Consider the following 144179-nt stretch of genomic DNA (forward strand, 5'->3'; position numbering starts at 1 on the left):
GCAGTGAGGCATGAGGACAACATTGTGGGTCACTAACAAGACTTGGCAGGCATGCAAGCTCCTTGACCTGAACTAGGCCAAGGAGTACAGGGATGGCCCTCACCAGGCTGGATGGTGCTCAGGCTGCTGAAGCCATTCTAAATCTGGAATGTGAGGATGTTCTTGGAAGTACAGAGGACTGGGTCATTCACCAGGCCGGGCTAGAGTACAGGCATTGCTGCTCAAGCTACTAGGGTGTATTAGTGCCATAACAAGAGGACCAGATCTTGAGTTCTATGATGTACAATGTGATTGACTCCAACTAAGTCAGGATGAGGAGGGCTGTGGCAGGTGAGATTTGTACGAATTCACCAGGCTTTGTGATAATTACAGGGCCTTGTAGATGGAGGATGTGATGGTAGAGCTGGATCTTGGCCAAATAGCAGTCTGGGCTGAGAATATGGGGCTTTCATGGAGACAGTGGTCTGGGACACTCACCAGAATGCGCTAGTCTGTGATCTACTTCACCAGAGCTCAGAGATGGCTGGTTAATGGTGAATCTTGGACTACCACTGGGTTGATCTCTTCTTCAGACTGCGTAGTCCAGGCAAGGCCTGTGAATGTTAGGAGGGTACACAAGAGGAAGCATCTGATTACTAGGGTACTCATTGTTTCTTCTAGTCTCATTTCTTGATCCCCAAGTCATGGAATCGTTAGCTCTCTTCTCTCTCTCTCTCTCTCTCTCTCTCTCTCTCTCTCTCTCTCTCTGTGTGTGTGTGTGTGTGTGTGTGTGTGACATAGAGAGAGAGAGAGGGGAGAGAGAGAGAGAGAGAGACTTGTCAGGGGCGAGGAACATCCAGAATTTGATCACTTACCAACGTAGGCTTAAGAACAGGCAGCCTGACCGCAAGTCAACCACTGTGGGGATGACACAGAAGAATAAAAATATGGTTCCCTCGCAGGCTGAGCTTGTTTGAAGGATTTTTGACTCAAGCTAGACCTGGAAGGGTTGTGATGGAAGGAGAAAATAGCATCAAGATAATTTACCTGGTTGAGCTGGTCCACAGTCTGCCTGTGACTGTGAGATCACTCTTTAAATCTGAGCAGGTAGAGAAGGGCATGGGTCTGGGTCACAAAGGGATATTGCTTGCCTGGGAGCTGCTGGAGTGGGACCAAGCATGGGAATGTGAGAGTGATACCAGAGTATGGGGTCTCAATCCCTACCCACAGTGATGTGGGTTTGTGGAGATGTCCAGAGAGCACAATGGTCCAGATCTTTCATCAGGCTTGGCTAGAGTGTAGGCTGTGCACGATAAACTAGGCCTGCAATGGCTAGTACCACTCGAGCAACATAGGCTCTTTATCTCTCATCAGGCTGGGATGGAATATAATCTTATCTGCCCCAGCTACCTCAGTAGTATGAATATGATGTGGGGAAGGTCATGATCATGAACCAGTCTTAACTGCTAGCCATGCTTTGAATCCCCCAGCTGGGTCTGAGAGTTCAGTAATGGTGTGGACTGGCAAGGTTCTGAGGTACTGGACGACTGGGAAGCTGAGTAACAAGGTGATCCATACTAGGTTCTAGAGTGTGAGGGCTGTATGGGAGAGCAATGACTGATCACTCACTGGTCTGGCCTAGTGCCCAGGCTCCTTGATGCCAACTGGGCCAGAGACTCTGAAGATGGCAGAGAAATCCACAGTGGTGGGTCACATACCAACTATTTTCAACTGCTTGACCTGAACTAGGCCTGGGAGTCAGAGGAAAGTACTAGAGAGGGAGTCATGATTACTCAACAGGCTGGGGTGTTTGTTGCTCAGGCTCTAAGTGTATGCAACAGGAAGGTGGGGACACAAGGTACTCACTAGAATGGCTTAGTACATTGTCTTCCTGGGACTGTGTGTTGAATCATTTGTCTGAACAGTTGCAGAAGGGCAGGGGTCTGGGGAACTAACCAGACTTGGCTGGTCAGTGAACTGCTTGACCCAAACTCAAATCTGAGTGTCAGGATGATTCAGTAAGGTGGGCTCTTGATCCTACACTAGGTTATTTGGCTACCGTAAAGGCTGTTCAACCCAAGCTAGACCAGGGAGTATTAGGAGGATACCCCAGGATATCTTACTAAACTGAGATGGTGTCCATTCTGATTGACCCCAGTAGGCCAGGGAGTATGAAAATGGCTCTGGCTGACCTGGGAATTCACCATTGTGGGCTGCTGTACAGACTGTGTAACCCCAGCTGCACCTGGCAATATGAGAATAGATTCTTAGTTACTCACCAGTCTGGGCTGGTGCCAGCCTGCTTGACATGAGTGTGGTAATGGGTGAGGATGGGTGGGGTTCTGCATACCTCTAAAGACTGAGCTGGTAGTCAGACCACCTCCTATTGTGAGATCATTGCTATTCTGACATAGTGGGGGAGGGGAGGGGGTCTGTGTAATCAGTCATGCTGGGGAAGGTGATGATGCCTCAGGCAAGCTAGCAATGTGACTAGAGAATAAGCTTAGAATTGCCACCTGTCAATCTTTCCATCAATTTTCCATTGAAGAATTCATGGCAAGAAATGAGGAATAGATCTTTCAGGATAGTTTTACAAGGACAGTTTTACTTTACTGACCCAGAATAGCACACAGATATTATCAAGCGATATGCTGCAGTTCTGTTATATTGTTGTTTATTTTGTTTGGGGGATTTTTGAGATAAGGTTTCTCTGTGTAGTCCTGGCTGTCCTGTAACTCACTCTGTAGAGCAGGCTGGCCTTGAACTCAAAGATCTGCTGAGTGCACATTATTAACTTTGTTTCAAGGACAAGAGAGAATGTCTTTTTTCAGGAAAAGGTATTGTCATAGTTTTCAAGAAGCATGTCTATGCAGGTGATCACTGGTGAAGTGCAAGTCAAGGCACGATAGGGCAGCATCTAGTCAGCATCGCAAGTCAAGGCACCATAGGGCAGCATCACTAGTCAAGGAATGATAGGACAGTCAACCTCATACTTTAAAGATGACAGTAAGGAAGAGGCAGATGAACTTAATGGCTGTCCTCTCAAAAACAAAAGGTAGAATTTAGTCCTGCAAACTAAAGAGATCATCAGGAGCCTATCATAACTGTCCCCTGGAAGGCTGCACCCAGCAGCCAATGAAAACAGATGCAGGGACCCACAGCCAAGTATTAGATGGAGTTCGTGAGTCTTGTGGAAGAGTTAGGGGAAGGGTTTGGGGGCCACCAGGAGGATGGGGGCTCTACAGTAAGAGCAACAGAGTGGACAAACCTAGACCATTGCAGGCTCCCAGAGACTGAACCACCAACCAAAGAGCTAGCATGTGGGATGGGGCTGAGTTCCTATCACCACCACATGTATAGCAGATATGCAGCTTGGTCTTCATGTGGGTCCCCAAACAACTGGATCAGAGGGCGTGAGGTGGGAAAATCCTTGAATGTGTTGCCTGCCTGAGGACCCCCTTCCCCTGGCTGGGTGTCCTTTTCTGGCCTTGCTGGTAGAGGGTGTGACCAATCCTGCAGAGACTTGATAGGCCAGGGTGGGTTGGCACAGGGATATTGCTCTTTGAGCATTTGAAGGTGTGCATAAAGCATAGAAACATCTCATTGTAAATAAAGCCCCTCCTCTATCCTCCTGACTCTCCCAGACCAGGCATGTTTTGCATCCCCAAGGACAGGAAAGGACTGGCACACAGGCAGTGAATGTTGATGAGCAAGCCTTCCTGATTTCCCCAAACCCCATGTCAGCAGTTCCAAGAGCATATAACCAACCTCTTAGCATTTCTCTGCCAATATGTATTTATTCTTATAATTTCATAGTGATACTTTTAATATAATAAAACCTGGACTCCTGTTTAAACCTGTTTTTTTTTTTTGAGTTATGTAAAGTGTAAGCCACATAAGAGCCAGGAGAAAGGGTCACAACATAATGAGAGAAAGTTTGCTAAATGGGGCTAGAATTAGAAGTACCATGTGGTCTTCATGTGATTTAACTCAAAAGAGGGTCGGTCTCTCTTCTGAAACCAGGGTGTTGTCCTCTCTTGCCAGCTTGTGGTTTGTGGTATGGCTGTATCAGTCCTGTTGGGATCCTGAGAAAGCCCACAGGAGAAAGCATACTGGTAGAGCCTCTGGTCCCACATCAGTGTTGACAATGATGCTGTGTTTCTATAGGTGTCAGTGGGGAATAAAGTATACGTTGATTTTGCAAGGTACTCCTGAACAAGCTGATACCTTATCTCCTAGGCATGCTTATATATTTGGTTTTGAGTCATAAATGAGCTTGTTCAATTATGGTTTATCCTTGGGAATGCCCTAAGGAACTTGAATTTCCTGGAGTTGGCAAAAGATGATAAAAAACAAAAACAACCCAATCACAAAAGAACACACATGGTATGCACTTACTGATAAGTGGATATTAGCCCAGAAACTTAGAATTCCCAAGATACAATTCACAGACCATATGAAGCTCAAGGAGGAAGACCAAAGTGTAGATGCTTCAGTCCATCTTAGAAGGGGAACAAAATACTGACGGGAACAAATGCAGAGACAAAGTGTGGAGCAGAGACTGAAGGAACGGCCATTGAGAAACTTCCCCACCTGGGGATCCATCCCATATAAAGTCACCAAACCCAGACACTATTGTCGATGCCACAAAGCGCTTGCTGATAGGAACCTGATATATCTGGCTCCTGAGAGGCTTTTCCAGAGCCTGACAAATACAGGGGCAGATGCTCATAGCCAACCATTGGACTGAGCATGGGTGTCCCCGATGGAGGAGTTGAAAAAGGGACTGAAGGAACTGAAGGGGATTTGCAACCCCATAGGAAGAACAACATTATTAATAAACCAGCCCTCCCAGGGTCTAAACCACCAACCAAGGAGTACACATCATGGGACTCACGGCTCCAGCTGCATATGTAGCAGAGGATGGCCTAGTCGGTCATCAATGGGAGAAGAAGCCCTTGGTTCTGTGAAGGCTCTATGCCCTAGTGTAGAGGAATGCAAAGGCAGGGAGGTGGGAGAGGGAACACCCTCAGAGAAGCAGGGGGAGGGGAGATAGGATGGGGGTTTTTGGAGGGGAAACCGGGAAAGGGGAGAACATATGAAATATAAATAAAGAAATATCCAATAATAAAATTAAAACAGGCTGCATATTTATTAATTTAATTAATCAATTTAAATATCCTGCATGTTTATCTAAAACTTAGTTTGGGGATCCTCTTTACATATATGTGAACAGCATAATTAAACCTGGAGATGTATCAACACAAACATGAACATATTAACATTTTTGACCCAGTAGCTGTAATAATTTAATTGCTTAGATCTTTGAGATCTATGCTAATAACTTATATGAACTCTTGATATATGTAGAGGTCACTCTTCAACATTGAAGTCATATAAATCCTAGCTAAGTATCATGTATATATCTTCAATAACTTAGACCCACACAAACCTTTTCTCATTTTCCTTTCCATTCCTAGCATCTTTATCTTCATATGTAAATCTTTTCATCTTTACATCCCCTTTCTCCTTGTCTTCTACTTAAAGTAGGCATCCAGAAAGCAAATTTTTGTCATTAGTGTATTAAGCCAACAATACATTTATTTTGTGAGGTTGTTTTTCTCAGGAAGCCTGATAGCTCTTTGGAGCAGGGTAGGTGTTGTTGTTTTTGTTGTTGTTGTTGTTGTTGTTGTTGTTGTTGTTGTTGTTGCTGTTGTTTTTAAAAACATTTGAGAGAGACTATTGTTATGAATGCTTGTTCTGCCATGCTCTGATAAGAAATTGTAACCAGAGAATAAAGGTTTTTTTATATTCAACATAGAAATAAGTTGATAGTAACTTCTTTACCATCTGTAGAAATATTTTGTTCTAATTTGTTCTGTATGTTTTTGCCCTATAGATATGTTTAGCCCTTACATTGGAGAATTAATATTCCTATAAAGCATATGTGCCAGAGAAAATAAAATCACAGAAGACCACTTATGAAAAATGTGGGTAGAAAGAGAAGGAGGTGGAATAGAGACAGAAAGAAGAACAGGGTGGGGTGGTGGCTCTGAGAATGAATAAGGTTGTTTCTGCCAGGGGGAGGTAGGAAGTGGACACCACACTATGTGATAAATTTCCCAGTTACCTAGGTCCTTCCTGAGACTGGCCACACTATGGGCCACTAGCAGTTAGGATCTAATTGTTTGTATAAGACGTTACAAGTCCTTGGGTCAGGCTGGAATACAGGATAACACTGTGCCAATTTTTGCTTTTAATATTTGAACTTTTTATAAAGAAATATATTTTCACTAGGTGTAGTATTTAGATACAATCCAGGCCTAGGAGTTTGAGGACGGTATGTGAGGATATTGCTCTTTTTCCAGTCTGAACTAGTGTGTTTGTGGAGTGACCAATATCAGACTATTGGGATGGCAATGGAGGACAGGAGTCTGAGTTACCCAGCAGGTTGCATTTGTCAGAGGTTTGATTAGAGCTGAAGGAAGCTGCTTGATCTCTCTTAGGGCTAGACTAATGTTCAAGCTGTATGACCCAGACTAGGCCTCTTAGTGTGAGGAGGGCACCCATGAGACACCAGGACACTCACTTGTTTCCCTCTGGTGGCTACAAGCTTGACTGGAATAAGTCCTGCAGTTGTTAGGATGCTGGGGAAGGTCCAGGTCTTGGTCACTCTTTCAGGTAGGTTGGTAAGCAGGCAACTTGACCCCATGACAATGGGAGTCTCTAGGAATGTAACATTTTGAAAAAGGTCTAGATCACTCACAGGCTGGGCTTGTGTGCAGGCCTGGGAACCGGAGTCAGGCCTGGGAACCTAATAATGGTGTGGAATTGAGGCAGTTCTGGGTCACTAGCAATTTTGCATGGATGTCCAGTAAGGGTAGGATTGTGAGATCACTAGCTATTTTGAGCATATCTGGGAAGGCAAGATCCTGCCAACTAGGTATGGCAATGGTACAAGTTGCCTGACAGGAGCAAGACCTGAAGTGTGAAAATAGTATAGTAGGGCAGTGTCTTGATCACACACTAGGATGGACTGGTTTCCAGGCTGCTTCAGCCAAGCTGGGGCTGTGAGTGTGGGAATGTAGTGGGTCATTCATCAGGCCAGGGTGGAGTAAGGCTGAGTCACCCAAGCTATGGTTGGACAAATTAGTATTTCTCTGAAAGAATAAAGACAGCATCATGAATTCTCATCAGCCTGGGATAATGTCTGATAGATTCAACTAGGCCTGGGGATGTAAGGATGGCTATAGCAGGCGGGGTTCATGGGAATGCATAAGGCTTCATGATAACAGCTAGGCTAGGATGTTTGAAGATGGTTCCTGAGGGCAGGGTCTTAATCAATCAATAGTAGAGGCAGGTGCCTGGGCTGTTGGACTTTGGAACTTAGACTTTCAAATGCAGTCAAGGTTTGGGTTACTCACCAAGCTAGGCTGGTAAGCAAGCTGGTGGACCCCAGCTAGCCCTAGAATTATGCTGGTGACATGAGGATAAAAAGGTCTATGCATTTCACCAGGTTTTGTGATTTGAGTTAGGTCTAGTATTGTGGGAATAATGAGAAAGGCAGCCCATTGTACCATGGTCAAGTGGGGAGCAATGAGAGTTGGCCTGCCACTCACTACCCCTCTTGATAGACTTAGTGCCAGGTGGTATGTGAAGGAGAGACCATCTAGTGGTGGCAATGACTGTGAACCCTGAGCTGGTGGACTATTCCTGCAGAAGAAGCTATCATAGAATTCAGAGCCTCAAATGGCTGCTGTGTTCAAGGTTCCAGCATGGCAGATGAATAAAGAAGTCAGATTTGAACTGTAGTAATGGAGTCATGGGGGTGGGGGAAGAAAAGTTTAATGGACATGCCACCACCTTGTTAGGGATGAAACTATGGGAGAGTACAGTACCAATAAATATGGAGTCTAATTCCTAGAGAACAAAGATGGTTTGCCTACCTGAAGAGGAAGAGAAGGAGAGGGGAGGATGGAGAATGAGAGAAGATAGGAGAAGAGATGAGGAAGGAGAGAGATGGAGGGCAGAGAGGAGTGAGAAAGGAGAAGGGATGAGGAGGGGGGGATGGGAAGGAGGTGTGAAAAGGGAGAGGGGATGAGCAAGGGATAAAAAGGAGGGGGTGGGGAAGAAGGGGTGAGAAGGGAGAGGGGATGTGGAGGAAGAGGGATGGGGAGGAGTGAGAAGGGAGGAGAGGAAGTAGGGATGAGGAGGGAGAGGGAATGAGGAAGAGAAGGGGGGTCTTGCTGAAGAAGCAGAATGACATTAACTACAAAATAAGCTCCAGGTTGACTCCATTGTACAAACATATGCAAAATAAAATTTAAAATGTTAGAGGGTAAATTACAAAAGGAATACCAAGCCTTGGGCTGGAGAGATGGCTCAGGAGTTAAGAGCACTGACTGTTCTTTCAGAGGTCCTGAGTTCAATTCCCAGCAACCACATGGTGGCTCACAACCATCTGTAATGGAATCTGCTGCCCTCTTCTGGTGTATCTGAAGATAGTGTCTGTGCTCATATATATAAAATAAATAAATCTTAAAAAAAAAAAAAAAGGACTACCAGGCCTGAATAACATGGTCCTTATCTGGATGAGGCTGATGTGATACTTAGACAATGAGGGAGGGGCAGGAGCTTGTACTGAACAAAAGAACTTTGTTTGGAAATTGGAAAGCCTTCTCATGAAGCACATTCTCCAAATTCACAGCCTAAAACTTCCACAAGTTGGAAATCACATTGATATTACAAGTAAGGGCTTATTTATTTAGTATTACTGCAAGAACAATAAATGTGTGGTAGGCATAGGGTCTAAAGGGATAGGAGCTAGGTCTTAGAGTTGGATTTAAAAGCACTCTTCCAGGGGAACGCCAGGGCCAAAAAGGGGGAGTGGGTGGGTAGGGGATTGGGGGGGGTGGATATGGGGGACCTTTGGGATAGCATTGAAAATGTAAACAAGGAAAATACCTAATAAAAAAATTAAAAAAAAAAACAAAATGATTTTGAAGATGTGGTACTTCAAAGAAGAGAGGTAAATAGACATTTAATAGATAGAGATTTTATAAATCCTAAAACTAGTGGGTTGAAAATGTATGGACTTCCTTAAATTTCTCTGTACAGTTGTATGTATGATGGCCTAATGTATTTTTATATATAATTTTGAAAGTTTAACTTTATATTAGGGTATTCAGAGTTCAGGATTCTTAGCAAATACCTGTGCTATCATAAATAAACCCAAATTACATCTGAAAAAAAAAATAAAAAATAAAAGCACTCTTCCTTTGCTAGGACTAGGAGATACACAGGGGGCTCCTACCCACTTAGGGTTCTGGGTCAGACAACAATATTAATCCTTCCTAGGATACTAACTGCATCCCTTTTGTCTTGTAGTAGGGGCTTCCTGAAGTGGAGAAACCCGGATTTTGAACATAGGTAGCAGAAAGTCAGAATTTCAGACAGGTCAGGATTATGTGTAAATATATTCCCATGCAACTCTTCTCTTTCAGAGGGATGAACACCAATATTCAGAGAAATAAAGGACTTGTCTACCACCCAATTGATGACTCACTCAGAATCTTTAATATGCAAAGCCTTTATGTTGAGTTAGTGCAGCAAAAGAGGACTTCAAATAATTTTGAAAACTAATGGGAAAATATAAACACAGGAGTCTGTCTCACTGTGAATACTTTGGGCCAGAGAAGAGAGACTTGTATGCCTAAAAAAAAATGGACAATGCTTAGGAAACAGAAACAGTGCTGAAACACAGGACTATGCGGAGAGGGTACATGCAGAGCTCATAAGGGCACGCCTGCTCAAATCCTCTAATCAACACTAATTCAGTTTCTTGGTCAGAGGCCTCATGAACACCACAGATAGTGATAAATCGTAACATCCTCCCCCAACCCTGACTCCAACCCCAGATCCCAAGAACTTCTATCAGACTCTTAAGGAATCTTGTCAGGAGAAAGGGTAGAGAGAGACTCTTCTCCCAAACGTGGAGAACCCCAAATGGTCAACCTCAAGCACACATACATGAGAGCTAACTGGACTAACTGGACTAACTGGACTCAGTAGGTCGTATTTATGTAAGAATAATTAAGAAACAATGGTTTCAAGAGGGACTGGAAGGACAAACACAGAAGGAGTAGAAAGGGATAAGAAGTGATAGAAATGGTGCCAATGCAGTATTCATGTATAAAGGCTGAAATGAAATGCTTAACAACATTGGAATGCCAAACACAATAATAATTCAGGCTCTGAAATGCCAGCCAACACCTACTTGGAGATGGGAGGCAGCAGCAGGGAAATCTTTGGAAATTCATGCATCAGCTAGTTTTGCTTATATAACAGTGAACCAGACAGATCCTGTCTCAAACAAGATGAGAGGTTGTCTGCAGACCTCAACATGGGTGCTGGGGTTGGTGTGTCTATGTGCACAGCAAAAGCAACGGACAAGCATCAGGGCAGGCAAAGAGCTTGGAAACACAGGACTGCCTTGGGGAAATGAGGCCAAAGCATGGAAGAGGTGCAGGAGGGCAAGCCTGCCTCAAAGCTCCAACTTGGAAATCACTTGTTCAGTTTCTTGGTCAGAGGACCCATGGATACCACAGGGACTCCTAACATCCTCCTCAATACATGACCCCAAGACGTTCGTTCCACCAGACTCTTTGCAAAGGACCTGTCTGGAGGAAGGCGGGGACTCCTTTCCTGAGGGTGTCATCTCAGATGTCCCTTCTTTTCCTTAAGTTGTATAAGTCATGTTTTTAAAATTCCATATGAAATTCTGAAAATTGGATCCTTGGTTGCTTGCAGCTTTATGAATCGTAGACCAAGTGGGAGATCCCAGAGCCCACAGGTAGCTAAAGCAGGAGGATCCATTCCTCATGGTGATGCTGAGCAGGGAATGGTCCTTGACCTTTGCAGCACATGAGCTTCCTCAGAGAAGGACCCATCAACTTTCCCCTTTCACTATCAGGACATCCTTGGATTCTGATAACAGCAAAGGAAGAGAGGAGGCCCCTGATGTGTACCAACTCACCCTGCTACATTAAGTAGGACTTAGGGACTAAGTACATCTTCTCCCACTGAGGCCAGACAAGGCAGCCTAGCTATGGGATGGGGATGAAATGCAGGCAACAGAGTCAGAGATAACCCCTGCTTAAATTGTTATGGTACCTACATGAAGAACAAGCTGTACCTCTACTATATCTGTGTAGGGAAACCAAGTCCAGTCCATGCATGCTCTTTTTCCCCCTCTGGGAGCCCCCAGGGACTCAGGTTAGTTGACTCTGTAGATCTCCTTGTGGTATCCTTGATCCCTCTGGCTCCCTCAATTCTACCCCCCACTTCACCCTTTCACAAGACTCCTGAACTCTGTTTGGCTGTGGGTCTCTGCATCTGTTTCCATCAGTTCCTGGATGAAGGTTCTCAGAAGACAGTTATGCTAGGCTCCTGTCAGCAAGTATAACAGTTAATAGTGTTAAAGATTAGCTCTCTTCCATGGGATGGATCTCAAGTTGGGGCAGTCATTGTTTGGCTATTCCCTCCATCTCTGCTCCATCTTTGTCTCTGCACTTCTGTAGGCAGGACAAATTTTGCGTTGAAGGTTTTGCAGGTGGGTTGATGTCCCCTTCCCTCTACTGGAAGTTCCTCTTCAGGCTCCATATCCTGTGCTGGTACAGGTCTCTGGTGTGATCACCTCCAGAGACTCATGAAAGCCTCCCCTGTCCCAGAGATGCACATCACCCATTGATTTCTGTTCTCTCCCCAGCCACTCTCCACTCCTAATGCCCATCTCTGTTCCACTCCTAATGCCCATCTCTGTTCCGCTCCCTTGCACTCTCCCATACAGTCACCTCCCTTTATCTACTTCTGATATCTATTTTATTTCCCCTTCTGGGTGAGATTCAAGCATCCTCCCTTGAGCCCTCCTTATTACTTAAGATCTTTCAGTCTGTGGATTATAGCCTGGTTATCCTGTACTTATGGTTAATACCCACTTATAAATAAGCACATACTATGTGTGTCTCTCTGGGTCTGGGTTGTCTCACTCGGGATAATATTTTCTAGCTCCACCCATTTGCCTTCAAATTACATGATGTCCTTGTTTTTAATAGCCGAATAGTGTTCCATTGTGTAAATGTACCACATTTTCTATATTCATCAGTTGAGGGACATCTAGATTGTTTCTGCTTTCTGGCTATTATGAAGAAAGATGCTATGAATATAGTTAAACAAGTGTCCTTGTGGTATGGTGAAGTATATTTTGGGTATATGCCTAGGAGTGGTATAGCTAGATTTTGAGATAGAACTATTCCCAATTTTCTGAGAAAGTGCCAGATTGATTTTCATAGTGGTTGTACAAGTTTGCATTTCAAACAGCAAAGGAGGAGTGTTCCTCTTTCTCCACATTCTTGCCAGCATGTGCTGACACTTGAGTTTTTTATCTTAGCCATTCTGACAGATATAAGGTGGAATCTCAGAGTTGTTTTGATTTGCATTTCCCTGATGACTATGGATGTTGAATGTTTCTTAAAGTACTTCTCAGCTATTAGAGATTCTCCTGTTGGGAACTCTGTTTAGCTCTGTAACCAATTTTAATTGGATTATTTGGTTCATTGGTATCTAATTTCTTGAGCTCATTATCTATTTTGGATATTAGTCCTCTTTTGGATCTAGAGTTGGTGAAAGTCTTTTCCCATTCTGTAGGCTGCCATTTTGTCCTATTGATGGTGTCCTTAGCCTTGCAAAAGCTGTTCAGTTTCATGAGGTCCCATTTACCAATTGTTGACATTAGGGCTTGAGCTATTGATGTTCTGTTCAGGCATTTGTCTCCTGTACCAACGCATTCAAGGCAGTTCCCCACTTTCTCCTCTATCAGATTTAGTGTATCTCGTTTTATGTTGAGGTCTTTGATCCACTTGGATTTGAGTTTTGTGTAGGGTGCTCCTCTTAAACCATGAGCCTTGGTTTTTAACTTTTTCCTTTACTGACTCATTAGTGCAGCTGCCTCTGTTCTTTCAGGTGCATGAAACCCACACATGCTGCCTCTGCTCCAGGGGTAGGAACTGTGTCACGAAATCCCTTCCACAGCAGCCATGCAGGACTTGGCAGGTTACCTCACTCAGGATGATTATTTTCTAGTTCCATCCATTTGCCTCATACAATTCATATTGCATCATTACTTTTGCATAGTTAAGAAATTATGCATTCTTGAACTCATGTTTCCAGAGTTCAGTCCTAAGGGTTGTCCTGAAGATCACAGCATTTACCATTTTGCTGAGGAACACATTCTTGCCCCCAGAACTCATGCTTTTTCTAATTATCATGGAGTCATTCACCTTACTTTAACAGAGAGGGCATTACCCAAAGGAGGAACACAGAAATGATTATACAAACAAGCATTATGACTTGACATAGTAGCAACTGTCAATACTCGTGGAGGCCCACACATGCTGCCTCTGCTCCAGGGGTAGGAACTGTGTCACGCAATCCCTTCCACAGCAGCCGTGCAGGACTTGGCAGGTTACCTCACTCAGGATGATTATTTTCTAGTTCCATCCATTTGCCTGAAAAAATCATAATGTCTTTTGTTTTTAATGGCTGAGTAGTATTGCATTGTGTAAATGAACACATTTTCTTTATCCATTCCTTTGTTGAGGGGCATCTGGCTTCTTTTCAGCTTCTGGCTATTACAAAGAAGGCTGCTATAAACATAGTTTAGCAAGCACCCATGAGAGGTGGTGGAGCATCTCTTGGGTATATGCCCAGGAGTGGTATAGCTTGAGGTAGAACTATTCCCAGTTTTTGCTGTTTTTTTTTCTTTTTGAAGAAACTGTTGAATTGATTTCTAGAGCAGTGCTTTAAGAATGGGCAGACTTGTCCTTGCTTTAGTGGAATTGCTTTACGTTTCTCTCCATTTAATTTGATGTTGGCAATAAGCTTGCTGTATATTGCCTGTATTGTATTTAGGTATCTATCTTTGTATTTCTGATCTCTCTAAGACATTTAACATGAAGTCATGTTGGATTTTATCAAAGAGAATTTTTTGGGCATTTAATGAGATCATGTGTTTTTTTTTTCTTTCAGTATGTTTTTATGGTGGATTACATTGATATGTTTTCATATACTGAGCCACCCCGGCATCCCTGGGATGAAGCCTACTTGATCATTGGTGGATGATGTTTTTGATGTGTTTCTGGATTCAATTTGTGAGTATTTCATTGAGTATTTCTGCATCAATATTCCTATGATAAATTGGCCTGAAGTTCTCTTTCTTTGTTGATTCTTTGTGTAGTTTAGGTATCAGGGTGGCTGTGGCCTCATAGAATGAATTTGGCAGTTCTCCTTCTGTTTCTATTTTATGGAGTAGATATTAGTATTAGCTCTTCTTTGACAGTCTGGAATTATGCACTAGAACCAACTGGCCCTGGACTTTTCTTAGTTGGAAAACTTTTAATGACTGCTTCTATTTCTTTAGAAGTTATTGGGCTGTTTAAATAATTTACCTGATCTTGATTTAATCTTGGTAAGTGGTATTTATGTACAAAAATGTCCATTTTGTTCAGATTTTCAAACTTTGTGGAGTAAAAGCAGTTTTGTTTTGTTTTTTAGTGAGTGAGACCTGGAGTACGGTGAGGGAAGTGTCCATACTGCTCTAACAGTATTCAAGTACCTATGTCTTCTGACATACTGTGTGACACAAGTTAGAGGATCCTAGAAAGCTAGTGATACTCACATTGGGCCCAGAACTGGGCAGTGCTACTTCCCCTGTCTTTATGAAAGTCCCCCCGAATGCTTGCAGCCTGGCATCTTCCCATAATGACAATAGGTTGGCTGGCTACCCCAAAGCTAGTGTCGATTCCCCATTGATCCAAAGGCTGTATAAAAATGCTTGCTGCTATGCAATATAGTAGTAGCTCTGTATGCGATGCTGGTTTCTGGAGTACTGTTTTGAGGATTTGTGACTCTGTGTCTCTCACCTTCCCCTATCCTGGTTCCCACATCTGGTTCCATGAAAAGGGACCCTAGAGAAGACCCTTATAACCTGCTGGGTGAGTGGATCTCTTTGAAAATGGTCAACACTCCCTCTCACAGATAGAGCAGTCAGCTCAATATTTGAGAGTAGTCCTGGAGAGCAGGCAGAGAAAAGTTTCTACTAAGCAGCTTAATACCTTTTATAATAAAGTTCATAGACCTCTGCCCCTGCATCCTGGTGGGACATGTCTGAGATGGACACACTTGAGATTGGAGAATCTGCCAGGGCCAATTTTTCGCCCTATTTTTCACCCGGTTGTTGCCTCTGTACATGGCTGCCTCCGAGGCTCTGCCCTAAGGTCACCTAAGGTCTTCCTGAACAAGCTTGAGAGCCAGAAATTGGGCAAGAATTCAATAACAAGTTCTGAGCCACGCCTGAACCGGACCTTCCTATAGATAAAGGAGATGTCAGAACCTTCCCAAGAGGCAAAATGTTCCTCTCACAAAGTGAATCCAACAAGGATTTACCCTACACTGGAGAGCCTCTAGCCCTAAGGCTCTGAGAAGGAGGCAAAGGATTCCACCTTATCACTACCATCACCACCTCCCCCATCCCTTACCCCATACCCCTTATCCCTTCCTATCACTGCCACCCCTATCCCCCAATTCCACACCCACCCTGGACTGGGAGAAGACCCCAGAGGCCCTGACAGCCAAAGGCACCAGTGCCCACTGGCCTGTACTCCCTCTGGTAGTGGCAGCTTGGCCACTGTCCCTGGGGGCTTATCTATGATTCCCTTGTATGAGAAAATGCTGACTCCTGGAGCTGCCAATGATGATGGGGATCTCTCTTACACACACACATCCCACCCTGCCTCCGCCCTGTCCCACCTTGCCCCTTGTAACTTGGATTTATATATACATACATATTACTTGGCTCCAACTCACATTTAAAGAACTATATATCTACTAAAAACACAGATGTTTTAAACAACAACCATATGACTTTCCCTCATCTTGGCTGGTAACCTCACCACTATGTAAACGGCCACATGGCTTGCAACCTTCCATGTGACTTCACCATCTTAAAATGACCACATGATATAAAGCAACAATTGCAAAACCTTCTTAGTCCTACTGGACTCTGTTTATTAGTGTATCTCCTTTTAGACTAAGAAAACAAGTCTCAAATAGTTTAGATTGATATGAATTTTATATGGTGATAAAAATTCAAAATTATATTTGGTACAACATACTGATTTAAATTATAATGTATATGATAAATAAAGGTTTTAAATTGTACAAATACATTTAAATTAACAAAGGATAATTTAAGATATATGTCTAACTACTTATGTCTTTGCTAATTTCGCAAAACCAAGTTGCTAGAACATACAGATAAATAACAGCATATGTTTGATAAATAAGGAATATTTTATAATCAAAATGTATAAGCTCCTAAGGTTTATTCGTGTTCCCAGTAATATCTGTCTAGCTTCTTCTCCTTTTAAGCTTTAGCTATTTGGATGTTTTCCCTTTCACCCAGGGGATGGCTATTTTGATTATTTTCATGATCAGTAAAATTACCAGTCTGTCTAAGGACCTTATGTATGATTAAAAGCTTTATTTTGATACTAAAAGAACTTCAGTTTAAAGATTGTTATTTTAAAGGCTCAAGCTAAACAAAAATAAAGCTACACAATCCTAACCTTATATAAAATTCTAACTGTTAAGGATAATTAACTGAAAGAAGACACTTGAGCACATGTGTGTGCACACACAGTCACACCTATATTGCTCACAATATGTAAGAGAAGCACAACAGCATCCATTGAAGGATGAATGATTAGGTAATGGATTAGGTAATAATTATAAAAGGATTGAATCCCTCTTTCTGATCAAGGAGTACTGAACCACTAGTTTCAATGCCCAGAAACACCCTACAAAAAGAATGACACTGATTCATGCTATAACATGTTTCTGTCTTGAAACTCTGTTGCAAAAAAAAGACCTAATCTAGACATGGGAGCAACAACGGAATATATTTACATGTTTATGGTGTCTGTACGGTTGTCAAATTTACAGAGATAGAAAGTGTGATGTTGCTGTGCAGGAACAAACAATCAAACAAATAAACATGAAAAGAAAAAAGCACCACAGCTAGGTTATGGCTGAAGGCTTCCACACCGCACTGCCCCCTGACTAGAATAGGTGTAACTTATGTGGCACTCCAATTTTTTACATATCGAGGTATGAAAAAGTCCAGCCCCTATATACCACTGACATATGAAAAGGCCACAAATATCACAAGACAATCTGATCCATCCTTTTAGGATCCTTAATGAGGCTTGCATGACATTGTCCTTAGCCAATCCCCAAACTGCAAATTCTGAAGAATTACAAAGCTTTTCTTTCTGCTGGATGCTTCTTTTAAATATTCTTGCATGCCTATTTGGAGTCTGTCTATTTCTTTTGTACATAGCCTGAAAAGCCCCAGCAATAGTGCACATATTGAGGAGACTTGGGGCTGCAATACTAAAAGTATATACAAATAACTAATGCCACAAGGCAGGTAAATGAGTCAGACTAATATTAGACCTCTGATCCCAATACTAGCTTCATAATAATGTTCTTATCAGTGTCTACACAATAGAGTAGGTAGAGGTCTGTGGAAAGCTTGCAGGAGATAGTAATGTCTGAAAGGTTTGTCAGTAGATGAGCATAGTATTTTCCTGTATGTGTGGCCCATAAGTCTGTCTGCCCCCAGAACTTTACTAAGACCACAGTAGGTAAACTGAGGGAGAGATATACCAAATCAGGAACCTTCAGGTTTCTAGTTTCTCTATCTGGTATTACTTGGCTGGAAAGTAGGTACAATTAAAGCTCAACAGAACATGCCGATGAGCCTACATCCCAAGGCTGAAAGCCAGATTCACAGTCGAGTCTGAATGAGAATGGAGAACCAGGCCTTCCTTCACTGTCTCAGATTCAAGGTGGTCACAGTGGGTTTAATAAAGGTGAAGATATGGTGTTGCTTGTAAGGGGTTTCTCCAGGGATTTCTTTTTTGCCCATGGGTGATGGAAACCAGTGTGTCAAGCACTCTAGATCACCATCACTCCAGAGGGGCACGATCAGCTTTCTGCTATATAAGAAAATAGGTTACTGAAAGTTTTCATCTTACAAATATGGGTGTTTTGCCTGTATACGTGTTTGTATAGCACATATGTGCCTGGTACCTGGGGAGGCCACAATAGGGCTTTGGATCACCTGGAACTAATTAGAAATGGTTGTGAGCAGCCATATGGGTCCTGGGATCTGAACCATGGCCCTCTGAAGGGCCATCTCTCCAAGCCCAGAAAATGGGTTCTTAAATCTTACTAGTTAAGTTCAGTAGCAGGACACTTCTGAAGCCATTGCAACACTCTTTATTCAAACCCCACTGCCAATAAAAGCCACCTCTATAAAAGTTTCCTCAAATCTTGTTAAATAATCTGTTCCGTCATTAGAATACTATTTAATATACCAACTAAACTCTTTTTGTCTGTTTGTAAGATTGGTTTAAGACTAGGTGTGTCAAACATAGGGAAAAATAAGAAGCTACTGTGCTCAGAGGTGCACAACCTGCTACCCAGAATCAGGAACAGTTCTACACTGCCATCTTTGACCTGAAGCCACTTCAGGCCAGGTTTTGCTGGATTCACTAACAGCTGGATGATAGGAGAAACTCCATTACACAGACCAAAAGACCCTTATCATCAACACCAAGGGAAACATCTCCAGTTCAATACACCTGGGAATAAGGCCCACACGATACAGAATCAGAAACAAGAGTGTTTGAGCTTCGAGACTTTCCAAAGACATGTGAAGAGTAGAATTAATCATCAGGAGTCAAATCTGTCCTTACAGACTTTCAGAGAAGCTGCCAGGACCCACAATTTAGGATTATTCATCAATGGATATGAGGCCAACAGGTCAGAACTGAAAGTAGTCATGAAAATGTACAGGTATGCAGTTGACTCTGTCTCAGTTACAGCAACAAGAGTATAAAAGGAAAACTTACTGCCTGTTTCTGAAATGTGGACAAGAAGGCTGGATTCCAGGGGAGCTCTCAAAATAGATACAAGGAGAGGTGCTGAGCACAAGGTCAAAGTTCAGTCAAGATTCAAAACAAAAGCTGCCTAGCCTCTCCATTGTCTGAAATCCGTTGGGGCTACCAGATGTGTGAATTAAGGTGGGGATGAGAGATGAATGTAGAGACAGCTGCAGTAGGGCCTTGCAGTGAATTCTGGGATTGAGAGTCACTGTAGTGTAAACTGGAAAAGTAGGAATTCATAGCCAAGGAGTAAGGGACAAACTACTCACAGGATCCTCACCGAAGTAAGGGAGAATCCTGGCTGAATAAAGATAAGAAGACTTTGAGTAAGTCAGGCCAGGGTCTCAGACTTCTGTTGGGTGTGTGCATGAATAAGAACAGCCCAAAGCAGACACTGAGAGTGCTCGGCTACACAGGACAGCTCAACTGACTGAGCGAGAGCTTTGCTAAACCTGGACCAGGCAGACACAAAGTCACAAGTTCAAAGTTTGGACCAGGCAGACACACAGTTCAGAGCTCACAGAAGAGACTAGATGTCGGGCTCCTCCCCTCCGTGAGCTCAGGATAGCCTGGGGGAAGGGGGTAAAAGCACACCATGCAGTGGAGATGGGGGGGGGGGAGAAATGCCAGTAAGTCCAAGGTGCTAGCCTTGCCTATTTCAGGCAGGGGTGTAAGGGAGAGCAGGAGGAGCAGGGCACTTCATGAAGGGAGAGGGGAAGCTGAGACTATAAAGAGCAGGGTGAAGAAGGGCTGCGGCCAGGATGGAGTGAAGGAAAGCGAGGGAAAGGGCACTAATAGGCAGGGAGGGCAATGAGCAGTGTCAATAGTTCCAGGTCATGGATTCTATAAGGTTGCGAGCTCTTTAACACTGTTGCCAGTGGTCTTGTACTTGTGAGAGAGGTTACCTGCTTTCCAATCACATAGGAACGTAAGAAGCAACCCTAATAGTTGAGGAAAGGGGTGCTTAGGGCCACAATTCAGATCATAGGCCCAAGGAGCAGTTGCTGTTTGGCTTCAGAGAGATTTGGCTGAAGTGACCCAAGGACTGAAGAAGAACATCCCAGTCCCAAGACAAAAATAGGCTCACCATGGGCCTGCAAGCGTGTAGGCCTTGGAGCTCTTGGGCATGGACCCTGGGCCTCTTCTGACACCCATCCAATGCAGAAGGGAATGAGAAAACCTCTGGAAAGCTGCTTGGTAAATGAAACCTGAACCAAGACACACATGGGTGTTTTCCACGGTGGGAATTAGAACATTATTGGTGCTTTCTCCTTTTCTTTTCTTTTCTTTTCTTTTCTTTTCTTTTCTTTTCTTTTCTAAAAGATGTGTGTGAGTATTTTCTCTACATGTATGTGCAACATACACGTATCCAGTGCCTATGTATGAAATGTCCACAGAGGCCAGAAGAGTTCATCAGATTCCCATAGAACTGGAATTATGAATAGTTTTGTGCTGACATGTGGGTTCTGGGAACCAAACCCAGGTTCTCTGTAAAAAGGACAATGTTGACCCATTTCTCCAGGTTCAGTCTTTACTCCTTTAAATAGTTAATCAATATTTTAATTTTATTTATTTATTTATTTATTTATTTTGTTTTTTTCGAGACAGGGTTTCTCTGTGTAGCCCTGGCTGTCCTGGAACTCACTCTGTAGACCAGGCTGGCCTTGAACTCAGAAATTTGCCTGCCTCTGCCTCTCAAGTGCTGGGATTAAAGGTGTGAGCCACCACACCCTCCACCACAATTGCCAATGCTGAGCATACATGTGGCTTTAAATTAATTTGTATTCTAAAAAGACAGCAGTATATTTATAAACTTTCAAAAATATTTTTTCTAAGATTTATTATGTATACAGAGATCTGCCTGCATGTATGCTTTCAGGCCAGAAGAGGGCGCCAGATCTCATTATCAGGACCTCTGGAAGAGCATTCAGGCTCTTAACCTCTGAGCCATCTCTCCAGAACCCTCAAAAATATTTTTAGACTGTTGTTTAAATATGCTTTAATATGAGGCACAAATAACATTTTAAAGTCCATAAATAATTCATACAATTTAAATGTCTACACAATTATTTAAGCATACCAAATTATTTAAGCATACCAAACAATTAAGCATACCAATATTTCATAGTTCTTCAAACACCATAGCTCTCAATTATTTTTTTTGCTTCAATTAAGACTTCTTTTTAAAAGCATTTCTTACATTTTCATACACAAATATGTTGTATGTTGGGAAGTTCTAAGTCTTTTTTAGTTTTAATTAGCATATAGTAATTATATAATAGATTTCATTATTACAGTTTCACACAGAAAAGTTTATTTTGATCACATTCATCGCCCAATTACCTCCTCTTGTTCTTTTCTCACTAATCTATTCCTCTTCCCAACTAGTCCCCCTCCACGTTAATATATCTTATGGTGTGACTCGGTGAATTTAATTAGGGGTACTTGTATTTGTAAGGTTGAAGGGTTATTTATGGGAACATAGACAATTTGCCAGTGGCTATACAGAAAAATGTTTCTTGCTCCTCCACAACTTGAAACTAAGGAAAGGATGAGGCATGCGAGCCTCTCAACCCTCCATTCAGAAATATGTTCCACTTCTATCCTAATTCCAGATCAAAATGTATGTAATAATTGTTTAAAATGAGAATCAGTTCAACACTGATGGCAGTACTGGCTGACAGGCATGTGCATCAGGTCAGGTCGTGTTCTTGAAATCATGAATTCTGTTTATAACCCTGGTTCTTCTGGGGTTCCCTATGAAAATGCCAAAGGAATAGGTTATCCAGCCTACACTCCTAGCACACCTTACAATGTGTGTGTTCCCCTATCAGAGGGGCTATGACACTAAACTTCTTTGCCCACAGCCCCTACCAGATAGCCTTGTACCCAGTGAGAAGTATCTACCCTCAGCAGACCCCTTATGCCCAACAAAGTACATAGTATACCCAGCCGCTGCATGTAGTATCCACTCGTGTCATTCAGCATACCACAGTAGTACAACCCAATGGCATGCCAGCAACACGAGTGGGTACTACATACAGAAAACTGTCACACACACACACACACACACACCAGAAATATTGAGTCAGCTGAAAACATAGACACTGCCATATTCATCCCCATGAAGAAGGGCAGAGAATTCAGCAGGGTACTGTGGGGAACATTGTGCTTAGTATGCACAATGATAAAAAGGAATGTCTGTGTTTTAAATTAGCTTCTTATGTTTCTCGTAGAGAGACAGAGCTTTGGTTATGTCTGAAAATATAGATGCACTGTAGCTTGTTTTGAGGGCATCCACCTGGTGACCTGTCCTCTGTGACTAGCTGGAGTAAAGCTAAAAAGGCCTGACTATGTAGTCTGTGAGCCTCTTCTGCCATCTTCTCCTATACCCGAAGACACTCAGCACCAAGTGAATGTGGTGAATCGAAAGTACCAGGCAGTACTGGAGTGTACTCACTTGTCAGGATCTACTGAGGGAAATATTTAGAATGTATAATCTGAGTACGTATAAAACAAATCAGGAAGTTCTTTTTGCTTAGATAGGCCCAATTTTAATCTCTGACAGTATTTCTGTTCAGTGTGGGCCAGACAGCAAGGCATGAGGACCCTCTAGGTTCTGTCAAATGTGGGCGTGCCTCTTTTGGTTGACCCCATTACAATTCTGAGAACTTTGGTTGGAAGGGGATTCCTGACTTGTCTCTGGTATTTGGATCAGGACTTCCAAATTGGTGTGATAGTCACAGCACCTAACATCGAGCCTTTAGAAACCCTATTTTTGTAGTAATGCTTTCTATAATTCTTTTTTAGCAGTTTATTATTTTTTAAAACTGAAATTGCTCATGTAGTTCCCTACACGAGCTGGGCATTGGTGGCATATGCCTTTAGTTCCAGCACTTGGGAGGCAGAAGCAGGTGGATTTCTGAGTCTACAGAGTGAGTTCGAGGACAACCAGGGCTACACAGAGAAAACCTGTCTTGAAAAAAAAAAGCTATATAGCAAATACAGTGTGGGACAATATTAATCACCACTAGTCATAAATGGAATCACTATGTAGAATCAGGTATGGTTTCCTAGGAATGACAGCTGGTGTCTCCTCCTGCATGTTTTACCCAAACCACAAACATGCACACAGCCCACTAAATGGCACAGCTAAGGATGAAAATACCTGTGAGAAAACACACCTGATAGACTCAGTTCAGTTTCTCAACTACAGTTCTTTATTAGATATTTTACATTAATTACATGTGTGAGCATGACACAACAACTGAGCATGTGGAGGTCAGAGGAGAACTTGGGAGACTCTATCTGTGGGGCCCAGGGACTAAAACCAGGTCCTCAGGAATGTTATCATGTCTCTTTACCCACTGAGCAATCTCATGATTTGGTGTCACTTTGCAATAAATCAGGATGGTTATTATGACCTTATTACGAAGCAAGGGAAATCTCCTTTTGAGATATTGACCAGATTGGGTCAAAGAAACTCTCTAGGCAATTATAGGATACCGCTGTTGCCCTTGGTGTCTCCCAGAAATTGCTGCAGACGCTATACAGCTCAAGCACAGAGCAGGAATCAGGCTGGAACTAACCTGACCTGAAAGCCTCTTCCCTGAGGAATAGCTTTCATGACGTCAAATGATGCTGTAGCTGCCAAAGGAGAACAGGACTCAGTAGTCAGATTCAGTTATAAATCCTACAAACCACACCAATGTCTACCACAGAAAGATAAGCCAACAGTGCAATAGTGGCATTCCTATCTTGGGAGTAACCACAAGTTTCTAATTGAACATGAGATCCATTCAATAGGAGGAAATTTGTGCCTGTATTACATTAGCCATATCTGAAGAGGTCACAGGCCCTAGAGGAGAACCTACTATTCCAATATTCCTAAACTTGTTTATTAATTAATTTATTTATTTATTTATTAATGTGTGTGTGTGTTGCATCTCTCCAGAAGAAAAACCTATTACACGATAGCATGCATGTACACGTATACCATGGTGTGTGTGTGTGACAGTCAGAGGACAACTTGCTGAGAGTTGCTTGTCTCCTTCCAGCATTGGGCCCAGGAGATTGGACTCAAGTCTCTCTTTACTCACTGAGCAGTATTTCAGACCCAATCCTTCTAGCTTTGGCATAGTTTCTGAGATCTGTCAGGTCATCAGGCACTGGTAACACGTACTTTACCCGTAGAGCTACCTACCTAGCTCTAAAACGAGATACTTTTTTTTTTCAGAAATAGTCTTTGTTATTATCCTGCTCAGACTCCAGTTCTGCAAGTCTGTAATCTTTGGCTACAGTACATCTCACCAGGTTGCAAGAACCTCCTATGATGAAACAAAAATTATCGCATTTGATATTTTAGAATCTCTTAATAATGAAACCCTTCCTAGTGTGAAAACCAGGGTTTGTTTTTCCTATCAAAGTTAGTTAGCCTGATATGGACCCCTATTTCCTGAACCCTCCACCCCTTTTACCTTTGTAGTGATTAACCAATCTGCTCAAATTCTAATCAGAGATGAAAGACAGGGTCCATCTTGGCCAAGCGTTCTCATTGGCCTGTTTTGGATTCCAGCACACACACTTAAAAAACAGAAACTCTCCTGTCAATATACTTTTACTTTGCCCCTCACTCAACCCTAAGCAAAAAGTTCTCCACCACTGAAGACCCAAGTGATAACTCTGAAATTCTCTGATTAGAAAACTACCTAGTGTACATATTTCTTTCTTTCTTTCTTTCTTTCTTTCTTTCTTTCTTTCTTTCTTTCTTTCTTTCTTTTGTTTTTAAAGATTTTATCTATTTTATGTAAGTACACTGTTGCTGTCTTCAGACATGCCAGAAGAGGGCATCAGATTCCATTACATATGGTTGGGAGCCACCATGTGGTTGCTGGGAATTGAACTCAGGACCTCTGAAAGAGCAGCCAGTGCTCTTAACTGCTGAGCCATCTCTCCAGCCCCTGTGTATGTACTTCTTTAACGTTTGTGTAAAGTGTTCTGTTCTAGAGAGTTATTCTAATGCTCTCTCGATTTGAAGTTTAAACCTTCCCTGAAACACAAAGAGGGCAGGACCCCCACGCTACCTTGGCACTTTTGTCTGTGACATTCTAGACAGGGGAGACATTCTCACAGTGATCATTGGGGCTTCTTTGTCAGTGGATCTTACTAAGGAAGATCCTTTCAATTCTGCTCCTGTGCCTCGATGGACCAAGCTCACTGTGCTTTTAGTGTCTTTAAAAGACATAGGGAGCAGAAGCCCCTAACCCATAATGTCAACTTAATTCCAGCATGGAGAACACTGGGCAGTGAAACTGGAAGATGGGGCCATGAGATGTTCCCCAAGTTTAACACAATGTTCTTTTTGAATTATTATCCCTGCCCTATTCTCCGCCTCCAAATAACCTTAAATATCCATTGTTAGTCTTCCTCAGTGGCCTCTCTTGGGATGCGGGGAGACGCCTGAATTCAGGTCCAGCTCAGGCCTCCTTTCTGGAAAATATCCTAAAGTCAGCATCTCGTTTGAAGCACTCCTTTTGTCAGGCTTCCTAATGGCAACTACGTGCCTCCGTGGGATGGATTCGCCTCTTCACGCCCACACAGACCCAACCCCCCCCCCACTTCCGTGCCTAAGTTTAGCCACACCCAGGAGCTAGTTAGGTGAATAGTGTGGGACATGCGCAGGATTTTAGCCCGTGAACTAGGAGGTGCTCCAGAGTAGGCTCCATCTGCAAAGCTCTAGCAATGGAGAGCAAATACTTCTACTTCGACCTCGATTATTATGGGGTAAGCTTCTATGAGGAAGTAATAATGACTGAATCTCAGCAGAGGGCTGCGGCCAGGGCAGCCCAATGTCGCTTTGGAAGAGGTGTAAGAGACCTGCACGAGCTGGGCCAGGACGACCACCCGACCTTTAAATACACGCAAACCTACAGCTCTGAAACAAGAAAGGAAACTCAAGCCCGTCCCAAAGAGCCCGAGAAAGCAGCGGGAGCAGTTTCTCGTCGCTCCAACAGCAAGAAGTACACCAATGCCCAAATGTGTGAACTAGAGAAGGCTTTCCAAGAGACCCAGTATCCTGATGCACACCAAAGGTGAGTACATGCTGTTTTTCAGAATCTATTGTTTTCCGCGACTCTGGGCTCCTTTACTCTGTCCTGGTGCCTACTTCTTCATTTAAACAAACAAACAAACAAAACCAGACAAACAGAAACGCATCCTGAGTATTGAACTCAAAAGCCCTAGAAATAGTAGGCTAAGTCTCTTTCCCTAAGAGACTTAAATCCCGCGTCCACTATACATTATAACTTAATACAGACCGTGCATTAACAAAGGTGGGTTTGCTTACCGTCTAGCCCCAACCAGTGCTCGAACTTAGGAATTTGAAGTCCTGTCGCAGCCTCCTTAGCAGGTCAGATTCGTTCGGTGCTTCACTTAGCCTGCTTCCCTTCTTGGCTCCGAAACTACGAGATCTTCAGCTGAATTTATGATGTGGGTGAGGAACTAGGGCCGCTGAGGCCAAAAGTTGAACTCTTCATGCACTTTGGACAAAGAAACAATCTTTCACAATGCCCGAGGTGATGGGTTTCTGTCACTTTATCCCCCAGCGATGCTTTTCTTTCACTTTATGTGGTCTTAGAAGAAAAACAAACAAACAAACACAAAATCCCCTGTCTAAGCCAAGTCTAAAGTGCAGAGCATGCAGTGGTTTCCAAAAGTTTGGAGAAAGTTTTTTCAGAGTATCTTATGCTGCTAAAACAAAACCTTGTGCTTAATAAACCTTTGTCCAGCGCCCCCCCCCCCCAGCCCTACTGCCTATTTTGTTTTTTTTGTCCTGAGGCGCTGCCAGAGGCAGGAAAGTCTGCCGAGCTTCCCCCTTGCAGACTACCCTGTTGATCTTACTAGTGTCTTCCGTGCTTGTGTGTGTGTTCCTACATGGGGTAGACTAGGTGCTTTCTCGAAGCTGAATGTCTCAAAGGCATTGTACATCTATCTATCTAAGCCACTTACTTTTCTCACCACACATAAAGGGATAGCTGAGTGAGTTTGGTCTGTGTCCCATCTGCTTTCAACTCTTTAACTACAAGTTTTAAGTCTTGTGTGGTATATACCAAGACTCTGAATTGCTGGCTCTATCAATTCTATGTTTCTTACTTTGAGCAACCAGTAACTCTGTTCCCTCCTGGTTAAAGAAAAACAAAGTACCACCCGTAAGAAGTGAGGGAGGCTAGACGCCTGGGCACCATCACAGTGAACATGGAAACATTGTCAGATATATTGTATCAAAAAGGAAGTGGGAGCTTGAAGAGATGGCTCATGGGGTAAAAGTACATTAAACACTAGCCTGAAGATCTGTTTGTTATCAGGACCCAATTAGAAAAGCAGAAGCAATGCTGAGTATCTAAATTCCATCAGTCCTGCAGGCAGGTGGTAGGCACTGGGCTTTTTGGGCAGCAGATCACCCTGCGTGAGTCCATCTGGATATCCAATGTCCTCTGCCCTTGGCTGTGACATTTGCAGTTCTTGAGGTTTCCTGGGATATAATAGTAGGGAATCCAGAAAATAGCTTAGGCAAATTGTATGTTAGTGAAGCTGAAATCAATATAAATGCTCTAAAGAAAATGATGGAAAGTTGGAAGGCATTTCTAAGGAACAATGAACTTGAAAAACTGAAAACACTGTTGGACGTGAAATGCCATTTTTCAGTGTATAGGCATGCTCTTGTGCATGGACGGAAATGGTTGGTGTGAGTTCCTTCATGTGCGTGCCTAAAGGGCGCAGAGATTGAGGACAACTTGAGGTATCCCTCTTTAGATGCGAACCACATTCTTTTCTATTTGTATTGAAAATAGATTCTTCTCTCAAACATTCATCCTGACCACAGTTTGCCCTCCCTCCAACCCTCTTAGCTCCCCCTACCTGCCCCAGACCCATTCAGCCTCCATCTCCTCTTCAGAAAGGAGCAGGGCTCCAAGAGACACCAGTCAAACAGGAGAATGCGTGATACAGTAAAACCAGGCAAAAGCCCTCGTATTAGGGCAGGGCATGGCAACGCAATAGGAGGAAAGGAATCCCATGAGCAGACAAAGGAGTCAGGGATATACCTACTTCCACTCTCAGGAGTCCCAGAAAAGTAACCAAGCTAATAGCCATAACATATACACAGAGGATTTACTGTAGACCCTTGCAGGCCCTGTACTTGTGTTTTCAGTCTCTGTGAGCCCGTATGGGCCTAGCTTAGTTGATTCACTGGGCCATGTCCTCCTGGTATCCTCCAACCCCTCTGACAGCCCGCATTATTTTTTCTCTTGAGCCAGGGTTTCTTACAGGTCTGCTGTATTTCCTCTTCAAATTGCTGTGTGACTTTCTGGAAGTCACTTGACCACTCTGTTTTATTTCCCCCCGGTATAAGATGAGGGCATGAAGGCTTCATTCTCATCATGCCAGGCAGGGATAGCAAAATAAAAATATGGAGAAATTTTACAGGTGCAATGTTCTTCCCTCCGCAATGGTGATTGCTAACCTGTGTTCTTTTTCTCTCCACAGAAAAGCACTTGCAAAACTTATTGATGTGGACGAATGCAAGGTGAAGGTTGGTACAAGTTCTTGAGGCTACTCCATCTTAGGCTTACATTAGGACCAGCATGGTCTTGCCTTACAGTAGGAGCTCATATGTCTATAAAGGGTCACACTAATTTGTCCTTGGAAGTAGACATGCTTTTTAAATGGTAAACACCAGCTAGTGTGTCATCCCCATTTCTAGCACTAATGGAACGTGTTTGCCTAAAGGAAAACAATATGTAGGATCTAGGTATTCTCTGGGGGAAGGAAACAAAGTTAATAAATATCCAGGTCTAGCATACATAGGTATACCTATTGATGTTTGCATGTCATATACCTGCATGAGATTGACATATGTGTGACAAAAGGATCCTCTGCAGAGTATTTATTTTCTTTAATTAGTTATTCACTTAACAGCCATTACCTTGTCATGAAGACCCTCCCCATTTTCTCCCTCCCATCTGCCTCGAGGAAGGGAGAGCCACACCTGAGTATGACCCTCCCCTCCCCCCAGCACATCAAGTTGCTGCAAGACAAGGTGCATCCTCTCCCATTGAAGCCAGACTAGGCAGCTCAGTTAGCTGAACAGATTCCACAGACAGGCAACAGCTTTAGAGATAGGCACCCCACTCCAGATGTTGGGGAAACAACATGAAGTCCAAGCTGCACATCTGCAGCATGTGTTCCAGAGGGCAGTGTCTGGCCATGCTTACTTTTTGTTTACTGGTTCAGTTTCATTGGCCCTCAAGGGTCCAGGGTACTTGATTCTGTTGGCCTTCCTTTGGAGTGACTGTCTTCTTCAGGTCCTTAAGTCCTTCCCCCAACACTTTCATAAGACTCTCTTAGCTCCAGCAAATGTTGGAATGTGGGTCTCTGCATCTCCCCCATTGACTACTGGTTGGAGCCTCTCAGGGGGCAGGGATGGTAGGTTCCTGTCTACATGCAAAACGGTATCATTTATAGTGTCAGGGATTGGTTCTTCCCAACGGATGGGACTTAACTCAGGGCAGTCGTTGGTTGGCCATTACCCTCTGTATCTGCTCCATCTTTGTCCCTGCACACCTTGAAGGAAAGACAAATTTTGGGTTAGGGTATTGTGAGTGGAATGCTGTCCTTATCCCTTAACTGGGCATACTCTACACAATATTTCTCTCTGGAGTTATGTTGCAAATCAGGATGACCACGAAAAATATTTATGAGAATGAGTGAAGAAGCATTAGCAGACACCTCAGTTGTATCAAATTGCTAAATACTAGGACTGGAGAGGTGGTTCAATGGTTAAGAACACTGAGTGTTCTTCTGAAGGTCCTGAGTTCAAATCCCAGCAGGCACATGGTAGCTCACAACCATCTGTAATTAGATCTGATGTGCTCTTTTGGTGTGTCTGAAGACAAGGATTGTGTGCTCATATACATAAAATAGATAATTATAAAAGAAATTACTAAATCCTAAAAATAAGCACATAGCTAACAGAGTTGGGGAATGAACAGGAAGCAGGGGATGATTGCCTATTTAAGGAAGAAAATTATTTAAGGTGAAAAAGATGTGGACTAAGAACTGGTTCTCCGTTGTAAGGTTTTAGTAAGATGGCAGACAAATGCAGCTCTGCATTTAAATTTCCCAGCTTACTACCACATGTCAATTCTGAGATATTGCCCCAAATCGCCTTCCATTATGAAGAAGGCAAGGTCTGAATGCTTTGAAAGTCTGTCTGTGGAATGATCCTGATCATGTCCAGAGTTTGGCAAACAGCTTGTTTTCTGAAGGCTTCTGCAGAAGTGGTGCTGTGTGTGCTAAGTAAATTTGTCTGATGGGTTTTGGTGGTGATAGGATGGAAACTGGAATCTCTGGTGCTGTGAGTCCATCCTGCACCCTGGGTAATACTTGAAGCCCTAAAACATTTTTGAGCACTTATAGCCTCTGCTCTGCTGTAAAGGGAGGAATATTCCATATGAAGTTGCATGATGAGCCTTCTGATCATGGTATTACCTGATCAGTATGACTAATCAGCATCTATCTTGGTCTGATTTCAGGCTTGGTTTAAATATAAGAGAGCTAAATACAGGAGAAAACAAAAGGAGTTACTACTCAGCAATGCTACATCTGGAACCTCGAACAACTTTTCGGCTCAGATGAATGAAGACCCCAAGAGTAGTACCTCTGTTCCTGAGGAGCAAATAGGGTTCATTGTGTGCCAGCAACATCTTGGCAAATCCTGCTGGTCATGAAGATATTGTTTTGTCACATATAATAGCAATAAAGGAGATGTTCATCCAAATTTTTTGTTTGTGTTTGTCATCTTTCTCTCTCACAGAATGGGATAACTTTGTTCAGCTTTGTGCTAAATGGAGGCCAGAAGAGAGGCCTAATATTTGGGCAAAAAATGTCATCACTTGTCCCGCAGGATAAGAGAATATGGTGGCCACAAACCTTTTATATGCAGAAGGGACCTCCTCCTTAATTCTCCTGCAGTATCCTAGGTAAATGTCACCATCCTACCTGCATGTCAGGGATCAGTGATGTAGCCCTTCTTGGACATAGCATCCCTTCCACTTCAAGAACTTCCTGGACAAAAGCAATATACATAGAACTAGGAAGCCATAAGGGTGAACTTGGCACTGATAGCAAGGGTAATTACATGTTGTAAGGATGAAACTTTAAACACAAATTTATACAAATGTCCAGAGTTAGCTAGTGAAGAGATGAAAGGCTATACACAGAACCTGGAAGGAAATGGGAAAAACAATAGGAGTGCAGGAAAACTTCCTGGCTGCTAATTAACAGGGAGGAGGAGGATCCCAGAGTAGAAGTGGAAAGGTGGCCATCTGCTTTATTTTTTGTACCCGATCAACAACTTCATCACCTCTAATGGCCATTATATCTCCCTTTAGAGAGATGAGTAACTGAGGCATATAAAGTTTGCAAAACCAATGGGCCTCTCTTTCCACTGATGGCCGATTAGGCCATCTTCTGATACATATACAGCTAGAGACACACGCTCTAGGGGTACTGGTTAGTTCATATTGTTGTTCCACCTATAGGGTTGGAGATCCCCCCAGCTCCTTGGTTACTTTCTCTAGCTCCTCCATTGGGGGCTCTGTGATCCATCCAATATCTGTCTGTGAGCATCCACTTCTGTGTTTGCTAGGCCACAGCACAGCCTCATAAGAGACAGCTATATCAGGGTCCGTTCAGCAAAATCTTGCTGGTGTGTGCAATGGTGTCAGCGTTTGGAGGCTAATTATGAGATGGATCCCTGGGTATGGGAGTCTCTAGATGGTCCATCCTTTCATCTCAGCTCCAAACTTTGTCTCTGTAACTCCTTCCATGAGTGTTTTGTTCCCATTTCTAAGAAGGGGCAAACTGTTCACACTTTGGTCTTTGTTTTTCTTCAGGGGAATGTCAAGGCCAAGAAGTGGGAGTGGGTGGGGTAGGGGAGTGGGGTGGTAGGGTATTGGGGACTTTGGGGGTAGCATTGGAAATGTAATTGAATAAAATACCTAATTAAAATATAATTTTAAAAAATGTTTAGCTATCCAGGTAAAGAAACATAGTAGAATAAAAGCAAAGAAAGCTAAAAAAAAAAAAAAAAAAAAAGAAAGAAAAAAAGAAAAATTAGTGACATTTTAATTTATTATAAAATTCATTCCACCATACATAAAAAAAAATGCAGGTGGTCTTAACAGACACCAAGAATGGCCATCAGACAAGAAGAGTCCTTTCAATTAAAAGTTTTTTTTTTTAAGAAAATTTAATTACAGCAACGTTGGGACAACAGCCTACTCAGCCAGTCTTAAAACTGCTGCAAAGAGGGAAGACTGGGCTGGAGGTTGTAAAGGATGCTCTACTCTGTTCGGGATTATCATGGTTGGTTTGTTGTTTGTTTTTTGTTTCTTTTTCTGAGGAAGAAGCAGTTAAGAGACATTACAGAAGTAGAATGAACCTTGTGGTTAACATTTTAGGAATACAGCTATACAATGACAGGAAGGGGGACATTTTTGGAAAACGAGCCATGTGGCTCTGAGATCAGGCTCCTCTTTAGATTGTTATCAAAACGGAACTGCTCAGTGGGCTCATAGACCAATGGATTTTACTTAATCTTTATGAGATCTGGGAAGTGGTGGTGTTGGTGGTGGTGTTGGTGGTGGTGGTGGTGGTGGTGGTATTGGATGCCTCCAATGCCAGCATTCAAGAGGCAGAGACAGGCAGATCAATGTGCATTTGAGGCCAGTCTGGTCTACAGAGTATACTCCAGGACAGGCAGAACTACAGAGACAGAGACAGAGACAGAGACAGAGACAGAGACAGAGACAGAGACAGAGACTGGAGGGGAGGGGAGGGGAGGGAATGGGAGGAGAGGGGAGGGGAGGGGAGGGGAGAAGAGAGGAGAAGAGAAGAGAATGAAAGCAAAAAGTATTGTTAGGCTAAGAATTAGTCCTGCTGAATCCTAGGTTTTTCTTTTTCGCTTTAAACAATAACTTAGTTTGAAACTCATTTTAAATGCTTCTCAGAGCCTTGTGATATTTGTGAATGAACCAAAATGTCAACATCTGCCTCCACATCAAGGAACTCTAGACCAGGAATACACGAGGCCAGAAGTAAACAAAAGAAAAGCAGAAACATAAACACACACAGCTTAGCTAGGAAATCATCATCAATGCTGTGAAGTTCTGTCCTCTGACACCAGGCTCCAGTTATGTTTCCTCCACACAATGGAGGGCTTGGAGGACCTCTGGGCCATTAGGGCTCCTGCTACACTCAGAGTGAAGGTAAATTATGCACAGCAGGAGGTTATCAGGGCAGTCCCTCAGGCTGCTACTAAAGGGCTCTGTGACCAAGTGTATCCTGCTCAAGGCTCCAAGTCATTAAGACCTGTTCTCAAGACTGGCTATTAATCACAGAAAGAACTAGAATAGTAGCTATAAGGAGGACCCTCTAGGGCTTCTCCAGGCCCACCATGAAAATGTGGCTCCCATGTGGTGCATGCATGAACATTGCTTTACCTCTGTTGTGGATTCCTATTGCAAATCCATGCCTGAAACCACAGAGGGAAAGGGACTGGTTTCCCATGGGCTACTTGAGGTGACAATGGTGAAAACAAAGGAACGATTCAGGTTCTTCTGAGGCTAGAAAGTGGTTCCACTGAGGCTAGACATTGTAGAGTAAGAGTGGGTGACGTTTTCTCAATCCTCATTCATGTTATAGGGCTACCAATATTATTCAGGATTAGATGTTTCCTGTGGTATATGGGGATGCTCTGTATCCAGAGAGCCATGGGAAACCTGAACCTTTAGCATGGGTGACTGAACACAACCTACCCATTTTAAACAAACTCAGCACAATCTGTGTCTCACTGCTGCAATCAGCTGAGCATATTGCCTCTCTTCCTCCAGGGTTAGTGTTTGTGATGACTTCTTCCAGGATACGATGGTATGCCAACTCATGAGCTGTGTCAAGTCCTTAATAACATCTTGTTGTCTTATCAAAGGATAAAATAAGATCTGCATTCTTACATTTGACCATGTGCCCATGCCCCCTTGTTACTGTTGTTTAATCATACATTATCCTTGCTCAGCAGACTACAGAGGTATGTAAGTGTGGTCCTAGTATGATGGGGCATGTGTGGGGAAAAGGCTACTTTTCAAATCCTGCCTTGACAACGAACTCAATAATAAATAGGAAAGAACCCATGATCGATTTAGAGAGTAGGGTTGCTTCAAGTTCCCTACAAAGATAGCCTAAGGGTTCTTTAACCAGGCGTCTATAGCAGATCAGACTCCCACACTCTGCTTCCATTCTAATCCCTTGTACTTGAGTTTGTTCTCAGAACTGTTTAAGTCAGGATACAGTGGTTGGCCTCTGGAAACCCTGCACACATACAGGGAGATATCGTGCAGATACAGGGACACCGACTATAAGTTGTTGGGCCAAATGCCCGAAAAAAGGAACCAAAGTCCAAAAACAATGGGGACACAGCTTTGAATGTCACAAAACCCAAAAGGAGACTTCTGAAAGAACATCCATCTACCAGCCACAGATGTGCCTGTGTCCTTGTTCTTCCTTGCTCTCTGATGTCCCTCCCTCTCCCTATACCCACTCTCTGTCACATGTCCAACATACATACATACATACATACATACATACATACATAAACACACTCACACACACTCACACACACACATGCACACATGCACACATACTAAATGGAATCAACTATGTAGAATCAGGTATGGTCTCCTAGGAATGTCAGCTGGTGTCTCGTCCTGCATGTTTTACCCAAACCACAAACATGCACACAGCCCACTAAATGTCACAGCTAAGGATGAAAATACCTGTGAGAAAACACACCTGATAGACTCAGTTCTGTTTCTCAACTACAGTTCTTTATTAGATATTTTACATTAATTACATGTGTGAGCATGACACAACAACTGAGCATGTGGAGGTCAGTGGAGAACTTGGGAGACTCTATCCATCCTGTGGGGCCCAGGGACTAAAACTAGGTGCTCCGGAATGCCATCATGTCTCTTTACCCACTGAGCAATCTCCCTGGATACACTATGGCGTTCATAAGACAACCTTTGATGCTTTGACAAGATGAAGTCTAATCTAAACAGCTCTCTGTGTGGGAGAACATGATGAAATATGTGTTTGCTGAGTCAGGGCAGGGATAGCTAAATAAACATATGGAGAAATTATACAAGTGCACTTTTCTTACCAAGCACTGTGTAGCTAGCTCCACCCATCCCCCAAGTTTCAAGCTCCCTACTTTTCTCTGGACAGAGCTGCTGTTTTGTGACCAATGTTTGCTCCTTAGCCACACACAGCTACTATTGCTGCTGGTGCCCAGGGCTCATCTTTCTTGGCTTCCAGATTCTGGTCCCATTACTTCCCCCAAGACTTTCTCACAGAAACCATGGTTGGGGGCTGTATCAGTAGGCTAGGACACAGTAGGATCACAGAAGTCCCAGGGAAGGACCTGACAGGCACCTAGGAGGGTGCGACAGGATGTGAAGAAACGGTAGAACTGCCCATGAATGCTGCAGAGGCAGAGTGTGCCCTCATTCTGCCAGGGAGGGTGTAGCCACTGTGTTTCGAAGCCCCCTCAGCTGCTCTGAGCTACCTTTTGTAGAAATTTTAGTACAACATAGCCTTTTCTGTGGAAAGGACACCCAAGGAATAAATGGAAAATCCTGTACTTTATTGCTAACTGAAGAGAAGAGAGAGAGGGCTGTTTTGGGTGTCAATGTTCTGGTGTTCCCAGAAAAGCCCATCCCCCTCTTGCTCCTGGAAAATGATGATTTTCTTGGATTCCACCAAAGTCTTCATGCGAAGTTCTTCCTGGGTAGGAGTGATGTTCTTGCCCCCCAGTATTTCCCTCTGAATCTTCCTATATTTAGCTCTCTTATTGTTGAACCAATCCTGAAACCAGACAGAGAGAGGGAGTAGATTAGCATGTTTAGCCGTTGCTGCTTTGATGGGGAAACACATCCGGCAGTGTCATATGCCCCCATTAATCTCTTTTGAACACACAATGCAGGTTTTGCCTGCTCATGTGCTTTACACGGTTGCAGTCATTAGTCATCAAGGGTTTTCCTACAGTTTCTTGGTTCCTGGTTTGTATGCCACCACCAGCAAAGTAAAGAAAACTATTACATATTCTGCACAACTTTACCTAATTAGAGCCATGTGACAAGGTCTCTGTACATAGGCTTATGGTCATTCTTTTTAAAATTGTCCTTAGACAAAGTCTCATGCATGCCAGTGTGGTTATGTACTTCCTTTGTAGCCAAGATGCTACTTTTCTCCACTCTAGTGGGAATTTGGGGCAATAATCTAGACACAAGATATAATAATGCCATAAACTTAGATTTAGAACTGCTACTGTCTAGATCACCTTTCAAAACATTCTAAAAGAAGTGAAGAGATTCACCAAGCTCTCTTTCGACATTTGTCTCACCTAATATGAAAAGGTCTTAGATTGTGTGAGCATATTTTATTCCCCTTTCTACGTGAGATTCAAGCATCCTCCCTTGGGCCTCCCTTCTTATTTAGTTTCCTTGGGTCTGTGGAGTGTAATATGGGTATCCTGTACTTTATGGCTAATATTCACTTATAAGTGTGTATATACCATGCATGCCCTTTTGGGTTTGGGTTACCCCACTCAGGATGGTATTTTCTAGTTCCATCCATTTGCCTAAAAATTCATGATGTCTTGTTTTTAATAGCTGAGTAGTTTTCCATTGTGTAAATGAACCACATTTTCTGTATCCATTCTTTGGTTGAGGGATATCCAAGTTGTTTCTAGTTTCTGGCTATTATGAATAAACCTGCTATAAAAATAGTGGACCATGTGTCCTTGAGGTATGGTGGAGTATCTTTTGGGTATCTTCTCAAGAGTGGTATAGCTGGGTCTTTAGGTAGAACTATTTCGAATTTTCTGAAAAACTGCCAGATTGATTTCCGGAGTGGTTGTACAAGTCCCACCAGCAATGGAGGAGAGACACACTTTCTCCACATCCTCCCCAGCATGTCACCTGAGTTTTTGATCTTAACCATTCTGATGGATGCAACATGTAACCTCAGGGTCGTTTTGATTTACATTTCCCTGATAACTAAGGACTTTGAACATTGCTTTATGTGCTTCTCAGCCATTTGAGGTTCCCCCATTGAGAATTCTGTTTATATCTGTACCCCATTTTTAATTGGGTTAATTGGTTTGTTGGTCTGTAATCTCTTGAGTTCTTTATATATTTTGGATGTTAGATCTCTGTCAGAAGTAGGGTTGGTAAAGGTCCTTTCCTAATCTGTAGGTTGCTGATTTGTCCTATTGACAGTGTCCTTTGCCTTACAGAAGTTTTTCAGCTTCATGAGGTCCCATTTATTAATTGTTGATCTTAGTGCCTGAGCCACTGGTGTTCTGTTCAGGGAGTTGTCTCCTCTACCACTGAGTTCAAGCCTATGGTCATAGGATGTAATTGGAGTGAGGGAACCAGGCGGGAGAAGGGATGGGAAGGGGAGTGGGGGAATTCAGGATCAAGTGTGGGAAGAGTCAGGAGATAGGGCAAGAGGGCCAGGAGAATGGATGGAAATCAGTAGGTGGCAGGGTTAGGGGGTATGGGGGCATCTCTAGAACATAACAGACACCTGGGATTTGGGAGGTTCCCAGTCTATGGAAGTGACTTTAGCTGAGACTCCTAGCAGTGGGGATATGGCTTGTGAAATGACTACCTCCTGTAGTCAGGCAGAACTCCCAGAGGAGCAATAGGAACAGCAACCCACCCACAAAACTTCTGACCTAAAATTTATCCTGTCTACAAGAAATGCAGGGACAAAGATGGAGCACAGACTGAGGGAATGGCCAACCAATAAGTGACTCATCTTGAGACCCATCCCATAGGCAAACACAAATCCCTGGCATTATTAATGATACTCTGTTATATTTGCAGATAAGAACCTAGTATAACTGTCCTCGGAGAGGCTCCACCCAGTAGCTGACTGAAACCAATACAGAGACCCACAGCCAAACATTGGAGGTAGCTCAGGGAAAAGAGTTGGGGGAACGACTGAGGGCCCTTGAGGGAATAAGAACTGTACAGGATTTCTGGGTTCTTTCCAGCTTCTGGCTATTATAAATAGGGTTGCTATGATGTCTTTGTTAGAAAAGTAAAAATGTTTTTTTAAAAAAAGAAACTTTCCTTGTATCGTCTCTTTTTTAGGATTAGCAGGCTAGATAACTCAGTGAACAGCTTGCCTGCCCTTTGGCCTGAGAAATGGATGTTCTTTTCCTGCTCAGCCGGAGATGATTACTTCAACCAAAGCTTCATTTGCACTCTAGATTTCAAGTATTCTAGTTAAAGAGAGGACAGCCTACAATTGAATGTCTTACTAGTTTATATTACATACTTACCAATCACTTAATAAAAAAAAACTTAACCAAAAAAAAAAAAAAGGAACTGTACAGGACTCTGTACTAACAGAGTCAACTAACCTGGACCCTCTTGGATCTCAGAAACTTAACCACCAACCAAAGAGCATACACTGGCTGGAGCTAGCCCTCCACACCCCCACAACCCCTGCATATATATAACAGATGTACAGTTCTGTCTTCTTGTGGGTCACCTAACAACTGGAGAAAGGTTGTCCCTGGCTCTGTTGTTTGTCTGTGGATCCCGTTATCCTAACTGAGCTGCCTTATCTAGCCTCAGTGGGAGAGGATATACTTAGTCCTTCAGAGACTTAATGTGCTAGGAAAGGGGGGATGCCCAGGAGGCACCTAAATGCTCAAAGGAGAAGGGGAAGGGGGTTGGTTGGAGGGACTGTGTGATGGAGAGACTGGAATGAAGGGGACCAGTGATCAGGATATAAAGCAAATAAATAAATAAATAAATAAATAAGAAAAAAGAAAGTGTATTTTATGGTTCAACTATTCCATTTCCCTCATTCTATTTTTCATTCATTCATTCTTTTATGAAGTGCTTATGTGAGCTTTTGTGACCAAATTCTCCCTGCAATTATATGATCATTTCCAAGTCACTTTGGGTTTCAAAATGATGCCTAATAGAAGACTCCTGTATGAAGGTCTCCTGTGTGTCACAAGTCAATTATGGGTTATTATATATATGTATATCACATATGTGCAAAATACATATGCTACACACACACACACACACAAACATATAAGATAGATAGATAGATAGATAGATAGATAGATAGATAGATAGATAGATAGATAGATAAGTGAAGATTCTATTTATTTCTTTATGCTTTTACTTTAGGAATGAACATATGTGACTGCCAGTCATGGGGTAGAAACACCAGCTAAATTTCCCTTTTTCCAGTTTCCACTTGCCAAAGCCCTATAGTCCAAATCTTATTTCTCAGGATAAAACACACAAGAAAAAAACATATGGCAGCTACATGGGCCTAGGACAAGGTCATCGTGTCCTAAGGCGGGCTTGAGATCAGTACCCTGCTAAAGTAAAAAGCGAGCCGACTGACCTTTATTTTCTGTTCATCCACATTCAGGAGCCCTGCCAGCTCTTTTCTATGGAGAGAAAAAGACAAATACTCAGTATTCCATACCAGGCAAAAAAATGAAGTAAAATTTGTATGCTCTGTGCATATTTTAAGATTTAATAGCTTGCTCTCCATACTTATTCTTAGTTCTGTTGCAGCCTGCCTGTAGGAGGCACTCCTCCCAGCCCACCCCAAGCCTCCTGGTGCAACGTGCGAACAGCCATCGCACTGGCCTTGAGCATCGTTACCTCGCTGCAGCCACATTTGGCTTGAACCAAAGGACCCACTCACCAAAAATGATACCAGATATATACACCAAGAAACACCTGTTTTGAACCTCAGACGCCTGGATCATAGCACCAAAACACAACCATGAACCAATACAATATGCTTCCTCCAGAAGTCAGCAACTCTATTGTATTAAGCTGTAAGTAAAACAGTTGAGCTGAAGCTCAAGACAGAAACTTCAAAACATCAACTATTATTATGTTCAAAGACAGGTATGAAGAAATGCCTTTAAAGACCATGAGAACACACACAGTTGAATGAAATAGTGAGACCTATTCAAGACATGTAAGTAAAACTTAACAAAGGAGTAGAATAAAGGAAAGCCAAAATGAAATAAAAATGGAAATGAAAAACAGTATGCCAAACAAAAGCTTCATATGTAAGTCTCAACAATAGATTAAAGAGCATGGAAGACAGAAATTTCAGATCTTGAAGACAAGGTAGAAGATACATAACATCTCAGTCAAAGAAAATGTTAAATATTAGAAAAAATCTAGGTGTAAGTAGCCCAGGAAATCTGGAACAATATTAAAATCTGGAACAATATTAAAATGCCACACCTCTCAAGGTATAAAAGTGTGTGAAACACCAAATAGACTGGACCAGGACCAGAAAACAAATTCCCCGTGACACATAATAATCGAAACACTAAATGTACATCAAAAGATAGGGTATTAAAAGCTGCAAGGGGGAAAAGACCAAGTCATATACAAAGGAGGGCCCATTAGAATAAAAGCTGGCTTTTCTATGGAGACTCTGAAAGCCAGAAGGAAGTGGATAAATATTCTAGAAGCTCTAAGAGATCACAGTTGTCAAATCAGACTACTAGACCCAGCAAAACTATTAAAGGCAGTTGACAGAGAAAGAAAACCATTTCACAATAAAAACAAATGTAAGCAATTTTTGTACACCAATCCACTTCCACAGACACAAAGAATAAAAAAATCCCAGAAAAGTTCATCAGGAGAGGGAAAAATCCATGCTACCGCAGCAAAATAACAGGAATCAATAAACACTGATCATTAATAACTCTCCATAATGCTTCCTCCAAAAGACACAGACTAATAGGTTTGATAAGAAAATGGATACGCTGAACCTGATACATGGGAAAATGGAGAATATCCTTGAACACATTGGTACAGGAGATGACTTCCTGAACAGAACTCCAATAGCTCAGGCACTATGATCAACAATTAATAAATAGGGCCTTATGAAACTGAAAAGCTTCTTAAGACAAAGGACAACATTATCCCCATAACTCTCCAGGGTAGGCCCCATGTTCAAGAGTAGTCGACCAATACCAAAGTGACTCCATATATTTTTTGTTACTTTGTGGGTGTCTGTATGAGTGTGTACATGAGTGTGCCTGAGTGTGCGTGAATGTGTGTGTGCTTATTTTTATCTTGTTTTTTTTTTCTTCTAATTTTCTCTGCTTTGATTTGGGTTTTTGGTCTTGATAGTTTTCCTGTTTTGTTTTGTTGATGAAGTTGGATGGGTAGGAAGAATCTGGGAGGAAGTAGGAAAGGGAAAATGTAATTAAATATATATTGTATAAAATATTTTTAATAAAAATTTTAAAATGCTATCTCCTCTCACACATCTACAAGCATAGTTTTTCAGTAATTCTTAGAAGGAACCATGTTTACAAGTGGTTTTACCTTGTTCCAACTGACTCTTGGGATGGTATATAGTTTCACGGGCATGAAGGTCTTCATTCTATTGAACATGCTCTCTAAAAAAATGTATGTACAAAAAGCAGGTTCCAGCACAGGCAATACACATGAAATAGAGAACCTGGAATGCTGACAAAATTTAAATGTTCTGTGTATTGAACGTAAAAAGCATCACATGGAAGCAGACAACATATATGAACATCAGTAACCCACTCCAAAAACACGCCCACACTTAAATACAAGACCTTTTTAAAGAGACACGTGACCACAAAGACAGGTTATGGTGGCTAAAAGCACAGGTAAAGTCACACAACAGTAAGGAAATAAACTCCAAATCACACAGATATTATCCCACACCCAGAGAAGTGGTTATTAACAATGTCCTCCACAAAATAACAAGCCTGGTAAGTCCCTAAAGGCATTGGAAACATCATGCTGGATTTTGGGAGATGTCAAGCAATATATCCACAAAGGAAGGGTCGGGTCCCCTTCAAATAGTGAGCATAGAATGATCACATGATACAGCAAATTGTTTTTGGGTGTACACCCCCAAATGACTGAAAATCTGGAATTTTAGGAGAGGCATTTGTGTACTCTCTCTCCTCATAGCAGCAAAGCACAGTCTACATGGGCCACAGAGAAAATCATCCAGATATCCTTTTTGCAGATGGTGGGAATAACAGAAAACATATGATAGCTATGCAAAGAGGTCTTTGAGATGTAATTTACCCCCGAGAAAGCAGAAATTCAGCCAGATGTTAGCACACTGAGGAGGCCTGAAGACATGCCAATTGAAGCAGGTTAACTCAGAAAAGACAAATTCTGTCTGATTTCCCTTAAGTGACGTTCCTAGACAAGGCACCCAGAGAGGAGCAATAAGGCAGGAGAGTGGTAGCTAGAGCCTGTGGACATGGGAAGGGCAGTTGTTTAATGGGTTCAGGTTTTCCTTTGGTATCATAGAGAAGATCCCAGAGACCTGTCCCCAAACCACTTGACAAGACTTCAGGCTGCTCAATTTTGACCTTCAGATTTGGTTTAGGCTTTTATGTTTCTGTATTTAAGGATAATCTTTTCAATGAAAGCAACCGAAGGAGTGGTCAGTGAGCATTCCAGGGACCTCGTTCGCACCAAGCATGCAACCCCAGTCCTCCAGGAGAGGTCTCCTCGTGGGGGGACTAAGAGCTAAACAAACCCCAGACCTGAAGACAGCTAGGGAAAGGGGCCTCAGACGAGTAAGAGGGGAAACCTTCTGCTCCTTCTTCACCTTCTTCACCTGAGACAAAGGCCTAGTGGGCCTTTTCTCCTGCCTTTGGCTGACCACTGCAGTCTGGTCAGGTACGTTCAAAGCCTGTCCTGATCATATTTCAGTTTACATGAAGCTATGAACCTGTCAGCTTGCCTTTCTTTGTCTAAAACGACTAGTCTAAGAATGAGCAGTTTTGGTAGGCTGACACATACACCCCCAGATGAAAAAAAAACATTTCATTTTCAGATGCCCCTATCTACTTAGTAGAGGGGCATCTCTCTGCCTGCCTTGCCTTGCACCAGTCTTATTTCCGTTTTAATAGCTTTGTTACCTATTGCTGCCTGCCGAGTCTGGAACCTTTCCTGCCTTTCAATTCTTTAACCGATAGAGAAAACAAATTCCACTCAGAACCTCTCGATAATAACTCTCCCCAACCACCAGCACAAAGTTAGCTGAAAACTTCGTGGGTTTAAGGCCGAGAGGGGAAGGAGGTCAACCCTGCTGCCAGTAATCTCAGCTAAGACAAGAGGCTGAGACAGGAGGGTCAAAAGTTCAAGGACGGCGAGCAGGGATACAGAGTTGATTCAAGGCCAGCCTGCACAACTCAGACAGACCCCGATTTAGATTTAATAAAACTAAAGAGAGGCTGTGACCACCCTGGTAGCCCTCGCAACAAAATGCATGCAGGGGGCCTGCCACTGCTTTGCAAAACCCTCCACTACTGCCGTGTAGGTTTAGTTAGGTTTTATTCAGATTCAGTCTTTGTTACGGCTTGAGCTCGCTAGAGGGCGCACTCCCGCCGCGTCCGCTGAGGCTATGTCTCCTGAAGCTCTGAGGAGATTGTACCTCAGGGACAAAGGTATGCCACTGTGAGTGAATCTATGTGCTGAATCTCAAAGACTTTAAAACATTTTAACAAGAGTGGAAAGGGGTCAGGGGAGAGGAAAAAGAGCCCGAGGGACAAACCCGGAACACACACCTTTTGAGGGCATCTGGATACTGATTTTCTACGAACACTGCTTGCAGTTCCCACAGCTGTCCAGGTGTAAATCTGTATGCTTTCCGAGGAATCCTGAATAACGACTGCTCACTGGTCTCGGCCACCTTACTGGTCTCCTCTGGCTCTTCTCGCCCAGTGTCCTGAGTGTTAGGCATGACACAGCTATGCTCGCCTATAGAGCTCTGGTGGCCCTCTTTCGGGATGCCTGTTACTTCATCGGCGAAGCCGCCACTGTTTGATGTGTAGGCCACCTTTTCCTCGGGTTCAGTCGTGATTTCTTCCTCACAGAAGCTCATCCCATAGTAGTCGTAGTCGAAGTAGAAGTACTTACGGGACATGATCTATGCTCGTCAGAAGGCACACTCTTGTGGTTTCCAATGGGGCTCTGCTCCTTGAAGCCCTCTAAATTGTTACCCTAGGCTACACACGTTCCTCTCTGACACAGACACTCGTCCTCCTCCACCGATGCTACTGGCTTTCAACTCACAAACCTGTGTGAGGCTCTAGTTTAGGCACACACGGGGTAGAACTTTGTGTGAATCTGCCCTATAGAATAAGACAGTTGTCATAAACGGGCGTGGCAAAAAGGGCGACTTAAAACAGAACGTTAGTTTTCTAACTCATATGAGAAGTGAAGCCCTAGTTGGATCTCAGTTAAGGAGTTTCCCTGGGTCTAAGACAGGATCTTGACTATGGCTTAGAATGCATTTTAGGCTGATTTAGATGTGAAGGCAGAATATCAATAAAAATAAGATAACTAAATAAACTACCGTTTTAGGATATAATTTCCTATTTTTATGTGACCCTAAATAAAGCTTCATCTCTTTGTACTACCTATTATTTGAAGCATTCTCATTATGTAAATTATGAAGTCAAAATAATGGAACAACTCTGAAAAAATGTTGGCTGATCCTTTCCATCCTAGAAAGCCAAATTAGGCCATGATTTAATTTTGTATAAAAAAAAATAAAAGCATATGTGTGTAAATATAAAGATGTGTTTGCAATTTTAACAAAGAATATAATTATATGTATATGATGTATATGTATTTTTGTTGTATCCACCAGAGAAGAATACTTGGACACCAGTTTAAGTGTTTGTGACCCCAGTATAGCTCCCAGATTGTCTCAGGATGAGCTACCAAACATAAAAAACACATCCTGGGCTGACATATTTCAATTAACAAGAAGAGTTAGCCAGAAGCAGAACTACAGAAGCCAAAAAAGCAAGGTCAGTCCATTTGGAGACTTTCCCAAAACTATGGACTTTGATAGATTAGATCTTTGTTTTTATTTTGATGAAGGGTACTGTCTATGTGCTTAGTTTTATTACCTGAATGGTACTTCCATCATGGAGTTAGTTGTGCTAATGTCTGGGGCCCTTTTATAGTATATAAAGTAAAAGTCTTCATGGTTCATTATTAGTCAGTGTTTGATTTGGGTACAAGTGTTTTGTGCCTGTTTACCTTTGATCACATAAAATTTCAGGTCCAAAAAGGTCACAGTTTAAAATGTTTAGGGAGGTCTTCTTTAGTGTACCAGGGAGCCTTCCAGAACAGAAGGTTGTCGTTTTGTTTGTTTGTTTGTTTTTTATGGCCTAAACTTTAATTACTTTCAGGAGTCACTGGGTATCCAGAATTTTCTGAAGCCATATCCACAAACTACAAGGTTAGGAGATTTATAGGGTCCATGAGAGGCCATCATTCTGCCTACCACTCTTATTCCTGGCGACCTTACCCCAAGCTGCAAGGGTGACTTCAGTTGAATCTTGCTAAGGCAACCTGCTTGTTCCTGCTTCTCTATCTATGATCTGGAAAGTGTCTCTTGGTGACTCTTCATTAGCCTTTTTCTTGTGTCTCCATCTGAGAGACGTATCTAAATTCCTCTACAGTGCCAAGACAGTCAGTAGCATTAGCTAGCAAGCTCGACACCTTGGCTCTAACATCACAAAACTTACTCTTACCATTTTCTTACTTTTGTGCCATGTACCCTTTTCTGTGCTTTCTTCAGTGTACCCAAGATGCCAGAGGCTTTTTTTTTGTTTGTTTGTTTGTTTGTTTTTTTTGTTTTTCGAGGCAGGGTTTTTCTTTATAGCCTTGGCTGTCCTAGAACTCACTTTGCAGACCAGGCTGGCCTCGAACTCAGAAATCTGCCTGCCTCTGCCTCCCAAGTGCTGGAATTAAAGGGGTGCTCCACCACTGCCCGGCACAGAGGCTTCTTTTGAAATATGATTTGAAGGACGGCAGACTTCTTCCTGACATCTTGTGCGAGATATGTTTTCTGAAGTCTTGGGAGGCACTTCCCTTGTCTGTGGCCTTGATTGTTAGCTTAACCGGATTTAGAATTACCTAGGATGCACACTTGAGGGAGATGGTGAGGTAATTCTAGAGAGAATTATCCCTCAATATGGGTGACTTATTCCAACTGGAAAACCAGATATAATGAGGTCAAAGGAAAATCCTGTGCGCATATGAATTCTCTTTTTCTGAGTAATTCTACCATCTCCAGAGTGATCATTGTCTGGCATCAGAATGTAGATTCTCCAGCATTCTAAAGAGGACCCAATACAGAACTTTCAGGTACTTTCCTGATTTTCTGCACTGGATTGGAGCTGCTAAGAAGACCATCTCCTTGGCCTAAGCCGCTTCTGAGTTCTTTGCCTTTTGCATGCATGTTTGTAAGGTTCTTTCAGCTTCTGCTCTGCAAGCCAATTTAGGGAATGTCCTTTAGTTCTCGTATGATACTAGAGAAATAATTGCTAAAGATTTCCCAAACAGGCTTACTGGTGTCTGGAGCTGGCTCATTTTTCTCTAGTTAAATTGGTGAATTTTCTCTCTGGCTAGTATGGAGATCAGTGAGTTCTCGCTGGAAAAACTGTTTAGTGAAATACACAAGACAAAGCATTCCATACTATTTATTCACCACTGTGAAAAACAAAGACACTTTTGAATATTTCTGAAAAATTCTTCCTAAGATGTTGAAAAAGTGCTTCTGGCAGGTCTGAATAAAGTAACAAAGGAAAAAAAATGAACTTAAAAGGAATGAATTTTCCTAGGTCCAAACTTGTATAAACACACTAATTTGATTTTAAAAAATCTTCCATTTAGAAACCAGATGTAGAATTTAACTGTCCTGGTACCTGCATCCTCACTGATGCTGATGCTGCAGTATGATTCTCTCCATTGTTGGCTGACAAACTTGCATCATCGATGGAGACTGCATTGGCTTTCCCTGAAGGAGTTGTTCAGCAATACTAGGCAGATGGCCCCAGGGAATCCGCTCTCACCACTCACCTTTGCTTTTAGATTTATAACTACATTGATATCTCAGGAGATGCATACAGGTGAGAAGCAGCCATCAAAAAATTCTTGGATTTCCTTATTCATATGAGCAGCAGTCTTGGGAATATGTGGAAGGACTTTTGATGGTAGGATAACTTGGGGAGAAACGTAGAAGCACATCAAGCTGTATACATGACTATGGTCCCCTGAGCAGAGATTCTGAGCTTCATGTTGTATTTCAGAGTTTTTAAAAATTTTAAAATCTAATTACAGAATTTCTCCCCTTGTTCCTCTCATCCATCCCAAGCCTCTGCACTCTCTCCCTCTCCCTCCCTCCCTCCCTCCCTCTCCCTCCCTCCCTCCCTCCCTCCCTCTCCCTCTCCCTCTCCCTCCCTCCCTCCCTCTCCCTCCCTCCCTCCCTCTCCCTCTCCCTCCCTCCCTCCCTTCCTCTCTCTCCCTCTCTCCCTCTCTCCCTCACACTCTCTGTCTCTCTATAATTTATGACCTCTTTTTTTTTAATTTTTACTACATACATTTGAAAACACACACTCGCGCGCACACACACACACTGCTGAGTCTGTTTAGTGTAGTTATTTAGGAATGATCACTTGGTATTGGACAACAAATAAAGGGCCTCATTCCCAGGAAAGACTTTTTCTCCCTTTATCAGCAATTGAAGCTAGGGGTGGAGACAGGTAAGATTTCACCCACTATGTTTGGGTGTCAACTAGTGTTGGAATTATTAACATTTTGTTTCGAGAGTAGTTATTGAGATTGCATTGCTATAGCTTTCCCTTTTTATTCAGAAGACACAATCTCACAGCAGACTTCTTGATCTCCTAGATCTTACAGTCCTTCTGTTCCCTCTTTCACCACATTCCTCCAGCCTAAAACGTGTAAGTTAAGCTGTAAATGTGTACAATGGGGGCTAGGTAGCACTTGGCGAGTAATTCTCTGCATTTTGAACAGCTTTGGCTTTATATAGTGGTCTCCTAATGAAAACAGATACTTCTTTAGTCATAGCTGACGTCTACCCTTGTTTGTGGGTATTAAAATAAATATTGAAAGTTAGAAATTATATTAGTTTGGGAAAGTGGCAATATAGTAGGTTCAACTCTAAGAGCTGTAACCTCACTAAATACACACAGTTGACTAGATTTATAATACTGAGCATAATTTCTCTTCTGCTAAACAGGCCTTAAGTACAATTAGAAAACTTTTAGTTACCTCAAAGATAGAAGTGCCACCATGATTCCTTAGGAAAAATAGCTACACTGGTCATTATGGTTACACAATTTCTAAAAGATGCTAGGGAAATGTAAAAGTAATGTTAAATTGCATTACCCTAATTGCTAGGGGTGTTGGATACATTTGAAATATTTCTTTAGCATTTTATTTCTTCTTTAGCCAACTCTATTTAAATCTGTAGCACATCTATATTGAGTTTATGTTCTTGATTCTTCATTTTTAAAAGCTTTTTGTATATCCTGGATGTTAATCTATCAGATGATAACTGGCAACTATCTTTTCCAACGTTGTGGATTTCCTCTTAAGTCGGTTGATTTTTTCCCTTGCTACACAGAGACTTTAGAATTCTATAAGGTTTCATTGGCCAATTTTGTTTTTTGTTTTACCTTAAGTACTTAAAGACATCACACTAATTTACAGTAAAGGTTTTGCATAATAGAGATTCTGAATAGGAGAAATTAGGTAGAAGAAATGATGTTCTCATATCTCTAAATATAGAAAATTATATGTGAATATTCTTAGACATAATCCTGATTTACCTGACAGGAAACATTGAAATATATACTTGAAATATATATCTCTAAGATAAAAGATACCTTATCAGAGAAAAATATCTGAACTTAATATTTAAGAAACTGTTGAGAGTGTTCTAGCAACTCTCTCCCTCTGATTTGAGGATTGGTTCAACACTAGAAAAGCTAAATCTAGGAATAATTAGTAAAACAAACAAGCTGGTACCTGCCCCCCTCCTACAAAGGGTGACCTTCACATGAAGGTCATTTTCTTGGTGGAATCCAAGAAAATCATCATTTTCCAGGAGCAAGTGGGAGATGGGCTCTTCTGTGAACACCAGAACTTTGACACCCATTTTGGCCTAAACAACCCTCTCTCCCTTCTCTTCAGTTAGCAATAAAGTACAGGATTTTCCATTTATTCCTTGGGTGTCCTTTCCACAGAAAAGGCTATGTTGTACTAAAATTTCTACAAAAGGTAGCTCAGAGCAGCTGAGGGGGCTTCGAAACACAGTGGCTACACCCTCCCTGGCAGAATGAGGGCACACTCTGCCTCTGCAGCATTCATGGGCAGTTCTACCATTTCTTCACATCCTGTCGCACCCTCCTAGGTGCCTGTCAGGTCCTTCCCTGGGACTTCTGTGATCCTACTGTGTCCTAGCCTACTGATACAGCCCCCAACCATGGTTTCTGTGAGAAAGTCTTGGGGGAAGTAATGGGACCAGAATCTGGAAGCCAAGAAAGATGAGCCCTGGGCACCAGCAGCAATAGTAGCTGTGTGTGGCTAAGGAGCAAACATTGGTCACAAAACAGCAGCTCTGTCCAGAGAAAAGTAGGGAGCTTGAAACTTGGGGGATGGGTGGAGCTAGCTACACAGTGCTTGGTAAGAAAAGTGCACTTGTATAATTTCTCCATATTTTTATTTTGCTATCCCTGCCCTGACTCAGCAAACACATATTTCATCATGTTCTCCCACACAGAGGGCTGTTTAGATTAGACTTCATCTTGTCAAAGCATCAAAGGTTGTCTTATGAACGCCATAGTGTATCCAGGGAGATTGCTCAGTGGGTAAAGAGACATGATGGTATTCCGGAGCACCTGGTTTTAGTCCCTGGGCCCCACAGGATGGATAGAGTCTCCCAAGTTCTCCTCTGACCTCCACATGCTCAGTTGTTGTGTCATGCTCACACATGTAATTAATGTAAAATATCTAATAAAGAACTGTAGTTGAGAAACAGAACTGAGTCTATCAGGTGTGTTTTCTCACAGGTATTTTCATCCTTAGCTGTGACATTTAGTGGGCTGTGTGCATGTTTGTGGTTTGGGTAAAACATGCAGGAGGAGACACCAGCTGTCATTCCTAGGAAACCATACCTGATTCTACATAGTTGATTCCAATTAAGTATGTGTGCATGTGTGCATGTGTGTGTGTATGTGTGTGTGTGTGTGTGTGAGAGAGAGAGAGAGAGAGAGAGAGAGAGAGAGAGAGAGAGAGAGAGAGAGAGTTGTGCATGTGACAGAGAGTGGGGGTAGGGAGAGGGAGGGACATCAGAGAGCAAGGAAGAGCAGGAACATATTCACATCTGTGGATGGTAGATGGATGTTCTTTCAGGAGTCTCCTTTTGGCCTCTGACACTCAAGGCTGTGTCCCCATTGTTTCCAGACTGTGCTTCCTTTTTTTCGGGCATTTGGCCCAACAACTTGCAGTCAGTGTTCCTGTTTCTGCACATTATCTCCCTGTATGTGTGCTGGGATTCCCGATGCCCACCACTGTATCTGGCCTTAAACAGTTCTGAGAAAACCTAAAATAGCTTGGTAAGCACTTTTATGTGTTGAGATAGCTCTACCAAAAAAAAAAAAAAAAAAAAAAGAAAGAAAGAAAGAAAGAAAGAAAAAAATAAAGAAAAAAAAACTAAATAAACAAACAACCAAAAAAAACCCTTGTCTTTTAATATAAAATCTCCCACTGGCCTAAAGTAAGCTAGATTGTCTTGCTGGCGATTCCCAGGAACCTAGCTAGTCTGCACACCCAGATAGCCTTCCATAGATGTTGATAAAGAAAGCAGGTAGCATCTTTGTAAAGGTCCCTTTGGGATATTATCCATCCTTGAGAAAGGAGAAATCCAAATGTGTGTGAGCATATTAGTGAGGACACTGCACAAAATGAAACATGGTAGCCTGAAAAGTGCTGGTTTCTGCATGATATAATTAAAGGGGTCAGATTCCGTAGATGCAAAGCATGCTTGTAGCTGCAGACTGTCCAACAAGAGGAAATAGTATGCATTTAATGGGTGCCTAGTTTTGTTTGGCAATGTAAAAAGACTTCCAGTACATGTCCAAAAACAACCTGGAAATACTATACACTGTTGAACTATGTACTTCAAAAAATGATTTAGACAGATAATTTTGCTTCTGTGTAAAGATAATTCTAAAAGTAAAATAAACAAAGCATGCATCCAGCCATGGCTTTCATTATGTATTTCACTGACTTTTGAAACAAACACAAAAGGAAGACAAACAGTAAATGAACATGCCTTGCTCCGTGTGATAACGGGTATCAATGGTTCAGGGAAATTCTGGCATAGATTTGTCCATAACACAGACTTCTCTTTACTGGGAAGACCCTGTGGATTGTTCTTCGTGAATACTTCAGGAAACATACTTGCGAAGAAGGCTCTGCCATTGCTGTTTTCTATATGTTACACTTCACACTAGGAGTCAGAAGAAGTCACAACTGGATAAAATCAAATGCAATGAATATTCTTGGATCCCAGAGCAACAGAAGCCAAGTGGCAGCACTGAATCTTGAAAGGCAGGGAAATGCTCAACAGAGACAAAGCAATGATCGTAGTGGACCAATGCACGTAGACCTACAGTGCTAGCCCAACTGTCCAGGGTCTCCTGAAAGGAAACACAGAAAGCTCAAACACCATCCTCAGTCTGCATGAGCAACAGTGTTCTAGTGCCATAAGGGCATAGCCAGTGAATGGGTTAATGTTACTTCTGTTAGATTGCCAAGGCTCAGTATGGGGATGGCACACCATGCCTGGCAGAAGCCCTGGGTGCTATCAGGTAGCCAGGCATGATGAGAATGATGCCTTCATGCCCTCATCTTATACATGGGGAAAATAAAACAGAGTGGTCAAGTGACTTCCAGAAAGTCACACAGCAATTTGAAGAGGAAATACAGCAGAGCTGTAAGAAACCCTGGCTCAAGAGAAAAAATAATGTGGGCTGTCAGAGGGGTTGGAGGATACCAGGAGGACCTGGCCCACTGAATCAACTAAGCTAGGCCCATACGGGCTCACAGAGACTGAAAACACAAGTACAGGGCCTGCAAGGGTCTACAGTAAATCCTCTGTGTATATGTCATGGCTATTAACTTGGTTACTTTTCTGGGACTCCTGAGAGTGGAAGTAGGTATATCCCTGACTCCTTTGTCTGCTCATGGGATTCCTTTCCTCCTATTGCATTGCCATGCCCTGCCCTAATACGAGGGCTTTTGCCTGGTTTTACTGTATCACGCTTTCTCCTGTTTGACTGGTGTCTCTTGGAGCCCTGCTCCTTTCTGAAGAGGAGATGGAGGCTGAATGGGTCTGGGGCAGGTAGGGGGAGCTAAGAGGGTTGGAGGGAGGGCAAACTGTGGTCAGGATGAATGTTTGAGAGAAGAATCTATTTTCAATACAAATAGAAAAGAATATGGTCCGTATCTAAAGAGGGACACCTCAAGTTGTCCTCAATTTCTGTGCCCTTTAGGCACGCACATGAAGGAACTCACACTAACCATTTCCATCCATGTACAGGAGCATGCCTATACACTGAAAAATGGCATTTCACGTCCAACAGTGTTTTCAGTTTTTTAAGTTCATTGTTCCTTAGAAATGTCTTCCAAGGAATGCCAAATGGCTGAGAAACACCTGAAAAATGTTCAACATCCTTAATCATCAGGGAAATGCAAATCAAAACAACCCTGAGATTCCACCTCACACCAGTCAGAATGGCTAAGATCAAAAATTCAGGTGACAGCAGATGCTGGTGAGGATGTGGAGAAAGAGGAACACTCCTTCACTGCTGGTGGGATTGCAAGCTTGTACAACCACTCTGGAAATCATTCTGGCGGTTCCTCAGAAAACTGGACATGGTACTACCGGAGGATCCCGCAATACCTCTCCTGGGCATATATACAGAAGATGTCCCAACCGATAAGAAGGACACATGCTCCACTATGTTCATAGCAGCCTTATTTATAATAGCCAGAAGCTGGAAAGAACCCAGATGCCCCTCAACAGAAGAATGGATACAGAAAATGTGGTATGTTTACACAATGGAGTACTACTCAGCAACTAAAAACAATGGATTTATGAAATTCTTGGACAAATGGATGTATCTGGAGGATATCATCCTTAGTGAGGTAACCCAATCACAAAAGAAGTTATTAGATATGCACTCACTGATAAGTGGATATTAGCCCAGAAACATAGAACACCCAAGATACAATTTGCAAAACACAAGAAAATCAAGAAGAGGGAAGACCAATTGCTGGATACTTCATTCCTCCTTAGATTGAGAACAAAATACCCATGAAAGGAGTTACAGTGACAAGTTTGGAGCTAAGACAAAAGGATGGACTATCCAGAGACTACCCCACCTGGGGATCCATCCCATAATCAGCCACCAAACCCAGACACTATTGCACAATGCCAGAAAGATTTTGCTGAAGGGACCCTATTATAGCTGTCTCCTATGAGGCTATGCTAGTGCCTGGCAAATACAGAAGTGGATGCTCACAGTCATGGAACACAGGGCCCCTAATGGAGGAGCTAGAGAAAGTACCCAAGGAGCTAAAGGGATCTGCAACCCTATAGGTGGAACAACAATATGAACTAACCAGTACCCCCAGAGCTCCTGTGTCTAGCTGCATATGTATCATAAGATGGCGTAGTCGGCCATCACTGGGAAGAGAGGCCCCTTGGTATTGCAAACTTTATATGCCCCAAAACAGGGGAATGCCAGGGCCAAGAATTGGGAGTGGGTGGGTAGGGGAGCAGGGCAGAGGGAGGGTATATGGAACTTTCAGGATAGCATTTGAAATGTATATAAAGAAATTATCTAATAAGAAAGAAAGAAAGAAAGAAAGAAAGAAAGAAAGAAAGAAAGAAAGAAAGAAAGAAAGAAAGGAAGGAAGGAAGGAAGGAAGGAAGGAAGGAAGGAAGGAAGGAAGAAAGAAAGAAAGAAAGAAAGAAAGAAAGAAAGAAAGAAAGAAAGAAAGAAAGAAAGGCCTTCCAACTTTCCATCATTTCCCTTAGAGTATTTATATTGATATCAGCTTCACTAACATACAGTTTGCCTAAGCTATTTTCTGACTTCTTTGCCCAAATACAAATTTGTATACAACTCAGAGATTGAAACAGAGGTGACAGAAGCCTCCTCAGAAAAAGCCTCCTGGGAATTTTCTGAGCATCCTTTCTTCCACATGTCCCCAGCCTCCATTGTGAACATTCTCTCCGAAAGAGGTTGCTTCTGGTCTCCTCTTCTTGCCCTGAGGCTTCTGTGGAGACTTAGAAGATCAGATTTATTTCTCTTAATCAACAGAAATGATGCTCGGATTGGCAGGTGACACAGAAACTAGGGGGACAATAGATTGTGGGAGGAAAGAAGAGGAAGATTCTCTAATATTATATCCCAGGCCACCTCAAGACCTGCAAAAGTCACAGCCAAGGGCAGAGGACATTGGATATCCAGATGGACTCAGGCAGGGAGATCTGCTGCCCAGAAAACCTAGTGTCACTTGATACAGGCACAAGGCAGAAGGAAGCTTACCCAATGACCGTGAGCAAGGGCCTGTATATGAGTATTCCCAGCACCCCCAGCACCCCTAGCACCCCAGCACCCCTAGGCTACTTTTTCTAATAAAATAGGGTTCGTTCTACTGGAGAATACCACTAGTTCACAAACTTCCTACCCCACCAATGATGATGGGCCATAGTATATTTGCTGCAATCCTGACCAAATATACCCTCAACCTTTGACATGGCTACCTCAACCCCACCATCATGGCTTCCATTTTTCCTTTCCTTTCCTTTCCTTTCCTTTCCTTTCCTTTCCTTTCCTTTCCTTTCCTTTCCTTTCCTTTCCTTTCCTTTCCTCTCCTCTCCTCTCCTCTCCTCTCCTCTCCTCTCCTCTCCTCTCCTCTCCTCTCCTCTCCTCTCCTCTCCTCTCCTCTCCTCTCCTCTTCTTTTCTTTTTTTTATTGCTGGGCTGACTTTTATTTATTTTTGGTTTTTCAAGACAGAGTCTCCTTGTGTGGCTCTGGCTGTCCAGGAACTCTGTAGACTAGGGTGGCCTTGATTGAACTCAAGAGATATGCCTGCCTCTGCCTCCGAAGTGCTGGGACTAAGTGCCGCCTCCCCCGGTGTTGGGCCGATTTTTTAGCCTGGGGTCTCCAGAACGACCTGAAGGGTGACAGGGACTACTTTTGGGGAGAACAAAATAAAGTCCTCTTACACACTGTGCCACCCAGACAGGAGAACAATATATACTGCAGAGTCTTCCTGGTGAAACCCACACTCCTGCTCTCTATCTGTGCAAAACTTAGGGTTTAATCGTGAGGATGCTCCTCTGTGAAACGGAGGAAAGGACCCGGGTCCTCAGCAAGCGTGCGCTCCAGGCTTCAGGCCCGGCTGTCACGCGTGCACTGAGAAGGCAACAGCACCTCGGGCGGGCGACGGGAGGCGGGACGCACATCGTGCTGCAGAGCCTGTCTCTCCCCTCACCGCGACCCCTGAACCAGCAGAACCGTCCTCCACCTCTGCTACCTGCCCTGCGGATCACATTCAGCGGCCATGGCTTCCATTTCTATCTGGACTCCTGGACATCAGGAGGTGATGCTTTTCCAAAAGCAACCTGAGAAAGGATGTAAACACTTAAGACCCTTTCCAACTTTTTTTTTAATTTTTAAATTTAATTTATATTTTAATTAGGTATTTTCTTCATTTACATTTCAAATGTTATCCCAAAAGTCCCCCGACCCTCCCCCACTCCCCTACCCACCCACTCCCACTTTTTGGCCCTGGCATTCCCCGTACTGAGGCATATAAAGTTTGCAAGACCAAGGGGCCTCTCTTCCCAGTGATGGCCGACTAGGCCATCTTCTGCTACATATGCAGCTAGAGACACGAGCTCCGGGGGTACTGGGTAGTTCATATTGTTGTTCCACCTATAGGGTTGCAGATCCCTTTAGCTCCTTGGGTACTTTCTCTAGCTCCTCCATTGGGGGCCCTGATATAGCTGTCTCTTGTGAGGCTATGCCGGGACCTGGCAAACACAGAAGTGGATGCTCACAGTCAGCTACTGGAGAAAGTACCCACCTTCTTACAGATCTCCACAGTGTCCCTTTCACTTCCCCTCAGAGAAGATTAAGAGAATAGCAACTCATGGACCACATGAAGCTCAAGAGGAAGGAAGGCCAAAGAGTGGATGGTTCCGTCCTATTTAGAAGGGGAACAAAATAATCAAGGGAAGTAGAGGGTGGGAGGGATTTGGGAGGAAGAGAAGAGGAGGTGCAGAAAAAGAAAGGAAGAGTCAATCATGGGAGGAGATTGAGATGTATAGAGGGTCAGGAAATTGAACAGAGGTGTGTAGCAATGGGAAATGGGGAAACTGTGGGGAGCAACCAGAAAGTCCCAGAAGCCAGGAAAGCAAGAATCTCCCAGGACCCCAAGGGGATGACATTAACTGAAATACCCCACAAAGGGTGGGAAGAACCTGTCGAGACCATATCCAGAAGTTAGGTATGCCCCCCCTCCCCCATTGAGGGATGGGGCCACCCACCCATCTCCAAATTTTTAACCCAGAATTGCTCCTGTCTAAAAGAAATACATGGACAAAGAGTGAAACAGAGACTAAAGGAAGGACCATCCAGAGACCACCCCACCTGGGGATCCATCCCATATACAGTGACCAAACCCAGACACTATTGCAAACGCCAAGAAGTGCTTGCTGACAGGAGCCTGGTATAGCTGTCTCCTGAGAGGGTCTCCCAGAGTCTCGCCAATACAGATACAGATGTTCGCAGCCAACTGAGCACAGAGACCCCAATGGAGGAGTTAGGGGAAGGACTGAAGGAGCTGACAGGGCCTTATCTGGCATCCGAGGGAGGAGAAGCCCTTGGTGCTATGAAGGCTTGATGCCCCAGTGTAGAAGAATGCTAAAGTGGGGAGGCAGGAGTAGATGGGTGGATGGGGGAGCACGCTCATAGAAGCAGGGTAAAGGGGATGGGATAGGAGGTTTGCAGAGGGGAAACCTGGAAAGGGGATAACATTTAAAATGTAAACAAATAAAATATCGATTTTTTAAAAAGAGAGTTGGAAAGTGAAAAAGAAAAAAAGAGAATAGGTACAGTTGGGAAGGTTTGGGGACCGTGCCCTCTCACTGTCACACCCCCTAGAACTGCAGAGAAGGATAGGAAAGCTGGGCTATGAAGTTCTGCAACTCTGGCAGCTTCTCTTCTGCTCACATAGGGTCAAAGAATCCAGAGGCTCAGGGCCATAAGAAGTGGGGGAAAGCACTGGACATTAAGAACCCACCCCAGCCCCACTATAGCATCTCCATTTCTCATCTCTAAGTACTCCTTCACACTGGCTGGGGAAGGAGTAATAGAGAGAGGCACCCATTCTCTGGTGGGTCACTCTGAGCCTGGGGAGGCTACTGTTTTCAGTGTGGCTCAGGTAATGTGCCATATGACTGGAGAGGAAGAAAGGTGGCTAAAACACCTAACCACCTAAAGCTTGCTGTTCTCCAAAGCAGAGTCTTTTGTCTTTGGTCCTCCTGGCCTTTGTTTTATCCCATCGTGTATACCAGAGAGACACATTTGCTGATGACTTAGTCTTCTAGGCTTACTTCAGTGGCTCCCATGCAGTTAGCTGTCTTCCCCCAGGACTCCCTGAAGAATTCCTTCAGGATTTGTTTGGGTACTTCAACGACAGGACCCCTCTTGGAACTTCTGCAGAGGTGCGGCAGGATACCTGGGCCTTAAAGCAGCAATCAATGGAAACTAGGTGGCAGTTTTAGGTTCTTGGTTGTTCCGCACCCATACTTGGGGACAGCTGTTGCAGGAGATAGATGTTCTGGGGTAACCTTAAGGTAGAGGAAACCAAGTGGGTCTTAGAAAGTGGCCAGAGGAAAGTAGTCTGGAGAAACTTCCACAGAAGATAGGATCTGCTAGCTACCTGCTCCCTCCAACAAGGGCCCCTCCTAGAGCAATGGGTATCTGCACCTCGTGCTTCTAGTGTTTTATTAAATTATTTTTCTACGACCACATTTCGTGGAACCATCTTCATAAATGTAAGAGATTTCATTTCTTATTTGTTCGCGTTGTATGCTGCCTTGAGTGGCAGCTTCCAGTCTGGATTAAGCTATGATTCTGGAAACCATTAGTTCTCAGCCTAAGCTATGATTCCAGAAACCATTAGTTCTCAGCCCCTCCCATAGTCTGTGAGAAGGGGGAACACTAATGGTTCCTCCCTGGCCCAGAACTCTGCTCTATTATTGGATGTTGCTATTGTTGTTGTTGTTGTTGTTTCCACTTTCACAAGCCTCATTTCCTCGCGGCATCACACGCATTGTCTGTTACCATGTGAACATTAGAGAATGAGATCAGCCAAGAGAGCTGTTAGTGAGATGAACAAAGTCAAATACTTATAAGACTGTATGGACTAAAAAGCATTCAAGAGGAAAATTAATTTTTAAATTACATAATCTGGGCCCTTTCCTTTTTCCATTTATTTGTTTACTCATTCATTCATTCATTCATTTATTCATTTTACATACTGATCACTGCCCCCTCCCAGTCCCCCCCATCACACTCTCGTTTCTTCATCCCCCTTTTGTTCTCCTCTGGGAAGGTGGGCCTCTCCTGAGTGTCCCCTCTCCCTGGCACACCAAGTCTCTTCAGGGTTAGGTGCTTCCTCTCCCACTGAGACCAGACAAGGCAGCCCAGCTAGGGGAGCAGATGCTTCAAAGCTCTTCCATGCTCTTGCAGTCTATTTCCTAAGTACCTTCAGTGCAGTGAACCACGAGAGACTTACCCAACATACAGCAAGAACCAATATACCTCTCTAGCGATTGGACAATTGTGTGCAGGATCCAATTGCTGTATAGGCAATTAATTCCCACAGGCTTGTAGATTTACAAGCTCCCTAAACATTTTTGTGTTTGTGGATCTGTAAGGAAATTACTGAGGTGCTCTTTGAGCTAACTGATACAGGCTAATGGTTTTGGAAGGGTTGTTTCTTTGTGGTTCTGTGCCCCAGACATCACTTCATACCCTTCTCAGCCTCTCCACCCTTGGATGGGCAGTCCTCAGAAGGATTCTCTATGCAGCCCCTAGCTACAGAAAGAGAGACCTTTCCTAGGATGTTCTGGTTTCTGAGACTAGAGAAGTTTGCTAGGCCATTAGCAAGAGTCTTTCCCGAGGTGAAAAAATGGAAGCTCTGTCCAGTGTGAAAAAGTAACTTTCCTGTTTACTCTGGGACTTGCCACATGCAGCTGTCCAAAGCAGATGAACCTAAGGAAACAAAAGCACATAAATCCAGCAGGTTTTCCCCAAGGCCTGGGGCCTGGGGTCAAATTCTAAATATGGGTGTAATAAAGCTGTGGAAAGCCTTTCTCCTAGAACTGTCCATTGCCTACGTGTCTCCTGAAGTCTCTGCTGAATAATAGACCATGACATCCTCAATGCAGAACCTGACATACTTGAAAGGGTAAAAGACACAGGGCAGAAAAGGCTGCGTGACGCCACCAGTGCTTCTGCCTGTGTTTTGTGTATTACGTGGGCGCGCGCATTTATGTATAAAGTGCTCAATATATATTTTTCTTCTGGACCCCTCTTGAATCATGGGTAAATATCCATGGAATAATTTGAAAGGGGACAATTGCAAGCTCGTCAAGTAATGGTGCATCCATTTTATAGTTGTAGTTTCATTAGAGAGCCATTAAGGTATATTTAAAATACAGGTAAACGATAAATGCATGGCATGGAGACTGAGCCTTAGTATGTAGCCCACACCGACCTTGTACTCTAGACTGTCTTGTCCCAGACTCCTAAATGCTGGTGCCATAGGCATATACCACTACACACACCATGGTTTCCTGTTTCATGTGTATTCTTTATACATTATTAGAGATATATTTATGCTAAAAAGAATTACTGGCAGACTAGAGACATGTCTCAGTGGCAAAGAGTAACAACTGTTCTTCAAGAAGAGCTGGGTTCAGCATTCACACAGGTAACTCACATGTATCTGTAACCCCACTTCCAGAGGGACATGGCACACCCATATGACGTCTATAGTTACCAAGCATACATACATGCAACCGACAAGCAAAACATTCATACACATAAAATAAAATAAATGTGAAAGTAAAATTTAAGAGAATTTTTTATTTGTATCTAAATGGCACCTTACTATCTTGCATATTCTTACAATGGCTTGGGCCCTTCTCCATCCCAACATTTCAGGAATGGAAAAAATGTGTCCTTTAAATGTCTGAACTCCTATCCACTAGATTTTTTTTTCAATCACTCTGCAGTTGTAGGCCCACAAAGCATCACCTGTCAGTGTTAAAGTCAAAGAAAGGTGTTCCCTAAAACCCACAGCAAAAAGAGCAAATGGATAACTGTTAGGCTGGGAAGAAATAGGCATGGTTGGGGTGATATAGTCCCACAGCCAGCTTTGTGAAATCTGCAGGTAGAAGGGAGACAGGACACATGCACGCAGAGAGGACACTTGATAACACACAACCCTGCCACATATCACAGAAACATCTGGCTGAATTTCAATTGAAGATCTGAAGATAGGATGCAGACAGGAGCATGGAATTAGAGAAGCAAGTCCTTTATCACAGGAGACACTGCCGCTGTGAGACGCTGGTTATTTCTTTGGGCTGCCATGACGTCACCAGCTGGCTAGCATGGCTTTCTAGAGATACCTGCAAAGTACCTGCATGGGATGTGTGACACAACTGTTTCTTGTGTGACAAAACACACTCGTCTACCCACTGCAAATAGAGAGCCCAGGATGGCCCAAAGTATGGATACCATCAAAGTCCAACTTGGTGAACCAATGTGTTTTACTGGGGTTACTTCCAGGAGTGTAGGGGAAGGATTATTTACAGGAGGAGAAATGTCTCAAAGACAGCTGTATCACCAAAGCCCACCCCATCCTAGGTGACAGAGAACTAACAAAACGGGGAACTTGGAGCAACTGCACAGGCTGCATTCAGCTCGACAGGTTGGAGCATAACCTTTCCAGGTGCCTTGATTGGTCTAAACCCCTTGCAGGAAGCACAGCTACTGCCTGCTTCTTTGGGGGCAGCTGCTCTGGTCTGGAGTCTTCTTTGCAGCTCAGCCTTTCTTTTTCTCCAAGGGACTCTGCTTTTATTGTTTACTCTGGCATAGAGGCACCTAGGGAATCTGGTCAGTTTGGGGAAAGTTCTTGAGGTTATTTTGTATTGTTTACCTCCCTGCCTGGAAGCCTGCAAGGTGAAATGTTTCAATCTCAGAGCAAACCGTTACAGAACAGCAGCCCACTAGGTTGGGTGAGAGAGAAGGTTCTGGCTAGCATTGCACTGAAGCCACACTTGGCCCCCTCCAGGCCTCCTGTCTTGACCCTTGTGGCAGTGGGGCTCAGCAGTCAGGGTTTTACGATCACAGCTTGGTGAAGAGCTTTTGGGAACGGAATCTAAAGATTTTTAGCAGCCAGAGGAAAAGGAAGAGCATGGTTTGTTGTGGGAATAATAGTCGCTGGATGAGGAACACACACCACAATGAAGTCATCTTCCCATGTGTATATTGTCTACACACTTTCTGCCTCTCCTGCTTTTGGAGCTGTGGGTGCTCACGCTGGACCCACGGAACTGGGGCCTGGGTACCGGCCGTGCCCGCCTTCCTTATTGGTCTTTGGTATTTATGAGGAGAATCTTCCTCTGCACTTGATGGGCCCTGATCTGCCAGTCCCGTATTGTGTGACCGGCCACTCTCCAAGTCGCAGGACTATCCAGGGAACCTGGCTGCATCCAATGGTAGGTAGACCCCAGGGAGTTTTTGTCACTACCTCCACCTCACACCCCTTCTCTGCCTGTGTAGGCATCTGTCTACTGTGCTCCTTCCTTCTAGGTCCTTCTCATGTTCCTAAATCCAGCAGCCATGCTGGTGCTTCCAACTCCAGCACACGTGACCCCAGTCCTGCTTTAGGTAGAAGGATGTTCTCTGGCCTCTAGACACTTGTTGTGTGGATCCACTTCTTCCATCCTTCCCAATGCCTCTACCATTCAGAAACTTTCTTAAATACACTTTGCCAAATACACTCTATCCTCCCCTCCTCTGTCATACCAGACTGGTAGACACATGTCCAGTAAATAACTATTTACCTCTCTTCTCCGTCGCGTATTTCAGATTTCCAATTACCTGTACTGTTTCCACAGAGGCCTTCAGCACATGCTGCTGCACCCCTCTCTCTTAGAGACTGCCATAGTGCACAAGTGATCACAGCATCAAAACCAGCTCATGCCTTGGCCAGAATCTCACAGTACCACAAACGCTACCCCCATGTCATATACCACCATGCTATAGCCCCTTTCATGTGTCTGCCCTGCTGGGACTCAGGCATAGGCCTCTCTGTAATGCTTTCCACACTGCCTCTCCTCCAATAACCCTTGGGCTAACACAGCCCAATGCTTCCCACATGCCTTAAAACCTGCAGTCTGTGTCTACCCCTAGCCTGGCCTGGTGTATATCTACTGAGAATCCTTTGCCTCTCTGGCCTGGCCTCTTGTGCATCTTGTGCATAGGAATGGGAGACAAGAAGTAGCATCTTTCTAATCTGCATGGGATGGGCTCTTGTGTTTCCTTTGAAGCAGTAGGTCCCGTGGCAGATGACTCTTAGTACCGTGACCATGACATTGACAGGAAGGACAGTGAACAGACCTGAAGAAGCATAGGTGATTTTTCACACTCCTCCACTCCTGCTCAGAGTGGCCTCTTTGTATATTTGTTGCAGAGTTGGGGATAGGAGTAAAGTCCCAAGTACAGTTGGAACTCAGCCCTCTTTGTGAACCATCTTCTCACTGGGGACTTGCCCTGCTCCTGATTTAATATATTTGCTCTCACAGGGTCAAGGGTCAAGGTGAGGATAGCACAATGTGGCAACAGGGAAGAATGTGTGTCTGAGTGAGGACTTCCGTAGCTCCTGAGAAACTTTTGTGATTTGTGCAGTAATAAAGATGACTCTGGGTTGTCATCTCTCTCTCTGTCCTTTTGTTTAAATGATATTTTCTCAACAATCTACATCAACAACTTACTGACCCCTGGAAAGGACATGAAACATTGAATGCACATCTTTTTATTGCTTAAGGGATAAGGATCCATGGTTAGTATTAGTGCTTAACATGCTTTCATCTGACGGCTGGAGAAGATGATGCCTCAGAACTCCTCCAAAAGCGTCACTGCATGGCATCCTGGCCATCAGCAGATGCACACTGCAGCACTTGAGACTGCTGTTCTTTCCTATAATGGGCTCTTCTTTTCTTAAACCATCTCTGCAATGACATGATGACAGAGATGGCTTTAGTATAATTCAATAATCAGTATAGCAGCTGGGGGGAAAACCCACACTGTGTAACTGTATATGCCACTGAGCCTTTACATTGAAGGCTTTACTTTTTTTTCATAGTTTTGCTTTCTTTAAAATTATTTTATACAATATAATTATGATTGTTCCTCTCTAAACACTTCCCACATCCTCCACACCATCCTACCCACCCAACCTTTCTCTCTGTCTCTCTCTGTCTCTTCCTCTCTCTCTCTCTCTCTCTCTCTCTCTCAAATAAGACAATAACAAAGCAAAATGAAAATCAAAGCAAATAAAAAATACGGCAAAAACATACCAAAACAAAGCAAGTGAAACAAACAAATAAACAAAAACCACAAAAAGTAGAGTCAGCCAGAATATTCCTGGGCATGGGGCCTGCCTCCAAGCGTGCTTCATGCACCCAGTGTCAGTCCATTAGAAAAAACTGATTTCCTCTCCCAGCAGGTATCCATCGCAAAACTTCGTGACCAGTTCCCCTTGTCAGTGCTGGGATTTTGTCTGGTTTGAACCCGTGCAGGTCTTGTGCTTGAGAGTGAGAGGCTTTGTGTCAAGGCAATACAACAAAAACGTTCCCCCGTTTCATAGTCTTGCTGAGGCCATTTAGATTTAACTAAAATTGGATGTCCTTGATGGGGAAGTCCATGGAAAGTTATCCAACTCTATTCTAGGAACCAAAGATCAGGAATGTCTTCCCTAACTTATCAAAGCTTCAGTTAAACTGCCAGTTTGTACAGAGCCTCCATCCCCAGGTAAGTAGCTATTCTTAGCTTAGGTTAAATAGCTTGCTTCCAAGTGTTTACTTCCGCAAAGCCCCCTTGCAGCTACTGAGTGAGATGCCAGGGCATAGTTTCTGCTTTAAAAACTCTGTGTTCTGGACCACGTGGGCTATACCTTGGTGCCAGAACACCTGACTGTGGTCCGGGAGGGCCGGAATAAACACGTCCAATCAGCTGGAAACTGTGTCTGAGTGAGCATCCCCAGAAACAGCATTGGCATTCTGAGTCCTAAGTGGGATGTCAACATCAAAGCCCTTACCTCAGGGCTCAAGGAGCCATGCAGAAGAGGAGGCAAAAATATTATAAGAGCCAGAAGTGATGGATGACTCTAAGGAAACAAAATCTATTTTCTGTATGAAAAGGTCAAAAATAAGAATGAAGTGGACACACTTCAACAATCACACCCTAATTGTTTACAGCCTGACTGAAGGACTTGTGGTGTCTTAAATAAACAGATCTTAACTCTCAATGGTGCCACCTCACATGTACATATAATATTTTATTATATTATATATGCATGGTTTTGGGAGAAACCTGTCTTCGAGGGTGCCTAAGGCACCCCTAGTCCTTACACTCCAGAATTCAAGGATGGTCATCCAAGGGAGGTCAGTCCAGAGCTATGACATTGTCACCTAGAAGGTTAGGAAAATGATACCAATTCAAATAACCACTCACATGTCTTGACACTCCCCTGCTTCCAGGGAGTTTAAGGGAGGGGGAAGCCACTTCTGCCCTCTCTCTTTTCTGTGCCCTCCTAAGTTTTCTGGGCTCAGGACAAAGGCAATGCTCTCAGCAAGAACTGCAACTTAAAAATATTGATGCCCTACTTCCTGCCCAGCATGATAGGGCGTCCTGGGCCATTATTTTACCAGGACATTCAAAGCCCTAAAGTTGAACCTCCATTCAGGAAGGTGATCTGCCACAGTGTGGACAGCAGTTAACAAAACTGCTTCGTCCTTAATACATTGGCTAACTATGGGCATACAGACGCAGTCACCTGTTAGATGTCACCATCGTCTCAGACTCCTAGTGAATGGCGTTCCACCTATCTGCTACATTAGGGAGTTCTCAAACTGCATACTTGTGACGGCGTACACTTTGTCTTCCTGTCTGGAACCCTCTATCACGGGGCTGTACAGTCTAAAGAAGATCAGCGGACCGAAGCCCTGCCGAGGGGAACTTGAACCTACCACCAGGATGCCTCCATGAACTCAAACAAAGCCCCAGCGGCTGACTCACTGGAGCTCACGTTAGCCCAGACTTCCCCATGTTTGATTCTTCAAGCCCATCGATTATGTTTGCCAGAAGAAAAGGCAAATCGGGCAGGAAGGCTCAGGAAGTTCACACTGCAGCGTGTGCAAGCGAGAGCACAGGGGTGTTTTCTCTTCTCTCGTGTCCTGTGGCCCTGCTCTCTCTGGAGCTGCAGTATATCAGGGTCTCTACAGCTGCAGCGCACTGGCCTGTGAGCACGGAGAGGGGAAAATCCCGTACTCCTTCAGCTTTTCTTTTCCTCTCACTCTGTCTCTCCATCCTGGGGAAAGCCTCTCTTCTTCCTCCCTGAGTCTCCCACCTGAGCCTGGTCCTACTGTAGGTCCTACTTGTGGTGTTAGGATGCCAGCACTCAGGGGCCTGCTATGTGGGAATGCTGTTCTGCAGTATCTACTGTAGCCTGCTTATGTCATGGCTATACACACATGTCCTCCTACATACATAGAATTATAATATTCAATCCTGTCTATTCATCTGATGTATACATACAGATTATATGTAGTCTGATTTCTTTGTATTTTTTTTCCAATTAAATGATCATGCTGCTTTTAGCAGTAGGAAAGGATTATAAGCTGTTGGGTGCTTATTCCATTTTCTTTTCTGGAAAACTCTGACACTCAATGCTTGATAGCCGTTATACAACAGGCAAGGACACTGCCCACCACACCTCCGCTCGCTTTTAATAATGCCTATAAGAAAATGGTCTGTGTCCTGTAGCCGAGTGCTTTAACCCAAAGCCGTTTCAGATTTACTGACCTGAACTTTGGATTCTGCTAGGTACAAGTGCTTTGCAAGGTTCTTCCTGTGGAAAGAAAATGGGAAAGTGAAGCTGTTAGAGGGAGACAGCCTCTTTGCTTGGCAAGATGAAGAGACTTCTGGAGATAGGTCACATACCAATGTATAAATATAGAAAGATTCTTATATGAGCTCTTCAGTGTAAAAGTGGCTTTTCATTTATCTCTATTTTACCACAATAAAGAAATACATTAATTAATTAAAACAAGGGAGATATGGCATAGTAGTTGGGTTGCCTAGCAACTACCAGGTCTTGAGTTTAATTCCCATTACAAAGGACAGGGGACAGAGAGAAGCATGAAGAGGAATGGGGAGAGAAGGAAGGGGAGAAGGAAAAACATTAACAAAAAGCAAACTGAAGAAAGGAATTGAGAGGCACCAACCAATTTCTAGACATCAACACTGAATGAATAGATTGCCTTTGATCTCCCCCAAAAATTCCTTCCCATACTCAGCAACACAAAGGTCCTTGGGGCTCAAGGCATATGAGGGGCCACGGCAGGGAGAAGGCACCTCCAAGGGTAGAAGTTAGGATTGCTCCTAAAACAAGCCACATACCTTGTGAGTGCATCAGGGTACTTAGTTTTTTCAAAAAAGTCTTCCAGTTCATTCAGTTGCCTGGGCGTGAAACCCAACTGGATCCGTGGCCTTGTGCGCCGGACCTGTGGAACTCTGGCAGCCGCCGAGTTCTTCTGCTTCTCCTCCGGCTGTGGATCTCCAGACCCTTGATGGCTCCCATGGCACTCGTCTTTGATGTCATTGCCAATGTTCTTCAATTCTCCAACGTAGATCACATCATCCTTGTCGTCTGGGATGCCCTGGCACTTTAATTTGTCTGAGCCATTTAGAGAACCGTCTCCAAAGCTGCCTCCCTCTGCTGCTCCATCAGCCTCTTGATCAGCATCAAGGGTCACTTCGATCTCATTCTCCCCCAGTTTGTAGAAATTGGGGTCCACATGATGGGGTTCGAGAGCCATGGTGGAATCTGCAAGGGAGTGGCATTACCTCCACAAATGTTTTGTGAATTGAAATGGAATTGCAGCCTATGGGCTTTTAGCAAGTTTCATATCTGTCCTCTTTCCATCCCACGACCCCTAGAAGAGACATGTGCTCAGCGGAAGTAGCTCTAGGGAGCATGGACAGAACGTGCTCAACTATGCCTAACCCTGCAGAGACTCGATGAGCCAGGTTGGGGGGGAATAACAAGGGGACCCCACCCTCTCAGAGGAAAGGGGGAGGGGATGTATGTGGGGGAGGGACTCTGTGAGGAGAGGACTGGGATGGGGGACAGCATTTGGGATGTAAGCTAATTAACTGATTGATTAATTAATTAAAACCTTCAGAGGAAGGGGCTGGAGAAGAGAGCAAGCTGTTGTGGGTATACAAGTGGGGATGTGGACAAGAACTCACGCTGAATACATGGCCTCCGACTAAACTGCTGGAAAGCTTCTAGTCTCTATAGCTCACTGGGTGCACATTGTAAGAACTGGAAATTATGTGGACATGGTGAGCTCAATTTGCCTTTTTCTAAGTTTCTTTTTATTTATTTATTTTTATTACATATTTTCCTCAATTACATTTCCAATGCTATCCCAAAAGTCCCCCATACCCTCCCCCCCACTTCCCTACCCACTCATTCCCATTTTTTTTTTTTTTGGCCCTGGCGTTCCCCTGTACTGGGGCATATAAAGTTTGCGTGACCAATGGGCCTCTCTTTCCAGTGAAGGCAGACTAGGCCATCTTCTGATACATATGCAGCTAGAGTCAAGAGCTCCGGGATACTGGTTAGTTCATTATGTTGTTCCACCTATAGGGTTGCAGATCCCTTTAGCTCCTTGGCTACTTTCTCTAGCTCCTCCATTGGGAGCCCTGTGATCCATCCAATAGCTGACTGTGAGCATCCACTTCTGTGTTTGCTAGGCCCCGGCATAGTCTCACAAGAGACAGCTACATCTGGGTCCTTTCGATAAAATCTTGCTAGTGTATGCAATGGTGTCAGCGTTTAGAAGCTGATTATGGGGTGGATCCCTGGATATGGCAGTCTCTACATGGTCCATCCTTTCGTCTCAGCTCCAAACTGTGTCTCTGTAACTCCTTCCATGGGTGTTTTGTTCCCAATTTTAAGGAGGGGCATAGTGTCCACACTTTCTGTATGAACATTAAAAACACAGCCAACCACTGTCCTCTAACAGCAGAAGTGGCATGCTGGAGCCAGGCTTGTGTCGCATTTTGGTGGACAAACACTGTAAAAAAAAAAAACCTTGATGCCACCATTAAAAGAGCCATTGTTTGTGTGTGTGTGTGTGTGTGTGTGTGTGTGTATGTGTGTGTGTGTGTGTGTGTGTGTGTGTGTGTGTGTGTGTGCACATGCTTATGGGTGACTATAGGGAGCACCGGATCCCCTGAAGCTCAATTTATATACAGGTGCATGCTGGGAACTGAACTTTGGTACTCCAAAGGAACAACACAGGCTCTTAACCATTTAGCCATCTCTCCAGTCCCCACCTCCAAGTGCAAATTTTTTCTTTCCTTTCAATTGTAGAATCCTAGAGCTTTGTGATATTAGGGCAGTAGTAAAATTCCTATGAAAGTCGTAGTGCGAATATCTGTCTTACAAATGTGAAAACCATTGTCCATAAATACAAAAGCCTTGTCCGATAACCATAGAGTTAGTAGCTGAGTAGATTACGATTCCTTTTAATTACTGAATTTATTTGATAAGTGTGTATGGACCTGTACCATAGTGTGTACATGCCACAGCCATGTTTGGATGTCAGAACACAACTTAAGAGAATCAGTTCTGTCTATCATGTGTGCCCCAGGGCTCAAGCTTGGGTCGTTAGGCTTAGCAGCAAGTGTACCTTCACCCACTGAAACATTACAGAAGACCTCCACCAGGTTGTTTTTTTATGTACAAAGGTTGTGGTCCAGGCAGAGTCTCATGAAAGTATGCCTGCTCAAAATCTTCAAAAAACATTTAGAGTACCTTTGAATATTCAACTTACTGGACCTTGAGCCCTGTGTACATTACAGGGACACATAAGTCATAGCCACATTCCCTTCCACCCCGGACTCTTGGCCCAAGTATATCCCATTAAATGCCTTCTAAGCAGTCCCTTACTGCCAGGACATCCTTGGATTCTAACCTACGAGAAGGAAGAGAGGAAGAAAAGAAGTAAGACTGAGCGAGCATAAAAAGAATAGAAAGAGCAGGCAGCTGTGAGGTAGCAAGTGGGTGCCTGAGGCCAAAGCCTGTATGTATCTTAGGACCCTCAATGACTGTGTCTGGTTCTCACTTATATTAGCCTCCTGTATTACTGCTTTACCTATTTCTTTTTGCCTCCTAAGAACATTTTGCACTCAGCTGCTACTGTGAAGCAGACCTTTTCTAGGGAAATAACACACATTTACTTCTCACAGAAAGGGAGCCCACCGCAGCCCAAAGTAACAATTACCTTGGTGAACAAATAGGTTTTGCCAGAGTTACTTACAGGAATATGGGCGAGGGGTTGCTTACAGGAGCAGAGATGACTCAAAGACAGCTTTGTCACCAAAGCCTATCTCAGCATGAGTGGTGGCTCATAAAATCTGGAAACCCAAAGCACGCTCTACGGCCTGCAGGCAGCTCAACAGGTTACAGACTCTTTCCAGGTGGCTCAGTTAGTCTGAACCTCTTCCAGGCAGCTCAACTGCTCTTTGCTCCGTCCAAGCAGTTCTGCTGGTCTCTTCCAGGCTGCTCCACTGGTCTGAGAGTGACCTGCAGCAGTCTTTCCTATTTATATAGTCTTGGGGAGGGCGGGGCCTAGTGAATCTGGTCAAGGGGCTTTTTTTTTTCCCCAGGATACAAGGTTTCAATCCAGGATGAAACTGCTATGAAACATCCGTTTTAAAAAGAAAAGCAATCAGTAATAGAAACTCACACTTCAACATATCATGCTCCTTATTACACCTCCCCAAGAAGGCACATAATACTTGGAAGTTAATATAGCATTATAACTTTCGGATACCTAGTAATATAGCATAGTAGGCCACAAAAGACACCCTGTCATTGTTGTTAAACACATGTTCCTGACACATTTGGGATATAACACAACTTGTTATTCCTGGGCAATGGATCAGGCCATATGTAAAATTCAAGACGGCTGAGAAGCAGCGGCATGGTGCTGGGGTCAGGGCGTACTCACCCAGGCTTACAGCAGCAGCCCAGACCCCAGAACAGCTGAGTTTGTAGAAAAAAAATGCCACAGAAAGAACCAGGTTACAGCACAGTTCAGAACACATGTACCACTTGATATTCAAGAGCCCATGCACAGGGTACTTTGTTGGACACAGTAAACACTGGCCAAGTTGGAGGAACTTGCTGACAGAATTGTGGTATAGGATGACTGCAACGCCACTGAGTTCATCTGACTTGGCTCACAGAGAGCAGCCTTCTATAAGATACTAACCCAGTGGTTTTCAACCTTCCTAAAGCTGTGACGCTTTAATATAGTTCCTCATGCTGTGGTGACCCCTAACCATAAAATTGTCTTCATTGCTACTTCATAACTGTAATTTGGCTACTATTACAAATCATTATGTAATTATCTGATCTGCAGGATATTTGACATGTGACTTCCAAAGGGGCTGTGACCCACACATTGAGGACCAAAGGGGCTAGCATCCAAGCTGCATGTACCTGGTTTACTTCAAGCTAATATCAAGGAAGTCGGACGCGTTCCTGGTCCTGATGATACTGAAGTCCACTAGAAAGTTCTGCATCCCTAAACAAATACATATCTGCTGCTGCCTGCTTGTACTCATGGCACATTCAAAACAAGTTTTCCCCCCACCCCTCCCAAAACAAGTTTTAGGAACCAGAAGTACAGTCTTTGTTTCGGAAGGAGCTGGTAGCCTTCCAGATACTGCCAATGGTCTCCAGTTCAAACGTTTACTGGTACCCCAGCTACCCACCATTCCAATTCCTCATTTTGAGATTCAGTGAAAAGGTACACTTGAGAAAAATATATTTTTCTTTCCTTGTTTCTGTGTGATATGTGAATATTCACTTTATGTAAGTGCTCACTTATTTCTAGGCCAATTTAAATAGAAATCCTTTAAGAGAGTTGGTGCAGGGACTGGAGAGATGGCTCAGTGGTTAAGAGCACTGACTGCTCTTCCCAAGGGTCCTGATTTACAAGGCACTTATTAAGGGATTCATGATCAGAAGGAAAAAGTATTGATGATGACTAGAGGAGGGAGGAGGACAGAAGTGGAAAACAGAACTTCCTATATCTGATAAGGTGACTTCTGTATCCCAAATACTTCAATGAGTGTTTTAGTTACTGTCATCAAAATTCTGTCCCCAATACTAGGTCAGAGTCAGTAGGGATTCAAGAATAAGGTTCCACTCAGATGAGATCTCCCATAGGGTCACATAGAACAGAGAGGTCTCTTGGTCACCAGGGAAATCCTTTCAAGCACAAGGAGTCTGGGAATAGTGCCCATCTAAGGCAAAGCTTAAAAATAAAGGTCTTTGAGCCTAGGTGTAGTCTTTCTTTTGAAAGAAGTTTGAGGTTCTAACCCAGCCTCACAGTCATGTCCACCTTAGCCAGCCTTCATAAAGATGCCTGAAGCAATGCTTCTGGAATATGATTCATAAGTAGATACCAAGCACATAGGTCAGGAGTGAAGGTCCAATATGGAAGTATGAATACCTGAGGTCTAAGGTGATAGGTCCAGGAGCTCAGGGGTGCCAAAGTCACAGCATTAGAACCATAAAAGGAAAAGGAGTTTCAAGACAGGAAAATGGAAAGGAGCTGAGCTCAGGTTCAGGTCTGGTCCAAAGTCAAGAAATAGCTTGTAGCCAAGTCTCCCCTTTGACCTAAATACTGAGCTACCAGGTCTGTGGCCCTGACTGCAGAGGAGAAAGATAGATTTAGCTGCTTCTTCACTGAGGTCATACATCGAGGACCGTAACTGAGGTCACTGTCTCTAAAATGAAGCCTGGCTGGGACTGGAGAGATAGCTCAGTGACTAAGAGCACCTTGGTGCTCTTTCAGAGGATCTGGGCTAAGTTATCATTACCCTACACGATGGCCTACAACTGTCCCTAGCTCCATTTCCAGGGTACCTAATTCTGCCTTCTGACCTCCACAAACTCCATGAAAGTACACGGTACATATACATATATGCAGGCAAAACAGTCATACATGTAAACTAAACTAAATCCATCTTTAAAAAAATCAGTGGCAGTATGTGCATGTGGGACTGATAACTTGAGAGCTGGGGGAGGAGTAGTAACACACTCACAAGCATTCCTTGTGGTCAGGGAGAATCCTGGCTGGATAAAGATAAGAAGACTTTGCGTAAGTCAGGCCAGGGTCTCAGACTTCTGTTGGGTGTATGCATGAATAAGAACAGCCCAAAGCAGACACTGAGAGTGCTCAGCTACACAGGACAGCTCAACTGACTGAGCGAGAGCTTTGCTAAACCTGGACCAGGCAAACACACAGTTCAGAGCTCACAGGAGAGACTGGGTGTAGGGCTCCTCCCCTCCGTGAGCTCAGAACAGCCTGAGGGAAGGGGGTAAAAGCACACCATGCAGTGGAGATGGTGGCGGGGGGGGGGGGGAATGCCAGTAAGTCCAAGGTGCTAGCCTTGCCTACTTCAGGCAGGGGTGTAAGGGAGAGTGGGAGGAGCACAGCGCACTTCATGAAGGGAGATGGGAAGCTGAGACTGTAAAGAGCAGGGTGAAGAAGGGCTGTGGCCTGGATGAAGTGAAGGAAAGAAAGCATGGGAAAGGGCACAAGGCAGGCAGGGAGGAAAAATGGCTTCCCTCATCACTGTAAGGGAGATTTAACTTGGGGATGATCTACTAAATGGGTGAGGAGATACTTAAGAGCACAGCCACAGTTGTGAACAGAAGTTGGACTGCTTTAGGGATCTTTGGCTGAAGCCACACAGCAGAAGACCTGTTCCAGTCCCCTGAATACATGTGTCAGCCAGAGAGGTGCCCCACCACAACCCTGAATATTTTCTGGGCTGGGGACTCTTTGACATGTAGTCCAGGCCTCTCCAGACATTACTGGGCTTGATAAAAGGGTCCCTAACAACCTGAAACCTCGGTTTCTAGTACGATAAACTAATTTAGAATCATAATTAGTGTATGATCCAGGTACAGGGTCTGTTATGTATCAGAAAGAATCAAAGACATCATACTATAGAGGTGCATATGCTATGGTGTTTACTATGGCACAACTCACAGTAGCCAAGATAACAAATGTCTATCAACAAAATGGACAAGGAAAATGTGGTGTGTTTACTACACATTCTTATTATCTTTCTCTTTGCACTTTAAACATGACATTAAAATCACACGTGAATGAGCCACAGAGAACACATTAAGCAAAATAAGCAAGACTCAGAAAGATGACACACGGTTTTAGCTGAATATGTAATATAGGTAATAAATATAAAGAGAGAAAATGGAAGACGTGCCAGTTAGGAAGAGCAGGTGATGGAGGAGGAGGGGTAAAAGAGAGGATAATCTGAGAGGCGACCATGATCAAACTGCCACAGCCAGATGTGAAAACATCATTTTGTGCAATCAATATGTGTGGTCTGCTGCCCATCCACTTCCTCTTGGGCATCAAAGGCCACTGTATGCCAGGCAGAGGAGGGTCAAACAGAGCTAGGGACAAAGGTTCCACTGGCCTCCAGTCCAGCTGAGAATGCTGGGTGTGTTACATCTTGTGGAACAAAACCCAAGAGGTTTGAGCAGCCTGTACAGAGCAGGTAGCCAGAGTCCTGGGTCTCTCCGCTACAGCTGCAGCTGGAGTGGCAAGGGCAGGGGCAGGGGCAGGGGCAGGGGCAGTGCTGTGAGCCTCTGCAGGCAGGAGGAGCCTGGACAACCAGGTGGGTGAAGGCTTCAGGGAGAGAGAACTCTTTCCCCAAGTGTTACAGTTTAGTAAAGACAGGCACTCTCAGGCGATCCTCAGTGAAATGACTTCTGTGCTTTATTCCATGTGGATGGACTATGTGAACCTCGAGGAGTGGGGTGGGATTTAGGGGTGGGTGTTTCCTATTGGCTGAGTTTGAGATGTTAGTGATGCTCTATCTGCATGGGGAAGGACTCCAGGTGCTACATTATGTGACTGACTGCCAGTGGCCCTCTAGGTGGGGTGCTGTGATTACATGTTCCAGGGCAGGTACAGAAATAGATAGAGAGCAACTCCACTCCTGCCATTCTCAAACCTCTGAGAGTCCCAGGATCTGAGCTCACTCAAACTTACCAGTTCTTTATGCCTGTCTGGTGCCACGGCCCACTTTCCCTGAAAACACTGGATAAACAGAATTTTTTTTAAAAATTAGAATATAAACATTTTTTAATCCTCCTAGATTTTTCCCTCTTAGCATATCATACCATGAAGTAATCTAAAAGCTTTCTGAGAGACAGTTACATTTGTGGATTTATTTATATATGTAACAATAAAAAAGAAAAAGAGACCATGGATTTGAGGGGTAGTGCAGAGGCATGAGAGAAGTTAGAGGGGGAAGAAGGAAAGGCAGAAATGGTGTAATTATATATCTAAAAATAAAATAATTTTGAAATCTCCTAGAAAGAAGAGTGAGACCTGATGGTGGTACTGCCACGTTCACTATGGGACCTTGGCTGGTGGTGCTTACAAGGTTGCCAGCAAGCATGCATTAGGAAGGAAGAAACTCCATTAGAGAAACTTGAGGCAGGGATAGACAGAGAGCATAGCACACGTGGGTGCAGGAATTACAGTATAGATGATCAGGACAGTTCCATGACTTTTGAGATGTGGTCAGCTATTTTCTTCTGTTCCTGAAAATGAAGATGGCTTAAAATTGGTTCTCAGGCAAAGCTAGCATGTTGAGAGCTGCTGTCTGAGGAGTTCTATACACCTCGTTTACATGGTCAGCACACTTCTCTACAAATGTGTTTGAGTAGGTTGTTGTCTTAGTCAGTGTTCTATTGCTGCAACCCCATAATCACAGCAAATCTCATAAAGGAAAACATTTCATTGGGGATGACTTACAGTTTGAGTTTTAGTCCATTGTCATCGTGATGGGGAGCATGGCAGCACGCAGGCAGACAGAGTGCTCTGAAGTAACTGAGAGTTCTATGTCAGATCTATAGGAAGTAGAAAGAGAGTGACTCTGGGCTTGGCATGGGCCAAGGAAGTGACACACTTTCTCCCAATTCTTTCAAATAGTGCCACTTTCTGGTGACCATGTATTCAAATCTATGAACCTATGGGGGCCATTCCATTCTCACTCAAACCACCAAATTCCACTCCCTTTTTCCTATAGGCTTGTAGTCATATATATATCTTAATGCAAAATGCATTTTTTCCAACTTCAAAAGTCCCCATAGTCTATCAGCATCTCCATACTGTTTAAAAGTTTAAAGTTCAAAGTCTTTACTGAGACTCAGGGTAACCTCTTAACTGTAACCCCCGTAAAATCAAAATGAAAAAGCAGAACACATACTTCCAACACACAATGGCACAGTTGTCAAAATTCAAACACCTCAAAGTTTCATACAAACATTTGGGCCAAGCTTTAAAAATGAAACCATCTACCCATGATACTCCAGTGCTCATTTCCAGGGACACTAGGCTGCCCATAGAGGCATATTCTTTCCTGGTTTGCCACAGTCACTGCTCTGCTTGATTCTCTTAATTACCTGTTACCTGTCTGGCCATGGTAGTGTTTGCACACTGATCATTGTACTTCCTTTAGGAAGAATGAATGAATGAATGATTTATTTAATTTGTCTGTCTGTTTGTTTGTTTGTTTTACATATATGGGTGTTTTCTTGCATGTGAGTCTGTGCATCACAAAGAAGCCAGAAGAGGATTCAGATTTCCTGGAACTGGAATTACGGAAAGGTATGAGCCACCATGTACATGATAGCAATTGAATCTGGGTCCTCTGAAGAGTAGCCAGTGCTCTTAACTGCCAAGCCATCTCCCTAGCCCCAACATTGTACTCTAATGATGTAAAATGTCAGACATTTCAAAGCAAAGAGAATCACAGGAAATCTATGAACCGTAATCTAGTTTCTATAATTATTCATAAACACCAATAATTATGTAATTATTTCATAATCATGGAAAAATCGAAACCAAAATACATAACCTTCAGATTTTTAAGACACAATCTGCACTGGGTTTTAGAATGGTTGCCCTGCCGAAGAAACTTCTGCATGTGACCTACAATGGTTTCAGTCATGTACATAGATCTTGTAAGCTTCTTTCTTAATGGAAAACACACACATACACACTCCACAATTTGAATTATGGATTAAACAACATATGCAGAATTCATTTTAATCTTATATGACCCTCTCTGTACCTCTTGCTTGGTACTTACTCTATAATATTCAAATGAAATCTTCTATTAGGAATGGTTTCTCCCCAATGCTAAATATAAGGATCATCAAGGACTCACAATTTCAAATGAATAATATTTTTGAAATATTTTGGAAAATGCACCGGCTTTCTGAAGCAAAAGTAAAGGATGTCAAACCCTGCAGTTAACTCAATGAACTCTGACGATCTCCCTGTCCTGTGCCATTGGTGTTACCCCCTATTTCACAGTTAAGGAAGCTGGGAATGAATGAGGCATTTCATTCAGGGTCTCAAGATATACAGAGCTGAGGCATGGGGATTTAGCCTCCCCTTCTCACTTCACAACACCCTGCTCATCCCATTTTCCTTCTATTTTTTTTCCTTTAAAAATTTTTTGGAGGGAATGCTGTCTGTAGAGTATTCCCCCACCCATATAGGGTGAAGTAAAAGCTGAGAAATTGTGGTCTTCACAGTCCCATTGGAAGACCTGGCTTTATGATTTAAAGCCCCAGTGGCCTGCAGGTTCCTGGGGGGCGGGGGGAGGGCCGCAGGAGAGGTTTCATGTCTGGATAGCTTGCTCCTCCTCTGGTATGGGGCACTGTGTAGATAAATGTTATCTTCTCAGACTGCCTGCCCACCAGGGAGTTTCTGAAGGTTTTTTAATGGGGCTACATGCAGTTTGGGCAGCCATCTGACATCCATCCACTTCCAGCAATGGCTCATGTACTGGGACACTCTGTCACCTTTAAGGAAAGCCCATGATGTCCCAGTGAACTTGGTAATGACCACACTAATGCTACGTATCAGCTGTTCTGAGGCACCATACCCCAACCCCAAGCATTTCCCCTTCACCAGCAGCCCCCTTCCTCCATAGCTGCTTATCCTCAGATGCTTCGAAGTGCTGAGGATAGAATCCAGGGCCTCACTCCACAATGTGCTACTGGGCTTATGCTGTTTCTTTCTTTGCCTACTGCTCTCTTGCTCCTCTGCAGTTAGAACCCAGAGGTCTCCTGGAAAGTGCATGGTAGTCAACAAAAGGGAAAAACTGTCCTCTGAGGCCCATGTCCAAGGAGTAAGAAACCCTGGACCACCCACCCCAGCAAGGACACTGAGAGCAAGAGAGAGGCCTCAGTTGCTGAGGAGTCCCTATCCTAACTCGGCCCCCAACACTGAGCATCTCCCTCACAGTTTCCATCCCAGGCCCCCATAATAAAGGAGGGGCCTAGGGAGCCCTCCCTATTCTCTTGAATACCATCAATAACGTTCACTGAACCCCCCCCCAAAATTTTTTTCAGAACCCTTTCCATGGCTCAGCATCACTGGGAAGACACCAGATTTCTGTGTTGGGAGGTTGCAGACTCAGAGCCTCCTCTCTCTCTCTCTCTCTCTCTCTCTCTCTCTCTCTCTCTCTCTCAAGATTTTAGGGATATGCATCTTATTTTTTGTTAGATATTTTCTTCATTTACATTTCAAATGCTATTCCGAAAGCTCCCTAAACCTTCCACCCCACCCCACCCCGCTCCCCAACCCACCCACTCCTGCTTCCTGGCCCTGTCATTCCCCTGTACTGGGGCATATGATCTTCGCAAGACCAGGGGTCTCTTTCTACACTATAAAACACATGGGCAGCCAAGTAATCAAGTTTTATAAATACACAAAAGGCATTATAAGGGCACATGACACTTTTTTTCAGAAAAATAATAGGTATGTGTGTTAGCCACTGTCAGGAGTGGGAGAAAGTCAGTAACCCTCTTCCTAACAGATTTCCTAGGGTTTTTCCTGCTTTGGGAAGTTTTGGAAGGTTGGGATTAAAGATTCAGCCAAATGTGATTTGTTTTAGATTTATTCTTATTTTTCTTTATGTGTATCGTGTGATCACAGGTAAATATTACATGTATGGGGGTATCCTCAGAGTCCAAAATAAATGCTGGATGCCCTGAAAGTACAGTTACAGGTGGTTGTGAGCTGGCTGATGTGGGCTCTGGAAGGCAGACACTGATCCTCTGCCAGAGTAGTAAATGCTCTTAATCAGTGAACCATCTATATCTATGCAGGCCCCTAATGTTTACTTATTTATTTTTATTTTTCTATTAATTGTTTTATTTATTTTACCAAAACTTTTGTGTAAGCTATTTAAAGATTTATATCCTTGTACTTACTCAGAAGAAAGCTCTTTAAAAAAAATCAAATGATTCCCTATTCAACTATGAACAGATTTATCCACTCATTTTACATCTATACCATGTATATACTATGAACTATGCCCCAAATATTTTTTAAAAGTTTGAATAGTTAAATGTTTACCTTCACTCCAACAGGCGTAGGGGACCGTATCAACATTCTCAGTCTCTGTGATAAGAATTGAACCAAATATTTTGTATGGAATGTAATAGAGATTAATTATGAAAATCTGGGGTATTTTATTTTATGTATTTACTGTATTTTATTATGCAGATCATTTAAATTTTTGGAGTGGGTAGTGGTGTGTGTCTTTTGTTGTTGTTGCTTGTTTTTTGTTTGTTTGGTTGGTTGGGTTTTAGTTTTCCAAGGCAGAATTTCAGTGTGTGGCCATGGCTGTCCTGAAACTAGATCTGTAGACCAGGCTGGCCTCTAACTCACAGAGACCTGCCTGCCTCTGCCTCCCAAGTGCTGTGATTAAAGCCATACAGCACCACTTCCCAGCTGTTTGTTTTTTGACAGTGTCATTAACTAGATCAGACCCAGTCTCAAGATCTTGGTTGTACTTAAAGAACAATGGCTAGCTAGCACTCAGTGTACTAATAGGGACTCTTGAACTAACAGCCACTAAGCAGATCGTGTCTGCTTAGTTTTCAGCCCATGCTCTGAGCAGCCAGTAGAGGGTGAGGCCAAAAGAAATTTCTAGATGTTCACACAAGAATCCTGTGGTCAGTATGTGTTCTTACCTTTCTCCCATACTATATTTCCAAATTATTTTGCATTTCTGCACATTCTACTGGTCATGGTAATCCCTATAATCCATGAAGGATAGGCAGCCCATGTATGCGCGTATGTGCATGCAAGGGTGCAAGTTAAAGCAGCCACACGCCCCTCCCCCCTCACAATCCATCCGCAGGTCCCACATGTTTTGGGCCATACCCCTGTTACTTGTATGACTAAACAAACACTAAGCTGATCGTGTCCGCTTAGTTTTCAGCCCATGCTCTGAGCAGCCAGTGGAGGGTGAGGCCAAAAGAAATTTCTAGATGTTCACACAAGAATTCTGTGGTCAGTATGTGTTCTTATCTTTTTCCCATACTATATTTCCAAATTATTTTGCATTTCTGCACAGTCTACTGGTCGTGGTAATCCCTATAATCCATGAAGGATAGGCAGCCCATGTATGCGTGTATGTGCATGCAAGGGTGCAAGTTAAAGCAGCCACATGCCCCTCCCCCCTCACAATCTGTCCGCAGGTCCCACATGTTTTGGGCCGTACCCCGTCACTTGTACGACTAAACAAACACTATCTATTGCAACAAGTGGGCAGAAAGCCACTGGCAGTCCATCACTGAAAAAAGAGCCACTAGCACCCATCTTGAGGGGAGTGTGGTGACGTCGACCGTGATACACATGGAGAACGTGTGGAGCATGCGCACAAGTTCCCGGTTGTCGTCATCGCTCATCCAGGTCCTCACTTTCGGCTGGCTTCCGTCTGGACTGGACCGGTAACAGACGCTGGGCTTCGAGGTCTTTTTTTCCTAGGGCCCCGAAGCTGTTGGTGGCTTCGGCCCGGTTCTAGTCATGGCCCACGGGGTCCCTTTTGACCACAATTACTACATTGTGGAGTGCAAGGAGGAAACAAATGCTGAAGCCCAGGCAGGGGCCATGGCCGCCACCTCAACCGAGGAGGCCCCAGGGGCTGTGGAGGTGGCGCAGGCAGCAGTGGCGAGCAGCCACGACAGTGGAGGAGCCATAGGCTGTGCCACTGTCAAGGAGAGTGAGAGCGACTCGGAGAGTGAGAGCGACTCGGAGAGTGAGAGCGACTCCTCCGACTCCTCCGACGAGAGTGATGACGACTCGAGCACCAGCGACGAGGATACTTCAGATCCTGAGGAGGCGGCAGCTCCCTCGGTGGCTGCGGTGGCTGCTGCTGCCGCTCCTCCAACTGTTCCTGCTGCCGCTGCTATTCAGATTCCGGGGCCGTACCGCTACCGCCCCCCTCGCCGCCATGTTCGCCGTCGTCGCCGTGGACCGCCATTCCACTTCGCACAGTGGCAGGTCGAGGAAATGGAAAGCCTGTTTGAAGAGACCCAGTACCCGGATTTGCTTACAAGGTATGTGGCTTGCACCGGGAGCTCTTCCAGCCTTCGTGGGCTTTGGCTCATGTTGAGGGGCCCTTCGGTTCTTCCAGGCCCTGTTTTCCCTATGGCCGTCCAAGCCACAGATGGGTACTCCCCCAGTAGTGCGTATGGGACGGTGTTGCCTTGGGTGGGTATCAGGAGCAGTCTTGGCTAATGTGCAGTGCTGGTGTGAATCGAATGCACCTTCTGGTCGCCACCACTCGTTTCCAGTTATATCTAAATTTCTGTAAAAATATGGAGAGAAAAAGAGTATAGCATGCCGAATTACTTTAATTGCTCAGAGTTCACCAGCGGTAACTATTTGCTTTTTCTTGGGTGATTCCCTCACCGGTAGTCTTGTCAGCTTTTCAGGGAAAGCTTTTCAGCTTTTCCGTTTCCCTTTCCCCTCCCCCTAGTGTTTTGTACCTTGCTATGTTTTCTTTCTTTGAATTTAAGCCCCCCACCCCCCTGAAGTAATTGAAATTATGCCACCTTTAGCATAAGACTGGTGTGGTATTTTGCAGAATTCCCTTCCTTTTAGAAGTTGGACACTATTCCATGATATTGGTACCTGATGTTTCGTTTTAAGTCTCTCTCTCTCTCTCTCTCTCTCTCTCTCTCTGTGTGTGTGTGTGTGTGTGTGTGTGTGTGTGTGTGTGTGTGTGTTTCTAAATACATATATACAAAGTGCTCAGTCAGTATTAATGTTTTATATATATATATATATATATAGGGTTCTCCTAGGGTTGAGACCTCAGGAGCAGGCCTTGTTCACATCAGCATGTCTGTTGTTGTTGTTGTTGTTGCTGCTGCTGCTGCTGCTGCTGCTGCTGCTGTTGCTGCTGCTGTTGTTGTTCTTGTTGTTGTCCTTGCTTGGCTCATGTTTAGGTAGTCAGTCAGTTCTACTGGCATTGGCGTCGGAAGTATGGAGCGCTGCTGTACAACTGCAGTGACAGAACATTTTTGGTTTTGAAATTAGTATCATTTGCTCAGCATAGAGTTCTGCATTCGCTTTTATTGTTTTAATAGTCTGTTAAAAAATAATTTATCCCAGCTAGTGGTTACAAACTTTTGTCATGAGGTGAGACCCTTTCAAAGTAAGGCTGGTTCTGAAACTGAAAACTGAATGTTTGAGGAGTTGTAAAGGAAGATGGTGGATATTTCAAAAGAACACAGAAATCATATATGAGGTTGTATCGCATAGAAAACACTGGATGCTATATATTTGTGGTTTTCTTTCCACAGGGGAGAGCTTGCAAGAACTTTGAATGTGCCTGAGGTCAAAGTGAAGGTCAGTAAATCAAAAAAGAAAAATGCAGTTGGGAAGTCGGTCTATAGCCTTCCCTGGGCTTTGGACAGCCTTGTCCTAGATGCGTTTAAATCAATGAGTTTTCTTTTCTTTATTTATGGTGGCAAATGAAGTGTTCCATTTATTTTTTTAGTGTATGTATGTGCACATAAGCATACCTGTACATATGTGTATTCATGCATGCGAGTGCATAAACACACTGTCACGCATGGTATACTGTGGAAGTCTGTGAACAACCTCAGATAGCCATCATCATTTTCTACCTTATTTAAATGCAGCTCTTTTTGTTGTTAATCACTGCACAAGCCTGATTGGCTGCTCTGGACATTTCCAGGGATCTTTGTTTCCACCTCCCACTTATCATAGGGACGCTACCACTTCCAGCTTCCTGTGGGTTCTGTGGGATTTGGACTCAGTCCATGAGCTTGCACTAAAAGTACCTTACCCCTTAATCCATTTATCTAAACCCCAAACAAGTTTTGAGTTTTGCATTTCCAGGTTGGAAAACAGAATGTAGGTGTTCTAGCTTGTAGTTCTTTCCCATTACTGCAGAAAATCTGATCAACAACCAGATAAAAGGAAAAAAAACCTCTTTTTTACTCTGTGTACATTTATATATGCATATAATACATGTCCAGGTATGAACATGTATATAAATATCTGATAATTGAAGTTTATATCCTTTTTTTTCCTTGCTTTAAGGGAAACTATTTATATAGAGTCATTTTGGATGTGATATGACTTTGGAAATATTTAAATTAATTCAAGGGATGCCAGTGGCAGTGAAATTTGGGGCAGAGACTGGGCAGACTTGAGCATAATTCGTTGCTATTTTAACATTGTCTCTTTCTTTCAAGGTTATAGGTATTTGTGTATATTTAGGGGTCTCAGGTAACTCAGGTTGGCCTTAAATTCAGTGTGTTTCTAAGGATGACCTTGAACTAACAGTTCTTTTGCATCTACCTCCTGAGTGCTGAGTTTATTGAGGTGTAATACACACCTTGCAATATCCCTGCATACAAGGAGTATCATCTCTAAGTAGGCAGCCTTCTTAGCATATGTTGTTCATTGTGCAACATATGTAATTCTTGTGACTCAGTCAGAGACTTAGACCCCTTGCCCTTCATTCTTAAGTTGTCCCCATTTATCTGTTTTGTGTCCAGTACATCAGGACTAAAAGTGCTAAATTTCATAGGGAAAACAAACAAACAAACAAACAACAACAACAAAACAGACATCTGCATCTAAGCGAGTGTCCGAGCTGGAAGGAGACTGGAGAGCCTTGATGGCTAACCCTTTTGTCATATCTGAGTAAGCGGATAATAGAGAGTGGTATCCCTTAACTTTGATTTTCTGCCATTCTGAGTTGTATCCAACTTGCCAGACTAGTTATATTGGTGTTGAGAGGCCTGGAAGAACTGTCTAAAACTTAAAAAGACTAATATTAAACAAGTTTCAGCTAACTTACTAAGGACGCAAACTTTGTGGAAAATTACATAAAGTCAAAAATACAGGTTGCAAATTTCAATTACTTTGAATTACTTTGAATTACTTTGGATGTGGGTTTTCTTTCTGGAGGGTGAACTTCACTTGAGGGCAGTCCTACCTGTCCTATTCACAGTAATTTTCTGTCCTTGAGAAAGCAAAGATTAACACCTCGGCCTTGAACCCAAAGAAGCTAAATGCTTCATGGCAAAACGAAATAAGGCATAGAAAACATGGTGTGTCTTAGTTTCGGATCTTGCTCGGGGTTGTGCAGAACAGCATTCCCACATAGCAGGCCCCTGAGTGCTGGCATCCTAACACCACAAGTAGGACCTACAGTAGGACCAGGCTCAGGTGGGAGACTCAGGGAGGAAGAAGAGAGGCTTTCCCCAGGATGGAGAGACAGAGTGAGAGGAAAAGAAAAGCTGAAGGAGTACGGGATTTTCCCCTCTCCGTGCTCACAGGCCAGTGCGCTGCAGCTGTAGAGACCCTGATATACTGCAGCTCCAGAGAGAGCAGGGCCACAGGACACGAGAGAAGAGAAAACACCCCTGTGCTCTCGCTTGCACACGCTGCAGTGTGAACTTCCTGAGCCTTCCTGCCCGATTTGCCTTTTCTTCTGGCAAACATAATCGATGGGCTTGAAGAATCAAACATGGGGAAGTCTGGGCTAACGTGAGCTCCAGTGAGTCAGCCGCTGGGGCTTTGTTTGAGTTCATGGAGGCATCCTGGTGGTAGGTTCAAGTTCCCCTCGGCAGGGCTTCGGTCCGCTGATCTTCTTTAGACTGTACAGCCCCGTGATAGAGGGTTCCAGACAGGAAGACAAAGTGTACGCCGTCACAAGTACGCAGTTTGAGAACTCCCTAATGTAGCAGATAGGTGGAACGCCATTCACTGAGAATCAGACTCTAACAGGTGACTGTGACTGTGTCTCCCTATTTAGCCAATATTTAGAAAGAGCCTGTTTATTTATTTATTTATTTATTTATTTATTTATATTTTTTGAAGGGAAAACTCTATTTTTTATTAGATATTTTCTTCATTTACGTTTCAAATGCTACCCTGAAAGTCCCTTATATACTTCCCCCGCCCTGCTCCCCAACCCACCAAATCCTGCTTCCTGGCCCTGGCATTCCCCTGTATTGGGGTATATAATCTTCACAAGACCAAGGACCTCTCCTCCCATTGATGGCCGACTAGGCCATCCTCTGCTACATATGCAGCTAGAGACACGAGCTCTGGGGATACTGGTTAGTTCATAATGTTGTACCTCCTATGAGGCTACAAACCCCTTCAGCCCCTTTGGGTTCTTTCTCTAGTTCTTCCATTGGGGGTCCTGTGTTCCATCCTATAGAAGACTGTGAGCATCCATTTCTATACTTGCCAGGCACTAGCATAGCCTCACAGGAAACAGCTATATAAGGGTCCTGTCAGCAAAATCTTGCTGGAATATGCAATAGTGTTTGCATTTGGTGGCTGATTATGGGATAGATCCCTCGGTGGGGCAGTCTCTCTGGATGGCCTTTCCTTCAGTTTCTGTTCCAAACTTTGTCTCTGTATTTCCTCCCATGAGTGTTTTGATCCCTCTTCTAAGAAGGACCGAAGTCTCCACACTTTGGTCTTCCTTCTTCTTGGTTTTCTTGTGTTTTGCAAATTGTATCTTGGGTATTCTAAGTTTCTGGGCTAATATCCACTTATCAGTGAGTGCATAGCATGTGTGTTCTTTTGTGATTGGGTTACCTCACTAAGGATGATATCCTCCAGATCCATCCATTTGCCTTAGAATTTCATAAATTCATTGTTTTTAATAGCTGAGTAGTACTCCATTGTGTAGATGTACCACATGTTCTGTATCCATTCCTCTGTTGAGGGACATCTGGGTTCTTTCCAGCTTCTGGCTATTATAAATAAGGCTGCTATGAACATAGTGGAGCATGTGTCCTTCTTACCAGTTGGGACATCTTCTGGATATATGCCCAGGAGAGGTATTGCTGGATCCTCCGGTAGTACTATGTCCAATTTTCTGAGGAACCACCAAACTGATTTCCAGAGTGGTTGTACCAGCTTACAATCCCACCAACAATGGAGGAGTGTTCCTCTTTCTCCACATCCTTGCCAGCATCTGCTGTCACCTGAATTTTTGATCTTAGCCATTCTGACTGGTGTGAGGTGGAATCTCAGGGTTGTTTTGATTTGCATTTCCCTGATGATTAAGGATGTTGAACAATATTTCAGGTGCTTCTCGGCCATTCGGTATTCCTCAGTTAAGAATTCTTTGTTTAGCTCTGTACCCCATTTTTAAAATATACTTCTATCTAGGTTTTATTTGGGGTCATATTAACACACTTGTTTTTTATAAGATTAACAAGCTTTTGTAAACTCTTGTTAAATTTCCAAAATGTAGAAATGAAGCACTTATTTTATTTATTTATTTATTAGATATTCTCTTTTTTACATTTCAAATGCTATCCTGAAAGTTCCCTATATCCTCCCTCTGCCCTGCTCCCCTACACACCCACTCCTGCTTCTTGGCCCTGTACTGGGGCATATAAAGTTTGCAATACCAAGGGGCCTCTCTTCCCAGTGATGGCCGACTAGGCCATCTTCTGCTACATATGCAGCTAGAGATATGAGCTCTGGGGGTACTGGTTAGTTCATATTGTTTTTCCACCTATAGGGTTGCAGACCCCTTCAGCTTCTTGGGTGCTTTCTCTAGCTTCTCCATTGGGGGCCCTGTGTTCCATCTTACAGATGACTGTGAGCATCTACTTTTGTATTTGCCAGGCACTGGCATAGCCTTATAGGAGACAGCTATAGCAGGGTCTCTTCAGCAAAATCTTTCTGGATTGTGCAATAGTGTCTGGGTTTGGTGGCTGATTATGGGATGGATCTCTGTGTGGGGTAGTCTCTGGATAGTCCATCCTTTCGTCTTAGCTCCAAACTTTGTCTCTGCAACTCCTTTCAAGGGTATTTTTTCCCCTATTCTAAGGAGGAATGAATTATCCACCCATTGGTCTTCGTTCTCTTGGTTTTCTTGTGTTTTGCAAATTGTATCTTGGGTGTTCTATGTTTCTGGGCTAATATCCACTTATCAGTGAGTGCATATTTAATGATTTCTTTTGTGATTCGGTTACCTCACTAAGGATGATATCCTCCAGGTACCTCCATTTGTCCAAGAATTTCATTAATCCATTGTTTTTAATAGTTGAGTAGTACTCCATTGTGTAAATATACCACATTTTCTGTATCCATTCTTCTTTTGAGGGACATCTGGGTTCTTTCCAGCTTCTGGCTATTATAAATAAGGGTGCTATCAACACAGTGGAGCAGGTATTCTTATTACCAGTTGGAACTTCTTCTGGGTACATGCCCAGGAGAGGTATTGCAGGATCCTCCGGTAGTACTATGTCCAATTATCTGAGGAACCTCCAGACTGACTTCCAGAGTGGTTGTACCAGTTTTCAATCCCACCAACAATAAAGGAGTGTTCCTCTTTCTCCACATCCTCACCAGCATCTGCTGTCACCTGAGTCTTTGATCTTGGCCATTCTGACTGGTGTGAGGTAGAATCTCAGGGTTGTTTTGATTTGCATTTCCCTGATGATTAAGGATGTTGAACATTTTTTTCAGGTGCTTCTCAGCCATTCAGTATTCCTCAGGTGAGAATTCTTTGTTTAGCTCTGTGCCCCATTTTTAATGGGGTTATTTGAATTTCTGGAGTCCAGCTTCTTGAGCTCTTTGTATATATTGGATATTAGTCCCCTATCAGATTTAGGATAGGTAAAGATCCTTTCCTAATCTGTACCCCATTTTTAATAGAGTTATTTGGTTTTGTGGAATCCAATTTCTTGAGTTCTTTCTATATATTGGACATTAGTCCTCTATCTGATTTAGGATAGGTAAAGATCTTTTCCCAATCTGTTGGTAGCCTTTTTGTCTTATTGGCAGTGTCCTTTGCCTTACAGAAGCTTTGTAATTTTATGAGGTCCCATTTGTCAATTCTTGATCTTACAGCATAATCCACTGCCACAGGAATTTTTTCCCCTGTGCCCATATCTTTGAAGCTCTTTCCCACTTTCTCCTCTATAAGTTTCAGTGTCTCTGGTTTTATGTGGAGGTCTTTGATCCACTTAGACTTGAGCTTTGTTCAAGGAGATAAGAATGGATCAATTCACATTCTTCTACATGATAGCTGCCGGTTGAGCCAGCACCATTTGTTGAAAATGCTGTCTTTTTTCCACTGGATGGTTTTAGCTCCCTTGTCAAAGCTCAACTGACCATAGGTGTGTGGGTTCATTTCTGGGTCTTCAATTCTATTCCATTGATCTACCTGTCTGTCACTGTACCAGTACCATGCAGTTTTTGTCACAATTGAAATAGCCAATTTATGACCCCCTTTCCCTGACACCATTGTTTTTTTACTCTTTGTAAATCTGTACTCTTTCTTTGCCTTTTGAAGAAGATTGCACTTTGTATGCCTAGTGTGCCCTCTGGCTCAGCAGGATTCTGGAGGCATAGCTAAGCTTCCCATACAATAAAATAGATATTATTAAAGTGTTTAGATAAAACCCTGGCCTATTGAAAAGGTTGGCACACAGCTGATCCTTGCTTTTGTGAACCAAATAGAAAATTCAATGTTGGGCTGGCAAGATGGCTCAGCGGGCAAGAGCATTGACTGCTCTTCTGAAGGTCCTGAGTTCAAATCTCAGCAACCACATGGTGGCTCACAACCCCCCCTAATGAGATCTGATGCCTTCTTTTGGTGCATCCAAAGACAGCTACAATGTACTTATGTACAATAATAAATAAATCTTTGGGCAGAAGTGAGCAGGGACTGAGCAAGCGAAGCTGACAGGAGTGAGTGGGGCTGACTGGAGCGAGCAGGCTTGACCAGAGCAAGTAGAGAGCAGTCCTAAAAATTCAATTCCCGTAAACCACATGAAGGCTCACAAACATCTATAAAGCTACAGTGTACTCACATATATAAAATAAATAAATAAATCTTTAAAAGAAAAAAAGAAAAAAATTCAGTGTTATGAGCCTTCGAGTGATTCTTTGATCTCTTGGCTCTGGGGGTGGTAGGCAGTGCTAACCCCAATCCTGTCACCTCTCATTTTAGGTGTGGTTTACCAATCGGAGAGCGAAGCAGAGGAAGATTGAGAGACGTGAAATGCTGAGAAATATTCCGCCTGGTGCTGAAGACTTCATTTTCATAACCGATTTTGAAGAGCCTTCTTAATGTGCCATATTTGGTCAGTAGACAAAGGGCAAATTGGCAACCTCTGTGCCCAATGCCAAGCTTAACTATTCAGCATGCATGTTAACAATAAAAGCATGAATTTCCAAGTTCTTTAATTTTATGTGCTTTCTGGGGGATTGTAGGGCACAATGTATGCTATTCAGGGTGTATGTTATTTAAGCAGAATCACAAGCTCTCATCTTATGGAGTGATGTTTCTAAGTCACTAGTTTTGCTTGCACAGAGGAGTACTCTCTATGCATGGTAGTTGTGACACAGTGGGTCACTTAAGCCTTCTTAATTTAGGCTCACATTATCCTTTGAGCAAGGGATTCAATAGTAACCCTGTTAGCAGGGAACTAAAGAGAAGGTAGGCACAGAAAGTATTTATGATGATGGTTATTTTTACTGGTGGTGTATACCAATTATTTTTTCCATTTTAATGATAGTAATTTTTTCTCACATAATATATCCTGATAATAATGGTTTTCCTTCCCTCTGCTCCTCCGAGTCTTCCCTTCTCATCTGGATCCACCCCCTATTTGTCTCTCATTAGAAAACATACAGGTTGCCAGGTGGCGCACACCTTTGATCCCAGCACTTGGAAGGCAGAGGCAGGTGGATTTCTGAGTTTGAGGCCAGCCTGGTCTACAGAGTGAGTTCCAGGACAACCAGGGCTACACAGAGAAACCCTGTCTCGAAAAAAAAAGAAGGAATGAAAGAAAGGAGGGAGGGATGGAAGGAGGGAAGGAAAGGAAGGAAGGAAAGAAGGAAGGAAAGAAGAAAAGCAGGCATACATGCTTCTAAGGGTAATAATAAAATGAAACACAATAAATATAACAAAACTAACACTTTGGAATTAGACACAATGCTATGAGTCGGGTCGCTCATTCACCATGATGATGAATAAATTTTAATAAGAAGAAGCTTTATTAAATACTGGCAGAAGATACTCATGATGCCAAGATTGCAACTGAGAGCGCTCCCAAGACGTAGCATCTAGTCATATCAATCCAAGGTTTATGGAGTAAAAGAAAAATCACAAGATTACATGCACTCTGTCCACATGTAGGCCGGGTCTAAATTTAACATAGATATCTTGCAGTTGTCCTATTCATTGATCAGAGTTAGCAAGTTTGATTACAAAAGCAGAAATAGAAGTTAGTTTTAAGACCTAATTATCTTGCTAGAACCGCAGATTTTATAAGATCAGTCAGTAGTATTCAACATCTAGGGGTGGGGGGGTGGGGAATGGGATTGTTAGGATACCACCTACACAAGATAAGGGCTTGTGTGCTAAAGGTGGGGGTTTTGTTTGTTTGGTTTTGGGTTTTAATCTCTCAAGCATAGTAAATCTAAACTTTAAATGTAGTGTTATTACATTCTCCCCTTGAGTTGTATCCTGAGTTAAATCTTCAATATTGTGGTGGCTACCTATTATTTCTAAAGTTTTATTTCTAAAGTCTCAACCTTTTGGTAGAGGGGAACTCTCTACCAAACAAAATATTAGGTTTACTTTGAACCTAATATTCCAGCATTTTGTTGAGGATAAAGGGCTAAGTACTCTTTTATGTAACTGCTTCTCAGCTGAAATTAGGACTTTGTTGTAGGTCCTCATGAAGTCTGAAATGCTAGCCAAAGGTCAAGGGTTGGGAGTTTCAGCAGTGGAGGGAAATTTGTCACTGACCCAGCTGAAGAGACACCAATCGTATCAGGTAGACTGGTTCACTTCAGCTTTAGCAAGTCTAGGGCACCAGCCATTTGAAGCAGTTTGTGGTCTGTAGCTGCCAACAGAAGCTAAACCTTGGGAACGTAAAGGGAAAAACTTTTCATTTAGAACTCACCCCTCAGGAATAAGCAGTAGGTGTAGAAGCTTATGCTGTTGATTGATAGGAGTACTTATGTGGAGTCCATTTGACCTGTGATACGTGGCTCTACATTGTGTCTTTCTGTACCTTACATGGATATTTATAATTTGCAAAAAGATAATATTTTAGTATATTCGTTTATTGTTGTTTTTAATCTGTACAGAAATTCATATTGTTAAAAAAAAAGGCAGTAGACTAGTCCCTTTGAGTCATAGTAAAAGCTTGAGAGCCCAGAAGATAATCCTTAGTAAAAAAAAAAAAAAAAAAAACATGAGCATCTCCTCTCTGAGGGCTGGCTACATACATATATTGGCAGAAATGTTTATAACATAATAAAGGGTATCTTTAAGTTTCTATTTAAAGGACATCTAAACTTTTACATTTTAAGCTTCTGACTGTGATAATATTAGTCAATGTTTTTATCAGAGTTAGATTAAAAGCTTCTCAGAATTGCACTGAATAATATGTTAAAATTATGAATTTAAATTAAAATCAGAAATGTATTTTATTCTATCTTCTTAGAACCTTATAAATTATATAAACCTCAAACCATTTTCTAGTCATTGCAAAGGACCTTTTTTTAAAAAAAACAAAGGAACAGTAAAAAGTTACATTGAAATCTGTTTATTTTTTTTTTTCAGTATGTCAGCAAAGTCTGTGAGTTTCTTTTTTTACCAGGAGACCTAATGGCTCTAGAAAAAAACAAGGTCTGATTTTCACATATGAAATGCATTGACCAGGTAGCTACTATTAAACTGATAAAGCTACAGTTAGCCATCAACACCATCAGACATCTGAGAAGGATAAATTTGAATAAGGAGTATAAACCAGATGGCCTCTGTGTCCATTCAAATGACAGAGACCTACTGGCTCTCTGCGTGGTTACCCTAGGCTCCTCCTTAACAGTCTCAGTATTCTCCATGGATGGAGTAGCTTCAGTCTTCATCAGTCACATAGGGTGACATTAACACTCCCGTTGCCACATAGGACAGCATTGGCCTTTGGCTGCCAGGCCCAGAAGATTCCTAAGGGTGAGAACTTGAGAGACTGTCCTACCTTGGCAAGGCAAAGAGGGACAGTCAGTTCTCTAGTATCCAATCTATCCACAGTTTAAGTGGGGTCCTGGTGGTGGGCAAGGTATGAGGCATTCTTTCCCTGTGGTTAGCACTATCCAGGAGGAGTCACCTTCCTTGAGAGGAGACCTGGGGGCCCCCATTAGGACCTAGTATTTTTCTCTATTCTGGAAAGCTTCATTAAATATTTTAAATGCCATATTCAATAGATCTCTGAAAATTTTCAGGGCAATCTAATAAATATACTTGATTTTAAATAAATTTTACTTGTTTTGAGTTACTTGTTTTAAGTTTAACCTTGAAAACATATATAGAAAGCCTAAAAAAACTATTGTCCCTATAAATGGTTTATATTTGTACTTAGCATGAGTACAAGTATGGCTCTGAACATATTAAAAATAATAATTTTTAAGCCCTAAACCAGGAAGTCACCTAGGCTAATTTTTTAACTATTTAAAGGGAATTTTCAGGACTAGTCCTTTATTTGAAGTGAAAACTACAAAGAGGATTTCTCCATATGTAAAATGACAGCATCTCTAGTTTGCTAAAGGAACACTTAATGAATTTGAGGACATTTAAGGGTTAACACTTTGGTTTAATCTGTGATATATGAAATGCAATTGATACCCAGGAGACCTGCTATGCAACTTCTTCTTTCAAAAGAGCAATTACTAATCATAGTAAACAAAACCCCATTTATATTATCTTAATTGAGGGATAAAATTATTAAAAGCTTTCATTTCTATCTTAAATTATTATACTATAGTAGTCCTTTACTGATGGGTCTGAGTTTTTGACTGCTCAGTTATTTTATCAAAGAACATCATAAAGGTAAAAGAAAGAACTGTCTATATTTTTTTATTTATATGGCCTTTTAGTTTTTCATAAATGTATATAGGTGTAGCTTTAATATCTTATTATTAAACATATTTGTTTTAAATCTTATTTTTTATAAATCTTGCTTTTATGATGTTGTCCTTATTTTTTATTTGTAGGACTATAATTATAACAATTTATTTTAATCTAAAATATTTTGAACAGCTTTTGTCTTTCTTTAATCAGATTATATCATATGGTTATCTTAACTAAGTAGCAAAGTTACATGGCTATTATTTAAAAAGCATCCATTTTTTTCAAGAAGAGTTGAATCCAAGTTGTGTGTGTGTGTATGTGTGTGTGTGTGTGTGTGTGTGTGTGTGTATGGCAGTAAATTAATTTTTTGGTTGTTTGCCTTTTTTTCCCTCTCATAAAATCAGGTGGTTCACCTATATCGCCAGACAGGAAATTTTTAGTGCAGACTTTTTTTTTTTGTTTGTTTGTTTTTTTGTTTTTTTTTTTTTTGCTTGCTCTTTTATTTTATTTATTTATTTATTTTTTCCATTTTTTATTAGGTATTTCGCTCATTTACATTTGCAATGCTATACCAAAAGTCCCCCATAGCCACCCACCCCCTCTCCCCTACCCACCCACTCCCCTTTTATGGCCCTGGCGTTCCCCTGTACTGGGGCATATAAAGTTTAGTGCAGACTTTTAATCCCAGCACTGGGAGGTAGAGGCAGTCTGCCAGCTTGGTCTATAGAGTGAGTTCTAGGACAGCCAAAGCTTCACAGAAAAACTCTGTCTACAAAATCTCTGTGCCCATGAGAATTGGATTCAACAGGTAGCAAGGTGCTCCTCCCTTGAAATTCACATGTTGTCTGCTTTAAATGTACAAGTGTATGTGGTCACTACATCTTTATTTCTGACTGGTCTTAAGTATATACGTTTACTATGTGCTACATGTCCTGGTTATAAGACATTGGTTTATAATTGATGATGTATAGTTAAAAATCTATAACATTAGTAACAGAAAGTTGGATTAAAAACAAATAACTCAGGGTTAAAGCCATGCTGGGCAACAACACAGGACATGAGCTGACCAAGGAAACAGGTCTCTAAAGATACTTTAAAATTGGGATAATATGTTTATTTAATTCCTGTCCTAAAAACTAGATTTGTAAAAGATAGGCTTTAAAAATGTTTCTTTAATGAGGTATTAAAGCTACACCTCCATACATTCATATACAAGAACTTTTCTTGCTGGCCGTCAATATTTATTAAATATTAAAAGAGAGTGGATTTTTTTAACTGTTAAAAACTTGGTTTGTCTTCTAAAAATTGTAGTTATGCTCTATGATTTTACTCTTTTTTTCTTTTTTTCTTGGATATTTTCTTATTTGTTTCTTTTTATGTTTTTACTATTTTTTTAATTTACATTTCAAATGTTATCCTCTTTCCTAGTTTCCCCTCTGAAAATCCCCTATCCCCTCCCCCTGCTCCCCAACCCACCCACTCCTGCTTCCTGGCCCTGGCATTCCTCTGTACTGGGATATAGAAACTTCACAGGACCAAGGACCTCTCCTCCCATTGATGACTGACTAGGCCATCCTCTGCTACACATGCAGCTAGAGCCATGAGTCCCACCAAGTGTTTTCCTTGGTTGGTGCTTTAATCACAGGGAGCTCTGGGGTACTGGTTAGTTCATATTGTTGTTCCTCCTATGGGGCTGCAAGCTCCTTCAGCTCCTTGGGTCCTTTCTCTAGCTCCTTCATTGGGGACTCTGTCCTCAGTCCTGTCAGCAAGCACTTGTTGGCATCCACAATAGTGCCTGGGTTTGGTAACTGTATATGGGATGGATCTCCATATGGAACAGGCTCTGGGTGGCCTTTCCTTCAGTCTCTGCTCTACACTTTATCTCCATATTTGCTCCTGTGAGTATTTTGTTCTCCTTCCAAGGACCAAAGCACCCACAATTTGTTCTTCCTTCCTCTTGAGCTTCATGTGGTCTGTGACTTGTATCTTGGTTATTTGGAGCTTTGGGGCTAATAGCCACTTATCAGTGAGTACATACCATGTGTGTTCTTTTGCGATTGGGTTACCTCACTCAGGATGATATTTTCTAGTTCTATCCATTTGCCCAAGAACTTCATAAATTCATTGTTTTTAATAGCTGAGTAGTGCTCCATTGTGTAAATGTACCACATTTTCTGTATCTATTTCTCTGTTGAGGGACAACTGCGTTCTTTTCAGCTCCTGGCTATTATAAATAAGGCTGCTATGAACATAGCATGTGTCCTGATTACATGTTGGAGCATCTTCTGGGTATATGCTCAGAAGTGGTATAACTGGATCCTCAGGTAGTACTATGTCCAATATTCTAAGGGACTGCCAAAATGATTTTATTCTGATATTGTGAAAGCAACTTTTAAAAATTAGAGTTAAATATATAAAGTTATGTGGCATTTTAAAATTTAATAAATATTTTATTAAAATGTCTTTACTAATATATGGTGGTTACAGTAACAGAGGAAATTTAATGAAAATAACAATAATGACAATTGAAATTGTAATGACTTTAGAAATTATAGTGGACAACAGCAATCAAATTATGGACGAATGAAGGAGAGGCAATGGAGAAGTGTTCCTTTTTCTCCACATCCTTGCCAGCTGTCACCTGAATTTTTTATCTTAGCCATTCTGACTGGTGTGAGGTGGAATCTCAGGGTTGTTTTGATTTGCATTTCCCTGATGATTAAGGATGTTGAAGATTTTTTTCAGGTGCTTCTCAGCCATTCGGTATTCCTCAGGTGAGAATTCTTTGTTTAGCTCTGTGCCCCATTTTTTAATGGGGTTATTTGATTTTCTGGGGTCCAGCTTCTTGAGCTCTTTATATATATTGGATATTAGTCCCCTATCTGATTTAGGATTGGTAAAGATCCTTTCCCTATCTGTTGGTGGCCTTTTTGTCTTATTGACAGTGTCTTTTGCCTTGCAGAATCTTTGCAATTTTATGAGGTCCCATTTGTTGATTCTTGATCTTACAGCACAGGCCATTGCTGTTCTGTTTAGGAATTTTTCCCCTATGCCTATATCTTTGAGGCTTTTCCCCATTTTCTCTTCTATAAGTTTAAGTTTTATTTCGATACAAGAAGAGCTTCTAATTCAAAACTATGATTTTTTTTTTATTTTTTAAAAAGATTTATTTATTTTATTTATATGAGTCACTGTAGCTGTCTGCAGACACACACCAGAAGAGTGCATCCAATCCCATTACGGATGGTTGTAACCCACCATGTGGTTGCTGGGGATTGAACCCAGGACCTCTAGAAGAGCAGTCGGTGCTCTTAACTGCTGAGCTCTCTCCAGCCTCAAAACTATGATTTTTTAAAGGTTCAAATATAACAGGGATCGATAGTCAGTAACCTTGTAAATGATCAAATCCTTTAATATGTTCAGAAATATATATGTGTGAAGTCATGTTAAGGACTGATGCAGTTAATTTCAAGATAAAGCTTTAGTCTCCTACTTTATGTTTGCAAGGTACAGTTTAGAGCAGATATGTAAAAACAAAGTGTATTTAACTCAAATATATTAAGTAGGTACTAGCTCTCACACCTATGGGAGATCTGCTGAGTGTGGCCTTTAATATGTTTAAACTTACTGTGACGAAGCCTCCCAACTCTGTTTTAAATTCATTTTTTTCACTTTATATCCTGCTTACTGCCCCTTCCCACTCACCCACGACAATCCTTCTCCCATCCCCCATCCCCCTTTCCTCTGAGTGGGTGGAGAGCCCCCTGGGTATCTCCCCACCCTGGCACTTCAAGTGTTTTCTGGGTGAGGCACTTCCTCTCCCACTGAGGCCAGAAAAGGTAGCCCAGCTAGAAGAATATATCACAGGTCCAGGCAACAGCTTTTGGGATAGCGCCTGCTCCAGTTGCTCAGGATCCACATAAAGACCAAGCTGCACATCTGCTACATATGTGAGGGGAGGCCTGGGTCCAGCCAGTGTGTGCTCTTTGGTTAGTGGTTCAGACTCTTGAGAGCCTATAGCATCCAGGTTAGTTGACTCTGTTGGCCTTCCTGTGGGACTCCCAAATCCTCACAGTGATCCCCCAAGGTTTCCAAGAAGATATGGCCAGAACAACAAAGGAGACCACCAGGATTGTGGTATGATAATCACTGGGCATAACTGTCCCAATGCCTTACCCACTGCCAGGGCCCAACCTGAACTGTGGACAAAGAACAGCTAGAGAATTGATTGCCACATGTGGCTTAAGACAAGTTGAAGTCAGTTTCTCTCATGTTCCTCCTCCACAGAAAAAGCCTCTTCATCTTCTGGGTCCGATGGCCAAAGAATGGCACTGCCCTTGATGGCATGTACACCACAGGAACCTGGGACAATTGTCCAGGTAATGAAATATGGCCTAGTCTCTGTCATTGTAATTGACACATAGGTCATTTTGATAACAATTTATCCTTCTCAGGTCTCTGATCACATTGACAGCTAATCTAGTTGTAGCTTTACAGCTAGAGAGCAACAACTAGCTCCTTACTGTGTTAGTTCATTCGTCAATTCATTAGTTAATTAAAACTACTAGGTTTCTTATTAAAAAGGGCAAACAGGTTCACCTTGTTCACAGACTTAGTGTTACAGGATAAAAAGGTTTAAGTTTACCTTTTCACTATTCCTTAATTTAAATAACTGCACTCAATAATCAACTCTCTGTATCTCATAATAAATAATTGGATAGAAAAAAATTTAAAAAGTTTAAAATGTATATAAGGTCTGAGGATCTAAAACTGTTTAAGGGTCTAGGAAAATGAGGTTGATAAATGCAAATTATGTTAAAAGGTCTAAGAAGATGTTTTAATATATATAATTTGTAGAGATATGAAAATAATTTAAGGTAAAATATAGGAAATGTTTCATATTTCTTCCCCCATGCTATTGTTATTTCAACTTTCAGAATTTTGATATTGATAATGGAATTCTGATAAGCTAATGGAACACTGGAAGCTTACAATTAAGTCACAAGCTCAAAATTTTAAATTCCCTTTGGCTTTCTTCTGCCCTCTACACTGAAGAAGAGAATGTTCTGTGCCTTTTGACGCAAACCTATAGCTTTTACTAGGTCTCAAAGGCATGAACCTACTCCTGTTGTCTTACAGATACCTGTTAACTACTTTTTCTAAAATATAGATTTCGCTGGTAAGACTAATGTATATCCTTCTGTAAAATAAAATTCACATGGGCTTCAGGAAATCAAAAAATATTCATGAGAGTTGGATCCATCTGCCACATATCAAATGTACTTCAGGTAATTACATCTACCTGTTCTTGAAAATGGGATTTTTTTCCCCCATTGGTCTTGGGATTCCTCAACTTCCCCAATTACTAGACAAATTTAACTTCTGTCCCTAGTCTATATTTGCCTCAGCAGATTTTCACCTGGCTGACAGACTCCATCCAGGCTCACCTGTGGAGCTCCTGAACCCTGGATTTGCTGAAAACTGATGTTAACCAGTCCAGCCAATGTCATTACTCCCTGTCTTTCATCTGAATCAACTAATCAGACACTTCTGATGAATACTCCCATCATCCAATCTTTGACTAGCATTTTAGCCTTCCTGGACCCCTGTGACAATGTCCTAATATCAGCTGGAAGTAGTTACAGAAAAGAATACATTGTCCGTTGTCCACCTAACTGGCTGAAATGCTAAGTCAAAAGGAAACTCCGTGGCATAAGGGCTACCTAAAATGCCAACTGACATACCACTAAGCAGCACATTTTCACTGACCATTGGTCCAGACCCAATATGGTCCAGACTCTCTAGCCTCAAAGGAAAATTTTGAACAACTCAAAAGGGGGAATGTTGAAGCCTGCTCCTTTTATCATAACTGTAGCCATTTTGTATTTCGTCTTCATTTTGCTCATAAGGTGAAATTAAGTTCGGGTTTTCAGACTCCAATTCCCAGAAATAATTGTCCATTGCTGACACTGACAAAATTCTCCTAAAAGGTCAGAACACATTGTTGTATTATTTATGTTTTATTATCTCAATGCTCTGAAGCTGCCATGTTCACCACCCATTCACACCTCTTACCTCACTTAGGAGCAATCAGCTTAGAAGTCAACTGATAATACTTTATCTAGTTAGCCAAAACGTAGTACTGCCTCCACCCTTGCCTTCTGAACTTCTGAAGTTGGGTTTTCCTATAAAAAGCCTTCCCTAAGAACACACTGGTACCACAATTAGGCTCCCAAGTCCTTTCTTGTGGTTCTGATTGATCAGTCTTGGGGTATGTGTTCAGTAAAATATTCTTGCTTAACTATGATCAACGTTTGTATATTTTGTGCGGTGATTCCTATACTCCAACAGAATCCATTTAAAGTTAGCATGGTAGGAGGTGGTCAGGTGAGTTTTAATATCTTGAATTTGGGAGCTCACATAGAGATAGCTTCTTCCTCTAGAGCATTGACTATATTAGTCAGCCGTCTATCTCATCACAGAAGCTGTAGTATGTCACAGTGTGTCCCACAGTATATCCCTCTGTCCACACATCTTCACTTGGAAATGTCTACTGCAATGAGTCATTGGTCTGGCTTGAGATCTTTGGCTTCTGTGACACCATCAATATTGGCTCCTCATCAGGACTCCTCCTGGTTGTCCTGTTGTTGCCCTGTGGCAGGGAGATCCTGCAGCTTTGAAACAGCAGGACCGGCCCCTTCATACACCCCAACCTTTCACAGACGATAGAGATTTGGAGGTGGGCCCTGGATCTGGGCCTGAGTGGGAGATAAGCCGGTCAGCCTGCCAGCTCTCCCTTATCCACACACACTAGGGCTAGCTCCCCAGCACTGCCCCAGCTCAGCCACACAATGCCGCTATTGGCAGGAAGCAGGGTCAGCTCTCCTGCCCTCAGGGCCTGCTCAGCCACACCCATGTCTCCAAAGCCACCTCCATTGTGCTGCCCAGCTAAGATGCAGGGCCCACTCTCCCAAGTGCTACAGCCATGAGTAGGCAGGGACAGGTCTTCTCCTCTCATGACCCCAGAGCCAGCTTTCCCTCATAGTGCAGCTGGCAAGTGGGAGAAGAGATGGCCATCTCTCCAACACCCACACTACCTCACACCAGATGAGTGGCAGAGCCAGCTCTTCTGTGTTCTCACCCTTTGTGCTGGCTCACCTGTGCCCTCTCCACCAGGGCCAGCTCTACTGTGCTGCCCAGATGAGGTTCAGGGTTCGTTCTCCCAGGCAACATGGGACAGGGCCAGTTCACCTGTTCTCATGACCTCAAAGCCAGTTCTCCTTACTGCCACAGGTAAGGAGGAGTGGGGGAAGGGCATCAACCCTATACCCCTACCACCTCATGGAAGACCAGCAGCGGGGCCAGTTCTCTTGCATGCTCTCTCTCAGGGCTGGCTCACCTGTTCCCCCTCAACCAGGGCCAGCAGTACTGTGCTGCCAAGTGAGATACAGGCCCTGCTCTCCCAAGTGCTTCAGCCAGTGACTGACAGGACCAGCTCTACTGTTCTCAGGACCCCAGAGCCAGATCTCCCTACTGGTACAGGTGGTGAGGGGCAAAGGGGAAGGCATCATCCACTCCCAGCACCCAAACTACCTCATGGCCGACTGATGGCAGTGTCACCTCTCTGGGCATTCACCCTCAGGCTTGGTCACCTGGGCCACTGCCAACAGGCTCAGCTCTGCTGTGTTATTCAGGTGAAGTGCAGGGCCCACTCTCCCAAGTGCTGCAGCTGGTGAGGGACAGAGCTAGCTGTCCTTCGCTCATAACCCCGTGGGCAGCTTTCCAGACTGCCAGAGGTGACGAGGTGTGGGGTAGGGTATCATCACAATTCCTGTGCCGCTTCACAGTAGCTAAGTGGCAGGGCCAGCTCTGCCACACTCACATCCTCAGGCCCACCAGCTCACCCACAACTCTGCCACCAGGATCCGCTCCACTATGCAGCCGGGGTGAGGCACAAGACCTGCTCTCCTAGTGCTGCATCCTGAATGAGAAATGTGGCCAGCTCTCCAGAATGCCACATCCAGTGAGGGGCAGGGACAGTTATGCATAGCCTCTGGACATGCACAAGGTCCCTATTGACTGTCCTGATCAGGGACATCTCTACGTTCTGTACTCTGACCCCTGCTGCTGCAGTAGTGGTGGCCTCAGATATAGCCCTCAGTGGCAGCTCTGGCTAGGGCCTCACCACAGCCCCAGGTGACAGGGCTGGCCACTCACAACAGACTTCTCTTCCTTGGAGTCTCCAGTTCCATCTCACTTCTTAAGGTTCAAGCTGCTCCACTTTCCTTTCTCTTCCATCTGACATCACGTATTTGCACATTCTGGTGGCTCCAGCAGCAGGTTGACCACCAAGCTGGTAGGGCCCTAGGTGACATCTTCTATCTGTGTTTCATGGCTTGGTGGCAAGTGGGTGTCTATAGCCTACCTCTGCCATGCACTGGAGGGCAGTCCACAAGTCTCTGTCATTGTCGCCTTCTTTTTCTCCATCTTCATCTCTGGCTCGGGCTCGGGCTCAGGCTCGGGCTCGGGCTCGGGCTCCGGCTCCATCTTCGGCTTCGTCGTCTTCGTCTGTCTATGTCCGTCTTCATCTGTCTTCGTCCTTCTTTGTCCTTCGTCCGTCTTCGCCCGTCTTCACCTGTCTTTGTCTTTGTCTCCTTCATCCTAATATTTGTCTCCGTCTTCTTCATCTCTGTCATCTCCATTGTCTCCATTGTCTTCGTCTTCTCTGTTTCCTCCTCCTCCTCCTCTCCCTCCTCCTCCTCTCCCTCCTCCTCCTCCCCCTCCATAGGTATGTGAATTTAAAAATAGGAAAACTCTCATCAACAAGCTAGAGACCAAAGACCAGTGAAATTCGGTCTCAAATAAATAAATAAATAAATAAATAAATAAATAAATAAATAAATAAAAGAATTAATGAATAAATAAATGCATAAGTGTGTACTTGCACATATGTATGGGTGCACACGTGATTAGTTTTGGTCTGGAGTTTATTTTGTCAGATATTAAAATGGTTACACCAAGTCTGCTTTACTATATTACTTGTTCTTTTCTCCTTGCAGCTTTTAATATTTTTCTTTGTTCTGTATGTTTTATGTCTTAATTTTCATGTGCCAAGGGTTCTTTCTTTTTATTGTCCAGTTTATTTGATGTTTGATGTTGTATGTTTCTTGTACCTTTATGGGCATCTCCTTCTTTGGATTAGGAAATTTTTCTTCTATGATTTTGCCAAAAAAATTTTCTGGACCTTTGAGCTGGGTTTCTTCTCCTTGCTCTTTTCCTTTGACAAAGATAGGTTTTTCTTCTATTGTGTCTTCAACATTTGAGAGTCCCTCTTCCATCTGTTGGTAAGGCTTGCCTCTGAAGTTCTTGTTCAAGTTCCTAAATTTTGCATTTCCAATTTTCTCTCAGTCTGGGTTTTCTTTATTGATTCTATTTCCATGTTCTGGTTTTGACTGTTTTATTTATTTCCTCCCATTGTTTATATGTTTTTTCATATATTTGTTTCCTCTTTAAGGACCTCTATCATATTCATTAAGGCTATTTTAAGGTCTTTTTCTTGTACTTCAGCTGTGTTGCAATACTCAGGACCTGCTCTGTTAGGGTTTCTGGGCTTTATTGGGGACATATTGTTATGGCTCTTAATAATTGCATTTTTATACTGTCATCTAGGCATCTGGGTTTTGAGAAGAGTATAATTCTAGGTGCTATTATCCAGTCTTGTCTTGTTTGGGTGGGTGTTTTTTTCCCTTGGTTTCTGTCTTCTCTCTAGTTCTTACCTTGACGCATGTGCTTAGAAGGATGTGGCAACTGCCTGATAGGAAATTCTTCTGGGTTCCTGATATATATGGCCACTGAGGCTCCGAGGTAAAATGTGTTTGTATGTATTGGGAGCTAACACTTAAATAAGAATAGGCTGGAGGGTGGGGGACAAAAAAAGAATAGGCTAGGAATTTGGGGTGGGTCACTGAAGGTATCTACTAAGGGGACGAAAGCAAGTTGTATTCTACCCGGTACTGTTTAGTCTCCTGGAAATGGGGGCAGAGAGTAAGAAGAGACTGCAGCAAGTGATCTGCTACAGAAGTGGGGATGAGACTGGAGGAAGAGGAGGAGAGCTTAAGATCTGTAATTATCCTACCTACTTCCTGGCTGGAGTAACCTGTGGGTTCCCAGGATGCCAGTGTTCTATAGGTTATCAAGGATTACAAATCCGTATGAAGGAAATAGTGACTGGGAAGGAAATTAACTTTTAGATTACATGATTTGGGTCCTTCCATAAACAGAGTAGTTCTTAAAGCTTCCTTTTCCCTTGTGGTCCATCTCTCATACAGTTAACTTTGTAATTGATAAGAGAGAACAAAAAGCACATGGAGTATAAAATACCTCCTTAACAACTGCTATTGCCTGCGGGATAAAGTTTCTGTGAAGCCAATTTACCTTGACGCATGTGCTTAAATCAGTTGGTTACTGCAGTATTCTGTAGACAAACTAGCATGGCCTAAAGGAGTGTGGGAGGTTTGTGCTGCTTGGTGCTGTGCTATAGAATGAGACATCGCTATCCTTTTACATTTACCTCTCTCCTATTGGAGACAGATATCCTCAGCGGACTCTTTCTCTGATCCCTGGGCTTATAACAAGGCCTTTTTACAAGTGGTGCTAACTCATGTGCAAGTGCCTATGCTGGGGCTCAGTAAAAGAGTACTCATTCTAGTCTGTGACTTAGACCTTTGATACCAGGACGTGCCGCGTGCAATCAGTCAAAGCTCAGGAAACCTCAAAAGTAGTCTGGGAACACATCTGGAAAACTCTTTTCAGATTTTGGGGTACTTTGTGGATTAGAGCATGGCTCCAGGTGCTGAGGTACTTGTACAGAACCAATCTCCTCATTTTTCAATTCCCCAGGAGCAAACTTGAGCCTGCTCTGAATAACAGAGCACTTCCTTTCAAGTCAGGAGTCTAATATACATGAAAGGGAAGAGACATAGGGGAGAGGATGGTTGTGTAACACAGAAAGACTTCTCCCTGTGTTTTAGGTACTGTGGAAAGGCGGAGAGAAGTGGCGGTGTAGACTTTTTAATGTACTCAATATAATTTTACTGGGAAAGTATAAATGGAATAGGAAGAAAGGGATCTACTGATTAACCTAGTTGCAAAATGATGATGTACTTATTTTATGCATGTAAACCTTAACAAAAAATTCCAGTGCTAGGGGCCAACAAAATGGCTCAGTGGATAAAGGTGCTTGCTGCTACTCCAGATGATCATACTTAAAGTCATGGGATATGCATGGTGGTACCATGCCCTGGGCAGGTAGTCTTGGGCTGTATGTGGAAGCTAGATAACTAAGCATGAGCCTGGACAAGTGAACCAGCAAGCAGCATTCTTCCATGGTTTTTGCTTTAAATTTCTGCTTGAGTTACTGCTCTGACTTCATTCCACGATGGACTATAACCTATAAGTTAAAATACACACACACCCCAAGAAAAGAAAAAAAGAGGCCTGAGACCTGAACAGAGAGTTCTCAAAAGAAGGGGACGTGGCTAAGGAATATCTTGAAAAGTGTTCACCATCCCCAGCAATTAGGCAAATACAAATCAAAACAACTTCAACATTTTCTCTTACCTCAGTCAGAAGGGCGAAGCTCAACAAAACAGCTGGCAACAACTGTATCCTAGGATGGCTCATTAAGTCTGGTTTACAGTTTTCAGCCACTTAGCTAATTTGAAATCCCAAAGTCTTCCATATTTTTCTGAAAAACAACATGACCAGGCTTATCACAGCAATAACCTATTCCCTAGTACCAATTCCTGTCTTAATTACTTTTTGATTGCTGCAAAAAGATACCACAACCAAGCAACTTGTAAAAAAAAATGCTGTATTTGGAGCTTACAGTTTCAGAGGGGTAAAGTCCATGACCATCCTGGCAAGGAGTAGGCCACTGGCTGACTGGCTGGTAGTCATGGCACTAGAGTAGTCCCTGAGAATATATATCTTGATCCACAAGCATGAAGCAAAGAGAGCTAGCTACCTGGGAATGGTTTGGGCTTTTGGACCCTTAGAACCTGCCACCAGTGACACACATTCTCCAACAAGGCTACACTTCCTAATCTTTCTCAAACAGTTCCAACAACTGTGACCAAGCATTCAAATAAATGAGACTATGGGGGCCATTCTCATTGAAACAATATATATATATATATATATATATATATATATCTTCCAGTGAGTGGAATTCTGTATATGTCTATCTGTTAGGTCTAGTTGTTTATATTTGGTTTGGTTTGTCTGGTTTTTTACTTATCCTTTTTATACATATTGTGTTGTTGAAGTAGGAATTTGAAAGTTTCAACTACTATTTTAAAACTATATTCTTTTCAAACTTTCTCAGAGTTATGACTTGGCATTGTGTTGTTTGCTGCATATACATTTATGATTGTTAAGAGAGGTCAGGAGTGATAAATTGATGTTATAAAGGGGCAGGGGTTTCAAGACCTGGTGGAACCCTTTCATGGAGGTCATACATCAAATATCCTGCCTATCAGATGTTTATATTATGATTCATAACAGTAGCAAAATTACAGTTATAAAGTAGCAACAAGAATAATTTTATGGTTGCAGGTCACTTCAACATGAGGAACTGTATTAAAGGGTCATAGCATTAGCAATGCTGAGAACCACTGTCATAAAAATCTACTAATAAACTTACTTAGGAAATATTAAGTTACATATAGTAAAATTTAGCTAGAGAAGGCTGCATATAATATAACACAAGGCTGAGTAGCAAACTGACTAGACTTGTTAGGAACTGTAGGACAAAATATTTTGTACAGCTAATGTAATTGAAGTTGTAGCATTAAGGGGGTGGCTGGGGAACAGGTGTCACTAAGTCCTGGGCTGCCATCAGAACCTGGTTCTCTCAGAAAGACATAATTCTTCCAAGAATGCACGATGACCATAGTAACAACTGAAGAGAACAACAATGGTTTATTGAAAAAGTAATCCCAAGCTGGATGTAGGGAGTGGCTAGCTCTGAAAGCAGAAGTCCCTGATGTATCAAGTGAGAGTCCGGAGAAAGAAGATGAGATAATTAAGGCAGAATAGAAGAGCAGGGAAAATTGAAGGACATAAGGAAGGAAAGAAGCCCTTCACCCAGGCATCTGGATGGAGCCTCTCACCAAGGATCCCAGCAAAGAGAAACAAGATAGGAAACAATTTAAAACAGAACTCTAAGTCCTGGAGGCTCAGACATAAGTGTTCATTGATAGTGGAAGTGATTGCATTTCTTGGGCCTTTTATATACCACTACACAGGAGACTATGATCCTCCCACATCCTCTGTTGTCAAGACAGCTAGAAAATACATGGCCATCACTAATTTAGGAAACCTATTAGCCTTTGTTTCTACAGTTCTATGTGATGAATGAAGTACTAGTATCACTATACTATTTATGTGAACCCCTACTTGCCTGTGTTTCTAAGACAGGACAGGAATTGCAATGAATTCACCTGATGACAAATACATAGAACCATTTCATGTTAGCTTCTTGAGGTATATTTTTAAAAATCACCATTGTAGCTGTAGTTAAGGAAGATAATGTATGCTGAGTGGTGGTGGCTCACCCCTTTAATCCCAGCACTTGGGAGGCTGAAGCAGGTGGACCTCTGTGAATTCAAGGTCAGCCTCGTCTACAGAGCAAGTTCCAGGCCAGCCAGGGCTATACAGAGAAACCTTGTCTGGAACAAATAAACATGGAAGGTAATGTGTTCTGTGAAACTTATTTCTCCATATTATGGCTCTGTCTTGCCTGTGCAACAAGATCATGGGAATTTGCAGGCTTACTGTTGCTTATAACCAGCTCAGTACCAGCTTTGGCTTGGTACTGTTACTGTACAAGGTCTGTTACAGAAGCCACTGCTCAACATTAAGGAAATTCAGTATGTAGCGATTGATGCTGCAAATGCATACCTCTTCAGCCAGGTGGTGCTCAGCTTGCATTGTGTGTCATGGATTATAAAATGATGTGGTGGGACTGGAGAAATGGTTCAGTGGTTAAGAGCATTTGCTGCTCTTCCACAGCACCTGGGTTCAATTCTCAACACCTTATGGTAGCCAGCACCCATCTGTAGCTCCAGTTCTGGGGTATCCAACATTTTCTTCTGTTTCCGTTGGCACTGCCCCCACATGCAGGAAAAATCACTCATACACATAAAATGAAACATTTTATAAAATGATGTGTGGGTTTCAGACTTTCCAATTAATGGAACCATTTAGGGAGGCTTATGGAGGTGTGGTCTTGTTGAAGGATCTACATCACTGTGGACAGGCTTTGAGGTTGTATAGTATCACACCAATCCTAGTGTGTACTCTCTGTTGCCTGATTTGAGATGTAAGCTCCTCCTGCCATGCTTGTCACTTGTTGCAATGCCTCTTGCCACAAATGACTGTTATCCCTCTTAAACCATAAGCACAAATGAACTCTGTTTTATAAGTTGCCTTGATCATGGTCTTTTACTACAGGGTAAGAAAAAAAGGGGTAAGTGATACACATACCTCTAATGTCTTTGTTTAAATCGCCCGATTAGCTAAGACACTGTACTCAAGGAAGTTGTCTTTCTGATATGAAGGAGAGGTAAGAACTTATACAAACAAAAACAGAAGAACTCCTGCCCTACAAAGAACACTGAAGGGTGTTTCATGTCAGCTTAATTCTGCTAGAGTCATTTTGGAAAAAGGGATTCACAACTGAGAAAATGCCTCCATAAGATTGTCTTATAGGTCAGTGTTTGGACCATTTTCTTCATTAGTGATTGATGTGAATGTGAGCAGGTAGTCCTGGAGTACAGATAAAAGCAAGTTTTGCAAGCCATGAAGAGGAAGCTAATCCATGGTAAGTGCAGAAGGAAAGAGTGAAGAGTGTAGGGCGGGGAGTGGTGCAGTCAGAAGAGGATCAGAAGCAACCTCAGCAAGTGGAGAGGAGAGAGAGTCAAAAGACAAACCGCGAGAGCACTCAGGAGAGAGGGTTCCAGGCAAAGGGAACAATTTCAAGGACGCCAAGGTCAATGTGGAGTTGAGAAACAATCAACAAGCAAACATGACTGAAGTAAGGAAGGTGAAAGAAAAGGGAGAGGGAGTGGATAACAGTGTTAGAACAATTAGTGGCAGAGAAGAGGGAGCTCAGACTGGCTTTGGGGTTTGCAGGCCATTGGCAAGACTTTCGTTTAACCTTTCAACGTACTATATGACCACTGAGCTTCTCAGGAGCAAAATTTCCCTCTCTCTGAGCCCCACTCTAGTCTGAATCAGGACCTCACAGTACAGCATACACTAATCTCTGCTCAAACCCAAACAGAGACAAACTTCAAAGCAAAAGGCCAGGAGTCACATCTGCAGAGTGCTCTAGACATCCTGCTGGAAACTCCCTGATGCTGCCTACAGGGAGTGAGGATAACATGGCCTTTTCTACCTTCTCCCAGGGTCACTTAGTCTGGGTGGTCAGGGTCTAGGAAACTGTCCTGGGGACTGTGCAGGGCTGGCCAGAGGAGCACAAGAAACATCCAGGGCGCCAGTGATCTACCAAATATAACAGTTCAGGAAACAGGTACCTCTGTTCAGAGAAAATCCAGTGAAAAGGATTTCAAGCCTGTCTCTTTTATCCACCCCCACCATTTTTGATTATGCAAATCAGTCCCGGGTCTACTCTGTAGAAGTCACACCAATGAATCAGAGCCAGACACAGGGAAGAGTGTGAGATTTGCAAGCATGAAGTTCTGACTCTGTAGTCAACACATTACAAAGCAAAATCAACATGTCTGTTGGCCCACTCCCTTTCCTATGAGCACCCTAAAGACTTTTTGTAACACAACGTTCTTTTTGTAGGAGCTGTTCCCTCCTTCGACCACACATTGTTGTTTAACACCTTGGTCTGACCACAGTGTTTCAGAGAGACAGAGTTGCAATACAAACACTGAAAACTAGGACTGGTTCTCACCTTCACAGGCTATCCTAGTTTGGTTTTAGAACTCAGCTACTACAACATTTCCTTTTTCAAGTCACTTTGAAGATGACCCCCTACTGTCTCTATACTTGAGACATTATGTCTATATTGTGCCGAACATTCACTTCAGGGCCATGCATGTGCTAGGTAAACACTCTTGGAGGGAAATACAACATTAGTCTTCATAGATTTTTTTTCATTGAAGTAGAACATTTTGTTATTGTTGGTTTAACTGTGGCAAAGCAAACTACAATGGTCAACTTACTGAAAGAAATTTGTCATGGGGCCCAGTTCTACCCTGTGTTTGTCACACATGAGCCACTTCATGTTTCTGTTGAGGGCTGTGCATCCCATGTATACACACTTGGCCAGAAAACACTTTATGCTTTGCTAATTGTTCTTTGCATATCACCTGGCTCCTTCTTTCTGCTCTTTTGGATTATGAAGAGCAACAAATATTTTAAAACAACCATAACAACAAAAGACAACAAACAGACTAAAAATCTACAACACAGATTCATCTCTCCTTTTTTTGTTGTTAACTTTTCTTTAAAAAGCTACGCCCACAATGTCGCAGCAATATGACAGCCTGAACATGACCTGAACAAAATCAATTAAAAAAGTGGGCAAGAGAAAGCCCATAGGCCCCAGCTCTACACAAAGAACTATAGGCAACAGAGGAAAGCTGGGAGCAAGAGAAACACTCTTCCCCTGGCAAGAGCACACTAACTGGTTATCCAATAATGAATGGTCAGCCCTGGATATATATATATTAATTGTTTATATATATATATATATGTAGTATTATACAGACTGAGCAGGTTACTTAGGAATATGTATTTATATCCATATATATATTATATATCATATATATATATATATATATATATATATATATATATATATATAAACAATTAATGAGAAAGAGACCATGAATTTGAAGGAAAGTAGGAAGAATTATATAGGAGGATTTGGTGGGAGGAGAGTGAAGGGAGAAATATTATACTTATAATCTCAAAAAATAAAACAAAAAGAAACATATTGAAGTAAATACAAGAAATCACAGCTGCCAAGTTAATTCTTAAGTTTTGTTTATATTTAAAAAAATATTTTAGCAGTATCTTGGGGCAGAATGGTTGTTTGAGGCTATTTCAGGCTGCACAGTCAGTTTCAAGTCCCTTGCAGACACAAATAAACGTTCAGTTAATTTCAATAATGACATTAAAGCTTTAAAGCTTTATTTGCCTTATTTTATGTGTATGAGTGTTTGTCTACTTATATGTCTGTGCACCATTTGCGTGCCTGGAGCCTGAGGGGCCAGAAGAGAGCACCAGGCGCCCTAGAACTGATTGTGAGCCATCATTCATGTGCTGGAACCTGAACTCAGGTCCCCTGGAAGAGCAGCAGTCAGTGTTGTTAACTGCTGAGCCATCTTTTTAGCCACAGTGAAATTAATTTCACTATACTCAGTGACCTGGTTGTGATTTGGGAGGTCTATGGCTATAGTGAGAGTTTTGTTTTTATTTCAGTGACACTGCCATTTTCTAGAATGTCACCTTTGTAAAATTATACTGCTAAATTTTAGTTCACTGATCTTAATAGTATGCAATAATGCATTTTGGGGTTTTGTTTGCTTGGTTGTTGTTGCTGCTGCAAATATACATGGCCTGCAGGCAACCAGGATGTATGTGGCCATCTCATAAACAAACAAATGAACTATTAGCTGGGTGTAGTGGCACATACATTTAATCTCAGCATTTGGGAGCCAGAAGCAGGTATATCTCTGTGATTTCAAGACAAGTCTGATATACATAGCAAATCCCAGGACAGCCAGGGCTATGTGGAGAGACCTTATGAAAAAAATCTTTATTAATGAGACAAATATCAGTTAAGGAACAGCCTGGGGTCAATGGCCAGCACAAAATGTTTAGCTTGCTATGTGGTTTGGAATGCTTGCCAAGTCAGGTAAAGGGGGCAGTTATGGTCAGGGATGGCTACTGTTTATCAAGCGTTCTTCATGCTGACTTCCTCATATAGAACTTTCAAGCTACTAAACAATACCAAAAAAAAAAAAAAAAAGGCTAAATGGGATGAAATAAAATTGAGGAAATGCTGTTAGGCATAATAATGGTATGGCTACTCTGTTTTTCAAATAGTATCTATCTTGTATGGGAATGTGAGAAACTACAGATGAATAAAAAGATACTGGTATTGGTTTCAGTTTGGAAGATGGTAACAACCTTCCACGGGCTGATAATGGTTTATGATCAGCACTGTTTTCCTGGAAAATCATTTTATATTCTCTCTACTTTTACATATTATTTAACTTTTTCCATACTAAAAATTAAGTGGGTCAGGGACAGCCCCTGCTCCCTCTGTTAGGATTCCCATAAGAACAGCAAGCTACCCAGTCACAGAACATATGCAGAGGACCTGGGTCAGACCCTTTCCTACAGGTTCCCTTATCTCTGTCAGTTCCCATTAGTCCCAGTCAGTTGATTCTATGGGCTGTGCTCTCATGGCATCCCTGACCCTTCGGGCTCCTCCAATCCAGCCTGCTCCTCCTCAGCAGGACTCTCTGAGCTTCTTCTAATGTTTGGCTGTAGGACTCTGCATCTGCTCCCATCAGTTGCTGGATGAAGCCTCTCTAGTCTCTCAGAGGACCATTATTATGCTAGGCTCCAGTTCCAGAACACTCTGAAGGCAGGACAAACTGTAGGTCAAAGGTTTTGTGGCTGGATTGGTGTCCCAATCCCTCCATTTGAGATCCTGCCTGTTTACAGAAGATGGCTGGTTCAGTCTCCATGGCCCCCATTACTAGGAGGTTTTGCTAAGATTACTCTAGTAGATACGATGGAGTTTCCATTTAACTAGGTTTCTACCTTGCCCCTGAAATGCCCTCTAATTCTAGTCTTTTCTCTAAGTATTCCCTCCCTCCCTCCCCTACACATGATTCTTCCTACTTCTAACCCTCCCCTAGTCCACCTTGAAATTTATTCTTCTTCCCCTTCCCAGGGAGATCCTTGAGTTCCTCCTTAAGCCCTCCTTTTTATTTGTCCTCTCACTACTTATAACCCTTTTGCTCCTACTGGATGCCTTGAGCAGCCTTGACGTGATGCTATGTGCCGGGTCTTATATATAGCTTGTCATACCGTGTTTGCTTTGTGTTCCTTGGAGGCTTCCTCTTTTCTGTGAGGAGGTGAAGGTATGGGTAGAAGTGCATCTGGAGGAGGTGGGAAGGAGAGACTAGGGAGAAGGGAGGCAAAGTAGAAATTTCTGGTTTCATTGGAGGCTCAGTTGTGTCCTGTGATTTTTTTTCTGGAAACTGTCTTATGAGAGGCTCTTTTGCTGAGAACAGACACATGGTGTTTCCCCATAGGTATCCTAGAAAAGGGGCATGGGATGTTTTGCTAGAGCCTTGAGAGAACTCGTGATGTTTGAAAAGATTATAAATATAACCCAATAGACAATGGACGAGACTTTGTGGTATTGGTTTGCCTTGCCACTGTTTGCTAGTCATCCTTTGTTGTGACTTCATAGAGAAACGCCATCAAAGAACTTCTGGTGGTGTTCCAGTGGCTTCTTGTCACTTCTGCAGACTGGAGCTGATTGGCAGTCTTGCAGTATCTTCTGGCTCCAACTGCTGTTGCTGATTTGAGAATGTTGGTTGTAAGTGGATGGAACTGCTGCTGCTGCTGCTGCTGCTGATGATGATGATGATGATGATGATGATGCTGATAATGCTGCTGCTGCTGCTGATGATGATGATGATGATGATGATTTGTGTGAACTGAACTGCGGATACCCTGACAATGCAGATTGGATTTGCTGCTATGCAGAACTATTTCTAAACAGGCACACATCGGTCTTTGCACTATTAACCTTTCCTTTCCACTACCTCTGGTGCATGGTGGACTAGAAAGGAGATTAAAGCATATAAGTACCATTATTAAAAGTAGGTTTTTAAAAAAAATCTAAGCATACAGGAAGAACATGGTAACTATGGTAAGGATGTAATGTGAGAAAATTTTAAAAGGAAAAAAATTAAACTAGAAAGTAAAAAGTAGACAACTATTTTTATCTTAACATTTTTCCTTGGCTTTTATTATTTTTTGTACTTCATCTGCAAATTGAAACGCATTATAATTGATAGACAGTGCCTCAAAAGCCTCTGTTCCTTTGAGTACTTTGAATGTACACATCTTGCCTCAGTTGTTGCTAGAAACGTGTTCATATCTGTTGCTACTTCAGAATCTATGATAAGGAGAAGAGACCTAGACCTAGAAGTTAAAGTACGTATTAGAAGCTATAGGGAATTTCTACTGCCCTATTTAGTAAAGGCCATCACTTAGGAGGCAGAGGCAGGTGGGTCTCTGAGTTCAAGGCCAGCCTGATCTACAGAGTGAGTTCCAGAACAGCCAGGGCTATACAGAGAAACCTTGTTTTGAAAAAACAAAACAAAAAACAAAAACCTATTTAGTAAGATAATGATATTTCAGTTAAGTAGGCATATGTCTTTTTAAAGAGAACCATATGGAAATATTTAGTGTGGGTGCATAAAGACATTTATAATTTACTTTAAATAACTCAACAAAAACCTCACAATTCAAGTAAATATATCAAAATACTAACAGATATTAAACCCAATCAATAAATATATAGTTTAAATATATGATTCACTTTGCTTTTTTTGAAAAATGGAAAAAGAAAAAAAAGGGAACTGAGTAGAGTGTTTCATAAACACCTGTAATCCCAACTACTTAGGAAGTTCAAGACCAGCCTTGGTAACATAGTAAAATCCAGTTTAAAAAAAAAAAAAGAACAAAATAAGAGAGTAGTGATGGAAGGGAGAAAGAAATGGGGAAAGAAAGAGGAGATGACACATGAAGAGGAAATGGTGGAGGAAGATGAAGGAGAAGAAAAAGAAAAAGAGAAAGAGGAAATATATGTTTGTAGGATGTAGATGTATATGTAGATGTAGATGTATATGTAGTCAGTGTAATAAATGTGAAAGATGGATAATGAGATGAAGACAATCTGAAACAACAGAAAGAAGCGTGGGTGCTTGAGGTATACTAAGCAGCCTCAAAACCAAAGTGATTTGGAGAAAGTAATTGAGGAAAGTTGGCAGGAAAAAGGTGACTCTAAACTAGTTGCCTTTTTTATTAGGTTTTTTTATTTACATTTCAAACGTTATCCCTTTTCTTGGTTTCCCCTCCAAAAACCCCTACCCCCCCCCGTCCCCCTGCTCACCAGCCCACCCACTCCTGCTTCCTGGTCCCAAGGAGCTGAAGGGGTTTGCAGCCCCATAGGAGGAAGAAAAATATGAACTAACCAGTACCCCCAGAGCTACCAGGGACTAAACCACCAATCAAAGATTACACATGGAGGGACTCATGGCTCCAATCACATATGTAGCAGAGGATGGCCTTGTCAGACATCAGTGGGAGGAGGAGCCCTTGGTCCTGTGAATGCTTGATGCCCCATTGTAGGAGAATGCTAGGAAATAGTTGCCATTTAACTCAGTTTTTTACAAAAGTACAACATGTCCATTGCTGCACAAAGTAAGCCAAGTTTGATGTAGGGAGTGACTAACTCAGAAAGCAGAGGTTCCTGATGTTACCAAGTGAGAGTCCAGAGAAAAGAAGTTAAATCGTTAAGGAAAGAAAGAAGCCCTTCACCCAGGCATCTAGATGAAGCCTCTCACCAGCAAGAATCCAGCACAATTCACAACTTAAGACCATCTCCCTTCCCAGTCATAAACCTGAATTTGTCTAGCAATCTCAGCAAAAATCTCAACGAAAGCATGGTATTGGTATAGGAACAAACAGGTTGATCAATAGAATTAAATCAATGACCCTGAAATAAACTCACACACTTGTGGACACTTGGTTGTTGACAAAGAAGCCAAAATCATACAATGGAAAAAATAAAGCTTCAACACATGGTGCTGGTCTAACTGTATGTCTGATTGTAGAGAATGCAAATAGATCCATTTTTAACACCTTGCACAAAACTTACTTCCAAATGGATCAAGGACCTCAACATAAAGCCAAATACACTTAATCTAATAGAACAGAAAGTGGGGAATAGCCTTGAACTCACTGGTAGAGGAGACAATTTTCTGAACAGAACACCAATGGCTCAGGCTCTAAGATCAACAATTGATAAATGGGACCTCATGAAACTGAAAAAGCTTCTGTAAGGCAAAAGACACTCAGTAGGACAAAATGGCAGCCTACAGATTGGGAAAGGATCTTTACCAACCCTACATCTGACAGATCCAAAATTTATAAAGAACTCAAGAAATTAGGCACCCACAATCCAAATAACCCAATTTTGAAATGGAGTACAGATCTAAACAGAGAATTCTCAACCGAGAAATCTCAAATAGCCAAGAAAAACTTAAAGAAATGTTCAAAGTCCTTAGTCATCAGGGAAATTCAAATCAAAACAACTACGAGATTCCCCATCTTATACTGGTAGAATGGCTAAGATCAAAAACTCAAGTCATAGCACATGCTGGTGAGGATGCACAGCAAGGGAATATTCTTTCATTGCTGGTTGTATTGCAAAGTTGTACAGTTACTCTGGAAATCAATCTGGAGGTTCCTCAGAAAATTGGAAATAGTTCTACCTGAAGACCCAGCTATACCACTCCTGGGCATATACAAGGACACTTTCTCAGCTATATTCATAGCAGTTTTATTCAAAATAGTCAGAAACTGGAAACAATGTAAATTTCCCCCAACTGAAGAATAGATAAGAAAAATGTGGTACATCTGCACAATGGAGTACTACACAGCTATTAAAAATAAAGACATCATGAATATGGTAGGTAAATGGATGGAACATGAGAATATCATCCTGATTGACATAATACAGAACCAGAAAGAGACATATAGCATGTACTCACCTATACGTGGGCATTAACCATAAAGTGCAGGATATCCACATTACAATCCACAGACCCAAAAAACTGGATACTAAGAAGGTTCCAAGGGAGGATGTATCAATCTCACTCAGAGGGGGAAACTTAATACTCATCTGAGATGGATGGAGAGAGGGAATTGGATAGGAGAGGGGTTAAGCAGAGGAACAGGAATGGCTATCAGGTGTGTGGTGGTGAGACAGGGTTGTAGGTGAGAATGGAAATTGGTAATGGAGGGCATCTCTGGGACAAGCTAGAGGCCTGGGATTGAAGAGGATATGGGGAGTCTATGGGGGTGACCCTAGCTGAGATTCCCACAAAAGGGCAATATAGAGACTGAGGTGGCCACCTCCTTCAGTAAGAGATGACTTCCAGAGGAGGGAAAGAGACAACAATCCCCCCACAAAACCTTCAACCCAAAATTTGTTTTGCCTATAAGATGTGCAGAAATAAAGATAGATTGAAGACTGAGGGAACAACCAACTAATGACTGCCTTAACTTGAGACTCATACCATGGAAGAGAGCCAACCCCTGACACTATTAATGATACTCTGCTACGCTTGCAGACAGAAGCCTAGCATAACTGTCTCCTGAGAGGTTTCACCCAGCAGCACATGGAAACAGATGCAGAGAACCACAGCCAAACATCAGGCAGAGCCTGGGGAGTCTTATGGAAGGGTGGAGGATAGAAATGAACAAGTTGGAGGGGTCAAGAACACCATAAGAAGATCCACAGAGTCAACTAACCTGGGACCATGGGGGTTTACAGAGCCTGGACCACCAACTAGCAAGCATACAGGAACTGAATCTAGGCTCCCTACATATTTGTAACAGATGTACAGCTTGGTCTTCATGTGGGTCCCCTGACTGGTAGAGCAGTAGTAGAAAGTCTCTGACTCTGTTGCCTGCCTTTGGATCCCCTTCCCTCAACCTGTACTGCCTGATTGGGCCTCAGTGCCTAATCCTACTGGGACTAGATGCCCCAGGGCAGGGTGTGGTAGTACTCAAAAGAGAAGGGCTCCCCTTCTGTGAGAAGAAGGTGAGGGGCTGATGGGGAGGGATTTATAAGGGTAGGGCTGGGAAGAGAGGAGGGAGGGGGCTGTGATGGGGATGGAAAGTGAATTTTAAAGAAGAGGAAGGACATGTACTAAATACTCTGTGTGACCCTTGCAGCTTCTGAGTTTACCTTATTGGATTCTAATTCCACCCCATACATCTCTGGAGCCACCTCCTGTAGCTCTCTTGTCAAATAGGGAAGAAATGAATATGAAAGCAACATCCTGAGATATAACTCAAGCCATCAAATGGATGGTTGTGACTAATGCTGAGACAACTAATTGCTTACTCTTTCTTGGACACAGTCCAGTATATCTTGTTTCCCCTTCTTGGGAAACACATACCCCCACTTTGTACACCCTCTAAGTACCTTTCTTTTTAACCCTCCTGTTCAAGCTTATATAAAAAAATCTTTAAGAAAATAACCAACTCTGCTTTATTGTACAGGCTAGACCCAGAATTCTTTTCAGCATTGAAGCCATGACTCCCCATTTGGCCCAAGTCAGGCCTCTGAAAGCTAAGGTGAATGCCTCAGGCTGCCCAGGGTGGTAATGCAGAGGTATATCCTGTCTGCATTTCCTCTCCCTTAACACAATGAGATTACGAAGGGTGCTGCAAGGGAGAGAAAGGCATACGTGATGAGAGACTAATGAGGCTAGGTTTGACAGTTGTCATAAAGGTTAAAGGAACTCAGGAATGATTTTAAACAGGACACAGCTCACCTCCTACACTGATTGAGATCAGTCCTCCAGCAATGCGGAAGCAGCAACAGGAGTCAGAACACCTGGATGACATCAGAGGAAGAGAAAATTATCAGCCAGGATAGTGGATAGAAAGGTCATTTTTCCACACGTAGAGATATAAAAATTAGGAAATACATGAACATTAGGAAAACAACAATTCCATACTTGGTATGTTTTAGTACCTTTAAAGATAGGTGGGGTAAATAAAATTGCAAGTAGCTCAGTATTCGGACATCTGCCTAAAGTGCATAAGGACCTAGGATAGAGCTCAGCATCTCAAACATTTTAAATTAAAGTTATAATTCAGTGTCTGTTTTAGTTAAGGTTTTACTGCTGAGAAGAGACACCAAGGCCAAGGTAACTCTCACAGGACAACATTTAATTGGGGCTGGCCTACAGGTTCAGAGGTTCAGTCCATTGTCATCAAGGTGGGAACATGGCAGTACCCAGGCAGGCATGGCACAGGAGGAGCTGAGAGTTCGGAGTTCTGAAGGCAAACAGGAGAAGACTGGCTTCCAGCCAGCTAGGGGGAGTGTCTCAAAGCCCACCCCAACAGTGAGACACTTTCTCCAACAAGGCCACACCTACTCCAGCAAGGCCACACCTCCTAATAGTGCCACTCCCTGGGTCAAGCATATTCAAACCACCATAGGAGGAAATAAAACTTTTTAAAAGGATGGTTCTGATATGGTCCATGTTTTCTAAGTTTTAGATTTTAAGATTTCATCACTCTGTCACAAGTTACAAGTTCACCTAATGAGCACATTGTATCATTCAACCTAATACAGACACCACAGAAATAGAGAAGAAAAGTATGAATAACACCAAAAATAAATAAGCAGAAGAAAATGCACTAATCTTTTGGTAGTATAGTCATAGGAGACTAAACAAAATATATTGCTACACTGAGTTTGGCTCCCCTAGTGGTCATAGGCATCTCCAATTCCAGCTTTGGAAAGCAGACAGCATTCCTAGGTAGTGAGATTAGTCTTATTGGCAGCTCTGAGTTTCACTGAGTGAGCCTGTATCTTAGTTAGGGTTTTACTACTGTGACCAGACACCACGACCAATGCAAGTCTTATAAAACACAACACTTAATTGAGGTTGGCTTACAGGTTCAGAGGTTCAGTCCAATATCATCAAGGCAGGAACATGGCAGCATCCAGGCAGACATGGTGCAGGAGAAGCTGAGAGTTCCACATATTCATCTGAAGGCTGCTAGTGGACGACTGGCTTCCAGGCAGCTAGGGTGAAGGTCTTAAGCCAATGCCCACAGTGACATACCTACTCCTAGGTAGTGAGATTAGTCTTATTGGAAGCTCTGAGTTTCATCCAGAGACACTGCTTCCATAAAGCAGCTATGGAAGAAGATTCTCAGCATCAATTTCAGGCCTCCACATGCACGTGCATACAAAAGGGCAGGCAGGCAAGGTACGCACACATGCACGCATGCAAGCATGCACACGCACACAAAGGAAAAATACTAGAAAAACATAAATCACATAAAAAGAAAAGTGAAAGATATATGTAAAGATTACTTACCAAAAATTTTGGAAGAAGCCAAAGCACCCGTATTTGCAGATGAACATGGTTCCTCACATACGAGTTCCTAAAGACTCTACCAGAAAACTCATAAAACAGCCAAGTGTTAGAATATAAAATTAACATACAAAAGTCAGTAGCCTGTGTCTTAGGTTTTCTGAACTTTTTGCCTAAATCCACTTATCAGTGAGTAAATACAATGTATGTTCTTTTGTGACTGTGTTCACCTCACTCAAGATGATATTTCCTAGTTCCATCCATTTGCCTAAGAATTTCATAAATTCATTGTTTTTAATAGCTGAGTAGTACCCCATTGTGTAAATGTTCCACATTTTCTGTATCCATTCCTCTGTTGAGGGACATCTAGGTTGTTTTCAGCTTCTGGCTATTATAAATAAGGCTGCTGCTATGAACATAGTGGAGCATGTGTCCTTATTATATGATAGAACGTATTCTGGGTATATGCCCATGAGTGGCATAGCTGGATCCAGTTTTCTGAGGAACTGACAGACTGATTTCCAGAGTGGTTGTACCAACTTGCAATCCCACCAACAATGGAGGAGTGTTCCTCTTTCTCCACATCCACGCCAGCATCTACTGTCACCTGAGTTTTTGATCTTAGCCATTTTGATGGGTGTGAAATGGGATCTTAGGGTCATTTTTGTTGTGATCATAAAAAGATAAAGGAATATAAGAATGTATTCTATCTGGGTGTAGGGTGAGGTGTGGGAAAAGGGGTGCCTCAGCAGCCCATGCCAAGGCATCCCTTCTCCCTGAGGGACCAGCCACAGGATGGCCCCTTTTATAGTGGGACAGGCCTACCTGGCTAGTGCCAGGTAACTGTGGGGAGGAGCATACCTGGCTGTTGCCAGGTAACTGTGGGGGTGGAGTCCAGACAGAACACCAGCACTGCTGAGTCAAAGAGTAGTTATCCAGGCCAGGCCTGGAATTTTCAGCCTGGAAAAAGAAAATGTAACTCTCAGAGCTGGTGTTCCTGAGCCAGCAGTCTTCCAGACCTGGCCTAGAATTCTCAGCCTTGAGAAAGAAACTGTCTCTGGGACCATACAGATAGTCGCTCTGACCAGTGGGTAATGGGGGCCTTACCAGATCTGGGCTAGCAAGCATGGATCTCTTGTGGTAGCTGAGGTGGGACGCAAACCTGCAGAGTTTCTAGATCAGAGTCACAGTGCAACAATGTTGTGATCATAAAAAGATAAAGAAATATAAGAATGTGTTCTTTGAGGGTGTGCTGAGGTATGGGGGAAGGGGATTTCCCGGCCAGCCCATGCCAAGGCATCCCTCCCCCCTGAGAGACTAGTCACACAGTGGTATAGTATAGAATGGTTAATTTAGGGCATGGGGAGGGGAGTTAAGAGAGTAGTAGAGGCAGAGAGAAAGGCAAAGAGAAAGGCAGAGTAGAGAAGTAGAGGCTGGCCATGACCACTTGAAGAGAGGGGGAGCGGGAGTGGGGCAAGAGTCAAGGGAGAGAAACAGGAGTAAGAGAACAAGAGAGAGGAGGGGCAAGCTGCCCCTTTTATAGTGGGGCAGGCCTACCTAGCTGTTTCCAGGTACTGTGGGGAAAAGCATACCTGGATGCTACCAGGTAACTGTGGGGGTGGAGTCCAGACAGAATACCAACAATTTTGATTTGCATTTCCCTGATGACTAAGGATGTTGAACATTTCCTTAGGTGCTTCTCGACTATTCAAGATTCCTTAGTTGAGAATTCTTTGTTTAGGTCTATGCCCCATTTTTAATAGGATTATTTGGTTTTCTGGAGTCTAGCTTCTTGAGTTCTTTATATATATTGGATATTAGCCTTTATGGTGAAGCTCAAGAAGGAAGAACAAAGTGTGGATGCTTTAGTCCTACTTAGAAGGGGGACCAAAATAATCACATGAGATAGAGGGAGGGAAGGACCAAGGACGGGGGAGGGAAAAGGGGGACAGGATCAGATGTGGGAGGAGACAGTGGAGAAGTACAGAGAGGGTCAGAAAATTGAATGAGGTGTGTAGCAGTGAAGGAAGGGGAGCTGGGGGTAGCCACTAGAAAGTCCCAAATGCCAGGGAAGCAATAGGTTCCCAGGACTCAATGGGAATGACATAAGCTGAAATACACAACAAAGAAGAGATAGAAACTGTAGAGACCATATCCAGTGGCTAGGCACCACCCCTGGTTGAGGGATGGGGCCACTTACACATCTCAAAAATTTTAATGTAGATTTCCTCCTGTCTAAAGGGAATTCAGAGACAAATAGAGGAGCAGGGACTGAAGGAAAGGCCATCCAGAGACTGCCCCACCTAGGGATCCATCTCATATGCCGACCCCAAACGCAGTCACTATTGCTGATACCAAAAAAAGGTGATTATGGACAGGAGCCTGGTATAGCTGTCTCCTGAGAGGGTCTGCCAAACCCTGATCAATACAGATGGAGATGCTCACTGCCAACCATCGGACTGAGCATGGGGACCACAATGGAGGAGTTAGGGGAAGGACTAAAGGAGCTGAAGGGGTTTACAACCCCATAGGAAGTACAACAATATCAACCAAGCAGACCCCCCATCCAGAGCTCCCAGGGACTGAACCATGAACCAAAAGAGTACACATGGAGGGACCCATAGCTCCAGTTGGATATGTAGCAGAGGATGGCCTTATCTGGCATCAATGGGAGAAGAGTCCCTTGGTCCTGTGGAAGCTTGATGACTCAGCATAGGGGAATGATAGGGTGGTGAAGCAGGAGTAGGTGGATAGGGGAGTAAGCAGGGGACAGAGGGGATGGAATAGGGGGGTTGCAGAGGGGAAACCGGAAAGGGGGATAACATTTGAAATGTAAATAAATAAAATAACAAATAAAACATCAGTATCCTTCCTATATGGCAATATCAAACATGCTGAGGAAGAAATCAGGGAAATAGTTCATTTCACTATTGCCTTGCGGAAGTGGGTGGGTTGGGGAGCAGGGTGAGTATAGGGGACTTTGGGGATAGCATTTGAAATGTAAATGAAGAAAAATAAAAATAAACAAAAAACACCTTGGTTATCTTTACAATTTTAAAGTATATTATTGACAGCGGGCACCAACTTCAATTTTATTCATTTAATTATTTCTACTATCAGATATCTCCTAAATAATTTAAATTTAGTAAAAATCAGGGTAACCTTATACGAACTTCATGCAATAGTAGTTTCATAAGCAGTCATTTTCATGTTCAGTTGCAATGCATTTACAGTTCTAATATAGGCATAGCTCTCTGTTAACTCAATATATCTTTGCAAAATCAAAGCTTATGTAGAATCTAAAATAAATTCAAGACCACCCAGCCCCTTCCCCCTCTGAAGGGACTTCCCAAACTATACTAGCAGACCAGATGCAGAGCCAGGTAAGAAAGCTAGCCAACTAAACAATGCTGTGAAAAACCACAAGGGCAGGCAGAGTGAGAGACTAGGCCAAAGATAGTCACCCCATGCAAACCAACTTGAAAGGGTCACTTGCCACACCAATTAGAATAAGCCAGCTAGCCCTGATGCCTAAATCTGCCCCTTACAAGGTATAAAAAGTGTGTTCTTTCTTTGTTCAGGGTCTCCTCTGGTCTGCGTGCTGAGGGGCCCCAATGTGTTGGATTAATAAACCTCTTGCAGTTTGCAGCAATCTTGGTCTCTGTGCTCTTTGTGAGTGAGGGTCTTTCAGCAAACTCCAACACTTACATGGTTATTAAATATTAAATTAAATGATTTAAAATCAAGTCAGCCTAGAAAACATCTTTACTTTCCAGATATAGATGATTTTACTTTAGTATCTTATATTACTGCCTTTATCAAGATACTTTTTCATCTACCATGAATTCCTAACTATATTATTTATAAATATTTACATGTACATGTATTATATATACCTATAAATTTAGTATATTATGTATAGGCATACAGTACTCTTATTGTAGATCTTTAGTGCTACAGTAAAAATATGAGATAATAAATTAATAAAAAGAAAAAATACCATGGAATGATCAAGGAAATTAAATACCTCTACAATATAAACTTTAAAACATTCAAGATAGAAATTAAAGAGTCTAAAACTGAAAAGTGCTCCCATACTCATAGATTGGAAGAATTAATATTGTACAAATGACTACCTGTTTTAGTTTGGGTTTCTATTGCTGGCAATGAAAACATCATGACCAAAAATCAAGTTAGCGAATAAAGGGTATATTTAGCTTACACTTCTTTAGTCCATTATTGAAAGAAGTCAGGGCAGGAACCTGGAGGCAGAAGCTGATGCAGAGGCCATGGAGGGATGCTGCTTACTGGCTTGTTTCTCATGGCTTGCTCAGCCTGCTTTCTTATAGAGCCCAGAACAACCAGCCCAGAGCCCAGGGATGGCACCACCTGCCATGGGCTAGGCCCTCCCTCATTGATCACCAATTGAGAAATTGCTTTACAGCCGAATCTCATGGAGGCATTTTCTCAATTGAGGCTCTTTCCCCACAGATGACTCTAGCTTGTGTCAAGTTGACAAACGAAACCAGTCACTACATTGCCTTAACAAAAGCAATCTATGGATTCAATGAAATCTTAATCAAAATCGCAATGCCACTACTACTAACAGAAATAGAAACAGAAACTTAAAATTTGTTTACAAGTACAAAAGTCTTTGGACAGCTAAAGCAAGCCTGAACAAATAGACTAATGCTGGAGATATCACTGTATCTGATTTCAAACAGAGCTATAGTAATAAAATAGTGTGGTACTGGCACAAAAACAGACCTGCAAATCAATGGAACAGAATAGGAGATCCAGGTATAAACCCATACAGCAACAATCAGCTGATTGTTGACAAAAATGTCGAAAACACACTGGGGAAAAGGCAGCTTTTTAAACCACTACTGCTAGAAAAATCAGGCATCTAGGTATAGAATGAAACTAGATTTCTTTTTCTGACCCTGCAAAAGAAGCAACCCCTAATGTATCAAAGACCTTAACCCAAGAGAGGAAACTCTGAAACTGTTAAAGGAAAAACTAAAGAAAAGACTTTAAGATAGAGGCATAGGCAAGGACTTTCTCGACAGGACACTTAGGAATTAAGATAATTGACCCGTTGGGATCTGAAGAAATTAGAAAGATTCTGTCCAGCGAGTAAATAACCTGCAGGATGGAGAAGAGCTTTGCCAGTTACACATTGACAGAGGGTTAGTATATAGAAATATAATATACATGTGTGTATATCTATGTATACTATATACTGTATGCTATATACAGTATATAATATACACATATATGTGTATAAATATATGTATAAATACTATATATGTATATATACTAAACTGTAAAACAAGAAAAGGAATGGCTCAATTCACAAAGGACAGCTCACAAAAGACAACCAATAACCATGAAAAATGTTTAATCTCACTAGTATCAGAGAAATGCAAATGAATGCTACATTTGAGATTCCTTCTGAATTCAGCTAGAATTTGGTCAGTAAGAAAACAAGTAGCCCATGTCTGGTGTGATGTGCATGAAAGAGAACATCGTACATTGCTAGTGGGTATGCAAACTAGTGTGGCCTCTAAGTCTCTGTCACTATGGAGCTTCAAAAAAAAAGTACGTCTACTGTATGACTCAGCTGCACCACTCCTGAGTATTCGCCCAAAAGACAGACCACAGGGACACACATTAATGTTTATTGCATCTCTATGCATGATAGCTGAATTGTGGAACTAACCTAGGGGTTCAATAGCAGAAGAATAGATAAGAAAAATATGGTGTATTTTCCAGCCACAAAGTATAACAAACTCACCCCATTTAAGAGAAATGCATTCAATTAGAGAAAACTGTATAAGTGAAAGATGTCAGTTTCAGAAAGACCAATACGTGTTTTCTGTCATTTGTGTTTCTAACATTTTATATAGTCACATGTATGTATGTATGTATGTATGTATGTATGTATGTATGTGTCCCGGTCCTTCGAGTATGTATGTATGTGTCCCGGTCCTTCGAGTATGTATGTATGTGTCCCGGTCCTTCGAGTATGTATGTATGTGTCCCGGTCCTTCGAGCCAGCGGCGACGCGAACGACACGGACACCAAGTCAGGTTCACTCAACAGCTTCTTTACTTGTTCTCCTTCTTGCAGCTTTTCTTACAACAACTGCTTTACTTACAACAACTGCTAGCTTCTTCTACTACCTCTTGCAGCAAGGGCAACAACAACTCCTATCCTCCCAGCGCCTGACCTCACCTAGCTCCACCCCACCTCATCCAATCAGAATTCACACATGCTCCAGGCACGAGCTCAGGTCAGTCACCAATAGGCTGACAGGTTCGGATCACGAGGAACAGTCAAGCCTGGGAGGCAGCCCACGCATGCAGCCTCACCGCGCATGCTCGGCAAGGCAGTCAACATCTTGGCCTGCTTCCCGCATGTATGTATAAAATGAAAACAGAAGTGAAGTTCTCTGTGGCAATAAAAGGTACAAATTGTGAGAAAGGGTAGATAAAGGGCAGTGTTAAGGAATATATTTGGCTTAAAATATATGCATTATATGTATATGAAAATGTGTGCGGGAGTATGGGGTATGTACTTGATCTTACATGTGTGAACAAAGAAAAACTCTAAGATTCAGTCCTCTCCTTCCACCATGTGAGCTAGAAATCAAACTTAGCTCATCAGTCTTAGTAGCAAGTGCCTTTACCTATGAAGCCATCTCACCAGCACCGGTACAAAATTTTGTTTTAATATTTTTTGTAGCAACTGGCATTTATTACAGGTGGTGGAAGGAATGGTCACTCAGTCCAGCGGTGGCTGCAGTGTGGGACAGTGCATACATACTACATAGTACAGCATGGAGTCCTCAGCTCAGGCACTGTGTGACTGGGAGAACACTGCCTCCATGTGGCCACACTTCTGGCATGGGTGGTCTTGTTTTAATATTTTAAATAAATTTTTGGCAATACATTCCATATTTAATAAAATTTCTAACATACTTTAGAAATACACTTGTAGACGGCTTACTCTCATCCAGATATGTATTAGTCGAGCAGAGCTGCTGTTACAAAATACTACAGGTAAGGTAGCTTACCTAGAAATTTATTTTTCACCATTCTGGAAATCATATGTACAAGATCAAAATACCATTATGGATTGGATCTCAATCCATGTCCTTTCCTTGGCTTGTAAATGGCTGTCTTCATCGTGTATCTGTGCAAAGCCTTTCTTCTGTGCACAGAAAGAAAAATATCTCCACTGTGGCTTCTTCTCCTTAAGACAACAGCAGCTCTATTAGACTAGGGCTCACCTTCATGACGTCATTTAACCTTCATTTCCTTCTTTGAGGTCCTATCCCCACATACTCATGAGGTGAACTAGATATTCAACATACAAATTTGGTAATGTGGGACATAATTTAATCCGTAAGGTTCTTTGAAGAAAGTCCCCATTTCTCAAGAACTCCAAATTCAGCCGGGCGGTGATTGTGAGCCACCTGACATGGGTGCTAGGAACTGAATTAAGGTCCTCTGGAAGATCAGCAAGCACTATCAACATTTGACCCATTTCTCCAGCCCCTACACTTAAAACTTTTAATAAAAATTTAGTGTAAATGCAAACTACAACCTTTTTTTCCTTTTTCTTTCTTTTTTGTTTTTGTTTGTTTGTTTTTGTGTTTGGTTGGTTTTGTTTTTGTTTTTGTTTTTTTCGAGACAGGGTTTCTCTGTGTAGCCCTGGCTGTCCTGGAACTCACTCTGGTTAGCCTTGAACTCAGAAATCCGCCTGCCTCTGCCTCCCAAGTGCTGGGATTAAAGGCGTGATTAGCCAGGTGAGAATGACAGTCTGGAAAAACATAAGTTATGTTATCAAGATAGCAAAATAGAATTTTATTGTTCATATATTTGAAGAAGCCTGAGTTTGAACAACTCACCTTCACATATATATATTAAAAAAAATAAGAATAGGTGAGAGGTTATAGCATCTGTATGGAGCACAGAAATATGAACACATGCATGTGAATCTCACCCTGTCACTCAATGCCTGTTTTGTTTTTAATATTTTATCACATAGGGCACTTAAGATTTTATCTGATTACACATAAATACTTATAGAACAATAATTACAACTATATTCCTTCTCCTCCCCCATCTACTTTTCTACTCTAGGGTTCACTCTCACCACAGAAAAATGTTCATCTCGTATTCTTCAAGGTTAAGATTGCAAATACAAACAAAACAAGTCTCAAGATAGTTTTATCTGACATTTAGCACACAATTATCTTGTCTCAGAGCAGTGTTGTTTTTCTTTCCAACTTAAGTCCTTGATCACAAATCTACAAGGAGGTTTTATTTGTACAACTTCGTACCATCTCAAATGAGCCAGGTGTGACACACAGTGGTTGAAAATGTACTGCTACTGAAAAGTATGCATTCAGGAGCTCTGTCTAGTGACAAATGTACGCTCACTGCTAGGCATAATGAGACATGCCTGTAATCCCAGCACTACTGAGGCAAAGGCAGCATGATCAAGAGTTGGAGACTACCCTTGAAAACATATTCAATGTGCGTGAGTTACATGGAGATGCCCTATCTCAAACAACAACATGAGAGAGCAATGAGAGGCCCAAGCCAGGGGCTCCAAACTGGTAATTTAAGGACTAGGCCTAAGTTTCTGCTTTGATACAACAGGAAGAGATCACCCATTCCTCCCTGGAATTCCCCAAACAGGTTTTAAATGTAAGCCTGCAAGCTCACTCAGGATCTCCAGTTTGATGGAGGTCCCTACATGCTGGTAATTTCTGCAGAATAAACACTCTTTGCCTTTGCATAGTATTTGAGTCTGGTGTATCATTCTTTGTTGAATCATGGACCCTTACATTTGGGGGATTGTCAGGAATTCATTGGAATCCCCTGACAGAAATAGTGGAGTGGTTTGTTTTTGTTTGCTTGTTTGGTTGTTTTGTTGGTGGTGGTGGTGGTAGTGGTGGGTGTTTTTTGTTTGTTTGTTTGTTCTTTTTGGGTTTTGTTTTGTTTTCATTTCATTTCTAATTGGTAAGTCCTGGCCTCCCATGTCTGTTTCTTGTTTTGTCAGTTTTTGCTTCTATGTTTCCTTGTTCCAAGTTCAATCTGGAAGCTGTGAAGGACAGAGCAGACATGTATTCTGTCACCCAGCCTGGGACTACAGAGGATACTCCCGAACCCCATCTCAGAGAACTTGCTGGTTCTCATGTGGTTTCTAAATTGTCTGTGGGTCTCTGGGCCTTCCATGTTCACCTGAGACATCCTTTTCTTTTTGGTTTTGCTTTCCCAGGAATGTAGTTCTGCATCTGTCGTGTGTGCTTTATTTATGGTTTGTCCATCCATGTATGTTTTGTCTGTGGTTTTTACCCCTGTGCATGAGCTTTTTAGATCCCTAAGATGGGACAGGCACAGAGTACCCACACTGGGTTTGGCTCTGAGTCATTTCATGGACCTCTGCTGAGTCATGAAAGACTCAGGTCTGGTTCTTCGTCCCAGCAAACTAACCATCTCTTGCAGAAATGAACGGCCCACTTATAAAGTAGGGTAGACTGAGGAGGGAACTTTTTATCTCCCCACAATCTACAAAGTGAAGGCTTTTATGAGGCCAAGAAGGGCCACCTGAACCAAGTCCCATATATCACCTCATGGCAATGCCTGTTTAAGAAGCTTCCTGCTTGACTGAAGCCCTTTTTGTTACCGGCTGTGCTACTCCCAATCCTCCTTCCTCTAAAGGAGGGTCAGCCTTGCACTCCCCACCTTGCTCCCTCCTTCTGCCTCTGAGGAGGATTTCTATCCTCCACCTCACGTCTCTGCTTTAATTGCCATTGCCCTGCCCAGGTGGCACAGGCAAAGGGAGGAACAGCCCCTGATTCCCTTGATTCTGCTTGGAGTCCACACCATACTCTGGCCAGTACTGCCTAAAGGGCCGACTCTACTACAGCTTTATCCCTCTGGGCTACAGGACCCTCAGATTCTCAGGGAAGACCATTTATGGCCTATGTACCATTTGCCAGTAATGACCTTTATAATTGAAAGTAGCAAAAAAAAAAATTGTTTTCAGAAAGACCCTCAGCTGTTATAGGTCTTTTAGATTCAACCATGCTCACTCACCAACCTACCTGGGATGACTTTCAGCAACTACTCCAGGTCCTCTTCCTCTTCCTCTTCCCTTTCCTCTTCCTCTTCTGAGAGAAAGAAAGAGAGAGAGAGAGAGAATATATCATGGGATATTGATATTTGTTCCACGTGCAAATGGGCAACCCATCCAAGCCCAGGCTGCTATTGATGAAGCTTTCCCATGGCTCAACCTGACTCAGATTATAACACTGATGGATGTAAGGAGGTCTGCCACTAGATTTTGATTGGGGGAGTCCATCTGAGAAGCCACTAGACAGCCCACAAATTTATCTAAGGTAAGCCAGGTGATTCAGGGAAAGAATGAGAGCCCCAAAGAATATCTAGAAAAACTTTTGAAACCTATAGAACTTACCCTTTAACCCAGAAGCCAGAGAAAAACCAGTCAGCAATGGGCACGATTTTCATTAATCAAGCTGCTCCTGATATCCACTGGAAACTTCAGTGCCTGGATAGGGTGGTTGTTGTTGTTGTTTGTAAGCAGTTAACTGAGTTGGTAGCCATAGCTGAGAAAACTTACAACAACCAGGAGGCCCCAGAGGATTGACAAACTAGAGGACTGACAAAAGTGCTACTTGCTACCACAAGCTACGGCCATCCCAATGAAAGAAACCTGAAAGATCTATCTTACAGGAAAAGCAGAGGTAAGCCACTTCCCACTAAAAGGGAAGCCCATCCTCCATTCAAGAAGGGCCAATTAGAGAGGGACCAATGTGTCTACTTCAAAGAAAATTACCACTGGAAGTGTGAATACCCTAAGAAAAGTCAGAGAAAGGGCACAAGGATTCGTAACTAGATGAGTAAGGGTGCCGTGGCTCAACCTCCCTCCATGAGCCCTGGGCAACCATAAAAGGGGGCACCATTGCATGTTGTCAGATGCCCCCAAAACAGACCATCCTTAGCATCCCAGTCACATCTACTTGAAGGCAAGTATGAGAATTTGGGGGATCTGCCTGGTTTTGTAGACTCTCACTACCAGGATTTACTGAAACAACCAGCCATTATATGAGGCTACAAGGTGACAGGAAGACAAACTAAAAGGGACCCGTGAAATGGGCATGGCTTTTAATATTTTTTAAAGCCTTGCTGGAGGCACCAGCTCTGGCCCTCCTGAACAGTCACAAACCATTCCACCTGTATGAAGATGAGGAAAAGGTGATAACAAAAGGAGTGCTTATCCAAAACTTTAGGCCCATGAAAGAGCAGTGGCCTATTTATTTAAGAAGCTAGACCTGGTGGCCCAAGAATGGCCATCTTGTCTCTGGATCAATCCACTGCATTGCTGGTAAAGAACACTGATAACCATGAGCCAGGAGATATCACTACTCCCTACAATATTGTATAGACCCTCAAGAACCCACCGAGCCAATGGTTATCTAATGCTCCACTAGTGTATTACCAAGCCTTGCTCCTGAATCCTTGTATCATCTGTCCTAACCCTCGCTACTCTACTACCTGACCTGTCCTCAGATGTATAGCATGGCTGCTCCACAATCTTGGGACATGTCGAAAATATTAGATTGGATCTGACTGACAGCCTCTGGCCAGATGCAGAGTATATCTACTTCACAGATGAGAGCAGATTCATCCAGAATGGAACCAGGTATGTGGGGTGGCGGTGGTGGACTTGAACTCTGTTGTTTGACCAACTGCACTGCCATCAGGAACATCAGCTCAAAGGCTGAGTTGACAGCGCTAACTCAGGCTTTAAAGTTGGCAGAGGGGACCATAGCCAATATTTATACTGACAGCAGATATGTTTTTGCACTGGCTCATGTACATGGGTCCATATATCAAGAAAAAGTAGTATTGACTCCTAAAGGAAAGACCTTCAAAATAAGAAAGGAATATTTGCTTTGCTAGAAGTGTTATGTGGCCATAATTTATTGCCCTGGGTATCAAAAAGAAACATTAAAAATAGCTCAAGGAAACAGACTAGGTGATAAAGCCACATGGAAGGTTGCTCAAACATTCACCACTAACGTCCTGGTAGCCTTACCACCCCCCAGCACTCCCAGACACCCCCAAATATACTACAGAGGACAAACAGGAACAGGCCAAATGTCCAGGGATTCATAAGAAGAATGGATGGCTACACACAGATGGATGGCAGAGGGCTGCACCATCTTACCTAAGTGGTTTGCTAAAAAACCTTACCTACCAGATTCATCAGGCAACACTTTTGGCCCACTGGAAAATAAAGGAACTGCTCCAAGAGGCAAGATACAAAATATTTGACATGGGACAATTAGTAGACCATGTAATCTCAAACTGTCCTACCTGTCAGGCCATGAACCCCTCTGGCACCAATCCAAAAACTTCAGGAACCAAGATCAGAGGCCAACAGCCAGAAGCCAATAAGAAAATAGACTACATAAAAATAAAACTAGGCATATATGGATATAAATATCTGTTAGTTTTTATAGATACCTTTTAAGGGTGTCTAGAAGCCTATCCAACAAAGAAGGGGACTGACAACATAGTGGCAAAAAAGCTTCTGAATGGCATTACATACAAGTATGGCTTGCCTACCGTGCTTGGGTCTGACAATGTACCAGCCAGCATCCATCTCTCAGGTAACTCAATCTCTAGCACAGGTTCTGGACACCAAATGAAGATTGCATTGTGCATACAGACAGACCCCAGAGTTCAGGGCAAGTAGAGAAGATGAATCAGACCCTGAAGAAGGCCTTGACCAAATTAACCCTAAAATTTGTGGTAACTGGGTGTCTCTCCTACCTTATGCCTTGTATAAAGCCAAGAATACCCCTTATACCTTGGGACCTACCTCCTTTGAGATCCTATATGGGAGATTCGCAGCAGGGGGAAACCTGCTGCCTAACCTCCAGCCTGACATTCTACTGAATATGACCAACATAAACCCTTGAAATCCCCAATAACTTTCCATGGAAGTCCATATGCAACTCTGGCATGCCATCTGTCAGGTTTATAACTCTGCTCTTCCCTCTAACTCCCATTGCTTTGAACCAGGTGTCAAAGTCTGGATTAAGAGGCATAACCACAAAAAGCTAGAACCTCACTGAAAAGGACATCACACTATGATTCTGATCACGCCAACAGCTTTGAAGGTAGATGTGATCCACACTTGGATCCAGCACTCCCACATCAAACCAAGAGCAACTGCCAGAAGACCAGTCGCCAGAGTGATGGAAGGCAACACTAAATCCCATCATTCTGCTAAAGCTGCAACTTCAACGTTCCTAATGCTGCCCATTTGATGCCTGCATCTTACAACCATCTCCGCCAGTCCCCATCAGACTCCCAATCTCACTTGGATGATTACTAGCCAAGGTATATTTGTTCATCAGGTCAGCCTCTCTATTCCTATAGGGACTTGGTTCCCAGACTTACACTTTGACCTAGAAGATTTAATATATCACCAGTTAGACCCCTTTGGGAAAAAATAACTTCAAGGACAATATTTTTATGTATGCCCAGAGCATCAAGCCTTCCAGGGATGCTGTGGAGGAGAGTCACGCTAGGACTGCACACACACTGGGGTTGTGAAAGCACAGGCTCCATCTCCTGGAAACACTCATTAAAATATGATTTCATCAAGCTAGTTAGAAATGGAGAACTCCCAGGTTACCATACTTACCCATACTCACCTTGCAAACCCCTGACACTCAGCTTCACAGAAAGAGGGGAACAGGCCACAGGATGGGATACAGGTTTTGTTGATAAAAGGAGGTGCTTATACTGGACAGATTACAGAGGTAACCATTGGAAATATTCTGTTCTCTGCCTGACAAGTTGTTAGGTTCCAGGGGTACCCATTGGTCCTAATAAAGTCCTGGCAATGCCAGAGCCCTGGCCCTTGTCTCTGCCTATCCCCACCCCTACACTGAGAGTCCCTAACTTCACTAGCTTCCTACCCCAACAAAATCTCACTCCACTGCCTAGATTGCAATTGTTGGAAGCTTCTTTCCAGACTCTTAACTCCTCCTGTCCAGATTTGACACAAGACTATTGATTATGCTTAAATGCCCACCCCTCTACTAATATGGAATAGCTATCCCTGGAAACTATTCACAGACCACAGATAGTACTCAGTATAGATGGCAGCAATCAGAAAGAGGTAAGCTGACTCTATAGTCAACAACAGAAGGCCTTTGTAATGGAAATCAGACACCCTCAGAACATTCATCCCTCTGCAATTCCATTATAACTCCTGCCAATATAGAATATGGGTACCTATTGCCTCCAGAGGATGCTTGATGGACTTGTGCATCAAGACTCAGCCTAGCATGCACACCCTAGTTCTAAATATATCGTCTTACTTCTGTGTCCTGGCATAGTTAGTTCCCCAAATAACTTACTATACAGGGGAAACCATTTTCAATCAATTAGACTCCCCAGCTTAAAAGGGTTGCTGTAACTGCTGTAGTGTTATCCACCCTGCCTGATATAGGAGTAGCTGGAGCAGCTGGCATGGGAGCTTCAGCACTAATATTGCAAGATTTAAAACTACAGAACTTTACGCATTGCAATAGATAATGATGTAAGAGAAATTGAAGAATCTATTAATGATCTACAAAACTCCCTCTCCTCTCTGGCTAAAGTAGTTTTGCAAAATAAAAGAATCTTGCAATTATAATTTTTTCATCAGAGTGGCTTATGTGTAGCTCTTGGAAAAAGAATGCTGTGTTTATGGCAATTGCTTGGAAGTAGTCGAAGAAAATATGGCTCAGCTTAAAAAAAAATAAATGACAGGAAATGAGAAAGAGAACAGTCCCGGGGCTGGTGTGAGTCTTTTTTAACTGGTCCCGTTGGTTGACCACCCTTGTCTTGGGTTTGACTGGTTCACTCATTCTTCTGATACGGGCCCTGATTTTGGACCCTGTATAATTAATGCTTTAGTCAAGTTTATTAAAGAATGGATTTCTGCTATTCAATTGATAGTTCTCAAAGAGCAATACCAGCCCCTAGAAGTATCTCAAGGATTTAAGATGGCCTGGTACTCAAAAAGGGAAGCTTTTGTCTTTGTCTTTTTTTTTTCATTACATCAGATATATTACTGTAATGTTACAAGGAATAAAAATTAAAGAATTTTTAATTTAAATTTTTTAAAGGTTTACAACATTAAAAAGGTTAATCACTGCCTCTTAAAATCCAGCCCCTCCTTTTAGTTTACTCTAGCAAGGTTAAAGCAGTCTGAAGAAAGATAACAGTTCTCTCAGCCAAGGTCAAAAAAGTTCCCAGTCTCTTTATGGAATATTTTTTTAGTTAAAAAGTTTTATTTCAATACTAGAAGGTCTTCAATTCAAAACTCACACACACACACACACACACACACACACACACACACACACACACACACACACACACATATATATATATATATATATATATATATATATATATATATTTCACTTTAATTTTTTTTACAGTCCAGTTGCTATCCCCGCCCTCCCACAGTTCCTCATCCCATTGCTCCTCCCCCAGGCCTCAATCAAGTCTCTCTAGTTGCATCTTCTCTCACTGAGGCCAGACCAGGCAGTCCTCTGCTGTATATGTGTTGGGGGCCTCCTACCAGCTGGTGTATGCTGCCTGGTTGGTGGTCCAGTGTCTGAGAGATCTCGGGGGTCCAGATTAGTTGAGCCTGCTGGTCCTCCAACAGGGTCACCCTTCTCCTCAGCTTCTTTCAGACTTTCCTTAATTTAACCACTGGGGTCCATTGGTTGGGTTTAAATGTCTGCATCTGACTCTTTCAGCTGCTTGTTGGGCCTCTCAGAGGGCATCCATGCTAGGCTCCTGTCTGTTTAGTGTCAGGCCTTGGAGTCTCCCTTGAGATGGATCCCAAGTTGGGCTGGTCACTGGACCTCCTTTCCCTCAGTCTCTTCTCCATTTTTGTCCCTGCAGTTCTTTTAAATTCTGGGTCACAGTTTTTGACTATGGGATGGCAACCCCATCCCTCCACTTGATGCCCTGTCTTTCTGCTGGAGGTGGACTCTACAAGTTCTCTCTCCCCACTGTACGGCATTTCATCGAAGGTCCCTCCCTTTGAGTCCTGAGAGTCTCTCACCTCCCAGGTCTCTGGTACATTCTAGAGGCTCCCCCCACCTCCCACCCCCTGAGGTTGCCTGTTTCCATTCTTTCTGCTGGCCCTCAGGGCTTCTCTCCTGTCCACCCCCATACCTGATCATGTTCCCCTTTCCCCTCTCCCTCTCCTCTCCCACCCAGATCCTTCCCTCCCTCTGTCTCCCACACACACACACCCCGGGGATTGCTTTCTTCTCCCTCCCAAGTGGGACTGAAGCATCCTAACTTGGGCCCTTCGGCTTGTTAACCTTCATGAGTTCTGTGGATTGTATCCTGGGTATTTTGTAATTTTTTGGCTAATATTCTCTTATTAGTGAGTACATGTCCTTTTGGGTCTGAGTCACCTCACTCAGGATGATATTTTCTAGTCCCATCCATTTACCTGCAAAACTCATGCTGTCCTCATTCTTAATAGCTGAATAGTATTCCATTGTGTAAATGAACCACATTTTTCTGATTCCATTCTTCCGTTGAGGAACATCTGGGTTGTTGCAAGCTTCTGGCTATTACAAATAAGACTTATATGAACATAGTGGAGCACAAGTCCTTGTTAGGTATGGTGGGGCATCTTTTGGGTATATACCCAAGAGTGGTATAGCTGGATCTTCAGGTAAGACTGTTTACAATTTTCTGAGGAACCACCAGACTGATTTCCAGAGTGGTTGTATAAGCTTGCAATTCCACCAACAATAGAGGAGTGTTCCTCTTTCTCCATATCCTCGCCAGCATCTGCTGTCACCTGAGCTTTTGATCTTAGCCCTTCTGTAAGCTATTTTGTAAACCATCTTAGCCATTGGTGTAACAATCTCAGGATTGTTTTGATTTGCATTTGCCTGATCACTAAGGACTTTGAACATTTCTTTAAGTGTTTCTCAGCCTTTGAGTTTCCTCTGTTTGTTTGGGGGTTTTGTTTGTTTGTTTGTTTGTTTGGTTGGTTGGTTTTGGAGGTTAGCTTTGTGAGTTCTTTATATATTTTGAATATTAGCCCTCTATCAAATACGGAGTTAGTGAAGATTTTTTTTTCCCAGTCTGTAGGTAAGTAGCCAATTTGTCCTATTGAAGGTTGCCGATTTGTCTTACCGAGTATGTCCTTTACCTTACAGAAGCTTTCCAGTTTCATGAGGTCCCATTTATCAATTCTTGACCTTAGAGCCTGAGCCATTAGAGTTCTGCTTAGGAAATTTCCCCTGAGTAAATGAGTTCAAGGCTCCTTCCCAATTTCTCTTCTATTAGATTCAGTGTATCTGATTTTATATTGAGGTCCTTGATTCACTTGGACTTGAGTTTTGTGCAAGGTGACAAATGGATCTATTTTCATTTTTCTACATACACTCTTCCAGTTAGATCAGCATCATTTATTGAAAATGCTTTCTTTTTTCATTTCATTTTTTGGCTTCTTTGTCAAAGATTGAGTGTGCATAGATGTGTAGTTTTATTTTTCTGGATCATCAATTCTATTCCACTGATCTACCTGTCTGTCTCTGTACCAATACCATGCAGTATTTTTTTAATCACTATTGCTTGAGGTCAGGATGGTGATTCTCCCAGAAGTTCCTTTATTGTTAAGAATTGTTTTTGCTGTCCTGGGTTTTTTGGTTTTCCATATGAAATTGAGAATTGCTCTTTCCATATCTATGAAGAATTGTGTTGGAATTTTGATGGGAATTGCGTTGAATCTGTAGATTGCATTTTTACTATGTTAATCCTACCAATCTATGAGCATGGGAGATCTCTCAATTTTCTGAGGTCTTCTTTGATTTCTTTCTTGAGAGACTTGAAGTTATTGTCATACAGATCTTTCACTTGTTTAGTTAGAATTACCCCAAGATATTTTATATTATTTGTGACTATTGTGAAGGGTGTTGTTTCCCTAATTTCTTTCTCAGCCCATTTATCATTTGTATAAAGGAAAGCTACTGATTTGTTTGAGTTAATTTTATATCCAACCATTTTGCTGAAGTTGTTTATCAGCTGTAGAAGTTCTCTGGTAGAATTTTTGGTATCCCTTATGTATACTATCATATCTTCTGCAAATAGGGATACCTTGACTTCTGCTTTGCCAATTTGTATCCCCTTGATCTCCTTTTGTTGTCTTATTGCTCTAGCTAGAATTTTGAGTACTATATTGAATAGATACAGGGAGAATGGGCAGCCTTGTCTTGTCCCTGATTTTTCTGGGATCGCTTCAAGTATCTCTCCATTTATTTTGATGTTGGCTACTGTTTTGCTGTATATTACTTTTATTATGTTTAGGTATGGGCCTTGAATTCCTGATCATTCAAAGACTTTTAACATGAAGGGGTGTTGAATTTGTCAAATGCTTTTTCAGCAGCTAATGAGATGATCATGTGATTATTTTCTTTGAATTTGTTTATATAGTGGATTATGTTAATGTATTTTCATATATTGAACCAACCTTGCATTCCCAGGATGAAGCCTACTTGATCATGGTGAATGATCATTTTGATGTGTTCTCGGATTTGGTTACTAGAATTTTATTATTTTTGCACTGATATTCATAGTGAAATTGATCTGAATTTCTCTTTCTTTGTTGGGTCTTTGTGTGGTTTAGGTATCAGCATAACTGTGGCTTCATAGAATGAATTAGGTAGTGTTCCTTCTGCTATTTTGTGGAATAGTTTGAGAAATAGTGATATTAGCTCTTCTTTGAAAGTCTGGTAGAATTCTGCAGTAAAGCCATCTGACCCCGGGCTGCCACCTATAACAACAAACATAACAGGAACTTATAGTCATCCATCTTTAATATCTCTAATATCAACGGACTCAATTTCCCAATAAAGAGACAAAAGCTAACAGACTATATACGCAAACAAGAACCTTTTGGTTTTGTTATGAGATGGTTAATTTCTTGGGTTTTTTGTTTGTTTGTTTGTTTGTTTGTTTGTTTTGTTTCTGTTTTTGTTTTTGTGTAGGCACCCTCCTTGTGTTGGAGTTTTCCTTCTAGAATCCCCTGTAAGGTTGGGTTGGTAGATAGATGTTGTTTAAATTCGGTTTCGTCGTGGAATATTTTGGTTTCTCCATCTATGATGAGAGTTTTGCTAGGTATAGTAGACTGGGCTGGCATTTGTGTTCTCTTACAGTCTGCATGACATCTGTCCAAGATCTTCTAGCTTTCCTAGTCTCTGGTGTAATTCTGATCGGGCTGCCTTTATATGTTACTTGGTCTTTTTCCTTTACAGCTTTCAATATTCTTTCTTTGTTCTGTGCATTTAGTGTTTTATTATGTGGTGAGAGGATTTCTTTTCTGGTCCAATCTCTTTGGTATTCCATAGGCTTCTTTTACCTTTGTGGCCATCTCTTTCTTTAGGTTAAGGAAGTTTTCTTCTATGAGTTTGCTGAAAATGTTTTCTGGTCCTTTAACCTGGGAGTCTTTGCTCTCTTCTATTTCCATTATTCTTTAGTTTGGTCTTTTCATTGTGTCCTAGATTTACTGGATGGTTCAGGTTAGGAGTTTTTTATGATCTGAATTTTCTCTGACTGTTGTGTCAATTATCTTTTAAGGTATCTTCTACACTTGAGTTTTTTTTCTTCTATTTCTTGTATTCTGTTGTTGATGCTTGCATCTGTAGCTCCTGACCTCTTTCCTAAGTTTTCCATTTCCAGGGTTGCCTCTATTTGTGTTTTCTTTATTGTTTCTACTTCCACTTTAAGGTCTTGGACCACTATTTAATTCCTTCTCCTGTTTGGTTGTGTTTTCCTATATTTCTTTAAGAGATTTATTTGTTTTCTCTTTAAGAGCTTCTACTAGGGCGAGAGTCAGAAAGGCGAGGAGCGCCGGGAACAGGCGTGTGGGACTCCTGACCGGAGAGCAGGAGGCTGCGCCTTCCCCGCACTGGGACCTTCACGACATACCAGATCCTAGTCCTTGCCCGGTGCGAACGCCCACGATGACCACTGAAAGACCCCCGAGGGGAGATCCCCACTCAGGCACTTAAGTCCCGGGACAGCCGCGGACCCAAGAAGACACTGAGACCATATATAAAATGTAGAAGGTAAGATTTAATAAAGCAGCAGCGACATGAAAGCACAAAGACAACCAGAGCTCTGGGGTCGAAACTCATACACCCAGTGGCACCTAGTGGTGTAGAGGAGAATCGACCCTTAGCCAGAGCTGTTCACAGGCTTATATAGGAAAACTCAAGGGGGGAGAGTTGGGCAGGGAAGCACAAGTTTACATCACTAGGGAGTTCTGCCAAGGGACAAGGGGTTCTGCCAAAGGATTCTACATAACTAAGGGGTCATCATGTCCTTCATCTGGCAATGTACTCGGTTCATTTTGTCATTTTGAAGGTTTTTTATCTTAAAAATGTTCTTGGAACAGTTTTCAGTTGGGAGGGTAGGGAGGGTAGGGTGAGGAGTTTAGGGATACGTTCTGGGGTGAAAAGTTTAGGAGTGTTCCGAGAACAACCTCTAGATGGGAGGGGTCTAGGCTCTGGGGTGAATAAGAGTTCAGTAAAAATTTTTATTCTTCACCACCACCCTCGTGTCTGCCACCATTTTCGACTTGAGCGAAGTTTTATGCAAGGGTAACAAGATACTCAACTACAGCACTCCCAGCGCTGGGGGCTGCCTGCTGGACAGGAAGGCAGTGGGCACCCCTGCTAGCAGGGGCTTCCCTCGCAGGCAGTCCGTCACTCTGCCCAGCTCCAAGTTTCATCAGAACCAGCTTCTCAGCAGCCTTAAGGGTGAGCCGCCCCGGCCCTGAGCTCACGTGACAGCCGCTTTCGAGACCGCTCTTTCTCCAAAGGGGGCGAGTGGCTGCTGCCCACCCAGAAGCAGCCTGGGAGCAGCCAGGTCAACTCCAGCCGCTACAAGACGGAGCTGTGCCATCCCTTCGAAGAAAACGGTGCCTGTAAGTACGGGGACAAGTGCTAGTTCGCGCATGGCATCCACAAGCTCCGCAGCCTGACCCGCCACCCCAAGTACAAGATGGAGCTGTGCCGCACCTTCCACACCATCTGCTTTTGCCCGTATGGCCCCGCTGCCACTTCATTCATAACGCCGAGGAGCGACGAGCCCTGGTGGGGGCCGGGACTTTTCCGCTGACCGTCCAGCCTCCAGCATAGCTTTAGCTTTGCTGGGTTTCCCAGTGCCGCTGCCACCGCCGCTGCCACGGGGATGCTGGACAGCCCCATATCCATCATCCCAACCCCTATCCTGAGCGCCAATGATCTCTTGGGCTCACCTACTCTGCCCGATGGCACCAATAACCCCTTCGCCTTTTCCAGCCAGGAGCTGGTGAGCCTCTTTGCTCCTAGCATGGGGCTGTCTGGGGGAGGCTCCCCCACCACTTTCCTCTTCTGGCCCATGTCTGAATCCCCTCACATGTTTGACTCCCCCCCCCCCCCACAAGCCCTCAGGATTCTCTCTCAGACCGTGAGGGCTATCTGAGCAGCTCCAGCTCCAGCCACAGTGGCTCAGACTCCCCTACCTTGGACAACTCAAGACGCCTGCCCATTTTCAGCAGACTCTCCATCTCAGATGACTAAGCCAGGGTAGGGGTAGGGAGGGACCCACCCCCCGCCTTCTGTCCCCCCCCCCGCCTCCTTCACCTCCCCACCCCCTAACTTTCCCTCAAACCCCACATTGATACATTTAAGCTCAGCCCCTTTCCCAGAACCTTGGTATGTTACCCTCCCCCCACATAAGGACAAGTCAATTTGTCGGTACCTTCTGGCTTGAAACCCTCTCCCTCCGTTTCATAGCCCACTTAACCACGCATAACAGAGTTCCGTCTTTTGTCAGTAGATGCCTCCCTTCCCCCCCCCGCCCCCCCCCCAAGCCTTAAGCGCCAAATCACAGAAGAAAAAAAGCAGTAACCATTTACAGAAGCAACTTGTCACTGTGACTACATTACCTCTTCAACGCCAGGGGGCACCCGTGGGCCTCTCAGAGCCCCTGCCGGTGGGGGTGGGGGTGGGGGTGGGGTGACCCGCAACCAGCAGCTCCCCCAGCTGGCCACACAAGTGCACCTTTCTTTCAGTCTCCCGCGCACTCTTCCTCTTCCTTATAGTTACTCACCTCCCTCAGAGAGCTGTTGCTGGACTTGGGGTTTTTTTTGGGGGGGGGGTCTATTTTGACTTTCAAAACCTTTTTCTTCCCAGCCCGAACCCCTGTTGACTAATCTTGCCTGGGTTTGTGTAGGTCTCCAGGGACAAAGGTTGAACAAGTTGGACGAAGGTTTTGACATAAGTGGGATTTTGTGATTTAATTTCTTTCTTTCTTTTCTTTTCTTTTTTTTTTTTTAAGTGGGGAGGAAGGGGAAACTAGATGGACTATGAGAGACTTGATTCTGGTGCTAAAGTTCCCCAATTCATATGTGACATCTTAAAAATGACAACAAATGAGAGAAAAGCTAAAAACAAAACAACAACAAAAAAACCATGTAAGGGGTGAGCAGTCAATGGTCTGCATTCCACATACAATAGCTGTGTAAAACGATTTCCTGTAGAAGTAGCTTTAATGGATTTTGCTCTAGAATACCTTAGGTCTACCTTAGAGCCCCCACACAATGCTTTTTTCCCTAGGTTTAAACTTCATCTAACTTTCAGAAATTGGAGAGCAAAAATGTTGCTTATCACTGCACATCAATATAAAAAAGCTTATTTAACTTATCAAAACGTATTTATTGCCAAACTATGCTTTTTTGTTAATTTTGTTCATATTTATCGGGATGACAAATCCATAGAATATATTCTTTTATGTTAAATTATGATCTTCATATTAATCTTAAAATTTTGTGATGTGTCTTTCCTCTTTTTTCCACAGTTTTAATTTTTATTCTTCAACAACATTTTTGTAACTTTACACTTTTTTGGTTATTTTATTTTAAAAACATGAAAAATTAATTTAAACAAGTGCAAAAAACTGTTGGATGATTTATTTTAGAAATTCTCCCCTTTGTGTTGGACTGCAAATTGAGTTTCTTTCTCCTTAGGCCTTTCACAGGTAGGACTGAGAATGTATGTATAAGTTCTGTGACAGTACAGAAGGAAAACCACCATTTATGTATAGCTTCTAAGAGGGAAAAAAAGAGAGAGAGAGAGAGGGAAAAACCCTTTGAATTCCATGTGCCCATCTCAAGACATTCCCCTCGCAGATTTGTGGTTCTGGATTCTAGGTTGGAGTTTTCCAATGTTGACATAAACAACTGGCACACACACATAAAGATGAATGTAATTATTATTCCTCTTGCTGGTCACTACTGTCGCTTTCTATTTCTCTTTCTTTGTGTGAATTTATTTAAAAGAAAAAAAAACTTTTTGTAACGACTATTTGCAGTTTAAAAATCAATAAACCCTGTTTTTCAAGAAAAAAAAAGAGCTTCTACCTGTGTTTTCCTGTATTTCTTACAATGAGTTATTTATATCCTCCTCTAAGGACTCTATTATCCTCATGAGACAGGATTTTAAGTCAGCATCCTGGTTTTCAAGTGTGTTGGGGGTATCCAGGGCTTGCTGTGGTGGAAGAACTGGGTTCTGATGTTACCAAATAGTATTGGTTTCTGTTGCTTATGTTTTTGTGCTTGCTTCTTGCCATCTGGTTATCTCTGGTGTTAACTGGCCCGGGTGTCTCTGTCTGGATCCTGACTCCTGTGTCCCTGGGTTGCTGCAGGTTTCCTAGGAGATCTGTGGCCCTGGCTATAGCAGACCTTCTGGGAGGCCTTCAGACTGTGGGATCTTCAGAGGGGCAGACAAGCTGATGACTTGTTCCCCTGGTGCAGCAGATCTCCTGGAAGGCCTTCAGGCTATGGAGTCTTCAGAAGGGCCTAGAAGCTGATGATCTGCCCCTTTTGAAGGAGCAGACCAGAAGGGGAGTGGAGTAAGAGCAGAGGGGATGGGTCTGGAATCTGCTGGGCTCCTCAGGGTTCCCAGCTGCTGCAGTTCTTTGGGAGGCTCCCTTACCTGTTGCCCTGGGTACAGCAGCTCTCCTGGGAGAGCTTCAGACTGAGGTCTTCAGAAGAGCAGACAAGCTGATGATCTGACCCAGCTGAAGTTGCAGGCCAGAAAAACCAAAAATGACTTATAAGGCTTGAGGTTAACAGGGATTGATAGTCCATAACTTTGTAAATAATCAAATCCCATATTCTGAAATATATTTAAAGTCAGGATAAAAACTGATGCAGTTAATTATGAGTTAAAACTGTATTTAATCTCTTGTTTTATGTTCGAAATGTACAGTTTAGAGCAGATAACTAAGAACAGACAATGATCATCTAACTCAGATATGCTAGTTGGGTACTAGCCCTCTGGACTGAGGAAAAAATGTTTCATGTCTATTAACCCAAACCTATAGTGTTTACTGAGCCTTAAAGACAGGTGTCTACTCCTGTTGTCTTAAAGACACCTGTTAACTGCTTTTTCTAAAATAGGGATTTCAATCCAATGGTAAATACTTTTGTAAATTAAAGTTCACATAAGCTTCAGGTAATCAAAAAAAAAATCATAAGATTTGGATCTACTTACCACAGATCAAATGGACTTCAGTATGCCTGCCTGTTCTTAAAAATAGGATTTTCCCCTTGGTCTTAGGGTTTAACTTCCCCAATTTCTAGACAAATTTTAACTTCTGTCCCTAGTTTATATTGTCTCAGTAGATTTTCATCTAAGGACTGCAAACTGCTAAATTCTGAAAGCTGATGATTAACCAGTCCAATCAATATAATAATTCCCTGTCTTTTAGCGGGATCATTTGATCAGATGCTTCTGATAAATGCCCTCATTGCCCTTAACTAGCATTTCAGCCTTCCTGGGCCCTTTTGACATCCTAATGCCAACAGGAAGCAGTTACAGAAGAAAAATATGATGTTCACCACCCCACTTTATAGGCTGAGATGCTAAGTCAAAAAAAA

General features: G+C 42.7%; 5 protein-coding genes, 1 long non-coding RNA gene and 2 pseudogenes across 6 annotated transcripts in view; 4 read left to right on the plus strand and 4 right to left on the minus strand.

Annotated features, from left to right (window-relative positions):
- Btg1c (BTG anti-proliferation factor 1C) overlaps positions 1–2305 on the minus strand; it is a 4916-nt gene extending 2611 nt beyond the window's left edge. The window contains exons 1-3 of the mRNA NM_001034856.2: positions 2259–2305; positions 855–979; positions 478–593 (exon numbers count right to left, since the gene is read on the minus strand). The gene's annotated coding sequence lies outside the window, so the exon portion shown is untranslated. The remainder of the gene's footprint in view (positions 1–477; positions 594–854; positions 980–2258) is intronic.
- Positions 2306–25665: 23360 nt separating this feature from the next.
- Positions 25666–30879, plus strand: Rhox10 (reproductive homeobox 10). The gene is made up of 3 exons (NM_001024850.2): positions 25666–26137; positions 28590–28635; positions 30638–30879. The coding sequence occupies exons 1-3, from the start codon at positions 25788–25790 to the stop codon at positions 30830–30832; spliced, it is 591 nt and encodes a 196-aa protein (NP_001020021.1). The 5' UTR covers positions 25666–25787; the 3' UTR covers positions 30833–30879.
- Positions 30880–35788: 4909 nt separating this feature from the next.
- On the minus strand, positions 35789–44330 carry Rhox11 (reproductive homeobox 11). The gene is made up of 3 exons (NM_198598.2): positions 43810–44330; positions 39606–39651; positions 35789–36026 (listed from the first exon to the last, which is right to left on the minus strand). The coding sequence occupies exons 1-3, from the start codon at positions 44166–44168 to the stop codon at positions 35811–35813; spliced, it is 621 nt and encodes a 206-aa protein (NP_941000.1). The 5' UTR covers positions 44169–44330; the 3' UTR covers positions 35789–35810.
- Positions 49033–49265, plus strand: Rhox11-ps3 (reproductive homeobox 11, pseudogene 3; annotated as a pseudogene).
- Rhox12 (reproductive homeobox 12) lies at positions 63253–70098 on the minus strand. Its single transcript, NM_001025083.2, has 4 exons — positions 69849–70098; positions 66916–67342; positions 66319–66364; positions 63253–63464 (listed from the first exon to the last, which is right to left on the minus strand). The coding sequence occupies exons 2-4, from the start codon at positions 67332–67334 to the stop codon at positions 63369–63371; spliced, it is 561 nt and encodes a 186-aa protein (NP_001020254.1). The 5' UTR covers positions 67335–67342; positions 69849–70098; the 3' UTR covers positions 63253–63368.
- A 9932-nt stretch (positions 70099–80030) lies between these two features.
- On the plus strand, positions 80031–89157 carry Rhox13 (reproductive homeobox 13). Its single transcript, NM_001185002.1, has 3 exons — positions 80031–81013; positions 82265–82310; positions 88933–89157. The coding sequence occupies exons 1-3, from the start codon at positions 80481–80483 to the stop codon at positions 89050–89052; spliced, it is 699 nt and encodes a 232-aa protein (NP_001171931.1). The 5' UTR covers positions 80031–80480; the 3' UTR covers positions 89053–89157.
- Positions 80767–117613, minus strand: Gm39506. The gene is made up of 4 exons (XR_882294.2): positions 117546–117613; positions 104464–104590; positions 81773–81963; positions 80767–81264 (listed from the first exon to the last, which is right to left on the minus strand). It is a non-coding gene; the product is annotated as a predicted gene, 39506 (long non-coding RNA).
- On the plus strand, positions 139800–141014 carry Zfp36l1-ps (zinc finger protein 36, C3H type-like 1, pseudogene; annotated as a pseudogene).
- Positions 141015–144179: the final 3165 nt, after the last annotated feature.

This window comes from Mus musculus, chromosome X (genome assembly GCF_000001635.26).
Source record: "Mus musculus strain C57BL/6J chromosome X, GRCm38.p6 C57BL/6J".
Taxonomy (NCBI): domain Eukaryota; kingdom Metazoa; phylum Chordata; class Mammalia; order Rodentia; family Muridae; genus Mus; species Mus musculus.

What these genes read in the sequence shown, in the direction of transcription:
- Rhox11 (NM_198598.2), bottom strand. Translation starts at nt 44,168, where the DNA reads ATGTCCCGTAAGTACTTCTACTTCGACTACGACTACTATGGGATGAGC. An exon ending in TATCCAGATGCCCTCAAAAG is followed by an intron (nt 39,652 to 43,809) that starts GTGTGTGTTCCG and finishes TTCTCTCCATAG; the next exon opens with AAAAGAGCTGGCAGGGCTCC. An exon ending in TGGATGAACAGAAAATAAAG is followed by an intron (nt 36,027 to 39,605) that starts GTCAGTCGGCTC and finishes GTCTGGTTTCAG; the next exon opens with GATTGGTTCAACAATAAGAG.
- Rhox13 (NM_001185002.1), top strand. Translation starts at nt 80,481, where the DNA reads ATGGCCCACGGGGTCCCTTTTGACCACAATTACTACATTGTGGAGTGC. An exon ending in TACCCGGATTTGCTTACAAG is followed by an intron (nt 81,014 to 82,264) that starts GTATGTGGCTTG and finishes TTCTTTCCACAG; the next exon opens with GGGAGAGCTTGCAAGAACTT. An exon ending in TGCCTGAGGTCAAAGTGAAG is followed by an intron (nt 82,311 to 88,932) that starts GTCAGTAAATCA and finishes CTCTCATTTTAG; the next exon opens with GTGTGGTTTACCAATCGGAG.
- Rhox12 (NM_001025083.2), bottom strand. Translation starts at nt 67,334, where the DNA reads ATGGCTCTCGAACCCCATCATGTGGACCCCAATTTCTACAAACTGGGG. An exon ending in TACCCTGATGCACTCACAAG is followed by an intron (nt 66,365 to 66,915) that starts GTATGTGGCTTG and finishes TTCTTTCCACAG; the next exon opens with GAAGAACCTTGCAAAGCACT. An exon ending in TAGCAGAATCCAAAGTTCAG is followed by an intron (nt 63,465 to 66,318) that starts GTCAGTAAATCT and finishes ATGTCATTGCAG; the next exon opens with AGATGGTTTAAGAAAAGAAG.
- Rhox10 (NM_001024850.2), top strand. Translation starts at nt 25,788, where the DNA reads ATGGAGAGCAAATACTTCTACTTCGACCTCGATTATTATGGGGTAAGC. An exon ending in TATCCTGATGCACACCAAAG is followed by an intron (nt 26,138 to 28,589) that starts GTGAGTACATGC and finishes TTCTCTCCACAG; the next exon opens with AAAAGCACTTGCAAAACTTA. An exon ending in TGGACGAATGCAAGGTGAAG is followed by an intron (nt 28,636 to 30,637) that starts GTTGGTACAAGT and finishes GTCTGATTTCAG; the next exon opens with GCTTGGTTTAAATATAAGAG.